Genomic DNA, 141,358 nt, shown 5'->3' on the forward strand with positions numbered 1-141,358 from the left:
GTGCGCCACCACCGCCCATCGATTTTTCTTTTAATGATTCCACTTTTATTTATGTACACTGTGTGTTTTGCTTGCATGTATGTCTGTATAAAGGTGTTGGATACTCTGGAGCTAGAAATACAGTTGTGGGAATTGAACCAGGGTCCTCTGAAAGAGCAGCCAGAGCTCTTAACCTCTGAGCCATCTCTCACATATTTCTATTATATTTCCTCAAGCTTGCCTTTTAATTTGTATTTGTCTCGATCTGATTTTGTATTTTTTTGTTTTACAATGTTTCTCTATGTTTGTCTTAATTTGTTATATACCAAACCAGACAGAATGAGGCCAGACATACACCATGTAATCAAATGACTTTAAAATACTACAGCAACCCAGCACTGCAGTCAGAGTCCTCAGTTAGAATGTTAAACAGGATTATAAAGTCTACATCTCAGATTTAAAAACTGCAGTATCTTCCTGGAATAAAAATAGTAGCATCATAACTTTAGTAGCTTCATAATAAAAGCCAGTTTTATTAAACGCCCCCACAAGACAGGGTTTCTCTGTGTAGTTTTGGTGCCTGTCCTGGATCTCACTTTGTAGACCAGGCTGGCCTCAAACTCAAAGATTCCCCCTGGCTCTGCCTCCCAAGTGCTGGGATTAAAGGTGTGCGCCACCACTACCGGGCTAAATGCTCAATTCTTAAAATTATTTTTAAAAATCCCATCTCTGGGCCGGACAGTGGTGGCACACGCCTTTAATCCCAGCACCAGGGAGGGTGACGCAGGCGGATCTTTCTGAGTTTGAGGCCAGCCTGGGATACAGAGTGAGTTCCAGGAAAGGCACAAAGCTACACAGAAAAACCCTGTCTCAAAAAACGAAAACAAAAAAATCCCATCTCTATCCTGCCCTCCCTCAAAATAAGTAATGTCTAAGCAGCATCATGCTCAAGAAACTCTGCCATGAATCTAAAGTCCAAAAGACAGGGTCTGCCAGAGGACATCTATGCTAGTCATGTGATGACTAATCTTAGCTGTCAACTTGACTGCATCTGGAAATCACTGAAACCCAACCAGCTGGGCACACCTATAAGAGATTCTTCTTGATTATTTGAGGTGGGAAGACCCATCCTAAATCTAGGCTACTTTCTAGTGGCAGTATAAAAGGACAGGGGAGAAGGAAGCTTTTGCTACTTGCCTGCTTGTCCTCACTCTTAGCACCAAGTTCATCTATCCTGTTACTGAGATGTTCCTTCACTGGTATTAGAACCTACTTCTTCAGGATTCCAATACAGACTGAAAAGCAGCAGCTCTCTAGGGATTCCTCAGGACTCTAGCGCCAGATTAGCTCTGCAGAGACATCCATCCAGTCTTGACCTTTCCATCAGGAGACATCTGATGTTGGACTACTCAGAAAACAGGCTGTAAGCCACTCTGATAAATCATGTGCGCGCGCGCGCACCCACACATACTCTATCAGTTCTGTTCCCTTAGAGAACCCTAAAATGGGTCATGATCCATACTTACAAAGCCCTCATTAACTAACTGGCAATAGGGGTGAGGATAGAAACAGCTAACACAAAAACACCAAAAACAAAAACTAGGAAAAGTCAGGGTGGGTGGGGATTTAGCTTAGTGGTGTAAGGCCAGTTCAATTCTCAGCACCACAGAGAGGATTCGGGATGCACAGTCTGACCGAAGGTTTTGTAACTTGCGACAATTTATAAACATTTGGAGTGTCCACAAAGTCCAAGAGAACAGACCAAACTATACAAAGGCAGGCCTTGGCCCCTCCCTGTCAGGCCCTCCTCTCAGGAGTCATTGGGAAGCCCAAAGAGCTTCACAGTCCCCGCTTCCCGACTACTGTCGTATTTGCCGTCTTTGTCATCACAGGCGAATGCCAGGAGAGGCCGCTTGGGGTGCCAAGCCACGGTGAAAGTCGGGGACTCACACTGCACCTCCCACAGCTTGTCTCCTATAGAAAACAACATAAAGAATGTTACTAAGCAGCACGTTCATCAAGCACTCACAGAGATGTCACACACGAGTAGGTGGCTGGCTCTGAACCTCTGCTCTGTGCTCCCTAGAAAAACAGTGAACAGCTACCACTTGCTAAGCACCTTAGAGACAGCCTGTCCTTTCCTGGATGCCAATGACAGCCCCGCGAGGCAGTTTTAAAATGTTTTATGAATGAGAGGGGAGTGGTGTCTTAACAAAGCGACATCTAAAGAAACAGCACAGAGTTCCTCAAAGAAACGCGTCGCACACCACAAACCTTGCAAATAATTTTTCCCAAAAGTTTACTTTCCTAATTTGTTGAAATTATACATGATTTCTTTCAGGTCTGCTCCAATTTTTCACTCTAACTTAAGAGTTAAGAATTACAAGGTCAGGAGCTGGAGTGATGCTCTTAGCAGCTAATGCTGCTTTTCTAAAGGACCCAGGTTCGACTCCCAGCACCTACATGGCAGCTCACAGCCATGTTTAACCAGTCTAAAGAGATCCAACACCCAGGAATCCAACCCCCTCTTCTGGCCACTATGAGCAAAACACACACACACGATGTAGAAATACATGCAGGCAAAATAGCCATACACGTCAAATAAATGGTTTTTTCTAATTTTTACAAATGATTTATAGTGCAGTGCACATCTAACAGGTCAACTGTATGGCCAACGAATTATATTGTATACTATGAAGATGTATGCATGTATATGTTTACATATAAGTACATATTTTTATGTTTATATATGAAGTATTTAAAGTAATTCTATGTCAGGGACAGCTATCTATAGTTTGTCTGAATAATTTCTAAGCTATGTGGACAAACCCAGAGGCACTCGCTACTCCAACTCTCACTTTTCTCTTTGTGAGTGTGTGTGTGAGTGTGTGTGTGTGTGTGTGAGTGTGTGTGTGTATGTGTGTGTGTGTGAGTGTGTGTGTGTGTGTATGTGTGTGTGTATGTGTGTGTATGTGTGTGTGTGTGAGTGTGTGTGTGTGTGTGTGTGTGTGTGTATGTGTGTGTGTGTGTGTGTGTGTGTGTGTGTGTGTGTGTGTGTAGCTGAGGATTGAACCCCAGGCCTTGCGTGTGCTAGGCAAGCACTCTACCTCTGAGCTAAATCCCCACCCCAACTCTCACTTTTCTTTAGGTGTTAATTCTATATCATTTGTTATGGGTTTAGTTAAGACAAAAAATTCACACAACTCAAGAAAACCAATGTAATCATGGAAAAGCCTGAACTGTTTCCCAGGTAACCATGCAGCCTTACAAACTGAAAACTGTGCTGGCTACTTTATGTCAACTTGACACAAGCTAGAGTCACTGGAGAGGAGGGAGCTTCAATTGGGAAAATGCTTGCATAAGTTCTGGTGGCAGGCAGACCTATCGGGCATCTTCTTAATTAGTAATTGATGGGGAAGTGTTGTAGAATATTATTTTAAGGGGTGTTACTTTTACTTATGTTACATTTGCTTAACTCTGTGAGGCTGTGTTACTGTGCCTGTGTAAAACACCTGATGGTCTAATAAAGCGTAAATGGTCAATAGCAAGGCAGGAGAAAGGATAGGCAGAGCTGGCAAGCAGAGAGACTATATAGAGGGAGAAATCTGGGCAGGGAGGAGAACTGGGAGCCAGAGAAGGAGGAGGACTCCAGGAGCCAGCCACCCAGCTAGCCACAGAGTAAGAGTAAGATTTACAGAAGTAAGAGAACGGGAAAAGCCCAGAGGCAAAAGGTAGTCAAGATAAGTTAAGAAAAGCTGGCTAGAAACTAAGCCAAGCTAAGGCCAGGCATTCATTATTAAAAATAAGCCTCCATGTGTGATTTATTTGGGAGCTGGGTGGCTGGCCCCTGGAGTCCTCCTCCTTATTAGACCATCAGGTGTTTTACACAGGCACAGTAACACAGCTTCACAGAGTTAAACAAATGTAACATAAGTAAAAGTAACACTCCTTCAAATAATATTCTAATGCTGGGTGGTGGTGGCGCACACCTGTAATCCCAGCACTCGGGAGGCAGAGGCAGGTGGATCTCTGAGTTCGAGGCCAGCCTGGTCTACAGAGCTAGTCCAGGACAGGCTCCAAAGCTACAGAGAAACCCTGTCTCGAAAAAAAATAAAATAATAATAATAATAATAATAATGTTAATATTATTATTATATATTATATTATATCATTATCATCATCATCATTATTATTATTCTACTACAGGGAATGGTCCCAACCACTTTGGGTAGGGCCATTCCTGGGCTGAAGGTCCTAGTTTCTATAGGAAAGCAGGCTAAGCAAGCCGTAAGAAATAACCCAGTGAGCAGCACTCCTCCATGGCCTCTGCATCAGCTGCTGCCTCCAGCTTCCTGCCCTGTTGGAGTTCCTATCCTGACTTCCTTTGATGAACAGTGATATAGAAGTGTAAGCCAAATGAACCCCAAATTGCTTTGGTCATAGTGTTTAATCACAGCAATAGTAACCCTAACTAGAATAAATACCCCGATAATTTACTGCAAAGCTTAATCAATAAATGACATACAGTGCTGACTACGTGAGACTGTGCTACAATCCCAGGCCACCAGTTCAAACAGACAACTGCAAACTGGTGGTATGTCTGAAATAACTATTAAAATGAAGTTCTACTCTATACATTATCAGGAATAAAATCAAAATCCATTCTTACCTTGTTTCAAACTTAACTAACAAAAATATTCAGAAATTATACCTAATGTTATTTACTCCAATAAAAAAATATATAGAAAAAATAAGACTGAAATGTACAAAAAAATAGCAATAGTTATCTCTAAATTATGGACCCCAAACAAGTGAAGCTGGCAAAGTAGCTCATCAGATAATGGCATTTACCAAGCAAACCTGCTGACCTGAGCTCACCCAGAAACACTTATTATCAGTGACTGGTTTGTATACCTGCTCTATACCTATATTATACCCAAGGTTGCATGAGAGTTTGCCCTAAAGGCCCTGCATTGCTGAATAGCAGCTGGCAATGCTCACCCAAGACTAATAAGCAGCTCTTTAACACACAGGTCCACTATCCTCTCAGAGTATTTATACATGCTGTAGTGTTCTGGCCAGTCTGAATTGTCAACAACCTGTGAAGGACTTCTGTCTCGATGAGGCATGCCTGTGAGGGGCTTTCTTAACTGAGTTCCTTGAGGTGCAAAGACCCACCAGAATGTGAGTTTCGGGGGCTGGTTCCTAGACTGAATGAAAGAAAGGAAGCTGAGCACAGGCATTTATCCATGGCTCTCTGCTCCTGGCCATGAAGCAATGTTCTGTCCCGCCCCCATTATAATGGGCTGTAACCTAACTGTGAGCCAGAGCATCCTTTCTCCAGGAAGCTCCATAGCTACAGGAAAAGACACCAAGCTAAAGACTATCACAACTGGGTGATAATTATGCAAAAATCAACACAAATATTCCATGTTTTCTCTCATTGGGGGGGGGGTCCTAGATTTTACAGATACATAAAATCATGTACTTACAAATTACTTCAAAGTAGAAGCCAGCTGGGGAACACAAAAAACTGTCGTGAGAGGTCAGAAAGGGGGCAGCAGGGTTTGGGGGGGGGCAATTCGCACAAATGCCCAGCTGTTATTTAAAAAGCTTTTTAGCCAGTCATGATGATGTAAATCACTTTAATCCCAGCACTCAGGAAGCAAAGACAGATGGATCTCTCTAAGTTCAAGGCCAGCCTCATCTACATCAGAGGTTCAGGCCAGTTAGAGTTACAAAATGAGACCGTCTCAGAAAAAAAATACACTTTTTATAATGGACGAACTAATGCAATGCAAAGTATTTTCCTACAGCACTTCCCTCCAAACCTGGCACTTTCCTCCTGTTTTTTTATCCCATCACTACATGAAAATGATAAGACACATCAACAAGCTTGTCTCAACAAGACAAATCCATTTCTGATAATGCTGGTGAAGCAGCGGCATGCAGAGTTAAAACATGACAAGAAAAGGCCTGTGGCTGGACATCAAACACAAAGGATCCAAACTAAGTTACCTGTCTCTACTTCAGCTATGTCAATGAAATGGTCCTCTGAGGCCGATGCCAGCATTTTCCCATCATGGCTAAAACTGAGGGTCCTCACAGGCCAATCCAATCTAGGAGAGGACAGACAGAAACATCAGAATTACCCCAAAAAGGGAAGGAACAGCTAATTTATCCAATAGGAAAAGTATGACCAAATTACTTACCTGGAAAAGCACCGCACACACACTAATTCATCAACATCCCAGAGGCTGACCAAAGCATCTGCACTTCCTGTGGCAAAGTATTTCCCCATGGGGTCAAACTTGATACAAATGCAGTTAGAAGGATGGGCATTGATGGACTGCACAGGCTTTAGTTCAGGGTAGCTGAGAAACAAGACACATAGCCATCAATGTGCAGGAAACTAAACACTGAAAGAAAACAACAACAACAAAAACTTCCCTACTTGAGAAAAAAAAAAAAAAAGATCTGCTCAAGCCACTACAAGAGCACAACACAGGCCTAGGTAAATGAACCTATACCATTTAACACCAAGAAAAACTAGTGAGGTTACTGGACTTCACAGAAAATTACATCCTCTCTGGACTTTCTGAGAACCCCACTTTGTAGCAAAACAAAAGTAAGAGTGGCACACCTATGACACACAAGCAAGAAAATGAAGCAGGACTATTATACCTAGCAAAACTATCCAACACAACAAATACAAGAAAGCACAGTAAAGTACCTACAAGTTCATAAATGTGTAACTCCTCCAATGTCCACAGCCAACATGATGAACTTTCTTTTGTTTGGTTTAACCTGGGATTCACAGCAAACTTCTACCTCTCCTCCACAGCATCTGTGCCCCTTGCCCTGCATTGCTCATTTTCATTTACTTATAGAACAAATATCCACTGAGATCCCACTACTAAGACAGGCATTAAGTTATACAATTCAATGGAAAATAAGACAAGCACAGTCCTTTCTGCCATGACATTGCTAGTATAATGAGAGATAGAGATAAATAAAATGCACATTATGATACAGAATTAAGAAATGCTTCCACAGGAAGTACATAAGATATACTAAAACCACAACACAGTAATCTTCAAATCACAGAACACATACTGGAGAGAAGACCTATGAATGTAATCAGTGTAACAAAACCTTTGCATCACACAATCATCTTCAAAGGCATAAACAAACACATACTGGAGAGAAAAACCTATGAATATAATCAGTGTAGTAAAGCCTTTACATGTATCAGTAATCTTCAAAATCATGAGAAAAAAAATCTTACTTCAGAGAAACCCTATAAATATAGTCAGTATGTTAAAGTTTTGCACAGTATACAGGAGTAAAACTTTTTGTGTGCAATCAATCTGTTAAAGCCTTTCCATATTACAATAGTCTATCTGAAAAAGATACTGAGGGCATTTAATTATAAAGTAGTTGGTAAGATCTTTAGCCAAAACACTTATAATCAGTTATAGAAGAGTATGTATCCTATAGAAAATATTTGACATAGTGTCAACAAACTATTCAAGTATTATGATTGATGTCTGTTTTTATATTGTTTGCACCAGCAAACTCATTGAAAAAAATGAATTTATGAATTTTGAAGGCTTATGTTAGGGTAGACGGGCCAGATGCAGAAACATACTCTGACCCTGAAAATAGATTTTTTTTTTTTTGGTTTTTCAAGACAGGGTTTCTCTGTGTAGCTTTGTGCCTTTCCTGGAACTCGCTTTGGAGACCAGGCTGGCCTCAAACTCACAGCAATCCACCTGCCTCTGCCTCCTGAGTGCTGGAATTAAAGGCGTATGCCACCACCGCCCGGTGACCCTGAAAATAGAGCCAGTGAAAGACACACCCTTTGCCCCTAAAATCAGAGGGAAAAACATACCCTGACCCTGAAACTGTGGAGGGACCCCAAAACAGCTTGATCACACAGCATCCATGACAGGCTTAAGGGCCTAGACACAGCTTCTGTGACAGGCTTACTGGCAGGCAACACCCAGATCCAGGAAAAGCCTTAAGCTGATACCACCCAGGGATCTACCCAGGGATGAGGAAGTACATGACATCCCAAACATTCCAACCGTTAAGATAAGGTGGTCAGATGTACTTGAGCCTAGCACATACCTACTTTTGTTTTACTGATGCCCCTAGACAAATGTCAGCCAATCAGGGTCCTGAACCCTGGAAATCCCCTCACCCCACCCTCTGCTATGATAAAAACCCCACCCCACCTAAGCTCAGGGCTCTCTGCTCTCACCACTACATCAGACAGAGACCAAGCTCAGAGCTTGAAGAGAATAAAGGTTCTTTGCTTTTACATGTGGGATTCGGTCTCAGTGGTTGTCTTTTGGGGGTCCCCATGATCTGGGCATAACAAAAGCAGACCCAAAATGTTAAAAGGGGCCAGTGAAAGAAACACACTTTGGACCTGAAACCAGAGCCAAAGAAGCACACTCTACCCTTGACAAACTAAGAACAAAACCATCCAATTCCTGAGCATGAAACCCAGCCAATCTTTGAGCTTTCTCAAGCCCAGTGTCTGTTCAGGTGGCAGCTGCCCTTTTTCCACCCTGGAAGAAGCAGCCACTCTCCTGGATTACTTCCTCTCAAATAAATCCCTTGAATGTGTTGAAAGTGGAGACCTTTCATGGAAGCAGATCAGAAACTCACTGTTTGATTGGATCAGAGAAGCAATAGACACCTTTACTGGCAAACTCTCTTAAAGAAGGGGAGCATAACTTTTCATCAGAGACTGTTACATTTCTGTAGCAATTTCCCCTTTACTTGAGTGAAGCATAGAAGTAACAATTTGGGCTGGAGCAGAGAAGAAATGGACCTCCCTGCTGGAAACTCTTTAGTAGAGCAGAGCAGAGAAATATTTGACAGGTCTGCTGAGGAACTCCCTCAGGGGAGTGGAGCAGAGCAGGAATGGACATCTCTCCTGGGGAACTCTCTTAGCAGAGTGGTACAGAGCCCAGCTGTAACAGCTCCCTTTTGGAGAGGAGTAGGATTATGACATTCTGTGGGGAAACAATTCCCCACTGAAATCGAGCTTCAGGTATAGCCTGACTTCTCAATAGTCAGGATACCTTTTGCCTCTCAGCTGTAGGTATCCAGGCTATCTTTCCTTCACAGCTGAAGGTATTGCCTGACTTCCAACAGTCAGTGTTCTTTCTCTTCAGAGCTGTAAGTATCTAGGATACCTTCCTTTCGCATCTCTAGGTTGCTCTCCAACCACACTAGGTATAGCCTGACTTCTGATAGTCAGGTTACCTTTCCCTCTAGAGCTGTAAAACTTGCACTATGAATTTACATGATAATAAACCCTTTTAGATTTGGTACTTCTCTTATATTGTATGAAATAATTAATTCAGGTGTAAAACTTTATGGATTTTTGTTAATTCCTTTTCTGTTGTTGTGATATAATGTCTAAGTCAACTAATAAATGAGTTTAATTTGAAAAAAAAAGATACACTAAAACCTTCCTCTAATCTTGGAGAGAAAGCAGGATAGAAAGATGGAAGTTTATAAAGTGTGTTCCAGGACAGCCAGGATTGTTACAGAGAAACCGGTCTCAAAAAAAGAAAAACAAACAAAAAAAAAGGATGGAAGGGATTCTGCTAGAGGGAAAATGGTATTTAAGCTGAAATATTAAGGGAGTGAATTAGCCACTCTAAGGCACATTAAGTCCCTGGACCAGTTACCTGATAATTAAGTGAACCTTTACAAACCTCAGTTAACTTGTCAGTCAAATAGGACAACACAATCAATATCAGTAAGAACTTAATAAAATCCAGAATATCTGGCTCAAATGTGCCTAAAAGAAACTAGGACTAACACTCTTCAAGTCTTTTAGGATAGGCTCACCCCTACCTCATCTCTGTACCTGACACAGTACCCAGTGCAGAGGTATGACAGTCCCCCAAGCCAGAACCCCCTCACCTGAGAATGTTGATACAACCATTGCCGTTGGTCAGGAAGAACATGTTATTGTCGTTATTCCAGGAGATTTCATTGACCTCAAACTTGAACTGCTCTTCTGCTTTGGAACGGTGTGTCTTGGCATCAATAAAGGTCACAACATCATCCTTGTTGCCCACAGCAATGGTCTGCCCATCGGGACTCCAGCAGATATTAATGTTCTCCCCTAGGAACCCAGATACAATCCATCAGCAACACCATCCTTTCCATTCTCCTCCAGAAGCTTATTCTGCTATCCTAGAAGGAAGAGCAGAGCCATCTTCAGGGCTCAAATCACCAGGTCAACAGAAGGAACCTACCGCTGACCAAGTGGTAACTGTGAATCTAACATTTGTCAAAAGCATCACATCATTCCACTCCCAGGTACCAGTCTTGTCATCAAAGTCCAGGAGTTGTCCACACTGAACACATTAAGTTAAAATGTTCAACTTCATTGAATCAAAAATGCCATTTTTTTCACACTTTATTATCTATAATGCATTTTAAAATCTATCAGAATGTGTGTCAAGAATTTTGTTGTGGGAGCTGGGTGGTGGTGTCACACACCTTTAATACCAGAACTCGGGAGGCAGAGGCAGGCAGGCAGGTATACAGATCAGTTCTAGGACATCCAAGGCTACACAGACAAACCTTGTCTCAAAAAACAAAAACAAAAGAAAAGAAAACAAAAATGCTTTAAGAAAAAAAAAAAAAGAGGGCTGGCGAGATGGCTCAGAGGTTAAGAGCACCAACTGCTCTTCCAGAGGTCCTGAGTTCAATTCCCAGCAACCACATGGTGGCTCACAACCATCTGTAATGAGATCTGGCACCCTCTTCTGTATACATAATAATAAATAAATAAATCTTTTTTAAAAAAATTTTTTTGTTGTGGGGCTGGAGCATCTGGCTCGGCACTTAAGAACACTGCTATTTTCTAGGGACCCAAGTTAAATTCCTAGCACCCATAGTTCACAACCAGATGTAAATACATTTATAAGGGATGAGATGCCTTCTTCTAGCACCTACACACATGTGGGACACACACATGAAAATAAAAAAATCTAGCCAGGCAGTGGTGGTGCACGCCTATAATCCCAGCACTCGGGAGGCAGAGGCAGGTGGATCTCTGTGAATTCGAGGCCAGCCTGGTCTACAAAGCGAGTTCCAGGACAGCCTCCAAAGCTACAGAGAAACCTTGTCTCAAAAAAAAAAATCTAAAAGCAACAAAAAATGCTTCTTTAAAAAATTTTAAATGACCTCTTAGAGTCAATTATGATAGACTCAAGATTTACAGGATACTAAATGACATGAACACAGCGTTTAGAAGTAATGCACAACTTTCCAATCATTTATTTGAAACCAAGATCATTCTAACCTGCCAGAATCTCCCAAATTCCCCAGGCTTCGCCCATTCTGCTCTTCTTTGTACTGTTTGCATTGCTCTCCCACCCACTCTGGGCGACAGTTACTACAGCTGGTGAAAGAAGTGCTCAGACTCTATTCTTCCTTGTCCAGGCAGACACATATACCCTGATAACCCATGGCGACAAGCACCAGTTAGGCTCCTCCCTCTGAAGTCACCTTTAGTGTTCACGGTGGCAATGCATTTTGTAGTCCTCACATCCCAGATGCGGATGGTTTTATCTCCAGATGCAGTGACAAAGAGGTCAGGGTTGCTTGGGTGCCAACAGAGCTGATCCACACTATCTCCATGTCCCCGGTAGTTGTTTTCTTTGACCTTAAAAGAACAGAATCCAGATGCCACTTCACACAGATGTACATGCCTCCACATGCAACTTAACCTTCATCCAAATGGTGGTACCTTGGAAACAGCAAAGATCTGGATAGTTCAAAAGAATCCAGTCCCTTCCAAAACTTCAACCCCTGTGAAGTGCTGAGCTTCAACACTGGGTCTCTCTCTTGCCCTTCCTGCCCTCCCTTCTTTTCTCTCTTACCACCACCATCATCCCAACCCACCTGTCCATTCCCAAAGGATGTGCTATCATCAAATAAAACCTCCTCGACACCCTAAGGACTCTACCACTCCATCAGTTCCTAGCCACTCCCCGCCAGAGCTTCCTTCCCAGGACTCTTCTAGACCCTCACCACTCCCGGCCAACTGATTCAATCTCCCCTGGCCACAGCCTCTTCGCCACACCTCATACAGCCACTATGTTCACACTCAGCTTTCCTCCCAACTCACCCCACCTCTTCCAGTCCCACCACATCCCTCCTCATCACCACCCACAAGTCACGCTCCTAGCCATTCCTCCGCCCCCTCCTGCATTCTCTTCCTCTACACAACAGTCCTCTTCCCGACCAGGGTTAAGCCCTACAAGCTTACCAGCCGGTCCTTCTCCAACAAGAACACGCTGGCAGTCTTGTCGAAGGACCCCGAGGCCAAGCGACGGCCGTCACAGCTCCAAGCCACGGAGTGCACCTTGGCACTGTGCGCCGGGAACTCGCGCGTCTTGCTGTGGCCTCGGAACAGCTCCTGCATCCCGAGCACGTAGCGAGACGGGCCACTGCTCACAGAGCACCAGGACGCCATCGAGCCGGGGCCGCTTTGGCCGACCGGCGGGGGCCCAAGGATCGACGCGGGTACCGCCATAACCTCCTCAGCAAGGACCGCGAACCGGCAGCCGGAGACAACCGGGCCTGGCGCCGCTGCCGAGCGCATGCGCTGAGAAGAGCGCCGTCACTCTGCGCAGGCGCGTTTCACCTGCCCTGGGACTGCAAATCCCGGCATGCAACGCGAGTCCACCTTTACCTTTTGAAACAGCAATGATTGGTCCCTAGGAAGAGTACAACTATTTAATGGTCTTCTTACCTGTTTTTTTATAGTCTCGCTTATACAAAGAAGAGAAGCAAGATAAAGCCTCCAGTTTAGTTTACCTACCAGTAAAATATCTTTTTTCTTTAGCCCCATCCCCCCCCCCCCCCCCCCCCCCCCCCAAGGCAGGGTTTCTCTGTGTAATTTTGGTGCCTGTCCTGGAACTCACTCTGTAGATCGGGCTGTCCTCTAACTCAAAGATCCTCCTGCCGCCGGTGCTGGGATTGAAGGCACGCTAAAATATTCTTTTTCTATAGTTGTTTTTCACTACAAGGCCCTCATCCCTCAAAGCAAGTTCTCACTTCCGGAGAAAGGTTAGCTGTTTGTGGAAGTAAGGAGTTGATAAGAGGTGTGGGTTTGTTGGTTTGGGTTGGGCAAGGTTGATTGGGAGTTTGGTTCGTTTAGGGTTTTTGTTTTGTCTTTTGATCTTGGTTTTTAGGATATATTGCATATGTATGATAGTAAGTTTTAAAAGAAGTGAAAAGTAAAATGACCATTTGTGTATGCTACACACATCTCAGATCCTCCCACTTCTTACATCTCTCTTAAAACAAAAGATTTCCAGCTGGAAAAGAATCAATGGTGAACATCCAGGATGAGCTGAAGAGCTGTGAGCTTGGAATAGGGGCCACAGGAGGAATATACTCAACATATATGCTTGTGTGAAAATGTCCCTATGAAGCCAGCTGAGCGTCACAGGCTTGTAACTCTGGCACTGGGGAGACAGGCGGGCAGACCCCTAGGACTCACTCTTGAATGGTGCCTGAGGAATGACCTCCAAGATTGTCCTCTGACCTCCACATACACAGATGTGCACACATACCCACAAAGGCACAAACATGTACACACACACATATACATGAATTTTTTTTTTTGCGGGGGAGGGAGGGTTCAAGACAGGGTTTCTCTGTGAAGCTTTGGAGCCTGTCCTGAAACTCACTGTGTAGACCAGGCTGGTCTTGAACTCAGAGATCCACCTGCCTCTTCCTCCCAAGTGCTGGGATTAAAAGTGTGCTCCACCACACTCAGCTAATAATATTTTTAATTAATTTTTTACAAAGAAAACAGAGGAAATGGAGAGATGGTTCTTTGGTTACGAGCACTATTTGCTATCTAATTTTCCCTCCTTACCTTTCTTTTTCAAATATTTCATATGATTACATATTTTTACTTCCACTGGGGACTTATACCTCCTGTGTTAAAAGCCACGTGGACTACCCCGAGTCACAGGACTAACGTATGACAGAGCAAAGTATTCTTTTGTTTGTTTGTTTTTTAGAGAAAGGGTTTCTCTGTGTAGCCCTGGCTGTCCTGGAACTCACTCTGTAGACCAGGCTGACCTCGAACTCACAGAGATCTCCCTTTTGGAGAAATAACAGTCTACTTAAACAACAGAGGGTGTTGTGAGACAAGTTAGCAGGAATATAATTATAGGCATATTGTGCACAAGTGAAAAGCCATCCTTCAGGCAGAGGAATATGGCCATCCCATGTCCCTTGGGGATGTCCTGGGGGTGAATCATTTGGATGTACTATAACACAGGGAGGTTGGAGTTCTGCTGCATCTACTACCTTGTCTTTAGAAGCCTTTCCCTGACTGTAAAAATCTTTATAGCTTAAGGATACTGTTGAAGGGTTAACCTGTTAGGTTAGCAATATCCTAGACAGGTTTACAAACAGGAACAAGACATGCACCCAACATACTTTCAGCATTTAACTCCTCTTTTAGACAAAAGTCAGTAGTATTTACAATATGAGCTAATTTTACCCAGGTGTTAAACACTATCCTATCGTAGGGGATTTATACTTTGGAATAATCCTCTTATACACTGTAAAGATTTGTCACTCAAATTGGTTTAATAAAATGCTGATTGGCCTCTAGCCAGGCAGGAAGGATAGGTGGGGCAACCAAACTAAGAATGCTGGGAAGAGGAAGGACAATGCCGGCCAGATGCAGAGGAACTAAGATGGAGAATGTTGCACTGAGAAAAGGTACCAAACCACGTGGCTAAACACAGACAAGAATTGTGGGTTAATTGAAGCCTACAAGCTAGTTAGTAATAAGCCTGAGCCACCAGCCAAGGGTTTATAAGTAATGTTAAGCCTCCGAGTCAATTATTTGGGAAGCAGCTGCTGGGTATTTGGGAGTTGCTGGCTGGGCACAGAAACTTCCTGCTACAGATTTATTTCTATTTATTTCTGTCCTAGAATTGGGTAGTTGTCTTAGTTAGCATTTCTATTGCGGCAATGAAACACTATGGGACCAAAAAGCAAGTTGTGGGGGGAAAGGATTTATTTGGCTCACACTTCACTATCTCTGTTCATCAAAGGAAGTCAGGCCAGGAACTCAACCAGCAGGGACCTGGAGGGAGGAGCTGATGCAGAGGCCATGGAGGGGTGCTGCTTACTGGCTTGCTCCCAATGGCTTGTTCAGACTGCTTTCTTATAGAACCCAGACCATTAGCCCAGGGATGGAAACACCACAGTAGACCAGGTCCTCCCCGATCAATCACTAATTAAGAAGATAAAATGTCCTACAGAGCTTGCCTACAGCCTGATTTTCTTTCTTTTTTCTTTTTTCTTTTTTCTTTTTTTTTTTTTTTTTTTTTTTTTTTGGTCAAGACAGATTTGCTCTGTATCCCTGGCTGTCCTGGAACTAACTCTGTAGACCAGGCTGGCCTTGAACTCACAGAGCTCCATCTGCCTCTGCCTCTCAAGTGCTGAGATTAAAGGAGTGTGCCACCACTGCCACTATTATAGCTTGATCTTATGGAGGCATTTTCTTAATTGAGGTTCCCTCCTCTCATATGACTTTAGTTTGTGTCAAGTTGACATAAAGCAATGCAGCACAGTAGTCAATGCAGAAAAGACATAGTAGAAAGGGGAACCAGGTTTGATAGCACTTGGAATATAGATAGATAGGTAGGTAGGTAGATAGATAGATAGATAGATAGATAGATAGGAGCTGAGGACCGAACCCAGGGCCTTGTACTTGCTAGGCAAATGCTCTACCACTGAGCTAAATCTCCAACCCCAAATTTATATTATTATAAATATATAATTGTATATTATATTATTATATTTTATCTGGAAATTGTGGACCTGGATCCACCTCTGGAATCCCACCAGGTGAATTTAATCTTTAAAGGATCCTCTGAACAAGTGATGGTCCACAGGTCAGGAGTGTCTGTTGCCTGTTTGAGTTGGGTATGATGAATTCAGGAAGTGATCCCAGGCACCTTAACAGCTGCAGGTGTGGTGAGGACCACAGGTTATGGTCCAGCAAGGTACAAGTGTCTTTGGATAATGTCTCTTAATCCAGACGAAGAAAGCGTCATTGGCCTGGTAAGAATGGGGAGTCTTGGCTGGGTCTCTCTCACAGTTTGGAGGACATGCTGAAGACCAGTTTCAGGGCCTGGATGGACTGCAGAAGGGAATGCTTAGGGAATTCAGCTGAGTATACATATTCTAGTCTAGGTAGGAGAAGAGGATGTCAGCCAAAAAGAATTTCAAATGGAAGAAGCCCTCTATCCCTCTATAAGAAGTACATGGGGCCTGTAGGAGGAAAGGGAAAGGGGCTCACTCCGTCTTCATTGGTCTTGTTAATTTGGTTTGGGTTTCTTTCAGGGTTTGGTTCATCCTTTCTACCTATGCTGATCTTTGAGGTCTGTAGGCATAGTGTGATTTGCATGTTATTCCTAAGACTTTAGCCAGTAATTGAGAGATTCAAGCTATGAAAGCCAGACCATTGTGGGACCCCATTACCAATGGGGTGCCAAATTGGGGAACTAATTCCTGTAACAGCTTCTTTGTTTTGTTTTCTTCTTTGTTTTTCGAGACAGGGTTTCTCTGTGTAGCTTTGCGCCTTTCCTGGAACTCGCTTTGGAAACCAGGCTGGCCTCAAACTCACAGAGATCCGCCTGCCTCTGCCTCCTGAGTGCTGGGATTACATGCATGCGCCACCGCCACCCGGCTGTAACAGCTTCTTTATTATTTCCTATCTGATAGGAAAACCTCTACCCAAACCTAGACAGTATCTGAAAATAGAAGGAGATACTTGTGGAATATTAGTTTAAGATATGTTACGTTTGCTTATGCTATGGAATATTTGTTTAATGATGCAAAGGTGTGTTGCATTCTTTTATGTTACATTTGTTTAACTCTGTGAAGCTGTTACTTTGCCTATATAAAACACCTGATTGGTCTAATAAAGAGCTGTGGGGTGGGGAGCAGGAGGACCAACAAGCTGAGGGCCAGGGAGGGACAAGTGACAGGTCTCTGCTGCCAGCCCTGTGCTCTCACTGGGAGCCGCCCCACCTCACTCCAGGGGAGGGATTTGTTAAGCAGAACCCTGTGTCAGGGGCTGTGTGACACTACCTCACTTCCCTCTGCTCACAGCCCACAGCTTCCTGATCAGAGTGGTTCTGGTCCATCACTACTGGCAGGTTCCGAGTAAGAGGCGTCACTTGGCCCGTGCCAGTGCCAGAGAAAAGGCAAGAGCTCTGCACGTAGGTTTGCCAAGTCTGCAGTGCGCTCCAGTGTGCGGTACCCAGCTCCCTGGTCTTTGAGACGGGCCTACCCTTCTACTCTGTGAGGGGTTTTCCTTGCACAGAAGGTCCACATTCCATGACCAAAAGAATATGCCTCTGGCAATAGAATTTGCCTTTCAGACTGTTAGACAACTCTAGGACAAACCCACAACTTTCTTTCTTTCTTTATTTATTTATTTATTTATTTATTTATTTATTTATTTATTTATTACTTTTTTTTTTCTCCTGAATGCTGGGATTAAAGGTACGAGCCACTACTGCTGGCTTCCCTAGCCACTTTTTAAACTGAGCCTATGCACATATCACATTACACGTCTGTCTCCTGGTAGACTCACATGTGCCCACATTCTGGAGCTGGCCTTTCCTAATCCTCTCTTGTGTTTCCTAATCCACACCTCAGCCTGAGGAGAGCTTAATCTCCACAGGGCATGAATGCAACTACTGAAGTCAGGACTCCCTCCTGCATATTCCTATTCCTCAATACAGTGTCCTCAAGTAGGGCCCATGCACCACAACTCTATCAGCTCAAAGGCTGGAGAGGGAATAGTCAGCACAAGGCATACATCCACCTCAAATGCTTCCCATTTGATGTGATAAATGGCTTCCCCTTCACCCCACTTCACATGCTCCAGAGACACCTGCAAAACAACAACAGGGAACCAGTTTGTAGCAGAGGCCTGTTGTCTTTTGGGTTACACTATAATCTTAACTGTTTTTTAGAATGTTTTGTACTTGATTTGGATATTATTCTCCAATCTATGTGTTGAAAACTTGGCACCCAGACCAAAAAGAAAGAAAGAAAGCAAAAAGAAAAAGAAACACTTGATGCACATATGGCAATGTTAAGAGATGGTGGACCCTAAAGAAGAGTGTTGTTGTATATCAGTTGTGAGTGTTCACGTGGGTCCATAAGACAGAGGCACCTCAAGGATGATTTTGGCCTTTCCCTGCTGCAGGGTGGATTGTCTCTATAGACTTAACCAAGGGCCCTTTTATTGTTATGCAGTTCACAACTTTAGCAAGTCAATTCTGTATACCAAAACCTCTTATCTGAGCCCCTCAAAGGGACAATGCCAAATGCAAATTCTCAGAAAAGGAATACCACAGTGTTCTGAGTTGTCTAAACTAAGTTTGCAATGGGCTTCGAATCCCTAGGGAACTCAGATAAGACATCAAACAGAAGATAGCAGTCACAAAAGGCAGATCAAAGCTAGGTGCTAACACTCTGTAATCAAACCAGCACTCCCATCAGGTGTGGTGACACAAGCCTACAATTCCAGCCTTTAGGAGATAGAGGCAGGAGGGTCAGGGATTCAAGGTCATCCTATGCTACAAAGTATGTTTGAGACCAACCTGGGATGTATGTCTCAATTCTTTTTCCCAATCAAGGTAAATAGTTGGGCCTTTCAAAAGTAGGGCTTAAGCTGAGTAGAGTGACCAACATCACTAATTCCAGGACTCAGGAGGCCAAAAAAGGAAGACTGAGTTGGAGGCTACTCCAGGCTTTATAGTAAGACCCTGACGCAGAAACAAAACAAGTGTGGCATAGTAGAAGGTCACCGAGGACAGCATCCTCAGAGGAAACTGATGTAGAACAGCCCTGGTCAGTTCTTCCAAGATTAAAGAACCCCAATCCCTGAGTTCTTTCATGGTCTCTGGTCTCACCACGTGGTCCTTCTTGCAATCACTGCCATCTTGTCGCCTCTGCGGTGGGACGATGCAGGCTCCTCAGTGGAGCTAGTGGAGCTAGTGCTGTTCCGTGCAGTTTGGCCTCTCTATCCCAGAAGTGTGAACTAAAACCCCTCTTCTTTATAAGTTACTGGGTAAGTCAGTTATTTCATTATGGCAATGGAAAATGTGCTGATACAGATCTCCCTATAATCAACAGTGATACAACTTGGCACAGCCTGGGCTTTGGCCATTCCAACTCAATTACTGATCCATAACTGACCTCTCCATCCTGCCTTGCTTACTACCAGTTAAGAACTGCACGATACCTCTTCACTGACAAATTAATAATTGACCAAACAATGAAGCTGTGAGTCCCAATCACTACATGTCACTTCCCTAGCATAGCTTCAAAGCTCATTTTCCTGGTGGTTTTCCAGCGAGCCCCATCAGTCCTTTCTTCTCAGGTCTTGCTCCCCAGCACTCAGGTTACAGGCATGCCCTGCCATGCTCAGCTTTTATGTGGGTAGTAGAACTCAGGTCCTCCCACCTGTACAGTAAGCCTGCTCACCCACTGAACCAATCCCCAGCCTATGTTTATCTTCTTAAGAATTAGCTGACTTGTCTCTGTCTTCACTTTGCCACCATGTTCAATTTGGTAAGCCAGTGAGTTTCACTGGGGTGACTTACAGAAGTATATGATATGAAGTCACAACATGCCCACACAGTTGGGCTTGCCTGGTGGACTGCCTAGTTATTTCTGGTTCAAAATAGCCATTTCCAGGTCAAAACATCTCGCGTGGTGTGACTAGGACTCCGTGGCTTTACATGGTTTCGTAAAGTGCGCGCAGCCATGTAATCTATGCGCATGTGTGGAGTAGCCTCGTGTTCCTGTACGCATGCACAGCCCACTCTTTCAAAAGCTGGCGCCATTTTTGCACAGCTCTCTTCTCTTTTCCTCTCTTTTGCTCTTAATCACGTGTGTTTCACACAGGCCTGTCACGTCTCTTTTCCTATCCTCTCTCAATAAACAGCTCTTCTGTGGATTTGTCATGTTTGGGACATTTTCTCACAGGGTAAGAGTGCCGCCAAATAACTAACAGTATAGGTGAGGGGTGACTCAAAGGCAGCTGCGTCACCAAGGTCCACCTCAGCAAGGTGACAGCTCACAAAGCTGGGAACGTGGAGCACACCCCTGTTCAAAGCCAAAGTTATGCCTTAAGTCTTGCAAAGGTCCCTCCAGTCTCTCCTCTGTACCAGTTTGTGTGTCTAGTCTAACTCATATCTGTCTTGTCTTGACTTTGTATTTGCAGTGTTTTATCCTTCATTTCACAGATTTCTTCCTTACTACAGGGATGATAGAATTATAGTCTTTAAACTATATTGATGAGATTTTTCCCATGCAAAAAAACAATATCACCTTGGAATTCATTCTCTCTCTCTCTCTCTCTCTCTCTCTCTCTCTCTCTCTGTGTGTGTGTGTGTGTGTGTGTGTGTGTGTGTGTGTGTGTGTGTGGTGTAGAGAGAGAGATGATAGATAGATAATTGTGTATCTTTTGATGGGATATATAAAATTAACATCAGCTCCCTTTCTGGGATGGTACCAGTGTTTGAAAGAATTATTTATTCAGGTTCATCTTGATGGATAAAGTGAACTTCTTAGACTTATGGATGCTGAACAACGACAGCCACCTGCATTTTCCCAAAGTCACCAGCCTTCTGCCTACCAAGCTGTTTTGTGACATTATATTAGTTAGGGTTCTCTAGAAGAACAAAATTTAAAGAAGAGTGTGTGTGTGTGTGTGTGTGTGTGTGTGTGTGTGTGTAAAATTTATTAGAAAGGCTTATAGGCTGTGGTCCACCTAGTCTAATAATGGCTATCTACTAACATGAAGTCTAAGAATGCAGTAGTTTTGTTCAATGCATGAGGCTGAATGTCTCAGTATACTCCAGACTCCCAGAGAAGCAGGCTCTAATGCCAACGAAGGAATGAGTTTTCTAGTAGAGCAAGAGCAAGCAGGCAAAACAGAACAGCTTCCTCTTCTATGTCTTTTACGTAGGCTGCAGAAGGTGTGGTCCAGACTAAAAGTGGCTCTTCCCACCTCAAAAAATCTGGAGTAAAGGTTGCTCTTCCCACCCCAAAGATCAAGATTAGAAGTGGGTCTTCCTCAGAAAAATCTCTCACAGGGGTGTCCAGTCCTTTGGGTTTTAGTTAATTCCAGATGCAGTTAAGTTCACATCTGAGAACAGCCATCATAGTTTTCTCTGAGACATTGAATGGGAAGGTAAACAACTCAAAACAACTTCAGCAACTTCTTGAAACTGACCAGATTTATTAGGCCCCTTCCTGCCTGAGTAAGCAGAAAATGTGAGTGCCTCTCAGGAAGGTAGAGCTGAGCTGCAAAGAAGACTCTGGAAGTAGAAACCACTTAGAAAGGACACTCTCCAACCTGTAGATCTGTCTACAGGCTGTGCAGTGTGCTCCTCGTTTCCCAGCTTTGTGAGCTGTCACCATGCTGGAGTGGGCCTTGGTGATGCAGCTGCCTTCAAGTCACCCCCGCTCCTGTAAGTCACCCCAGTGAAACTCATTGGCTTCCCAAATTGAACTTTGGAGGTATCCATACTCTGGTTTGTCAGGGGATCCCTATCTGAGGTGAGTAAATGTGTGTTGAGTCTCCCCAGGAAAATTTCTGTCACATAGCACAAGCTCCTGTTTACATGGCTCTACATCTACAACAGACTTGACATAAACCTGGTTTTAGAGCACTGCCTAGTGTTATAGCAGCCAGGGTGACAACAGCTCAGATCTCAAAGCACAGGTAAAACTGGCCTTTACCCTTACTGGGTATCATGCTGGTCATAAATACAGACCAAACATGACTTAGAACAAATGAATAGTACATGGGACAAATAAACAGTAGCTTACAGCAAGGTGGAATTACTCTGGTAAGATTTGGAAGTTCTCAGCCGAGCAGTTGTGGCGCACGCCATTAATCCCAGCACTTGGGAGGCAGAGGCAGGTGGGTCTCTGTGAGTTCAAGGCCAGCCTGGGCTACAGAGTGAGTTCCAGGAAAAAGGCACAAAGCTACACAGAGAAACCCTGTCTCAAAAAAAACTAAAAAAAAAAAAAAAAAAAAATTGGAAGTTTTCTCTCTCTCTCTCTCTCTCTCTCTCTCTCTCTCTCTCTCTCTCTCTCGTATGTGTGTGTGTGTGTGTATACATACCACAGTTTTATATATATATCATGATGTAGACCAGACTGGCCTTGAATTCACAGAGATCTACCTGCCTCTGCCTTCCCCCAGTACTGAGACTTTTAAAAGTGTATACAACCACACCTGGCCACACAATTATATACATTTTAACTATTAAAATCTCCACCATCTTGGGGCTGGAGAGATGCCTCAAAAATTAAGAGCATTGGCTGCTCTTACAGAGAACCCAGGTTATAGAGTCCCAGCACCTGAATTACAGTTCACAACTCCAACTCCAGGGGACCTGATGCCCTCTTCTGGCTTCAGGGGATCTGACGCCCTCTTCTGGCTTCTGAGAGCACTTCACTCATGCAGTGCAAAAACATATAGGCAAAACACTCAAACACATTAAAAAAACAAAACTAAAGAAAAAGCTCTGCCATCTCTACCCTTTTTAACTACTCCACTGAATTTTGATAGTGCATCAGCAGGATCAAAAAAGCTTGTCAAAAACCGAGGAGGAAAAGGCCTGTGAGTGACTGACATTATCCACAACATGGTATCTTATGACTGCCAGGGAATCTGTAGTTGTGATATGGACTCTCTGGAAAGCAGATGGGGCCACAAAGCTTTATACAGATCATAAATTCCTGTGGGAAGAGATTAGAGGAACTGACAAAGCAATCTCACACAGCCCTGGGGCAAAACCTCAAAGGCCCTCAGGCAGCCAGAGAATCAACTGCTAAAGCTATAGTAGATTTATTCTGCCATTCCTAAGTGGGGTTGGGGGTGGACATGAATGACCAGGGCTTCATCAGCCTTGGAGGAATGGAAGGTTATGGTTTCCTATTGTTGGAAATCATAGTCAAACAGTCAATTTACAAATCTCAGTGAGGCTCACCACCTCCTAGAAGAGAGACCTCAGCAATCACAGGAAGCTGTCTTTTGCCAGGGCAGCGTCTCCCTACATGAGGTCTGCTTCCCATCATTGTCTTATTTGTCATCTTGGTCAGCAGAAGCAGGCACCAACAGAGGCCTTCAGATGTGACAACTCATGCTAAGGTCAGAGACTCCCCTCTCTCCAGGTTGTCTTCAGGGTGGTGGGACCTTACACAACTGTGGCTGTACCGCACAGCATAGGTAGGAAAAGCAGCAGAAGGTTTTGAAACAAATGGATTCATCTTAGTCCAGGAGCCTTGGCAGTGGCAAGTTAACAAAGCCCTCTTGCTAATGTCCTCCAAGTTTGTGTGATCCAATGAATGGGAACTCTCATTCTTGGATCCCTAACCAGGAAGTAATGCACTGGTTTATGAAGACAATGGGGGAGTCAGGCAGTGGTGGCACACGCCTTTAATTTAATCCCAGCACCACTCAGGAGGTAGAGGCAGGTAGATCTCTGTGAGTTCAAAGACCAGCCTTGTCTACACAGTGAGTTCCAGGACCATGTCTCAGAACAACAAAAAACCATTATGCTAAGTGGAATGAGTATTGACAGGTCAAACATCTAGCTGTCCTGTTACTGCAAGTCTATAAGACTGATGTGCATACGGTGGGGTCGGAACCCCATCGTTTGTGGAGTAGATTTTTGTTTTGGAAGGAAGAAACAAATTAATTGACATTTCACATGATTGAAAACAAACCAGCTGACGGCAAATGTTTGTCTACTTTGTTTTGCCTGTCAGTAATGTGAATAAAGGAAATGACCATTTGGGTAATTATGTTTGCAAGATGGTGTTCATAACTTCAATCTTCAGTTAACTCAAGGCACACCTCCTGCTGCTCAAAACTGCCCCAGTGTTCTTGAAATGTCAAGTTGAATACAATGTCATCCTCAATAAATCATGTTGAACAAAAAGGTGGCTTTGCGGTCATTAGTGCAATTGGCCCTGAATTGGCATCCCAATTCATTACTATTCAGATCAGAAATGCAAAACTATTTCACTCTGTATTTCATAATGTACTCAAATACAAAGAAATGTGAGTAGTCTAGCCTCCTCCAAATCAGTCTTATATTCTTTTAGTTTAATGTATTGTTTTGTGTACAGGTTCTTGAGAGCTCTGCTCGTGACTTGAGTCCAACAGTCCCTAAGTGGCTCAATGCTGGAATTACATGGCCAACAAATACTCCACAATTTGGACCATTATTCCATCATAAAGTAGAAGTAATTCAACTTCAAATTAGTATTTATTTCTACCTCTAAAAATCTAATTTGAAGGATGGCAAGAAAAACCAATATACTTAAATGATTTAGAATGAGTTTATCATAGTTTTAATACCAACATCCTCTTGAAATTGTCTTTTTCTTTTAAACCTATAGTTTACAGACTAGGGTGGGGTGGGTATTGAGCACTTAAATGGAGATGATGATTTTGGACTTTATCATCAGTTAGCCTGCTAGTTCTCCCACTCAGAAATGATTGGCTTTGTGGTTAGGAGCAACTGTTTACTTCATCTTTATTGTAGGCTACACCCCAATTTGGACCATTACCCCATCATGTAATACTATTTTAAACATCTAGTTAAATAATTGAACTTCAAATTAGTATTTATGTCCACCTCTAAAAATCTAATTTGAGATATTTGCCCATGGTGGAAAGAAAGCCCAGTACACTTACAGCTCCACAGTAATCCTGTAAACCAGTGTTTGCTACAGGGTGACTACTGAGTAAATTATCTAGGCAACGTAATACTTTATTTAATACATGCTAGCTAGTCACATAAATGCCGTTGATTGTTACTGAAAAGGGTGATTAGCCTGGGGAGCAAGATCTATGAAAGCTTCAAAGAAAAAACTACAGATGACAGTGCACATTTAAAAGAACTTTGTCTTCACCCATAACGAAGCAGATGTGAGTCAAAACAAATGCCAGACGTTAATACTTGACAGGAACTAAAGAATGAAATAACCAGCGTGCAGGGGCTGGAAAACGAGCACTCTCAAACTTTTTTGTTGGCATACTATTTGGCAATAAGGATGACATACACATATCCTCTAGCCTGGTTTCCAAGGTGTAGGAACTTCCCAGTGGCTGCACTGGCAAGACTTAGTAAGAAAAGCACAGTTTGTGTGGTAGTCCACACCTTTGATCCTAGCACTCAGGGGACAGAGGCAGGCAGATTTCTATGAGTTTGAAAGCATATTTGTTTACAATGTAGATTCTACATAGTGAATTCCAGGCCAGTCTGGCATACATAATGAGTTCATGCCCAGAACTACATAGTGAATATCTGTGCCTGTCAGGTCCAAAGAAACTCCTTTTCCCAAATTCTGGCAATTAGACAAAAGCCAGCATTCCCTCAGGGATTTGGGAAACTAGTACCCACTTGCCAAAAGGAGTCATTCTCCTTATTGCTAAGAAAAGGGACATATGGCTCTCCCATTAGCATGTGCCCTGTGGTGCCTATCAGTATATCTGAGTCCGAGCTGACTTATAGGCTCCCTCAGTTTGGACTCACAAGTTATACACTTCAAATCCCTGACCCCAGTTCACTGGCTCTCTTCCTCCCAGGTACCCATTCCCTTATAACCCTGAAGAACCACCACCCCCTCTTGCCTTGGCTCTTTGGAATAAACTTTTCCCTTTTCATCTACAGACTGGCATTTCAGTTTCTTTACTGCACCCCTCACATTCAGTCTCAAAAAAAAAAAGTTGTTGAAACATTATTGGTAATAGTAAAAAAAAAAAAAGTATACTAATAAACAAACAAAAACCAAAAGTGTAGAAGCAAACAGAATACTTACCACGGTATCTGCTTAAATAAATTGTGAAGCATCCTTTTACAGTGACTTTTGGATATAGTCATTAAAAAGAGAAAAATCAGCCAATATAAACACTACATGATGGATAATAGGTACACTTTGTTTTTACATTGAGAGAGAGAGAGGACAGGTGGAAGTCAGGGAACAACTTCTGGGAGTTGATTCTCACTTTCACCATGTGGGTTCAAAGAACTGAACTCAGGTTGCCAGGCAGCGATTGTCTTTACTCATTGACCTACCTTGCCAGACAAATATTTACAGCTTTTAACTACCAGTCTTTCGTTTTGAACCTTATGAAGCAAGCCTTTTCTGGTCTCATAGACATGTTTCTTTAAAGTTTAAAGACTGCTGCAGGACTTTTCTGGGAGACATGAACACACGTGACTTCACACCAGGGAACAAACAGACAGAAGAAAAATTCCGCCAAGTGCAGCTTTGGGTGAATGATGAGCGTCACTGGGGTTACTTACAGGATATGGGCAACTTAAAAGCAGCTATACCCCTGAAGAGTCTCCCACCAGCAACTGTTAAGGGCTTAAATGTTCTGAGGAGGGGCGAGACATGTTAGCCTAGTTAGCCCACGCCTCCCATCTTCCATGAGGGAATGTTAGTGGACCAGTCTTGTACGGATTCTGGTGTAAAAAATCAGCAGCCATATCAGTCATGTCCAGACAACAGAGTTCTGTAACACTGTTCAATTTCAGATATGGGGGACAGGAGAAGTGCTCATTGGTGTTTTCTGTGTGGCTTATTTCGCTTAGCCCAATGACCTCAAAGTTCATCCATTTGTTGCAAACATCAGAACTTTGTTACTTTTTATGGCTGAATTATCTGTTATATGCACATCTGCAATACCAGCATTCCTGGGATTAAGACAGGTTGATTATAAGCTGGAGGCCATTCTGGGCTACATAACAAGTTCAAGGTCAGCTTTGTTTATGAAGGAATAATATCTCTCAAAAAAAAAAAAAATCTTAGCTGAAAAAAAAAATTTAGCTGGGTAGTGGTGGCACACACCTTTGATCCCAGCACTCAGGAGGCAAAGGCACTCAGATCTCTGAGTTTGAGGCCAGCCTGGTCTATAGAGTGAATTCCAGGACAGCCAGGGCAACACAGAGAAGCACTGTCTCAAAAAAATAAATAAACAAAACAAACAATAATCTTAATGGGTATGAAGTAGTATCTAATTGTGGTTTCAATTTGAATTTTATAGTTTTTCCAAGTTTAATTTTCAACTTAATTAAGATTTATTATTATTTTTTAAAGTACAGGAATGGAACACTTTTTTTTTTGGTGGGGGGGTAGGTTCGAGACAGTGTTTCTCTCTGTGTGGCTCTGACTGTCCAGGAACTAGCTCTCTAGACCAGGCTGGCCTTGAACTCACAGACATCTGCCTGCCTCTGCTAGGATTAAGGCATGTGACACCAACACCCAGCACTGGGGGGAAAGGCTTTCTTTTCTTCATCACAAACCAAGGATACCTCCTCAGCTGCAATGCTTTGGATGAAGGCTATAGCTGCCTTACTGCCTACATGTTTCAGTTTGTTTGTTTATTTGTTTGCTTGTTTGTTGAGACAGGGTGTCACCATGTAGCATTGACTGGCTTGGCACTTGCCTGTAGACCAGGATGGCCTCAAATTTATAGTGAACTTCCTACCCCAGCTACCTGTGTACTAAGATTTCAGATTATATTGCTACACCAAAATTGCTCATTGCTTTGGCCCTTACTTCTTACATGGTACCTGGCACACAACAGGCACTCAATAAAGAATATATAAATAGCCATTTCTCCAGCCCCAGACTATGTATTTATTGGGCAGTTTTAGATTCATGGGGCAATTGAGACAAAGTCCCAAGATACCTGCAGGTCCTCCCAACACACACATTCAGCATGTTATCTTTACCCCCATTGCTAGGGTGGCCCCTGTGTCACACCTGATGAGCCTACAGGGACACTATTAACACTCAGAGGCCCCTGCTGATACTAGGCACCTGGCATTCCTCACTGGGAAACCTGGACCAATGTACAATGACAGACTACCAGTCAGAGTTCTTTTTCAACATTACTAATTTATTTGTATGCTGTGTGTCTCTCTGTGTGTGCAAATATGCCACAACGTGTCCAAGGGACTGGGGTGGGGGTGCTGCTTGCCTGGACCATGGCAGCCTTCTTCTGTTTCCCATCATGCACTGCAAAAATGTCTTATGTCCCCAGGGGCTGCCACCCCCATTCCTCCTCTGTCCTGGCTAGTTCTTCTGTCCACTTGACACAAGTTAGAGTTATCTGGAAAGGGTGAACCTCAGCTGGGTGGTGAGGCAGAAGCAGGTGGATCTCTGTGAGTTTGAGGCCAGCCTGGTCTATAAAGACTGGCCTTTAGGCAAGCCTGTGGGGACATTTCCTTGATCAATGGTTAATGTGGAAGGTCCAGTTGACTGTGGGTGGTGCCCTCTGGGCAAGTGGTCCTGAGTTGTATTAAAAAAAAAAAAAAAAAAGCAGGTTGAGCAAGCCCTGGGGAGCAAGCCAGTAAGCAGTGTTCCTCAAAGGCTTCTGCTTGAGTTCCTGCCTCAAGTTCCTGCCCTGGCTTCCTTCAGTGATGGGAGTATGACCTGAGAGTGGTAAGTCAAGATCAACCCTTCCTCTGCATGCTTTTCTGACCATGGTGTTTATTACAGCAACAGAAACTGACTGAGACATCCTGAAAAAAAAAAAAAAGAAAAGAAAAGAAAAAAGAATATATAAATAATGCTGGGTGGTAGTGGCACAAATCTTAAATCCCAGCACTCAGGAGGCAGAGGCAGGTAGATCTCTAAGACCAATCTGGTCTTCAGAGTGAGTTCAGGGATAGCCAGGGCTACACAGAAAAACAACAACAACAATATGTGGTGGTATTGTGTTCCCCAAAATATTGTGCATGCTAATAAACTTATCTGGGGTCAGAGAACAGAATAGCCACAATATTAAACATGAGGATAGGCAGTGGTAGCACATACCTTTAATCCTAGCATTCCAGAGGCAGAGATCCATCTGTTCAAGGATACAGCCAAGCATGGTGACTCATGCCTTTAATCCCAGGGAGTGATGATAGAAAACAGAAAGGTATATAAGGCGTAAGGACCAGAAACTAGAAGCTTTGGGCTGGTTAAGCTTTTAGGCTTTTGAGCAGCACAGTTCAGCTGAGAGTCATTTGGATGGGGACTCAGAAGCATCCAGTCTGAGGAAACAGAATCAGCTGAGGAATTAGCAAGGTGAAGTAGCTGTGGCTTGTTCTGTTTCTCTGATCTTCCAGCATTCACCCCAATACCTGGCCCCAGGTTTGGTTTTATTAATAAGACCATTTAAGATTTGTGCTACAACAAAAAGAATATATACATATTCTTTTTTTAAGATTTATTTATTTATTATGTATACAGCATGTATGACTGCAGGCCAGAAGAGGGCGCCAGATCTCATTACAGATGGTTGGGAGCCACCATGTGGTTGCTGGGAATTGAACTCAGGACCTTTGGAAGAGCAGCCAGTGCTCTTGACCTCTGAGCCATCTCTCCAGCCCTATATACATATTCTTACTAAGTACAGAAGACTACACTGGCCTCCCAGTTGCTGTGAGATTATTTTACTATCTAAGGGGAGTAAATCTATGTAGAAGCGACACAGAGCATATGCAAGTACACACAGACACACTTCTGGAAAAGACTCATCATTTGTGAAGTCTTAGTTAAACAAGTTGCTTCAAGACAAACCCAGGATGACCGAGAAACCATTAGTTATGTGACTTACAGTTAAGAAAAGAACTCCAGGGCCGATATTCATCCCATCTGGTTGGCAAGGCGTTCTTCAGACACTCTCAAATGATGCAGTCAGGGACTCTGTGTTTACCTAGTTTTAGGCAGGATCGCTGAAGAGAAAGATATATGCAATCAGAACACTGCTGTACCCCTACAGTTATGTGACCAATTTCATGCTTGAAAGTCATTAATAGTAATTTTATCATAAACTCTCTAGCAAAACAGTGGACATTTGAAATTTTCCAATTAGTTGTTCCATACCAGATGACAACAAGCCATTACTTCCTCCCAGTTGAAGGAAATGGGGGCTGTTCTGCCTTTTCCATTCACTTCCCACAGGGCAAGGTTAAACAAGTATTCCTCACTCCTTTCCCCAAGCTAAGAACTTGTCTGAATTTATTGATTCATCGATTGACTTAAATGAGTCTCTGATACTCATGAGAGTAAAGGGCTGGTAATAAAGAGGGGCACTAAGGTGGGAGCTTCCTGCATTCCCTTCCTCCTTGAACTATGTTAAGTTGTGAGTCCCTTGCACAGCTCAGAAGGTGGGGGGCATTTCTTGAGAAGCTCCTCTGGATCCCTCAACAATGAAAGATTGTTAGATGTCCCTGGAAGACATTGGTGGGAGTACACAGGAGAAAGAGGCTGAGCCTGCAGTCTCTTAACTTAGGAGCCCCAGAAGGCAACAGTGTGCACACAGCACAGGTGACTGAGCCAACATTACACAGTGGGAGAGCTGTTACTCAAGAAAGCACAGTGACCACTGCCACTTCAAGGACAGTCTTGCAAAGAACATTCTTTCTCCTTTGTTTTTCTTACTTGAGAAGAGAAGGGGGAGAGAAAGGGAGGAGACATCATCAACCTTTCTAGTGAGAGCAATTGTGAGCACAAATTAACTTGTACTAGAACAGAAAAGGCTGTGCGTTAAATAGGAGATGAAATATTTTAAGGGGTCAGGCTGAAGTTTTTAACACCTGGAACGAGACCACATGAATCACTCCTTTGAAAATGGCTACAGTAGACTGTCCTTGGGAAAGTCGCTACCCAGAAAGCAAAAGGATTCTAGAGACAGTGGTAGTGGCTATTGGGGGAAATTCAAACTGTTTTATATTTATGATTCACAGGTTGACACCTCTCACCCTGATTGTAGTCTTACCAGGATTTCCTAATTTGTTCCCCTTAAAGTATAAGCACTGAGACCAGGACCAAGGCCCTCACCTCTGTTGGCATTGCTTTTGAGAGAGCACATTTACTCTCTGTCTAGCTTTAGAAGTAGCTAAATATTAAAATGAGCTAAAACATGTAGTGAGCTGTTTGTCTTTACATATTTATATATTATGTATATAATATATTTATAAATTATATATATTTAGTTCACAATATGTTTGGGGACCGAATGTTTACATTTTCCCCAAACTCATACATTGAATCCTTAACCTTCAATGTGATGGTCTTTGAAGTTGGAGCACTTGGGAGGTGACCTAGTTTGCTTTCTGCTGCTTTGGTAAATAACATAACCCAAAGCAACTTGAGGGAGGGAAGGGTTTATTTTATCTTATAATTTTCAGGTAACAGTCTGTCACCGAGGGAATTCAGGGCAGGGATTCAAGGAAGCAACCTGGAGGCAGGGACTGAAGCAGAGGTGATGGAGGAGTGCTGCTTACTGACTTGCTCTCCATGGCTTGCTCAAGCTGCTTTCTTATACAGCCCGGAACCGCTTTCTTATACAGCCCAGAACCACCCACCCAGAGGTAGCACTGTCCACAGTAAGGTGGGCCCTCCTGCAGCAATCATTAAACAAGAAAATGCCCCCACTGATGTGTTTCAGGAAGAGACAATTCCTCTGCTGAGGTTCCCTCTTCCTCAGTGACTCTAGTTTGTGTCAAGTTGTCAAAAACTGAGCAGCACAGGAGGCCTGATTTAGTGGGATTGGTGGCTTTGCAAAGGAAAAGGGGGGAGCTCTTTCTCCTCCCAGGAGACCCAAATAGGCCATGTGAGGACATAGTGATAAGTTCACCATGTGCAACACAAGAGAGAAAATCCTCACCAGGAACTGAATGGACCAGCACCCAACCTTCATCTAAGACTTGGAGAAATAAATGCCTGCTTAAACCAGACAGTCTGAGGTATTTTATTATGGCAGACAGAGTTAAGACAAGGTTGAAAGAAAGTGGCTGCAGGAAAAATGACACATTCATACTTTTTGTTTGTTTGTTTGAGAGAGAGTCTTGCTGTGGAGCCCAAACTGGCCTCAAACTGCTGGTTCTCCTGCCTCCATTTCCCTACTATTGGAACTCTAGGCCTGTGCACCAGCTATGGTTACATACTTTCTTATGGACTCCTTTGGCTGAGTGAGCAAAAAAGGAAGACAAGTAGTTTTGGAAAGTCTGGCCAGAGGTGACAGTGACCTGGCTAGAATCACATTAGCAGAAGCCAAAAAAAAGTGAATGAATGCAAAAGATAGTTAGGAATTAAAGTAAGACTTGAAGTAGGAGTCAAGCCAATTGCTCATGTGAACAATTGCTGGCTGATGATTTCACCATCCACTCATGCTAAATACTAATATTTAGAAAATACTAAAATACTAGAAAACACTAAAAGAAAGCAAGTAGGTTTTTTGGGGGTGGGGGGAGAAAAATTGGTTTCTGTGGGGAGAACAGAGGTGAGTTCAGATGCCTAGAAATGTCAATATCCATTTGGAGATTTGCAAATGGAGCTTTAAGGACAGACTGGGCTGGAGATAAACACGTTGGGTGTTACTAACATTAAGATGGTCACTGGGGGGTGGAGAGATGGCTCAGAGGTTAAGAGCACTGGCTGCTCTTCCAGAGGCCCTGAGTTCAATTCCCAGCAACCACATGGTGCTCACAACCATCTGTAATGAGATCTGGCTTCCTCTTCTGACCTGCAGGGATACATGCAAACAGAACACTGTATACATAATAAATAAATAAATTTTTTAAAAAAAAGATGGTCACTGAAGTCACAGGAATAGTTGAGAAAGTGACATTCAGAAGGGGCCCGTGTCAAAACGCTAAGAAGCATTAAGACTAGGACTGGGAGCTGGAGAGATGGCTCAGCAGTTAAGAGAATTTGTTGCAAAGGACCCACATTCAGTTCCCAGCACCCACATGACTCGAAACTACCCACAACCCCAGTTCCATGGGATTCAATGCCTGCTTCTGACCTCTTGAAGCCACCAGGCATCCATGTAGTGCACATACATACATACATACATGCAAGCAAACACTCATATAAAATAAAACTAAAACTCCCAAAAAAGTTTTTAAAAAAAAAGGAACTTAAATTTTTTTTAAGCTGGGCGGTGGTGGCAAAGGCCTTTGATCCCAGCACTCGGGAGGCAGAGGCAGGTGGATCTCTGTGAGTTCGAGGCCAGCCGGATGTATAGAGCAAGTTCTGTAATGACCAAGGTTACACACAGAGAAACCCTGCCTCGAAAAACCAAAAGGAAAAAAAAATTCAAGGTCTGAGTAAAGGGATAGGAGTCAAGGAGAGACTGAAAGAACTAATAAGAGAAATGCAGTCCCAAAGCCTAAAATCACAATGTTCCCAAAACAAGGGGCTTTGGGCCAGAGAGCCAGGGATATAGCTTCACCTGAATAGCATCCTAGATTCAGTCCCCAGTGTGCAGGTGTGTGCGAGATAAAATGAATGTTTGATAGCAATACAGGGAGCTCAACTTACGGAATCCCTTTATAACAATTCACCTATTGGACCAAAACAACTGATATCTGTGGGTCATAAACTACTTGCCCACCTGTGGGAGCCCACAGAGGTTTCCCAGTGAGATCTGAGCTTGCTTCACCCAGCAGGGCTGCTTAGGTACCAGGTGTTTGGGAGGGTCTGTACTTGGCTGTGCTGGGGGAGGTCTTTTGCTCCATCCCGTGGCATTCCTTAAAAAGTCCTTTAGAAGAGACAGAGGGGCCAGTGGATAAGGATCCAGGCCCTCCCAAGTCTATCCTGTGTTTCTATCTGTCTCTCTCCCCTCCATATTTCTATCTAAATCTCTTGTCCCTCACTCCTCAAGAGTACCCTAGGGGAAAAAGTGGGGGCAGGTCTCCCACACCCACCAGGCCAGTGATCTGTCTCCTTCATTTCCCTCTGTCTCATTTTCTTCCTCTTCCTCCATTTTGCTCTTTTTTTTTTCTTAAGATTTATTTATTTATTATGTATACAGTGTTCTGCCTGCATGTATGCCTGCATGCCAGAAGAGGGCACCAGATCTCATTACAGATGGTTGGGAGCACCATGTGGTTACTGGGAATTGAACTCAGGACCTCTGGAAGAGCAGCCAGTGTTCTTAACCACTGAGCTATCTCTCCAGCCCCTCTTTTCTCTTTCTCTCTCACCCTGGCTGACTCAAGTACTCGGATTGAAGGCATGTATCACCATGTCTGGCTCAGACCAGCAAGTCTCAAAGTGTACCAGACCTTAAGCAATGTCAGAATCACCTAGGAGCCTGAAAGAAATACCAATTTGGGGGCCTCACTCACAAAAATTCAGTTGAAAGTGCTGGTGTGTGGTCTTGCAAACTTTTTTTTTTTTTTTTTTTTTTTTTTGGTTTTTTTGAGACAGGGTTTCTCCGTGTAGCTTTGCGCCTTTCCTGGATCTCCCTCTGTAGACCAGGCTGGCCTCGAACTCACAAAGATCCGCCTGGCTCTGCCTCCCGAGTGCTGGGATTAAAGGTGTGCACCACCGCCGGTCTTGCAGTCTTTATTATCACATCCTCTGGCTGATTCAGAAGTTCACCTAAAGATTAAAAAACACTGCACTGGACACTGCTTACAGCACCCAACAGCTATTCCTGTAGGGAAAAAACTTCCTTTTGCTAAAGACATTTTAATTTGAAAGTATTACTCTAGTTTTCAAAGTTATTTTAGCCCAAGCAGCAGGGTTTTGTCAATACCCCACATTTAAAAAATAAACATGGGCCCTGTTTTTATTTTAATGCCCCTGCCATACAACAAACAAACCAGAGAATTCACTACTTACCAACATTTCCCTCTGTTGGAGATACAGTTTTATCCTTAGAACTTCTGTTGGTCACAGCATCGGAGTATACATGTACTCTGGGACCTCGTAGCTCTACCTGTGTGCCTTTTCAGCGTTTCAGTCAACTAGCAACTCAATAACTCTTACACACGACAGTTTAAATTCCTGAGACGCATGTTGTTGGTGAACTGCAAATTGGTACAACTTAGGGTAATTTGGCAGCATTTGCCAAAATCACACACACACACACACACACACGCACACACACACACACACACACACACACACACACACACACGGATTTGATCCAACAGTTCCACTTCTGGAATTTATCCTACGCACCTACCTGCACATCCCAAGACGCGGGGTTTCTCCCCTCCCTCAGCCAGGTCTCCTGCTAATCACCTGGCTCTGCCCAGTCAGGGAGACACCAACTCTGGCTACCCTTCCGAGCCCCTCGCGGCCTCCTCAACCTGGGAGTGGCCCACTGTGTCAGTTGGAGGCCCCGCTACCTGGTCCAGGAGACGCTTTCTCAGCGGCGGGGGCAGCCCACCTCCAGTGCCCGCTCGCACCTCCTCGCACCTGCGGCCCGTCACCGGCACGGCCGGCCCTGGTCAGTTGAGAGCTGCGGAGGACACCCGCTCAGCATCAACGTGTCTCCTCGCCCGCGACCCGCACGGCCCGGCCTCTCTCCCTGCCCCGCCCCGCCCCCTGCTCCTTCCCCTCTCTTCCCCTGAGTTAAAGGCGGACCGGCGCCTCCGGGCTCTACCCCTGCGCCGCTGCCCTCGCGCGGCGGCCCGCGGTGGGCGGGGCGGGGCGGGGCGGGGCAATGGAGGGGGCGGGGCCGGCGGGGTACTAACCCCGGTGTGGGCGGCGCGGTCGGTCGCTGCAGTCGCTTCAGCAGCTGGGAGCGGAGTCGCAGTCGCCAGGGTCGCTGGCCGCCGGCGCGTGGCTCGGCCGGGCCCGTAGCCATGGAGGACTTCATCGTGATCTCCGACGACAGCGGCTCCGAGAGCTCGGCCGGGACCCGCTCGGGCAGGGCGCGGAGGCTGCGCCGGGCCCTGTCCCGGACCCCCGGCGCGCTGCCCCGCCGCACCGTGGTGAGTGAGCCCGCTGCGGCTCGCCACGCCCCACGGGAGCCGGGCGTTGCGACCCTGGCTCCCCGCCGCCGTGTCTTCCCGCCTTTGGCGGCCTCGGGCCTCGAGGAGCGCTGCGGCGCGGCCGGGACGGCAGGCCTCGGGCTGGCCGGCGCACAGCTCTACAGGGCTGCGCCGCGGCCGCCGCCGAGCGGGCCGAGCACATGGGCGACACACTGAGCACCAGTGCGGGCTGCCGTGCAGCGGCCGCCCGTGGCCTCCGGCCCGGGGTGGCAGCGGGCGGAGGTGGGGGTCCCGGCCAGGCCGCAGCCGCCACCGGACCTCGAGGCGGGCGCGCGGGAGCGCGGAATTGTTTGGCTTGTGATGGGCACAGATGTGTGCAGGGAGGTAACAGGAGCCCGGCTGCGAGCGAGGGAAAAGCGCCGCCCTTGGCACGGTGGCGGCTGCGCTCCAGGGCCTACTTTCCCAGCCAAGGGCCCGATTTTTGAGTTGTGGAGCAGGAAGGTTTATTTCGCTTTGCAAATACGAATCACGTACAAAGCCCGGGGGCGGGGCACTTACACCTTTGTTTTTCCTCAAGATCCTTTATCTTTGTCCTTACTCCTGAAGTGGTGAATAAAAATAGCTCTGCCTTTCTAGAACTCTCCACAGAAATCTAGTGAACCCCTACCGTGCTCCAGATGCTGGGGCTTCTGTTAGTCCAGGAGTCATTCTCAGCTCTTCCTTAATATAAGTACTAAATCAAGGTCAGCTACTACAGAAGCCTGTAAAAATCACCTGTGGAGTGCTCATTCATTCTAGGTTGCCTTTGGGAAATTGGAGGTTCTTCCTACACCCAAAGGTAGGTGTCTGAGTTAGGGATACCATTGCTGGGAAGAAACACCGTGACTAAAAGCAACTTGGGGAGGAAATAAGCTTATTTAGCTTACGCTTCTACATCACTGTTTATCATCGAAAGAAGATGGGACAGGACTCCAGTGGGGCAGTAACCTGGAGGCAGGCGCTGATGCAGAGGCCATGAGGAGTGACGCATTCTGGTTTGCTCAGCCTGCTTTCTTTCTTTTTTCAAGATTTATTTATTACGAATACAGGGTTCTGTCTGCATATATTCCTGCAGGCCAGAAGAGGGCACCAGATCTCTCTATAGATGGTTGTGAGCCACTATGTGGTTGCTGGGAATTGAACTCAGGACTTCTGGAAGAGCAAGTGCTCTTAACCTCTGAGCCATCTCTCCAGCCCATCAGTGTTTTACAAAACCCAGAACCACCAACCCAGGTGTGGCCCCACTCACAATGGACTGGGCTTCCCCCATCAATCACCAATTAAGAAAATACCCTACAGTCTTGCCTACAGCCTGATCTTATAGAGATATTTTCTCAATTGAAGTTACTTTCTCTCAGATCACTCTAGATGACAAGTTGACATAAAACTAGCCAGCACAGTAGGTGTTCTCTCTTAGGAGAGGAACTTAATTTGTATTTTTGTATTATCCAGATTATAAATATGTCTTTATTCTAGTGCATCTTTTAAAAATACCTTTATGGTATGATTCCACATAATAAAATCCATCCATATAATACCTTGGATTGTACAGTCATCATAGCTAATAAATCATTTACTTCACCATAAAGGGAAAACTTATTGCTGTTCTTAAGGACCACAATCAACTTTGGGAAAATGAATTTTCACCACTTTAGATTATAAACATAATTTTAAGGAGAGGTAAGAAATTTAGGATTGTAAGACATTTCCACTGTCTGGAGAGCTACAGTTTTTTGTGTGTATTACTTATAGAAAAATTTCCCTATATGGATGCACAGGTGTTTTTAAGTATCTAATTCTTTTCTAATAGGGTTGTACTAACTTTTTTTTTTTCATTTGAGGCGGGGGTCTCCTGTAGCTCAGGCTAGCCTCAAATTTGCTGTGTAGCTGAGGATGACCTTCTGCTTCCCCCTCTATCACTTCCTGAATATTGAGCTTGCAGTCGTGTATGACTGTACTTGGTTTATGGGGTGCTGGGGATCAAACCTAGGGCTTCATGTCTCTTAGGCAGACACGATACAAATTGGGATATATCCCCAGCTCTGAGATTGTAGTAACTTTTTAAAATCTCATAATAATTTTAGGCATTTAAATTGAACTTCTCTACCTCATTCAGATTATAGGCCATGTTGTTGATATTGTTATTCCCTATATATAGTATGGATCCTGGTAGACAGTTCTTTATCAGCTTATGCTATTCTGACATAAAAATGGTTCAACTGGGCCAGGCAGTGGTGTCGAAGACCTTTAATTCTAGCACTCAGGAGGCAGAGGCAGGTGGATCTATGTGAGTTTGAGGCCAGCCTGGTCTACAGAGCGAGATACAGAACAGGTACCAAAACTACACAGAGAATCTCTCTTGCTTTTGCTATTGAAGATTATGATAGTATGTTTGTAGGGTAAGTTCTTTACAGTGGAATATATGCTACCCCATTTTTTTATTGGATTGTTTTCTTGATATCTAGTTTTTTTTTAGTTTTTTATGTATTGTGGATATTAGCCCTCTATTGGATGTGTTGTTGGTAAAAATCTTTTCCCATTCTGTTGGCTGCCACTTTGTCTGAATGATGATGTCTTGCTGTGCAGAACCTTTTCAGTTTCATGAGGTCTCAATTATTAATTATTGATCTTAGTGCCTGTGCTAACGGTGTTCTGTTCAAAGTCTTTTCCTATGCCAATGAGTTCAAGGCTATTTCCTACTTTCTCTTCTATCAGGTTCAGTGTATCTGGTTTTATATTGAGATCTTTAATCCATTTGGAGTTGAGTTTTGTGCCAGGTGATAAGTGTGAATGGATCTATTTGGATTCTTCTACATGCAGTCATCCAGTTTGACCAGCACCATATGTTGAAGAGGCTGTCTTTTTTTCCAGTATGTATTTCTGGTGTCTTTGTCAAAAACCAGGTGTCCATAGTATGTGGATTTATGTCTGGGTCTTCAGTTCAGTTATACTGATCAATGTGTGTCTGTTTCTGTGTCAAAGCCATGTGGCTTTTATTACCATAGCTCTGTAATACAACTTGAAATCGGGAATGGTGACACCACCAGCAGTTCTTTTATCATTCAGGATTGTTTTAGCTATCTTTGATTTTTGTTTTTTCATATGAAGTTGAGAATTGTCCTTTCAAGATCTGTAAAGAATTGTGTTGAAATTGTGAAAGGGATTGCACTGAATCTGTAGATCACTTTTAGTCAGTTGTCCATTTTTACTATGTTAATCCTACTGATCCATGAGCATGGAAAATCTTTTCATCTTCTGATAACTTCTGATAAGTGTTGGAGTTAGGGGCTGCTTCTCTGGCTGGAGATGCCTACAGGTTCCCAGGGGGTACCTGCTGAAGTTGGGGGCTAGGATAAAGCAATGAGTAGGGGAGGGAATTTAGAAGGGAAGATCTGTAGGATCCACTGGAGATGGGGGCATGGTGGGTAGGAAGCTGAAGCAGGTTGTCTGCTACAAAACTGAGGGGCTGGATTTGGAGGAGGGGAGGGAGAGGTAAAGATCTGCTGTAACTGAATGTTTTTTAAATATACTAAATGAGCTCATCAGAAAATGGAAAATAGTGACAGAGCAAACAGGGAAGTTCAAGACAAATATAGAAATTACCAAGTTCAAAAACAGAATGGACAGGGAGAGTAAATAAAACTCAATAACTACATAGTTGTGTAGGGTACCAAAGTGTGTGTAATGGAGTCTTAAAGGAGCAAGGATAGATGAGAGAAATATTTTTAAACAGTTGATGGAATTTATCAGATTTGATTGGGGGAGACCAATGTACAGACCTAAAAAATAAGAAACATGGAAGAATAAACAAAGAAAACTTTTTTAAATCTATACAGAGAAAAATTACATGTTACGCATAAAAAACAGTTATACATCTTGTAATTATGGAGGCCAAAAGACTCAGATTGATATGTTCAAATAATGGAAGGAAGAAACTTTTCAGTTAAAAATTCTGGGTCTACAGAATTATCTCCAAGAATGAGAGCAAAATAAAAACATTTTTAAATATAAACTGAACTTTTCACTAGAACCCCTGCATTATAAGGTATTTAGGATGAAAACAAATTACATCAAGTGGAAATGTGTATTTCCACAAAGAAATGAAGAGCATCAGAAATTCTAAATATAGGCTTAAAAACTAACACTTTAAGAAATAGGAGCTGGAATGATGGCTCTGTGGTTAAGAGCACTGCCTATTTTTCCAGAGGTCCCACCTGGCAGCTCATAACCATCTGTAACCCCAATCCCAGGGGATCCGAGGGGCATCAGGACACATGCATACAGAACACTCACACACATAAATAACTTTTTCTAAGGTACTGGAACATAGTGAATTTCCAGACTCTAGTCCCCAAATCAGCCACTGAAAATATAATTAAAAGATGTATAACTAGAAAAACAAAAGGAATTCAAGAGAGATAGTTAGAAAATCAATAAAGTGACCATAGTCACTGCAGGTAAGAGAAAGAGCAGAAGCAAACAAAAGATTCTTGAGAAATTTAGCACATTTGGGGGTGCACTATGTGTTAAGGAATAGACAGACAGAAGTACTAGGCTTGGGCTGGAGAGATGGCTCAGCCGTTAAAGGCTAGGCTCACAACCAAAAATATAAGTACTAGGCTTATGATGAAGAACCTTTATGAATCTTGCTAAGGCATTTGACTTTAATCCTGAAGTTCATGTCAAACTGATGATGGTTGAAAATGGGAGTGACATGTGATGTGTATGTGTGTGTGTATGTATGTATGTATGTTTGTGTCTGTTGCTAGGGATTGAGTCCAGGGTCTTTTTCAAGGAATTACTCTAACACTGAGCTATACCCCCCAACCTGGTGATGTTGCATTTTAGCAGTTGGCTGAGGGAGGCGAGTTAAATTCAGACCTTTGGAGTAGACTTTCAGCTCTGTATGTTCAACTGGCTGTTGAGTATCATCAAAGGCAACAATGTGATGTGGTCCTTTCCTAGAAAGAAACAGTGTGAAAGCAGAGGGAAAGGAGTGGGGGAGATAAAGAAAGCCATTCATGACCACCAATAAGTCAAACATTTGTAAAGAAGTATCATAGTGAAACACTTTGTATGCTAACTAAAATAACAATAATAACATTTAAAAGTGAGAGAAATTGTATGCTGGCTATGGTGGCAATAGTTAGCATGGCCAGACCATAATATGCCAATGGTGATGGTACCCAGCCAGGTGAGAAGACGCCTGGAGACTAACACAGTGTTATTCCAGGATCATGGCACAAAACAGGTGGTGACAGTATCTCTGGCTGACATCATCAACTCTATAATTTGATCAACCTGCTGAGGAATGGGATTGAAGATTAGTGGTTTTCCATTAGTTAAAACTGAGACCTTTGCTTTTATACCTACCCCTTATTGTTTTAAAAACAATCTTTAAAGCTGATTACAGGGTAGGTGTAATGGTGCATACCTTTAATCCCGGCACTCAGGAGGATGAAGCAAGTGGATGTCTGTCAGTTCAAGACCAGCCTGGTCTGCATAGTGAGTTCCAGGACAACCAGAGCTACAAAGTGAGATCCTGTCTCTCAAAAGGAAAGATGGGGTCTGGAGAGATGTTCTAGAATAGTTCAAAGCACTGACTGTTCTTCCAGAGGACCCAGGTTCAATTCCCAGTACCCACATGGCATCTCACAACTGTCTGGAACTCCAGTTCTAGGGGATATGACATTCTCACACAGACAGATGTGCAGACAAAACACCAATGCACATAAAATAAAAATAAATAAGTCACTTAAAAAGAAGAGACAAAGACAATAAAGCTGATTGCATATTGGAAAAAGTTATGCATCCCTAGGCCTTCAACAGGAAAGGCAGACAATTGGATTTGAATGTCTGCCCCTATTACTTAGCTGTATAATCCTTAGGTAAGTAACCTAGTCCCACAAAACTAATTTTTGCATGTATATAATGGAGATGGCAATACTATCCTGCAGTATCATTGTGAAAATTTAAGAAATCATAGAAAAATGACATGAGTAATCAGGGAGACAAGATAAATTTTATTTTATATGTATGAGTGTTTTGCCTGTGTCTGTTTATCAGCTATGTGTCTTATGTCCGTGGAGACCAGAAGAGGGTATCCAGTCCCCTGGGACTGAAGCTACAGATGCTTGTAAACCATCTTATGGATGCTAGGAGTTTAACCCAGTCCTCTGGAAGAGTAGCCAATGCTCTTAACTACTGAGCCATCTCTCTAGCCCTATTGGATGTAAATTTAACCTGATGGTTATGGCTTTATCCAGATATAGAAGCACAGTATTCTGCTATTATAGTTAGCTGTGTTCTATTGGCGATTCAGAGACCCCCAAAGCCCCGTCATTTCTTTAGCATTTCACTATAACTGTACTTTCACATAGTTGCTGCCTTTGACATTTTGTGTTTAGTCAAACCTCTCTTCTGAGTCTCAACATGTCCTCCCAATTAACAGAAAAAAATTATACTTGCATGTGCATAATATTAATGGAGGATTTTCCTCTAGCCCTAAGCTCAATTATCCAGCTAAGTTGCCTACTTTTCTCTCCCCTTTTAAGAGTGTACTTTTGAAATTTTCTCCCAATAAATCTGTTTCTATTTACATATCCATCCTCGAGAACCTTCTCTGGTAAGACTAGGAATCTTTGGGAATCCTGAATCCAGTGACAAACAATGTGTTCTTAGTACTTAGGTCTTCATATTAACTTACCATCTTGCTTAGCTTCTGTTACAGATTATCCTGGAAATTTGCTTTTCAAGCAAAGGTTGCTTTCTCTTTGTGAAGGATGGAATATTCTCTACTATTCACCTGTCTGTCTTGGATCAGAAAAACAAAACAAAACAAAAAACCCCATCACATTCTCACATATATCTGGCATTTAGATAGTTTATGAATGTATAGAAGTTAACAGCTTTGATGTTAGTGTACTAGGCTTTCTTTTCAGGCCACCAGCTAGCTCCCAAGTCATGACATTTAATCTGTTCCTCTTATCTACATTTGGCCTCAGGGATTTTTATCTTTCTTTCTTTCTGTATATCTTACTTTCCTGCTGTCTCCATGTCTGGCTGTTGACTGCCTGACTTCTGGCCCTGGGTGTGTCCCTTTCTTTCTCCCTCCTTCTCTTCCCCTTCTCTCTGGAGCTTAGATTCTCCTCCTACTTATTCTCTCTGCCCACCAGCCCCTTCTCCTGCTTAGCAATTGGCTGTTCAGCTTTTTATTAGACCTATCAGGTGCCTTAGGCAAACAAGGTAAAACAAATGAAACACACTTTACATAGTTAATCATGCAGGACAAATGTAACACACCTTTACACAATTAAATATTCTGCAGCATAAACAATGTTAACACATCTTTGCCTAGTTAAAATAATATTCTACTACATATTAGCAAAATGTTAACTAAAGAAAATAAAACTAATATTTATGTTATATAAGATATATAGGAAGCTAGAGAAATAGCTCAGAGGTAGAACATTTACCCAGAGTGCACAAGGCCCAGGTTCAATCACTAACACTCAGATATGTATAGAATATCAATGAGATAAAAAAGTAAAGAATATTTATCATTTAAAGCTAAAACCTCAGCCTTCTCAAATAAAGTTAATGTGCCCTTCTCTACTCTTGTCACAATCTTTAATAGGACTTCATTGACCTAACTAGAGAGACGAGAACAAGGGCAAAAGATCGTAATGGACTCTGTGTGATTGATCTGACAAGAAGTGAGGAAGAAAATAGACCTATTGCCACTCTTGATTTGACTTTGGAACCTGTAGCTTCTTCTCAGAAGGATCCACCCAGTCTTCAGACATGTGCCAGTCTTTCAGGCAAAGAGGTGATGGAAGCCCAGGGAGATAGAGGCTCTCAGGCTGCAGCACAGAGAATGGTCAACAATGATCCTGTAGATTTGGATTTGTTGGAGGAAAACATGTTTGAAGGTTCTCGACCCCCTACAGCTATCAGCCAGGACTCTGTTTATCCACCAGAGCCAAACTGTAGCTCAATCACGTACAAAGGTGGCCTCAGCTTCCTGACAAGCCTACATCTCTCTTCAGATGTTAGCTCCTTCTCCTCAACAAGCAATAACAGTAGCAGCAGCAATCAGAGGGCCTCTTTGCCATGCCCACAGCAAGATGTGCCTTGCCAACCACAAGGCTTGCTATGCCCGCTACAAGCCTTATCATGCTCACTAAGAGCTTCACCATGTCCACCACGAGCTTCCTCATGTCCACCACAAGCCTTGTCAGGTACACCACAAGCCTCGTCATGTCCATCACAAACTTTGTCATGTCCATCACAAGCCTTGTCATGCCCATCACAAACTCTGCAGTGCCAACTCCAAGCTTTGCCTCATCCACCTCAAGAAGTGCCATGCCCTCCTCAAGATGTGCCATGCCCTCAGCAGAATATGCCAAGCACACGTCAAAATTTATCATGGCATCCTCATCAACACCCACTATACCCACCCCAAGACACTCTGGGCCTACCTCAAGATGCTCCAGGTCGACCTCAAAACCTATCCTATCCACAAGATGTGACACAACTGCAAGACATGCCATGGTCACTGCAAGACATGCCACTGTCACTACAAGATGTGCTACAGTCACTGCAAGATGTGCCACCACTGCTGGGAGATGTGCCACAGTCATCAGAAGTGATGCAGTTACCCGGAGGTGTGATACGGTCATCAGGTGCGATACAATCATCAGGAGGCGTGATGCGGTCATCAGGAGGTGTAACACAGTCACTAGGAGGTGTGATACGGTCATCAGGAGATGCAATACATTCACTAGGAGGTGTGATGCAGTCATCAGGAAGTGTGATGAAGTTACCAAGTGTGACACAGTCATCAAGAGATATGATACAGTCACCAGGTGTGCCACAGTCATCCGGAGATGTGATGCAGTCACCAGGTGTGCCACAGTTATCAGGAGATGTGATGCAGTCACCAGGTGTGCCACAGTCATCAAGAGATGTGATACAGTCACCAGAAGGTGTGTCAAAGTCATCAGGAGATATGATGCAGTCACCATGTGTGCCACAGTTATCAGGAGATGTGATGCAGTCACCAGGTGTGCCACAGTCATCAAGAGATGTGATACAGTCACCAGAAGGTGTGTCAAAGTCATCAGGAGATATGATGCAGTCACCATGTGTGCCACAGTTATCAGGAGATGTGATGCAGTCACCAGGTGTGCCACAGTTATCAGGAGATGTAATGCAGTCACCAGGAAATGTGTCACAGTCATCAGGAGATGTGATGCAGTCACCAGGTGTGCCACAGTCATCAAGAGATGTGATACAGTCACCAGAAGGTGTGTCAAAGTCATCAGGAGATATAATACAGTCACCAGAAGGTGTGTCAAAGTCATCAGGAGATATAATACAGTCACCAGAAGGTGTATCACAGTCAGTTGGAGATGCACCACACTTACCAGATGTGTTGCACTCACCACAAGGGTTATTGGACTTAGCAAGAGACAAGCCACAATCTGCCCCAGATGATGTGCAGAATCGTGATACTCCTATGGATATCTCCGCTCCATCCTCTCCAAGTTGCTCTGCTAGCCCACTGTCTCCACAGTCTGAATTTTCCTTAGAAAAAGTTCCTTGGCTCTCTGTCACAGACAGCTTAGCCAGAAAAGAGAGATCATTTCCACAGCTTGCCAACCCTGGGTCTGCCCAGATACAAGGACAAATACCACAAGTTGGGGTATACAATAGACCTTGCCTGCATAGACTGAAATACTTCTTACGACCACCAGTACATCATCTCTTCTTCCAGACATTAATACCAGATAAAGACACACGGGAGGTAAGCTAAGTATACTCACCCCTTGGGGATTATGTCTCCTTCCCATAGGTCCTGGATAAAGTTACAATGACTTGTGTGATATTTTGTTTGTGTTCTGACAAACAAATCTTGCCTGAAGATTAGAGGGCAGAGCTAGCCACTAGTTAACCATAGAGGCCAGGCAGTGGTGGCTCACACCTGTAGTCCCAGCACGCAGGAGGCGGAGAGAGGAAGTAATAAGGTAGGGCAGAGACAGGCTCTTGGCTCCATTTGGTCTGAGGATTCGTAGAAGTAAGAAGTCACTGGTGGCTGCTCTTCTGCTTCTCTGATCTTTCAGGTTATTACCCCGATATCTGACTCCTGGTTTTTATTGATAAGATTAGATTTGTGCTACAATGACTAGAGTCCATCCATGCATTAGAGAATGGGCCAAATATAAATGAAATTTTTATCTTTCTCCCACTTGAAGGTGGAATTAGATCTGTGTTCAGATCTCAGCACATACTTTTAAAAACCAGCTCTGTGCATGTCATTTTCCTTTGTGAGCCTCATCATTGGCCTTCATCAGTTCTTGTCTTTCATTCCTTTATTCTTCTCTTCCTGATACCTATACAGTCCCTATATCACAGAAGACTCTTGTCACTTCAGTGCCTCAAATCATCCTTAGAATTTGGGTGTAGAGACTAAATTTTAAAACTTTAATGTGAATACCATTTCCCACTTGTCTTCATTGACCTATGGGAACTAAATTAGATATATATGGACGGAAATGTTGTGACAGTCTCACAGCATGAAACTTTTTTGTTATCCAAAACCACACCCTCAATCTTAAGATAAGTTTAAAGTACTCAGTGGTGGGGCATGCCTTTAATCCCAATACTCAAGAGGTAGAAACAGGCAGATCTCTGAGTTTGAGGACAGCCAGGGCTATACAGAGAAACCTGTCTTGAAAAAACAAACAAAAAACATCAAAAGGTAGACAGGCTGGCAAAATGGCTCAGTAGGTAAAGGCACTTGCTGCCAAGCCTGGCAACTTGTATTCTATATATAGACTGAACCCACATGGTAGAAATAGAGAACAGGCTCCTATAAATTGTCCTCTGACCCCCACAATTGCACTGTGGTATACACTTGTGTTCATAAACACACACACACACACACACACACACACACACACACACACACACACAGAGGGAGAGAGAGAAATGAAATGTGATTTTTAAAAGTCGAAAAGGCAGGGCTGGAAGATAGCTCAGTGCTTAATAGTGTCTACTACTTTTCCAGAGGAACAGGTTCAGTTCCCAGCACCCATATAGGGTAGGTCAGAACCTCCTGAACTTCGAGCTCCAGGATACTCACGTGTACAAATCCACACCTAGACATACATGCATATATAAAATTGAAAATATAAATCTTTTTTTAAAAATGTTTTATTGAAGTATTTTTTTAAAAAACATTTAATGTGTTTAAAGTGACTCATAGTGTTATCAGGCATTTATTATGAATAATTCCATGTATTCCCTTCCCAATTGCCTTTTATACATAATCATTTCAATTTTTTAAGTAATTGGTATTTTTTTAAACATATGTATTTGTGTCAGGTGGTTGTGGCGCACACCTTTAATCCCAGTACTTGGGAGGCAGAGGCAGGCAGATCTCTGTGAGTTCAAGGCCAGCCTGGTCTACCGAGTAAGTTCCAGGACAGGCTCCAAAGCTACACAGAGAAACCCTGTCTCAAAAAACCAAACGAAACAAACAAACAAAAAAAAAATGTATTTGTTATTGTTTTGTTGTTTATAGAATGTAATGGTTAAAAAACCATGCATGGTGATACAGGCCTGTAATGCTAGTACTTGAGAGCTAGAGGCAGGAGAATCAGGAGTTCAAGGCCAGTACTGATGCAAGCCTGGGTTATGTGATACCCTCTCAAAAAGAAAAGAGAAAGATTGGGAGGAGGAAGAGGAATAAAGTGGTATTCATTCTTCTAGCAACACAACGAGGCTCAAGTCTTTTTCATGTATATGAAGCTCTATCTGTATGTACAACTTTATGCCAGAAGAGGGCATCAGATCCCACTATAGAGATGGTTGTGAGCCACCATGTGGGTGCTGGGAATTGATCTCAGGACCTCTGGAAGAACAGCCAGTTCTTAGTTATTTATTTTTATTATTTTATGTGCATTGGTGTTTTGCCTACATATATGTCTGTGTAAGGTGTCAGATCTTAGAGTTACAGACATGTTAGCTGCCATGTGGTGCTGGGAATTGAACCCAGGTCCTCTGGAAGAGCAGTCAGTGCTCTTAACTGCTGAGCCATCTCTTCACCCCCCACTCAAGTCTTCTTAACGCTATTAAAGTATCTCCTATACCTTTGTCACTACCCCATAATCTTAGGACTTAGAAGATGGAGGCAGGAAGATTAGGAACTCAAAGCCAGTCTCTGACTGCTCGTGGCTCTTTGGTATTTACGTTTCTGTTACTTCTGTTGTTCTTTGTTTTTTGAGACAGGGCTTCTCTGTGTAGCCTTGGCTATCCTGGAACTCACTCTGTAGACCAGGCTGGCTTCGAACTCTCAGAGATCCACCTGCCTCTGCCTCCTGAGTGCTGGGATTAAAGGCGTGCGCCACCACACCCACCTTTCTGTTACATTTTAATATAAATGAAGTCATGTTGTATGTAGAATTTAGAATTCTTGTCTTTTAACTTCCCTACATCCATCATTAAGAGTTTTTTTTTTTTTAATAGAGCTTTCTTGTCTCTTTAATAAAATATTTCAAATGCATAGAAAACTTTGCTGTTTTCAGCCTGTTGCAGAACCTCTTGCTTTTAGGTAGAGTCCATCCTGATGTCTGTCTGTCTCTCTTTGTCCCTACAGAGCAAGGGTCGGAAGTTAGAGCCTATCCCTCACCGAAGACTAAGAATGGTGACGAACACTATTGAAGAAAACTTCCCCTTGGGGACCGTGCAGTTCCTAATGGACTTTGTTTCACCCCAGCATTACCCACCCAGAGAAATTGTGGCTCACATCATCCAGAAAATCCTTCTCAGCGGCTCTGAGACTGTGGATGTCCTCAAGGAGGCCTACATGCTTCTCATGAAAATACAACAGTATGAATCATTACCACTGGCTGACTGATCTTCTAGGGACTGTACACTCAGGGCACAGCTTCCCTTATCTAAGCTTTATTCAGCTGACCTGGGGAGGGTTCCTAATAATATTGGTTGCAAGGGACAGGAAACCCAATCAAAACTGGCTTCAGTTGCTGGTAAAGGAATTTAATAACTTATTTTCACTAGAAACCTGAGAATAAGATGTTGTTTGATACTGTTTTCCTAAGTGGCTACTGGGACCCAGCTTTTAACTCTGCCTTGGTTCTAGCTTTGGGTTCTACACTGTAGTCTTCAGCTTCAGATTTTTATGGTACTTTGAGTTAGAAAATCAACTTCCATAGTTACATAACAATTCTGAAACTGAGTCATATTATAATTGGCTTAACATGACACATGAGTCCATTTTTGAGACAATCACAGTGAATGATAGAATATTATCATTAACTCAGCAAATCACATGCATCATGCAGTCCTGGTAGGTAAATCTCAATGGCTGTGAGCTGGCCAGAGACTGACATGATGTGGTACTGGAGGGTAGGCCAGAGTGCTCAGGGTGAGAAGATGCTTTGTCTCCTGTCCTCGTGTAGACCCTATCCCTTCTGCCACTAAATTACCCAGAATTCTGATGGATGTCACTTGAATTTCAGGCTGCATCCAGCCAATGCCAAGACCGTGGAATGGGACTGGAAACTGCTCACCTATGTCATGGAAGAAGAGGTAACATAAATTATGAAGATATATCTTTTACAGAGGGATTTTTAAATTACATTTATGTGTGTGTGTGTGTGTGTGTGTGTGTGTGTGTGTGTGTGTGTGTGTATTTGAGAACACCATGTTGTATGTGGACGTCAGAAAACAGCTTGTAGGAGTTGGTTCTCTCCTTCCATCCTGTGGGTCTTGGGGATTGAACTCGTTGTCAGGCTTGGCAGCAATTGCCTTTAGCCACTGAACCATTATTTCCTGCTGACAGTCCTACCTACCAAAAAATTACTGTTTAAAAAAATGTGGGCTCCCAACTCAGATACTAATATATTCATGACTTCTCTCCTTGAATTCAAACTAAAAATATTAGTGGAAGGGTTAGTGACACAGCACTTGCCTACCATGCATGAGATCCTGAATCCAATCCCTAGTACTGCAGAGAAGTAAACATTAATGCTAGTAAATAAATGAAGAAAGTAAGCTGGGCGGTGGTGGCGCACACCTTTAATCCATGCATCTCTGTGAGTTCGAGGCCAGCCTAGGCTACAGAGCGAGTTCCAGGAAAGGTGCAAAGCTACACAAAGAAACCCTGTCTTGAAAATCCAAAAAAATGAATGAATGAATGAATGAATGGAGAAAGTTATACTCCATAGCTGTGAAAATAGAGGAAAGTGAGTCAAGATTCAAGGGGTCTAAGGAAGAAGACATTAGGGTGATGAGTCATGAGGCTGGTCAGAGACAGCCAGGAGCTAGAATACTTGTGGAAGAGACCGTAGCCAGGGAAGGAAATCTTCACTTTGGAATACCAAAGGAGTTTCCCACTCAGAAATGCAATATATATGCTGAGCAGGATGAATGAATCAAGTATGAATGGTGAGTATCTGCTGAAAATCATTACATGGAGCTGTCAGCTACTACATTCTGGAACATAGTAGGCAAAAAAAAATTAAAAAAAGTCTAAAGAAATGGCATGAACCATCTGTAATAAGCAAAAGCAGATGCTATAAAGTCATTAAAAAAAATTCCACATTCTCTCTTTAGTGACATCCAACTTTAACTGCTGGAGTTATTTTATCCGCTCACCCTAAAGTAATCAAGCAAATGACTTTACTTCAAATTCTATACCCAGAAAAACTATGAATTAGGTATGAGGATGAAATAAAGATGTGGGTTGGAAAGGTGGTTCAGTGGTTAAGAGCACTGGTTGGTCTTGCAGAGGACCCAGATTCAATTCCCAGCACCCACATGATGGCTTATATCCATCTGTAACTCCAGTTGCAAGGGATCTGACTCCTCCTTTTGACCTCTGTGGGCAACAGAAACACATGTGGTATATGCATACATGCAGGCAAAATAGTCATACACATTAATTGAATTTCCAGATATCCAGATATGCAAGAACTTGAAAGTATACTCTCATACTGTTTCTCGGGAGGTTGAATGTCCCAAAAAAGGGAAAAATGGGATCCTAGGAGCACAAGATGAAATCCAAAAGAATATTAAAGAAAAATTCCAAAATGATAATGACTAGAAAACCAAGGGAGCAGTAATTCCAGAATGACCTGGAATAACAAGAAATGATGACAGTAACAGAGACGTCAACAGATGGTTAAGGAAGTCGCTAATAGATGCTGTGTCAGCAACAGGTCTGTTACCGTTCTATTGCTGTGGTCAAACACCAGACCAACGACAACTTAGAAGGAAGAATTTAGAGCATGATGGCACATGCCTTTTGGGAGGCAGGGGCAGGTAATCTCTGAGTTCCAGGACAGCCAGGGCTGTTATACAGAGAAACTATGTCTTGAAAAAACAAAATAAAAAGAAGGGAGGGTTTATTTATGGCATACAATTTCAGAGGATAAGAGCCCATCACCATCATGGCAAGGAACATGGCACTAGAGCAACAGCTGAAAACTCATCTAGATCCACAAACAGGAAGCCATAAGACCACCCCCGTGAGATACCTCCTTCAACAAGGTCACACCTTGTAATCCTTCCCAAGTAGTCCCACCGACTGGGGACCAAGTACTCAAACATATGAACCTATGGGAGCCAATCTCATTCAAACCACCACGTTCCACCCCCTGGCCCTGTACTCTCATGGCCACATCATAATGCAAAATGCAAAACTTCAAAAGCCCTTTCTGGCTTTGCTGCCTGCAGCATACTTCTCTCTTGAGCTGGTCCTCCTCCCTGAATGCAGTTCCCCTTGGTAGATAGATGTCTAATGGCTCTGGCATCTCTAATATTTTGGGGTTTCCAATACAATCCAGGCTTCACTTTCATAGCTTTGTGCAATAACTTCTCAGGGCTTCTGTGTAAGGACTCCCTTGCCACATACCTGGTCTCAGTGGATCTCCTTAACTGTGGAGGAAGACTGCACAACCCTTTTACTCTTGTATCCTTCATGACTCTAAAGCCAGGACCACATGGGCAATAGTGCCAACTTTAGCTGCTTGCTTGGGATGGAGTATGGCCCCCTTGAATCATATTTGAAGCAGTTTTTAGGAACAGAAAATTCCTCTTGTCTTTTCCTTTCAAAAGCCAGAAGCTTAGCTGGGTGGGGTCTTCCATCAAGGTGTCCCTCCATTCACTCTAATGTGGTCAGGCCTTTTTAATCTCCTCATGTCTTTCACACGAGCTAGCTCCAACATTTAAATTTCCTGGGATGCTGCTCTTCTTGTCAACCTGGACATTTTGTATTTCTTCCTGCCCCACTTGCCTTTCATCATTGTAGACTAGAATAGAGTAATAACCATGACACTAGAGTGAGTATTGGACTGTCTTGGAATGTCTTCCAAGGAAACTAATACTTCATAATTTGGCCTCAGGCAAATTCTTAGGACAAGGTCAAAAAGCAGCCATGTTCTTTGCCAGACTATCACAAGAACAGTCTTTAGCCCAGCTGCATATAGTGTTCACCTGAAACCTCTGAATGGGCCTCCAAAGTCCACATGGCCCTGCACTATCCAAGAGGCTCCTACTAGGATGGCCCATTAAACTTACAGCATTTAGTCACTTTTTTAGTTGAAAGTTTCAAAGTTGTCCACATTCATCCAAAAACACCACATAGTCAGAGTGGGGGGGAGAGGTCTCTCTCTCTTTTTTTTTTTTTTTTTTTTGGTTTTTCGAGACAGGGTTTCTCTGTAGCTTTGGAGACTTTCCTGGACTAGCTCTGTAGACCAGGCTAGCCTCAAACTCACAGAGATCCACCTGCCTCTGCCTCCTGAGTGCTGGGATTACAGGTGTGCGCCACCACCGCCCGGCGGGGAGAGGTCTCTGAATACACCAAGGCCCGCAGTATGTGGATCCAGGGGAGGCAAGAAGGAAATTTGGTTCAACATGATTCAATTTCTGGTGTTGTTTCAAACTTTGAGAGTCTGACACCTGGTAGTTTATTTTAGGCATATTTAAGCAGACCACAGCCTTGGAGGAAAGTTTCCTGGTGATAATTAACTCAATCCCATATGCACAATAAAGCTTAAGACATGACCACATCAAAACTCTTGTAAGATATGAGTGACTTACAGTTCCAGAGAGCTAGAGTCCATGATAACTGAGCAAAGTCATGATGGCAGGAATATCTGATAGCTCACATTTTGATCCAGGAGGCAGAAAATGGGAATAGCAGGAGGCTTTTGAAACCTCAGTGACACACCTCCTCCAAGGCCTTCCCAAACAACCAACAACTAGGGCCCAAGTGTTCGAATGCCTGAGACTTAAGGGGAACATCTTATTCAAACCACCAGACAACATATGGACTACAAGACTTGTGAGAACTTCAGAGACCAGAGTAGCTGCAGAGTACAGTCTAACTCATGACCATGATGGTGCTCCATCAATAAAGGTAGCCATTTCGTAGTGTTTACCATGCTCAAGTACTTCCTTTACTCAATGTAACAAGCTACATCCAGAAAGAAACCACTCATTCCCAGATCCTCCTCAGAGACAGATTTACCATACCCTAAGTGTGCTGGTTTGTCTGTGAGCTGCTCAAGAGATTAGTTTTAGTCCTGCCTGCGTCAGAGCATGGAGAAAGCAATAGAGTGGTTTGAAAACAGGCTGTAATGTTAAGTACTAGAACTACCGATAGTGTCCGCAATTCCATAGACAGACACCAGGGGAAGCAAGAGAGCGCTGGGAGAAGCAAGCTACTGGGAGAAATTAGGAGGCTAGCAAGATAGTTCAGCGGGTAACATCGTGACATCCTGAACTTATGTTAAAAATTCACTACAGTTTGCAAATCTGTAATCCCAGCACTCCTGGAGTGAGCATAGTGAGTTGAGAAGAGAAGACAGCATCCCCTGAGAGATGGCAGGTTAGATACGCTGGAATAAACAGTAAAACAGACCAGCAAGAAAGAACCGTTTCAGACTGGGTGTAGTGGTGCACTCCCTAATCCCAGCACTCAGAAGGCAGAGGCAGGCAGATTTCTGTGAGTTGGAGGCCAGCCTGGGCTACAAAGAAAATTCCAGGACAGCCATGGCCGTTACACAGAGAAGTCCTATCTTAAAAAAATCAAAAAAGACAAAGAACCTGTTTCAACAAAGTGGAAAGAAAGGAAGGACTCTTGAGTTATCCTCTGACTTTAACTGCCATATATAGATCATGGCATGCTAAATATGCACTTAAAAGCATGGTATATGGGGACTAGCATGATGGCTCACCAGGGAAAGGGACTTGGTGTCAAGGCTGACAGCCTGAGTTTAATCCCCTGAACCCACACGGCAGAAGAGAACTGACTTCCACACATGTGTACATGTGTGCATGTGTGCATGCATAGACACTCATGTAAATATGATTAATATTTAAACAATAAGGTTTGGCTGTCCTGGAACTCGCTCCATAGACCAGGCTGACCTTGAACTCAAATCTGTCTGCCTCTGCCTTCTGAGTGCTTGGATCAAAGGCAGGCACCACCACTGCCCTGCACAAAGTTTTTTAAATACAGTGCATGAGGCTGGGAAGAAGGTTCCGTAGGTAAGAATACTTACTGTGCAAGCATGAGCCCTGAATTCAAATCCCCTGCATCCATGTAAAGAGATGGGTGTGACTGTATATACACCTGTAACCCTGGCACTGTGGGGCAGAGACCAGAGGATTGCTAGGACTTGCATGTCATAAGCCTGCTTCTGAGTTAAGGGAGAGACCATGGGGACCAGACAATGGGATAGAGCAGGACACCTGATGTCTTCCTCTGCCCTCCTGCAAGTGCATGGGTACGTGTACACACACACCCCACATACACAAAACAGAATAAGGACATATACATGCCTAAAGTGGGTATTACTAGAAAAGGGACAGGTCCAGAATTTCAAAATGATTGCTAAATGTCTTGCCCTGAATAAATCCAATCTGTACTTTCTTCAAATACCTAATTCCAAATAAAGGTCACAACCCAAGAGTTCATTCTCTAAAAACTATAAAAATAAATAAAGCTGTAAGCTAGACTTAAGAAAAAGGAGATAAACAGAGATCATTAGAGGAGCCGGGAATGGTGGCACACGCCTTTGATCCCAACATTCGGAGGCAGAGGCAGAAGCAAGCTGGTCTCTGTGAATTCGAGGGCATCCTAGTCTACCATATTGATTTATTTACCCCAGAAACTCTTGAAAAATGAGGGATAAGAGACTTAGTTAAAGACAGAGGGAGAGAGAAAACACAGGATAGACTTGGGTGGGCCTGGATCCTTATCCAAATGGGGCCCAGAACTTTATTCCAAAGGATTATTTATAACAATGCCAAGGGATGGATCAGAAGACTTCCCCCTTGCTGGTTAGACCTTAGAAACACCTGGTACCCAGGCCCATGGTCCAACAGTCTACAAAGTGAGTTCCAGGACAGCCAGGGCTGTTACACAGAGAAACCCTGTCTGAACAAACCAAAAAAGAAAAAAAAAAAAGATTAGAGATTAAACAACTGTATGCCAAAAAAATGATAATATATAAGAAATGGATAAATTTTTAGACATGTATATCTTGCTATGAGTAAATCATGAAATATATATATATCACCTCACATGTTAAAGGCTTTGTCCCCAGCTTGTAGATAAAAGGTGACTAAATAGAGAGCAGAGGTGGTGTGCACCTTTAATCCCAGCATTTGGGGAGGCAGGCGGATCTCTGAGTTCAAGGCTAGCCTGGTCTACAGAGTGAGTTCCAGGACAGCAATACACAGAGACCCTGTCTCAAAAAACAAAACAAAGGGTGACTGAATGAGGGCTTTTAGTCCATTGGTGGGTTCATAGTGGATGGCATTAGAGGAGGTTGGTACTGGTAGGAGGAAGTTGGATACTAAAGGCATTCTAGGACATTCCATTGAATTTTCATCTCAGTGAAGCTCCGTTGTGCAGGATGACCGACTTTTGGATCCTTGTGCATGACTATGAATAAGCTGATAGTTGTATCAGGATTTTCCTCACAGTGACAAATACTTGAAAGAATTTAAAAGGGCTTATTTATTTGGGCTTTTGGTCTCAGATTTCAGTCCAAACTGTAATGAGTCAAAACACCCCAGTAGAAGGGTGGCAGTGAAAGGAAATCACTCACTTAATAGCATTCAAACAGCAGAAGGGACTGGATCAAGATATGTCCTTTCCAGGGAGATGCCAGGGGCTGGCCAGGCAGACACAGGAAGCAGGAAAGTAGGACATACAGAATGAAAGAAAGGTTAAAAAGTCCCAAAGCAAAACATAGATGAATCGAAACAGGTTAGATTAAGTGATAAGAGGTAGTGGGAGAAGCCTAAGCTGAGGCCAAGCATTCATAATCAATAGTAAGTATCCATGTCTTTATTTGGGAAGCTGGTTGGTGGCCCAAAGAACAATCCAACTACAGAAAGGACCCCTAACTCACTTAAACTCTACTTCAGAAGGGAAACTTTAATTCTTTAAAGGCTTCTTAGAGGGGGCTGGAGAGATGGCTCAATGGTTAAGAGCACTGGTTGCTCTTCCAAAGGACCTGGGTTCAATTCCCAGCACTCAAGGACAGTTCACAACTGTCTGTAACTCCAGTTCCAGGGGATCTGACATCCTCATACAGACATACATGCAGGCAAAACCCCAATGTACATTAAATAAATAAATAAAACTTCAAAACAAAAAAAGTAAGATGTCTCATTTACAGTAGTCCATACTAATTCAGGTTGTATTTGGAATAATGGTATTTACATATAAAAGAAAGTTAGCAAACTACACAAAAGTCTTTGAGGTGTGAGGATAATATACAAATAGATTCCCCCCCCCCCCCCGTTTCCTTTAAATATATATATATATCATATATATATATATATATATATATATATATATATATATATGATATATATATATATCCTTTCAAGGCATGTTCCCAGTGACCTGTTTCAATCCACCTAGGCCTCATCTCCTAAGGTGCCAAAACTCCTAAAAAACACCATGATATCCTCCAAAACATGAGCCTGTTGAGGACACACATTCAAACTCTAACACTATTTTAAAGGGGCTAAGATAGAAATTTGATATAGTATCTTATCATATAAGATTTTTGGCAAGACTGAGGAATGAGTCTGTGTCTTTGCTGGTGAGAATGCAGATGGTACAGCACTCTACAAAGCAGTTGGTAGTTTCTGTTGCCGTGACTCAGTACCTACTGTCTCCCATAAACTCTCTGATAGACAGACTTGCTGACTCATGGCACTTTCTTGCACTTTGGGTTATGACAGCATATGGTTTCCTGTCTTCAAGAGACTCAGAAGCAAGGCTGACTTGCTCATTCTTCCACAGGGACAAACTCTGCCAGGACGAATCCTCTTTCTACGTTATGTAGTACAAACCCTGGAAGATGACTTCCAGCAGATCTTGAGGAGACAGCGGCAGCACCTCCAACAATCCATTGCAAACACTGTTCTTTCGTGTGACAAACAGCCCCACAACGTCAGGTAATGAGCTGTTAGCGCTCTGGTATGACAAGAATAGGGACTGTAGTGTGTAACAAGTGTGTTAGTTCATCACTGACAGTGTGTAAAAAGTCAAGGAGAGGGTTTATTTAAGGTCATCATTTCAGGGGTTTTCGTCTGGCATGGCAGCAGCAGAGCTATTCAGCTCATGGCAGCCAGGAAGCAAAGCAGATTAGTAAAGGAAGGGCCCAAAGCAGCACGCATCCTCAAGACCCTGTCCCCAGTGATCCACTTTTCCAGCGAGGCTCTCCCCTTCCACAGTTTGATCTTCTCCCAACAGTAGATCCCAAATCTACTCAGATTTTGAATTAGTAGATTGGGCCAACATTAGAGAGGAGTTTTCGTGATGGTGAGGCATAATTGTTTTAGGAAGTTCTCTCACAGACACACTAATCTGCTAGTGTTCTCAGTCACTCATGAACCCAGAGATTACAAGGGGATAAGATTTTCCTCATTGCTAAATACCATAAATTGGATCAATAACAAAACTGTGGACAATCAAGAGAACTGAACTGAACATGTGTCTAGTGGGGATTACTCCCTTGTTCTGAAGATTATATGGAAAGTAAAAGTTTTCAGATCTCATATGTCTGAAAATCTCTTTTTCTCTCTTGTGTATTGACTAATAAGTAGGCTAATTACTTTTAGTTTAGTTTTTTATTTTTATTTTTTATTTATTTATTTATTTATTTATTTTTTGGTTTTTCGAGACAGGGTTTCTCTGTAGCTTTGGAGGCTGTCCTGGAACTCGCTTTGTAGACCAGGCTAACCTCGAACTCAACAGAGATTCTCCTGCCTCTGCCTCCCAAGTGCTGGGATTACAGGTGTGTGCCACCACCGCCCGGCTAGTTTAGATATTTAGAAATAAATTTTGTGCAGAACTTTGAAGAAATTGTCTTCTAGCTCTCAGAAATGCTGTTAAGAAATTAGAAGCAGGGCTGCAGAGACAGCTCAGAGGTTAAGAACACTGGCTGCTCTTCCAGAGGTCCTGAGTTCAATTCCCAGCAACCACATGGTGGCTCAAACAACCATCTGTAATGAGATCTGGTACCCTCTTCTGGCCTGCAAGCATACATGCAAATAGAGCACATATGTATGGATATATATATATATTTATATATATATTTAGAAATCAGAAGCAGGGCTGGAGACATGGCTCGGTGGTTAGGAGCACTGGCTACCTTTCTAGAGGGCCTGGGTTCGATTCCTGGTATCCACATGGCAACTCAAAAGCATAAATAACTCCAGTTCTAGAAGATAGGACACCACCTTCTAGCCTCCATGGACACAAGGCACATATATATGTGGTACACAGACATACATATAGATAAAATGAGCAAACACCTAAGATTAAAAAATAAGGCTTTCTAAATATCAGTAATAATTTATAGAGAAAAATAAAAGAAAGGGGCTGGAGCTCACACATCTCTTATCTTTGGTAATTGTTCTCTGATTTTGTGCATAACATCTGTTTTCCCCAAGTTAGTTGCCTTTGGCAGGGGAGTGGGGTTGTTTTGGTTATTTGGGTCTCTGATTCCTTTTTTTGTCATTGGTTTTTTTAAGACATGGTTTCTCTATGTAGCCCTGGCTGGCCTGGAACTCACTGTGTAGACCAGGCTGGATCTGTCTGCCTCTGCCTCCTGAGTGCTGGGGTTAAAGGTATGTGCCACTGCACCCAAATCAGTACCTTACAATTTTATTTTCTCTAGTGTTATTGTGGTTTTAGGGGGGAAACAATTAAGTGTGTATATTCAATACAACTTTTTTAATCTTGGTTACTTAAGCAATTAGTAATCATCAAAATAAATTTTAGGGCTGGGCAGTGGTAGAGCACGCCTTTAAGCGTGCAGGAGGCAGAGGCAGGCAGATCTCTGTGAGTTCGAGGCCAGCCTGGTCTACAAAGCAAGTTCCAGGACAGCCAGGGCTACAAAGAAAAACCCTGTCTGAAAAACAAAAACAAAAACAAAAAACAACAGCAAAATAAATCTTAACAGTGAGCTGTTTCTGCCTTACTGATAGCGCCTGAGCCCCATGTGGAATATGTCCAAGTGCATACCCTCCAGCCCTTGTTCCTGCCTTCATAGATGACCTCTGCCTACCTAGTCCTGCTTCCCACCTCTAGGTAGGACTGCTGATCACAAAGTCATCTTTGCCCCAGAGGTGCTTCTCTGTGATTACAGTTTATGGTAGTCAATTTTGATTGTCCAGTTGAATGGAGTAGTAAAGCACACCTTAGTGGACTGTGATGGTGTTTCCAGAGATAGTTAGATCTTGGGGGCTCTGCCCTAGTGAATGTGTTAATTCCTTTATGAATTCATAGTACACTGATTGGGGGAAGTAGGGCCACAGTGTGGGGCTGTCCTGGGCATTATAGCTCATACTGGCCACTTCCTACATTCCCCTTTTCTGTTTTTTATCTACTAAGAAGTGAACAACAGCCTCTGCCCCATGCTCCCCTTCCAGGATGTTCTGCCTAACTGCATGGGTCCAAGCACCCGTTGGCTGAACCCTCTAAAACTGTGAGCTGAGATAAAGCCTTCCTCCCTTAAGGTATTTCTGTCAGGTATTGGCCACACAATGGTAAAACGCAACTAATATATAACTTCTAGGAAAGTGTTGAAGGCTAGAGGTACAGCCCAGTAGTAGAATGCTAGGCTGGCATGCATACACAAGGTCAGTCTCCAGTACCACAAAAGAAGAAAAAAGAAAAATGTTTGTATTTCAGTTTGCTTTTATAATCAGGCTCCAGTTAAATGTGTGATTTTCACTAGACTTATTTAAATATTGAAAATAGCTGAGCAGCGGTGGTGCACACTTTTAGTCCCAGCACTCAGGAGGCAGAGCAGGAGGATCTCTGTAAATTAGAGGACAGCCTGGTCTACAGAGCGAGTTCCAGGACAGCCAGGGCTACACAGAGAAACCCTGTCTCAAAAAACGAAAAATTTAAAATAAAATAAAACAACCTGAAGGTCCTTGGCTGCCTTTGGAGGGACCCTCTGGTCTGGGAATCCAGTGTAAGTATGCAGGCCTGAACACTATAGGTGCAAGAACAGTGCAAACATTTTCTTTCTCACCTCTTCTGTGTTCCAGGGACGTTATCAAGTGGCTGGTCAAAGCAGTGACTGAAAATGAATTAACACAGACCCCAGATGGGACTCAGACCTCTTCAGGAGCAGGAGTCTTGAAAGCTAGCAGTGACCACTTGTCTGCCCAGCCTAACCTGACCAGGAACACCAATCAGCTGTAAGGAGCAAATGAAGAGCTGTCTTCCAGGGCTGTGAAGAGTTGGTATTTAAAGAGTAGGACCAGTCCCAAAGAGCAGCTTGCCCCAGATTACCAAATTCTCACTAAAGACTTAGTCTGGACTAGGAGTGCAATGATGGTAGGGTCCTTGTGTGGTATGCTTTAGGACCTGGATCCCACCAGAAGAAAGGGAGGGAGGGAGGGCTGCTGCTTACAGGTCCTCACTGCTAAGCCTCCATGCCTACGCCTTCCAGTTCTCATTCGGTGTCACTTATACCTTTCCAGCTCCCTTTTGTGGACGCTAACCAAAGTCCTGAGCCTGCTTCACCCAACACTGGGCACCTGCTCCCTTTGGGGACACCCCTTCCTGCTCCTTGACTTCTAGTCTGATCCGTCTCCTGCCTCCCGGCCGCTCAAGACCTCTAGCTTGCCTGTCCTCTTGTTTTCTCTCAAACTCTAACAAAACTGTCCTCATGTTTAAGAAAAACAAACTTGGTTAGATTTGGACAGAGACAACATAGTAACTTATAAACCTATGATTGTAGGCCAGAATCTGCCCATTATTTGCCACTGTCTGCAGTTTCCTCTGAAAACAGTGCCATTCCATCAAATACCTATTTAAATGACTGGTAAGCCAGACACCCTTCTGAAGTGTTGCCCAAGCTTCCCAACTGCATCTCTGCCTCTCTCCCATATTTGTGTCTGAAGGGAGAAAAGGTGAAGTCCAGCAGTGGACATTCTGAAATTAGTCTTGGTAAGAGCTACTGTGTCATAAGGAAACCAGAATAGGAAAATTACATGGCAGGGGTGCAGAGATGGCTCAGCAGTTAAGAGCACTGGCTGCTCTTCCTGAGGACCCACCCAGTTCAATTCCCAGCACCCACATGGTGGCTCACAACCACTTGTAACTCCAGTTGCATGGGATTTAGAGCTCTCTTGACCTGTAAGGACACCAAGCAGTATGTGGCATATAGTCATACTTGCCTGAAAAATATTCATACATAAAAGTAATTAATTTAAATTTTTTAAAAATTAAATGGCAGGCTGGGTGGTGGTGGCGCATGTCTGTAATCCCAGCACTCGGGAGGCAGAGCCAGGTGGATCTCTGTGAGTTCGAGGCCAGCCTGGTCTACAGAGCTAGTCCAGAACAGGCGCAAAGCTTCATAGAGAAACCCTGTCTTGAAAAATCAAAAAAAAAAAAAATTTAAATGGCAGATGCTTGTCTTCTCCCATAACAAAGAAATTAAAATAAAGTTAGTCACTTTAGACCTGTTTCTTCATTTACAAAGTAGGGGCATTACAGTGTCTTTAAAGTTCTCTAGACCCTTAGGATTGTGTGCTTCTGCTTATGTAGTTCACCCTCAAATTCTGAAAGGTTCACATGATCTGGCAAAGGGATTCAGGTGGATGAATTGCTCAGTGAGAGCCAGCTAGTAACTTGATTACTCTCCTTGATCTGTTGTGTATTTTGCTGACCCTTTAATAGTCTCTGTCCTTGCGTTGTTGCTGTTTGCTTGTTGGTTTTGTTTTGTTTGTGACAGAGTCTAACCATGTAACTCTGCCTGGCCTGAAATTCGTTGTGTAGACCAGGCTTGGTTTGAACTCAGAGGTTTTCTGAGTGCTGGAATTAAAGGCATACTCCTGCACACCCAGCAGTCTGTTCTTGGGATACACTGGTGGGGACCTCCAGCTTCAGGAAGCCTCTCACCAAGTCTCCCCACTCACTTGTATCCTGTGCTCTGGATCCAGGGTTGTGTGTCAGCTTCAGAGGATGTTGTCCATCGCTGTGGAGGTGGACAGGACTCCTACCTGCAGCTCCAATAAAATAGCTGAGATGATGTTTGGGTTTGTGCTGGACATCCCTGAGAGGAGTCAGAGGTGAGTCTAGTAGGATTGGTTTGTTTTAGTTTGGGTTGATTTCTCCATTAAAAGGAGAACTAAAAAGCAATTTTTTTTTGCCGGGAGGTGGTGGTGTACGCCTTTAATCCCAGTACTCGGGAGGCAGAGGCAGGCGGGTCTCTGTAAGTTCAAGGCTAGCCTGGTCTCCAAAGTGAGTTCCAGGCGCAAAGCTACACAGGGACACCCTGTCTTGAAAAAACCCAAAAAAAAAAAAAAAAAAAGCCATTTTTTTAAATTAACTTTTTTTTTAAATCTCTGCCTGCCATAAACATAATTTTAAGAGAAAAAAAACCACAAACTAATTGAAAAAGGAAGAAAGGGGTAGGAGAACTGTTCCTGTCTGAGATGAAAGGAGGAGGTTCCCAAATAATCGATATGCAGTCAAGGCATAATTCCTTGGGAAGAAGCAGGACACCATCAAGGCATCCTGAATCTCCCTACCATAGCAATTTGATTAACAAGTCATCCTTCAAGCTTAGACTTGGAATAGGCAAAAATAAATAAAAGCTAACACTAAGTTTTTCTCAGAAGGGGTAAATTGGCCACCCACCCAAATTATATTAGAAGATACATGAAGTACTCTTTATTTTGATTCATTATTAATTCAGGTATAATTTGCAGTTTTTGTTTTTGTTTTTAACTTTTAAACTACACAGGGTATTTGTGGGTTTTTTGTTTGTTTTTTGGGGTTTTTTTGTTTTTGTTTTTCAAGACAGGGTTTCTCTGTGTAGCTTTGAGCCTTTCCTGGATCTCACTCTGTAGACCAGGCTAGCCTCGAACTCACAGAGATCCGCCTGGCTCTGCCTCCTGAGTGCTGGGATTAAAGGCGTGCGCCACCACCACCCAGCAACTACACAGGTTTATATAGGTAGTTTTCATGCATCCTGACAAATGCCTGACTTGTCATTTTCCAGTGGCTTACTGGCAGTGTATAAAATCTTGCAGCCTTGGTGGGATGGCTCAGTAGGTAAAGGTGCATGCTGCCAAGCCTGCCGGTCTGAGTGCACTCACTGGACCCACACAGTGGAAGGAAAGAACTGAGTCCTAACACGGTGTCCTGTGACTCCCACCCGCATGCCATGGCATGAAGACAGACACAGACAAAATTAATAAGAAATGTTAAAAAAAAAAAAAATTAAGATGGAAGGTGGTTTCCTTAATGTTTAAAAAAAGAAAATCTTGCCTTTTTGTAATTTTCTTAGCCCTTTCTCCTTATATACTCATGTCTGCAAACGGAGGTTGACATCCTCCCTTCCCTTATTCCACCAAGACTTCAAGTAAGTGTTAGCGAAATGGTGAGAGCAGACTTCCTTGCCGCATTCCTCATCTCGGAACCATTTAGTCTTGAGCATGACATGTAAGCTGTAGGTGTCTGTAGGCCCCTGGTGTCAGACCGAGAGGTTCTACTTCTCCTTGACTGGTAAAATATAAATATGGAGGATTTCAGCATTTATTAAGATAATCATAACTTTTCCTCTTCTCTTCATGTGGGGAATTATGCTAATTAATTTCTTAAAGTTTAATTAGGGGCTGGAGGGATGGCTCAGAGGTTAAGAGCAATTCCCAGCACCCACATGGTGGCTCACAACCACCTGTATGAGATCTGGTGCCCTCTTCTGTATACATAATAAATAAATAAATCTTTAAAAATAAATAAATAAAATAAAGTTTAATTAGCTTTACATGCCAAGAATCAAACCCCTACTTGCTTGCATGCTGTCATTTCTTTTGGTTGTTTGGTTGGGTTTGGTTTGGTTTGGTTTGGGTTTTTTTTTTTTTTTTTTGAGGCAGGGTGCTTAGACAGGGTTTCTCTATATAACCCTGGCTGTCCTAGAACCATCACTGTAGACCAGGCTGGCCTCAAACTCAAAGGAATTTGCCTTCCTCTGCCTCCCAAGTGCTGGAATTAAAGGTGTGCATCACAACCCAGTTCATGCTATCTTTTTAATATGTTGATATTGATGGATTCATGTTGCTAATATTTAAGGTTTTTACATCTGTATTTATAAAGGATAATAGTCTGTAATTTTATTATCCTATGATGTTCAATTTCATATTTTTAAAAGTAAAAACTATACCCAGATACCACTTCTTACCTACCCAAATAGTAAAAAAACTTAAAGACCAATAATATTCTCTATTAAAGAGGTTATGAGAAAACAGGTGCTTATTCATTGCTTATGAGAATACAAAAATGATATGAGCCTTAGAGAAAAATACAGGAATATTTGGCAGTGTCTAACAGAACTACACATGCATTCTAGAGTTTACCTTTTCTTGTTTGTTTGTTTGTTTTTCGAGACAGGGTTTCTCTGTGCATCCGTAGAGACCAGCCTGGCCTTGAACTCAGAGATCTGCTGGTCTCTGTCTCCTGAGTGCTGGGATAAATAATGAAACATGTGCATGAGGATATTCACTACATTGATGTTTACAATTGCAAAATATTGGGAACAACCCAAATGCCCATAAACAGCTAAGGAATAAATACCTATTATATGATACCTGAACATGATGGAACATTATGTAGTTATATAAATAAGGAAATCTCTATTAACTGATCTCCAGAATATATTGTGAAATAAAAAATAAATGCTGGGCCTGGTGTTTGAAGCCTGTGATCTCAACTCTCAAGCCTGAGGCAAGAGAATCAACCTAGCTACAATATTGTTTGGAGTGGGGTGAGACAGGATTTCTGTGCATAACAGCTCTGCCTGTCCTATAACTAGCTTTGTAGACCAGGCTGGCCTTAAACTCATAGAGATCCTCCTGCGTCTGACTAGAGTGCTAGGATTAAAGGTATGCGCCACCATGCCTGGCTTGATAGATTGTTTTATTTACCTTGATTTTGTTTTTATTTCACTATTTTTGCTGAATACAGTTCCTAATTTGCTAAGTACTTTATGTATTTTAAAGATGTTCTGCTTACCTCAAGTATATCATCTCTGATGAAAAGCATTAGGAACTTTAGGACAAAGGTCCATCTCAGTGGTAGATGACATACTGAAGCACAGGCCCTGGGTTCAGTCCATGACTGGCCAGCCTCTAGCTCCTCCCTTGCCTCCCTCCCTGGGTGTGCACCAGAATACCTTTTTCTTTTTCAAATGTCAGACTGTTCCCTCATCCTGTAAGTTACTGCTTCATGAACAAATCCATTTCTGTCTACAGCATGTGGTTTTGTAGACCTCCATTGTTGTATTTTAAAAAGGGTAGGAAGGAGTCATACCATACAACAGGGCCCATGTGGAGGTTTATTGAGGGGAAGGGGAGAGAGAGGGGGCAGAGAAGGTGGCAGGGACCAGTCCCTGGGGACAAGGAAGGTAAAGACACACACACACACACACACACACACACACACACACACACACACACACACACACACGGGAGGTGTACAAGGCCCACCTTTTATAAGGAAACATAGCGAATGCACACAGTGGGTGCTCTTAGTGGCTGCAGCTGAGGTTATATTCTGTTAGGACCAAAAGGGCAGGCCAGTACAGATGCCTAAATGCTAACATCCATTATGTGAGAACATTCAGGGCAAACCGAGCCATGTACTCTTTGAATGCACTTCTGTCTAACTCCCTCCTCTCCACACAGGGAGATGTTCTTTACTACTATGGAAAGCCATCTTCTACGCTGCAAAGTGTTAGAGATCATATTCCTCCACAGTTGTGAGACACCCACCCGGCTTCCCTTGTCTCTGGCCCAGGCCCTCTATTTTCTGAACAACTCCACATCACTGCTCAAGTGTCAGGTACTTTCCTTTCTGCTTCAGTTCCTCGCCAGAGCACTTTCCCTAATCTTGCTGTTTGGGCATCATGGAAGAGCTTTGGAAACTGTGCTGTAACTGGGACCTTTAACTGGGCAAGCATTCATTACCTGCTGCTTTTACTATCTCTGCAGTCAGATAAAGCCCAGTGGCAGACATGGGATGAGCTGGTTGAGCATCTGCAGTTCCTGCTGTCCAGTTATCAGCATGTGCTGAGAGGTAAGGGGCACTTGCTCACAAGGAGGTCCTCTGAGAAGTCTCACAGTGACGTTACATAAAGGACAGTTTCTCAGATCATTCTCATTTGTTGGTGACACTGGTGTAATCCCAGCACCTAGGAAGCTGAGGCAGAAGGATGAAGAGTTGAAGGCTACAGAATAATAGTGTGTCTCAAAAATAATAATAGTAATACCAGCTGGAAAGATGGCTTAATGATTAAGAGCACTTGCTGTTCCTATAGAGGACCCAGGTTCGATTCCCAGCTCCCACGTGGTAACTAACAACTGTAACTCCAATTCCAAGACACTCAGTACCCTCTTCTGTCTTCCATGGGCATAGCACATATGTGGTAATAGAGATGCAAGCAAAACATCCAAGCATAAAATAAAAGTAAGTAAATTTTTTTTAACTTTTAAAAATAGAAACGAGCCGAGCATTGGTGGCGCATGCCTTTAACCCCAGCACTCAGGAGGCAGAGCCAAGAGGATCTCTGTGAGTTTGAGGCCAGCCTGGTCTACAGAGCAAGATCCAGAACAGGCACCAAAACTACACAGAGAAACCCTGTCTTGTGGGTGGTGGGGGAGGTAGGAGGTGTTGTAGAAACAAGAAGCCAGGTGGTGTAATCGGACATTCCTTGTCCTGACCTCCTGCTCCCAAATACCCGGCAGCCACTTCCCAAATTACCATACAGAGGCTTATATTAATTATAAATGCTCAGCTGATAGCTCAGGCTTGATACTAACTAGCTCTTACTACTTAAATTAACCTATTTCTATTAATCTTTGTATTGCCACATGGTGTAGCATGAATCTTACAGGTCTTATTAATAAAATCAATCCTGAGGCCAGTTATTGGGGTGAACGCTGGAAGATCAGAGACACAGAACAAGCCACAGCTACCTCACCTTGCCAGTTCCTCAGCTGGTCTTATTTCCTCAGACTGGAAGCTTCTGAGTCCTCATCCCAATGATTCTCAGCTGAACTGTGCTGCTCCAAAGCCTAAAGGCTTAACCAGCCAAATGCTTAACTGACTTAGTTCCTGGTCCTCATGCCTTATATACCTTTCTGCTTTCTGGTATCACTCCCTGGGATAAAAGGCTGAATTTCTGGGATTAAAGGCGTGTGTCACCATGCCTAGCTGTTTCTAAAGTAGCCTTGAACTCAGAGATTCGGCTAGCTCTGCCTCCCAAGTGCTGGGATTAAAGGCATGCACCACGACCACCCAACTTCTGCTATGGCTTGCTCTGACCCATTTTCTAGCCACCATTTTTGGCTTTGTTATAGTGGCTGTCTGTTCTCTGACCCTAGATAAATTTATTAGGGTGCACAATATTGTGGGGAACACAATACCACCACAACTTGGCTCATGGTTTTCCTAACCTCTAGCATGTCTTGCTTCCTGGGCAGCTGGCTGGCATCTTCCCTGACTTTGCCCTCCTTCTTCCCATCCTTCTCAGTTTGACTTTCCTGCCTAACTTCCTGCCCAGCTCCCAGCCTGTCAACTTTTTATTAACCAATGAGAGTAGTGTAGAAAGGGTTGTCCACATCAGGTGATACACACCTTTAATCCCACACTTAGGAGGCAGAGGCAGGTGGATCTCTGAATTAGAGGCTAGCCTGGTCTACAGAGTGAGTTCTAGGACAGTTAGGGCCACACAGTGAAACCCTCTCAAAAAACCAATAATAATAACAAAATCAAAATTTTAAAGCATTGTTCCTTGATTACAAGTACAGGGAGCATAGCTGGAATCGCTATGAGGAGAAACGTTCTTATGGTGATACAGTGGTCCTCCTAGTTATAAGGTTCTGTAGATAAGCAAAAAACATCCTATCATGAGAACCCTGGCTTCTCTAGCACCTTTGTTCACAGACTAGCAATATTACAAACAGCTGTTAGTAAAGTACAAATATAGAGCATATCTGCAACAAGATGGACATACATCTTTAAAATGGATGGGATTGTAGCTCAGGATTAGAGCGTTTGCCTTGAATGTGTGAGTCCCTGGGTTCAATCCCCAGTGCTGCAGACAGGGAAACCTTAAAGTCTATGAAATAGTGCTGTTCAGAGTTGCTGGGAGAGTTAGACTGGGTAGCATGCAGGCTGCACATGCTGGCAAGGATCATGGCTGAATAACTTCATCAACTAAGAATGATTTCATTAGGGATTATTGAGGACCTTGGTAAAGCTGAAGAAATGACAAATTAATAAATCAGAAAGACTAGGACTATAGCTCAGTTGGTTGATTACTTTCCAAGCATTCGTGAAGTCCTGGGTTCAGTCCCAACACAGCATAAACTAGCATTCAGTTGGAGAATTCTAGGAGAATCAGAAATTCAAGGTCACCCTTGGCTACTTAGCAAGTTAAGGCCAGCCTGCAATACAGACCTTGTCACTAAGAAAGTTTGTAAACACAGTACTAAGTACATAGGTTTTTTTTGTTTTGTTTTGTTTTTTCTTTTTTAAGATTGGACTTTGTATTTCAGAATGGTCTGAGACCTACTATGTATCCCAGGTTCTCCTACCTCAAGCTCCCCGGGTGCTAGGTTTACAGGAGTACACCACCACGACTGACAAAAAATAGTAACATCACAGGGAAGAAATGGGCATTTCCCCTGGACATGTTGGATGTTGAACACAGCCTCACATGCTGTTCTTCCCATAGCCTGGCTGTCCTAGTCAGGGTTTCTGTTGCTGAGATAGAACTCCATGACCAATAGCAGCTTGGGGAGGAGAGGGCTGATTTCACTTATGCCTCCTATTGAAGTCCGTCATCCAGGGGAACCGAGAAACAGGAACTGAAGCAGAGGCCATGGAGGAGTGCTGCTGCTGCTGCTGTTGACTGACATGCTTCCCCTACCTTACCCAGCCTCCCACCCCACCAGAGTTTCTCTGTGTAACAGCCCTTGCTGTCCTGGAACTTTGCATTGTAGACCAGACTGGCCTCTAATTTAGAGATCCACCTGCAAGTGCTGGGATTGAAGGTGTGTGACACCATGCCTGGGCTTCACCTTGCTTTCTTACAACACCCAGGAACCTGCCCAGTGCTGGCATCACAAACATCTTTGATCTTGGGAAATACATGCTGAATTATTGATTATGGTATTTCTAGATTATCCTCACATACTAATGAAGAAATTTTACTTGCCCATGCTTATGTTGAGGTTGACTTTAACTCTGTGATGTCACATAGAAGTAAAGAGACCTCATGGCCTGCTCAGCCCTGGAAACAAGAATGCTGTGCAGGACGTTCTTTAAATACTAGCACTAAATTAAAGTCTGTCTCTAGCCCAAGCTGGCCCTGAACTCATGGCCATCCTCCTGCCTTGGCCTCCTAAATCCTGGATTATAGGGTGAGCTACACATAAGCTTCTAGGTTCACTTCTTCTCTACAATGTTGGTGATCTGTAACTTAGAATTGATTTAGTAAATTTCCTTACCAGTATCTAAATTTCAGCCTGCCTGTCTGACTGGCTGGGGGCATACAAGTCTTTTCTGTTTCATAATCTTACATCTAAAACTTCAGGGGTCTGGGGTTTTGGTGCTAGAGAGTGAACCCAAGCCTCCTGCATGCTAGACAAGCACCTTCTACCTAACTGTACCCCAGTCCTTATAACTAGATATCAAAGGGTGCAGTTTCAGGCCACAGTACACAGCTGCATTTTTTAGCACCCTCAGTGAAAGGCACACACTAAGTAGTAAAAACAAGAAAAAATGAAATCACATGAATTTTTCCCTAAGTGGTTATTATAGTTTTATTTAGTACAGTTATTACTGTTTAAGTCAAATGAAAGAATCTAGAATATTTTTAATATGTAAAGTTTCTGGGAGAGGTTGCTCAGCATGTAAGACCATTTACTGTTCTTCCAGAGAACTGCAGTTCAGTTCACAGCACCTCCATCAGGCAGCTAACAATGGTCTGTAACTCCACTGAATCTGATGTCCTTCTGGCCTCTGGGCACCTGCACACACATGGCACACACACAATAATTATCTTTTAGGGTTTTGGTTTTGATTTTTTGGAGACAGGGTCTGTTTAGTCATGACTGCTTTGCCCAGCATCATTTTTCTTGACAATCAGTGTTGAGGCAAGAACACAACTCTTCAGGAAATGGAGTTCCCACAGTAACTCACATGACCTTTTGACTTGCCTCCTAGTAGTCAGGAGCCAGGCCTTACTTATAAAATTGGACTTTAACTTTTAAATCCCCAGGAACAAAAGGCACATGTTTGACCCCTTCCCTCTTGCAGAGCACCTACGGAGTTCAGTGATTGATCGGAAAGATTTGATCATCAAAAGAATCAAGCCCAAGCCCCAGCAAGGAGATGACATCACGGTGGTGGACGTGGAGAAGCAGATTGAGGCCTTCCGCAGCCGCCTGATCCACATACTGGGAGAACCTCTAGTCCCCCAGCTCCAAGACAAAGTGCATTTGTTGAAGCTGCTGCTCTTCTATGCTGCCGACTTGAACCCTGACACAGAGCCTGCCCCACAGCACTGAGGCAGCCAGACTTCTAAGCACTGAGTACCAAGAATACCTCCTGACTGTCGCCAGCTACTTAGAAGCTCTGTACAAACAGTAGTTAGGAATATCATAGGACCAAACCTGTCTTATTTATCTGTAGGCTCTAATCACTTTGAAACTCTTCAGTATATCTTTTTTTATAATCCTTATCCTAGCCTATTCAAATGTGGCTTAAATATACAATGTGTATATATTTTTTATTAAATTATTTATCTATGCTTTGGAAACAGGCAATACGATATGCACTATATGTCCAACATTTCCACTCAAGATGTGAAAGACCCCTTCTGCTGAACAATCTCCATCAGTGTTACAGTCAAGGTACTGACTGCCTGTTTCTGGAAAGACAGTTTTTCCTGAATAGAGCACATTCTATATTAGATTTTCATATTGCCTATGAATATGACTGTGGCCAGTTAATTAAAGCTAAGTAACAAAACAGGCAAAGAAACAGAGCCTGTTAATGAAACACGTGATGTCAGAAAGATACAAAAGGCACTAAGTTTACAATGCTCTGGCTCTACTATGGGGCAGGCAGAATGGACAAGAGACCCAGGTTTGAGAAAGTAGTAAAGATTTTTATTGTCAGTACAAGATAACACAAATAAATTAATTTTTACAACAATCTTAGACTCCAGAGCTTCTCTGTGAGGTTAGCACATTATGTAAAAGGACTAATATCTAAAATGATCTAGCAAGCGAGTGTGACAGTGTGCAAGCCCAACAGACCTGTGAACAATAAGAATCCTTTCCTCAGTAAGATGTGTTACTGAACATAGGCTAATTTGGTGGAAAATGCTCTCAAGGTTATCACAATAAGGTGACAACAAGTTCAGATGATCCTGAAGACTATAATCCAATTGTACCTATCTTTAACAAAAGTTTGAGCTGGGTGTGGTGGTATACGCCTTTAATCCTAGCACTGGGAGACAGGAGCAGGTAGATCTTCTCTTTGAGTCTACTGAGGGAGTTCCAGCCCAGCCAAGGCTGCATAGTAAAAGACCCTATCTCAAAAAACAACACACACAACTAGAAAAAAAAAAAAAGCTTAGGATTCAGGAACTAGGAGTGAAAATCAGTGGTAGAGCACTTGCCTAGCATGAGCAGGACCCAGTAATGGAAGGGGGAAAAAGGAATCATTTATCAGTGTGAAACCAGTAGACTCAAGTAGGAGCTCAATTAATTTCATGTTAAAGTGCAAAAGAGACCATGCAAGACTAGTGTTTATTCTGTGACACAGCAGATAGACAACCCTCCAACTGCAGGGGCCAGGACAAAGTGTACACTCAACTAATCAAGAAAAAGAACCTGTGGTTCAACTTAGAGAGCCAGGGTCCTGCCAAGTGTGGTCATAAGCTGTACCCAGCTCTCAGACAAGTCCAGGCCCACTCACAAGGCTAAAAAGCACGTCAGGAAGCCAAGGCTGTCCAAATGAGTTGGTGGGCACCTCTATCATGATTTGTAACTGCTCATGTTGATAGTTTTGGAAGCATACCTGCACTATTTACCTAAGAAAGCAAGGGTCAAATCTTCCTCTAGGATAAATAATTTTTTTTTTTTTAAAGTGAGGTTCCCCACTCAGCACCACTGACATTTTCCACCAACCTGAAAGCAGTGCAAAATGGTTTCTCTCACACAAGGACAATCTGCACAATGTCACTCCAGCCTCTAGTTACCTACATCACTCCTATGTCAGAGCCCAGGGAAAGTTGCAGACCCTGGACAGAAAGCATTCTAGAAGCCAGTGGGCGTGAGCACATTCAGGTCACGGGGTTTGAGATTATGGGTTCGAGGTGGTGGTTTCTTCCCTTCGACCACTGGGATATCCATCTTAGGCAGCTTGAATGTTGCTGGATCATCACCTACTCGTGTGGCTTGAGCACGCATTAGCTCCATAGGAGAGGGTTTGGGGGCACCTTTGTAAGCCTGGATGGCAAAACCTGCCAAGGAAAAGCAAATGATTATAGCCCCCAGCCCACACAGCAGCCAGGGCCTCGCTGCTCTTTCTGAAGGAGCTGCCTTACCAGAGTCAGACCTCTGCAGGGGCCTCGGTCCAAAGAGGCTCCACTTTTCTGCTGAGTTCTTGTCATTCCCACTCCCAGGATCCATGGTGTGAGGATTGGGGCCAGGTAAGGCTGTAGAGGAGCCAGAGGGGAACCAGCCTCTGGAACAGAGAAGTAAATAGATATTTCTGAATGGCCTCTTCCTGTGTCACAAGAAGTGTCTTCCACCAAAACAACAAGAAACCACAGGCTGTAGGCCAGCACCATCTCAGCACTGGCTTTCCTGAAGGAAAGACTCACCTGGACTTCTGCTTGGGGGAAGAGTGGGGGGTGCTGCTCGGGGTGGACTGGGCTGATGCAGAATGCTTCTCTTCTTTTGTTGTCTCTCCACTCTGCAGCTTTAGTTTCTGTTCAGATGGCAAGAAGAGACTTTTCAGAGGAGAGCAGACACAAAGCAGTGCAGTCTGGGTGGATGCACATCCTAACTTCAGTGACTGTTTCTTCTACACTGGATGGACACCATGTTCCTATGGAGCTGTGCTCTAGAGCACCTCACACTCCTATGCTATAAGCTATGCACTAGAACTTATGTGTCCAAAAAAGCCAAGTCGTTCAGGGGAAGAGGCACCAAGCTGCAAACCCCTTAGGTCTGGCCTTCAATTCTGCTCCTGACTTTCAGTACAACACCTGCCCTGCTCAGGCTTTCAAATTAAGACTTGGGCTTGCTGTCCTCTTTAGTGAATTGTTTCCTCTAAGAAACCTACCTCATTCTCCCTCCTATCCCATAACCAACAGCCTCCACAGCATTGTAAAAATACTGCCAGCAAACTGGCAGCCTAGCAGGGAGAGTCAGAGCTATAGGTCTAAGTTGAAGCTCCAGAGTAGCAGGTCTGTCCTCCATGAGGGCTATGCCTCTGCTGGACCTAAGCTGACTTTCAACACATCAATTTGTGTAAGCTGACAATCCGTTACACGATGAATGGCAAAAACTGAGCACCTCAAGAAGCATCTCTCTTGTCTAAGCTCAAATGGACACCAGTTCAACACTGACTTCTCACTTTTAAACTTAGCTTGCACATTCATCTGGAATACTCATTCCACATGCAGCCCATCCATGGTGCCCTGTATCTTTCCCACCCCCACATACACACACACACAGTACACCATCTCCTGGTGCTTTTTATGTTCTTCCTATGCCCAAAGGAACTTGCCATGGCTACTTGGTTTTTTGTTTGTTCATTTGTTTTGGTTTTTGGTTTTTCGAGACAGGGTTTCACTGTAGCTTTGGTGACTGTCCTGGACTAGCTCTGTAGACCAGGCTGGCCTCAAACTCATGGAGATCCACCTGCCTCTGCCTCTCGAGTGCTGGGATTACAGGCGTGCGCCACCACCGCCTGGCTGGTTTTGGTTTTTGTGAGACAGGATTTATCTGTGTAGCCCTGGCTGTCCTCAAACTCAGAGATCCACCTGCTTCTGACTCCTGAGTTCTGAGTTCTGGAATTAAAGGCATGTGCCACCACTGCCCAGCCTTTTCTTTCTTTAAAAAAAAAAAAAAAAACATATATATGTATATGTATATATACACACACATACATATTTATGTATATGTATATGGATTGTTTTGTTGTTTTAGATAGGGTTTCTCTTTATAACAGCCCAGGTTGTCCTGCAATTCACTCTGTAGACCAAGCTAGCCTCAAACTCACAGAGACTCACCTGCCTCTGCCTTTCGAGTGCTGGGATTAAAGGCATGCACCACCACTGCCCTGCTTTATTTTATTTTTTATGTGCATGAGTGTTTGCCTGCATGTGTGTATATGTACTGTGGGGGAAAGCGTGTGCACACAGGGTAGGAATGCATAAAGAGATCATCTTCCCATCGCTAATCAAAAGTGACTCACCTTGTTGGTTTGGGGTTTTGTTTGTTTGTTTTTTTGAGAAAGGTCTCACTATGTAAGCTCTGGCTGTCCTGGAACTCACTATGTAAACCAGGCTAGCCTTGATCTCACAGAAACCTGCCTGCCTTCCTCTGCCTCTGAGTGCTGGGAGTAAAGGCATGAATCACTATGTCTGTCACCACTGTAGGGTTTGTTTGTTTGTTTGTTTGTTTTTGTTTTTTAGATCATATCTCACTGGACTCTGGAGCTGACTGGATTAGGCTGGCTGGCAGCCAGCTCTATGAATACCTCTTTATTTACCTCCCTAGCACTGAGGCAGCCAGCATGGACTTTAAACATGGTTTCTAGGGACTGATCCTTATGCTTCTGTAACAAGCACCTTACTGACTGATTTCTCTCTCCAGTATCTCCTTTATTTACTGAACAATATAGTATCTACCACCAAGGATCAATGGTAAGATTATGTGAATGTGTAAGTCACAGAATACCATTCCATATGAAGTGGCCTCTCTAAAAGAACCATGTGAAGCCGGGTGATGGTGGTGCACGCCTGTAATCCCAGCACTCGGGAAGCAGAGGCAGGTGGATCTCCGTGAGTTCGAGGCCAGCCTGGTCTACAGAGATAGTCCAGGACAGGCTCCAAAGCTACAGAGAAACCCTGTCTCAAAAAAACAAAACAAAACAAAAAACCAAACAAACAAAAGAACCATGAGAACCACAGTGAGAAGGCTCAGTGAGTAAAGACACTTGCTGCCAAACTGACAATGACGTCTGATCCCTAGACCTACAAGGTGGAGGGAAAGAATCAACTTCTACAAGTTTTTTCTGATCTCCACATGTTCCATGGCATGAACTAACCACACACACACACACACACACACAATAAATAAATAAATGAAAAAAACATTTTTTAGGGTTGGGGATTTAGCTCAGTGGTAAAGCGCTTGCCTAGCAATGCAGGGCCCTGGGTTCGATCCTCAGCTCAAAAACAAAACAAAACATTTTTTAAGGAAGTCATTGAAACACAGCCAGGCATAGCAACATACCAGGAATCCCAGCACTTGAGAGGCTGAGACAGGAAAACCATGACTATGAGGCCCACCTTAACTACACAGAAAGATGCATCTCAAAAAAGGTAGAAGGGGCAGGAGAGATGGCTCAGCAGTTAAGAGCACTAGCTGCTCTTCCCGAGGACCCAAGTTTGGTTCCCAGCACCCACATGGCAGCTCACAACTGTCTGTAACTCCAGTTCCAGCTGATGCCCTTTTAGCCTCTGCAGATACCAGATTCAAAAGTGGTATACAGACACACATGTAGACAAACCAGCCATACACAGAAAAATCCATAAAACAAAAAACAAGGGGGTGAAGGGCTGGAGATGTATCTCAGTGGTACAACACTTGGCAGTGTGCATGAAGCTCTGGGTTCGATATCTGGTAGCAAAAAGAAAAAAATTGTTTGGTTTGGTTTTTGTGGTTTTTCAAGACAGGGTTTCAGTTTCTCTGTGTAACAGCCTTGGCTGTCCCAGAACTTGTGGAGCCCACAAAGGTTTTCTAGCTTTCTAGGTGACATCTGAGCTTGCTTTACAAAGCAGGACTACATCAGGGGATGGCTTGACCACATGCATGGTTACAAGGTATTTGGAAGGGTCTGCACTTGGCTGTGCTGGGGGAGGTCTTTTGCTTCACCCCTTGGCATTCCTTTAAAAGCCCCTTAGTAGAGACAGAAGGGGCCTGTGGGTTTTGACCCAGGCCCTTCCAAGGCTATCTTGTGTTTCTGTCTGTCTCTTTCCTCTATATTTCTATCCACATCTCTTTTTTTTTTAATTTTATTATATATACAGTGTTCTGCCTGCATGTATGCCTGCAGGCCAGAAGAGGGCACCAAATCTCATTACAGATGGTTGTGAGCCACCATGTGGTTGCTGGGAATTGAACTCAGGACCTTTGGAAGAGTAGTCAGTGCTCTTAACCACTGAGCCATCTCTCCAGCCCCCTATCCACATCTCTTATCCCTCACTCCTCAACCATCTCTCCAGCCCCCTATCCACATCTCTTATCCCTCACTCCTCAACAGTCCTTGGGGTAAATAAATGTGGGATCTGGTCCCCCACAGTAGACCATGCTGGCCTCAAAATCAGAGATCCACCTACCTCTGCCTCCTGAGTTCTAGGATTAAAGGTGTGTACCACTATGCCTGGCCACAAAAAAAAAAAAAAAAAAAAAAATTTAACCATCATTAAATAAACCCTCATCAAAATAATATCTGCACCCCCAAGACGGGGTTTTTCAATGTAGTCCTAGCTGGCCTGGAACTCAATACGCAGACCAGGCTGGCCTCAAACCCACACACTGCCTGCCTCTGCCTCTTAAATCCTGGGATTAAAGATGTGTGTCACCACATCTAGCTCCTAAATTTAATTTTTAAAAAGTTATGTATAAGCTGGGCATGATGGCACATACCTATAACCTCAATACTTGGGAGGCAGAGGCAAGAGGATCACAAGTTCAAGGCTAGCCTGAGTTTTTTGTTTGTGTGAAACATCTCACTATGTAGCCCTGGCTAGCCTGGAAACCCCCACACTCACATACACACTGTGATTAAAAGAATATGCTACTGGGCTGGAGAGATGGCTCAGCGGTTAAGAGCACTGGCTGCTCTTCCAATTCCCAGCAACCACATGGTGGCTCACAACCATCTGTAATGAGATCTGGTGCCCCCTTCTGGCCTTCAGGGATACATGCAGACAGGACACTGTATACATAATAAATAAATTTAAAAAAAAAAAAAGAATATGCTACTACACTAGCCTAGGTTTATATGTAAAGACCCTATCTCTAAGTAAACCAAATGATGTTATCCAGCTGAACTATTAACTCTTTGGAACTGTGGGATTCTCCTCTCACTCCGTCATAGCCAACCACTCTGGCATATAAAATAGTCCACAGTTCAGAGTTCCCATACATGTCACATATAAGCAAAACATGCCCTCAATTTACAGACTAGCAAGGAAAATATCTGCAGCTAAGACCTCCAGGCTTTAGGAGGACAGTCCTGGTCGCTTTGCCCATTATCTTCTTGTCACTTGTCTCAGCTGCCCAATAGCTAAGCTGTAAACTTCTAATCTGTAGCCGTATTTCAAGCCATGAACGGTTGTGGTTGCTTACATGAAGTGCTTCTGCCACTCGGAGGTACTTGGTCTCCTCAGTGGTGAGGCCCTTGTGAGGTGTGTAGCCAGCATCTCTCAGTCCTGCTTGTTGCTCAAAACGCTGGATGCTCTCCTGAGTCTGTTCTGAAAAGAAAGAACAGTCATGCTCAACTCCTAACCAGTCACAAACCAGCCGGGACAAAATTATCTGCTGTTCTTCCAAGAAGCAAGAGGCCACACTGACTAATGGAGAGTAAGGGTGCCCCAAACAAGCACTGACATAGTAATTCTGATCCTGACACAAAGGTTCCCTCGGAAGCCAGCCTTCCCTCACAGCACACTAAAAGCAAGCTGCCCTACAGGGATGTTGGATGCCTTACATCCTGTCACTTAGACTCCGTACGTAACACCTTCATATTCAGCAACAGCAAGCAAAGGCACCTGGCATCCAGAATTCCCAAATCACTAAGCTCCCTAAGAGACTTACCACTTGCACAGAAGCTTTGCCAAAAGGTCATGTTCCTGCCAGCTGGCACCAAGGTACCAGTCAGATTCACAGCACAACCACCTGCCTTGAACTAGCCCAGGCCTACAGACGCCATGTTTCTTATGTATGACCTGCATGTTGCTGTTCCTGGCCTAGCCAACGACATTCTTTCAGCTTGGTCTATTATTTCACAAGTCACTTACTGTGAAATGAACAAGAGATGATCTTTTTTCTTAAGCTATAAACCTTGAACACTACACCTGAGCACAGCAGCTATCAACAGTCCCCACACCAGGTGGACTTTGGGATCTAGACATACCATTCCCTTTTTTATGTTACAGGTGTGTTGCCTGCCTGTATATCTGTGCACGACATGCATGCCTGGTGCCCTCGGAAGCCACAACAGCTGTGCTTTCTAGTGCCAGAATAGTCAAGCTACAGAATACAACTAGCAGCTGCTACTTCAGACAGTGCAGTCACAGAGAAACAGAGTGGGTCTGGACTCTCCGAGACAACTTTTCAGAAGTACCCAAAACAAACTGATGCCCTCCTGGAGAAGAAAATAAAGAGATTTGACATAAAAAGAGCCAACCAAGGAGAACCTCTATGCACCTCAGCCCTGGGGCGGGTACTATTGCTGACATGCAGAGCCAAGTACTAAATAATTAACTTTCCACACCAACTAGAATGGCCCTTGAGAAGGAAGCAGCTTAGGTAACTTGTGATAAGAGTTTACAAAGAGAAGCTAGAGAGATGGCTCAGTGGTTAAAAGCACTTCCAGAGGACCCAAATTCAGATTTCAGCACCCACACTGGATGGCTCACAACAGTCTGTAACTCTAGCTCCAGGGAATATGATGCCTTCTGGCCTCCTCACCACCTCCAAACACTCTCAAGCACACATATAAAATTTTTAAGAAAAGTAAGTTTAAAATGGAAAAAAAAAAAAAAGAAAAAGAAAAAGAAAAAACAGCTCTCATCAAGCCTCATTAGGGCCATCAATAACACATTCTAAAAACTAAGGAAATTGAAGCACGGGGCTGGAGACATGGCTCAGAGGTTAAGAGCACCGACTGCTCTTCCAGAGGTCCTGAGTTCAATTCCCAGCACCCACATGGTGGCTCACAACCATCTGTAATGAGATCTGGTGCCCTCTTCTGGCCTGCAGTCATACATGCTGTATACATAATAAATAAACAAATCTTTCAAAAAGAAAGAAACTGAAGCACCAAACCTGGACTTCTTCCTGGCAGACCTACATGTACAAGGTCTTGGTCAGCACTATCAAAAATTTGTGAAAATATGTATAAATTATTTATAAATGCATATGTAAATTTTTTAAGTAGCTGGGTACAGTAGAGTATGACTAATACCAGCCCTCACAAACACTGAGGCAGAAGGACTGCTTTGAGTTTGAAGCCAATGAGTACACAGTAAGATCCTGTCTCAAAACCAAACAAACATGTGTAACAATGCAAGGCCAGAGGGCCGCCCTCCAGTATGCCACCTTCTCTAGCAACACACCTAGGCCAGAAATAACAGTGGATCCAAAGCTCCTGCTAATGAACTCTAACCTTAACATCAACCTGCCAGTTAGATCCCCGATTTCAGAAAGTGAGGTGCTGTATCTAGTATTAAGTGGCCACTGGTCACTAAAGGAAAACCAAACTATATCAAGCAACCACAGGGCTCTATCCAAGCCAATGGGTGCTTAACAGTCAGCACATCTTCCTCCTTGATGAGATTCAGAGCCAGTCGGATGTGGGCCCCACGAAAGCAGGTCTGAGCATCATCTGCAGCTGAGGCTCAAGCTCTCCCTCCCTCAATTTACTATGCTGAGAGTGAAGGGCAGGCGCTTACTTGTGATCAGGGAATTCATGATGACATGGGTAGCTTTAGCCTTCACCACAGGAGCCTTGTCTGAATTGTCAGTGGCTGTTGATGGAATCACAGCAAGGGAAGAGACACTGGCCACTCCTTCCTCTGTCTGTTCAAGAGAGGTATGGAAGCAGGTGAGCAGGGCAGGGGCACAAGAGTTCCGAGAATACGTAACCTCTAAGGGAAGACACAGCTGAAAAAGACAGTGGCAACCTCCACTGGCCCACAGTGACAACAGGAAAGGACCTTATGAGAAGAGCCTGGAATCATACAAGGAAAGGCCTAACTTTCCAGTCTGTCTGCCCCTAAGACTGCAGGGGCATCGAATCCCAGTGCTGGAGGCTGAAGCAGGGGGATTGGTGTGGGTTTAAGTCTAGTCTGGGCTACACAGTGAGTTCAAGGCAAGGATGGAATACCTACTAAAACCCTGTCTCCAAAACTGAGGAAAAATTAATGAGGGGCAGAGGAAAGAAAGGACACACAGGGGAACAGAAATAAAATGGAGACACCTCTTACAGAGCACTAACCATATGCCAAGTACTGAGCCTTAGTCAGCCTGAGCAGAACACTCCCTCAGGCTTGGCCATGTATCAGTGACCTGAGTACTGGCCAAATACATTTCAGGCTGCTTGGCAAGTCTAGGCTGTCAGAGGTGAGACACAAGGACTCCATCTCCAGGACCAAATAAACAGAGTATGGTGACATCCATCTGTAGCCCCAGCACCGTGGAGGCTAAAGACTGTCATGAGTTCAAGGCCAACTTGGACTACATAATGAGATCCTTTTCAAAAGAAAAAAGAATTTGTTTCTAGCCCAGCACGTATGAAACCCTGGGTTCTATCCCCAGCACCACAGAAAATAATATTTTTAAATAAAACGTGTGTTTCTGCCAGGTGGTGGTGGCGGCTCATGGCTGTAATCCCAGCACTGGGGAGGCAGAGCCAGGCGGATCTCTGTGAGTTCGAGGCCAGACTGGACTACCAAGTGAGTTCCAGAAAAGGGGCAAAGCTACAGAGAGAAACCCTGTCTCGGGGGGGGGGGGGGGGGGGACGACTTGTGTTTCTAACTTGTGTGCCACACCTTCTGGCTTCCCAGACTTTAGAACATTTTCTCTTCTACAAGCTACCTGATTCAGACTACAGCTGACAACCGACTAAGGAGCTCTCCACAGAGCAGGAGGAGATGGGTCTTGGAAAGAAGTCCCTGTTCTGCAAGTGTAACAAGGTAAACAGAAAGGACTCATCAGAAAGGAGAGCTCAGACAGCCCTCCGCTCCGCTCAGCCACACACTGACCAAGTCTTTAAGACTATTACTCCCACCGGGCAGTGGTGGCGCATGCCTGTAATCCCAGCACTTGGGAGGCAGAGCCAGGCGGATCTTTGTGAGTTTGAGGCCAGCCTGGACTACCAAGTGAGTTCCAGGAAAGGCGCAAAGCTACACAAAGAAACCCTGTTTCAGGGTTTGGGGATTTAGCTCAGTGGTAGAGCGCTTGCCTAGCAAGCACAAGGCCCTGGGTTCGATCCTCAGCTCTGAGAAAAAAAAAAAGAAAAAAGAAAAACCCTGACTCACAAAAAGAAAAAAAAAAAAGAGGCACTGCACTTGGGGGTTAAACTGTCCAAGTCAAGCCACTTGGGATCCATTCCAAATCTGCTTTAAGCAGACCCTCACTGCATGCTTCCTGCGGCCTCCAGCTAAAGCTGCAGGTAAAATGGCTTTCTCTGAGCTTCTAGGAGGCCTGGTTTACTCAGGCAGTAGGATGATCTTTCTTGTATTCCGGGGATGGAATCAGAGGTGAGGCACAGGCTTCAGCAGCACAGTGCACACAGTGACCTGTGGCTGACCTGCCCTGAGAGCAGACAGAGCTGTGCAGGAGCCTGAGGAGAGGTGCTGTGCTCCCTGCCAGCAAGGGAAAGGCACACAAGCACAAGCAAGAACACAGCAACTGTTCAAGAGACCTGTGCTATGCCAGTCACAAAACCAACTTGGTAAGGCTTTTTTGGACTCTATGCCAACCTTCAGCTTAATACTGCAACAGATTACAGGCTGAGCATCACGATCCAAAAACCTAAACTCTCAAAGTGACCAAAAATCTGAAGCCGTTTGCACACTGCCATGATACCACAAGAGGAAGTAAAACATGTCACAAACTTCATTTTGTACGTAAAAAAATGACTACATAAAAGAAATCAGGCTATGAGTAGGAAGTATGTATGCAATATAAATTAATTTCATATTTAGACTTGGGTCCTATTCCCTCAACTAGCTCATTATGCCTATGCAAATATTCTAATAATTCTATGGCTAGATAAAAGAGACGGCACAAAGAGGAAAGCAAGGTTCATCAGAACTCAGGCATTGACAGGTTTTCTGGAGTTTGGCTTTTTAGTTGGGGAAGTAGAGTCCAAAAGACTCTCATGCAAGTGACACCACTGCTCAAGTTTTAAATTTTTTAAAAACCACAAAAAATATTCAAAGAGAACAACTGCTGCCCGATTTTGTAGGGACAGAGAATCACTGAAGGCTTCTGAAGCAGGAGGAGAACAAAGGGGTAAGTTTACCAGAAGCCGTCAGCAGGGTAAGATACCTTGTCAAGATGCTGATACTTGCGCTCTGGAATCACTGGCTTCCAGGGGATGCTGCCCATGTCCGATGGAGGAGGAGTCATGGGCGCAGGGTCCTCTAGGGCATCATCATAGCTGAATGCCCGGCGGCACATCCCGATGGGCAGGGACATCTTGCCTAGAGGCCCACTGGGCGCAAGAGCTAAGAACAGAGACACCTGTCAATATGGGATATCAACTGCACGTACTAGTGGCTTTAAGTTAATCTACGGACAAGAAAGTTGTGAAACTCAGGGACAGTTTGTCTGCGACAACTAATCCACTCCAAGGAGGGTAACCAGGCTGGCTGCCTTCTTTCTCCACTACACCCAGCAACACTGTCCTCACCCTCCTTTCTCAGGTCTTGCTATGGAGTCCTGACGGGCTGGGACTCCCTGTGTAGTCTGCACATCTGGCCTCCAATTCTGCCAGTCGTCCTACCTCAGCTCTTTCCAAGTGCTGGGACTATAGGCACACACCACCACACCAGGCCCTGATCCACCTTTACAGACTAACGAGACTTTAGGCTCAACTGAAATTTACCTGTGCAAAGTCTCAACTTCAAAGCACAATTTCCAGTCCAAATGCAAACCTGTCTCATTTCAAAGCCTGGATACTAAACTCTCAGTCACACAGGACTAAGGAGACTATAAAGAGACTAAAGGTATCTTCTCTCATTTTTCCCCTCACTCCATAGCCTGTCACTGTCTCACTGGATGAGGCAACTAAACCCTAGTGGTGAACGGATTTGCCTCAGTTCATAAAGAAAATGGCTGGCTGAGGTCTGACCATACCTATGACAAGCCCTACAGCAGCAGTGGTCTGTGGTCTGGCACCACCTCTAGTTTCTAGTGTTCTGATGATTTAAACATTTCCATCAAAGACAATACGGACAGCCACTCTCTTCACTACTACCAGCTTGATCCTGCCATTCCTGTCCACAGGACTGACTGCCAGAACGTCCAGCTGTGACGCAGGCGTCATGCTTCAAGGGCACTCTCAGCTGTGCCAGAGCAGAGAGCAAGGTTCATTTTGTTTGGTTTACTGATCCAGAACCTTCCTCAAAATGACAGTTTCCTGTTACATCAACATATCCTTCAAGATACCAACCTGCCTGGCAGCCACTTAAACAGCAAAGGGACCCAGAGCTACCATGTGACTATTACTAATATTAAGAACTACTAACAAACCCAAGAGGTTACTGGTTGCCAAAGGCCAGGAAGAGAGGGCAATGAGGTGTAACTCCTAATGGGAACAAAGTCTTTCTGAGAGAATGAAAATGCTCTGTAAGTAGATTAATCTGATGAATGCACAACCTTATGAACACACCAACCATTAAATTACCCACTTTAGGTGGGTGAATTTACAGTATGTGCACTGTATCTCAACTAAAACAGACACACAAATAAAAATTACCAGGCACTAACATCCCTCCCTGTGTCTAATCCTCAGTAAACAAGCTTTCTTCCTTGTCTCAGATTGGGAAACTGGTACAGAACATGAGCAGTATCATACAGCTAGCAAATATGCAGTTGACACTGAAGCCAGGCCCCAAGCTTCCATGCTCCAAAGCACTAGCCCAATGAATGCACCGCCACAGCTCTGCATGGTTACAATGAGTTTACAGCAACGTGATATGAATAGATAGGAACGTAACGGGAGAGACAAAGATGTTAGGACACACAGAGGGAGCTTCCATGCCTGCCTAACTGGGGAGCAATTTCAAAACCATGTCTAAGACTTCTCCCAATGGATTCATAAAAACAATGACGTAAAGCCAGCTAACCTCTACTAGGAAAAATGTTCCTACAAAGAGATCAAAAACTTTTTGAGCCAGAAGTGGTGCACATGCATTTTTAATCCCAGCACTCAGAAGGCAGAGGCAGTAGCATCTCTGTGAGTTCCAGAGCAGCCAGGCCTAAATAGAGAGTTCCAAAACAGCAAGAACTACAAACTACAGAGAGAGAGAATGAAAAAATAAAAAATAAATAAAAATAAAAAACTGTTTAATCTTCACAATAGATGGGCAGGCAAGACCATCTACACTCCTGAGAATCAGGGACTCAACGATTCAGACTAATTTAAAAATCACCTTCCTTTCTGGTAACAGTCCAAGGAGAAATCAATGACTTCAGCAACCCAGAGAGCACTGTGCAACACAAACCAAGAACATACTAAATGTTGATGCAAACATTTTTACAACTAAGATAGATGTAACAATGACTGTACCTTTTGCCCAGCCCTCCATCCTAGGATTATTTAATCATGCTGATATACCCTACAAACACACTGTAATTCTTCTCCTTTGGCATAAATAATGTATTTGTCATACACTTAAGGGCAGTGGCTCTAAGTTTAGATCTGGGCATGACTGGGAGGGTAATGAGATAATCCTAAAATGATGACAATCTATTTCCCTAGTGGCAAAAAGGAACCATTAATATGTGATTTGGAGAAAATAAGTTTAGATCAGCAGTGCAAAACAGATTTAACCAAAAAGAACTCAGTTTACCAGGCACTTCTGGTTGTCTTGAAGCCATTGAAAGACTAGGATCCAGGCGCTTTCTTATACAGAATTCGGAGCCAAGCCCCTGCCACCTAATAAAAATAACAAAGGGCATTTTCTTATGCTGAACAGCAGAGGATCACTCCAGTGCTGTTCTGTTGACAGACACACATTGATTTATGGCTTGTTAACAAGGTTGAAACATACATATACTACAACCAATGTGTGACAAACACACCCCAAAAGGGTAAAGTTCAAGGTTCATATCCATTGGCTCATCTTAACACCTGAGAGGGTAAAGACAAGACACAGTGAAGACACCTTACCACAGTGAAATGACGTTGGACTATGCTGACAGACAGATGGTAATGAGGAGCATTGCCCAGCTGCTGCAAATTAGCAAAGCTTCCGAGGAAGAGTCCATCCAGAGGTTCTAACAACAATAAACAACCGGGATTGGTACAGCGCTCCCAAGGATACCAAATGATGCCCTGTACATGCCCCACTATCAGCCTCACAAGCCGTTTTAGCATTTCCGCTAGACAGAAATGGGCTATGAAACAGAGAAGGACAATTCACTACGACTAACGCCGGCTAACAGTAATCGCACCTTACAGAAAACGCGTCTTTAAAACCCTTGCGACGCACTGCACAGCAGGCATTACTGACCCAAATTTTTGTTCAAGTTCACAGGGGCCACTCACCGCAGCCCAGAGGGCATCCGCAAGACGCACACACGCCCTTCCCTCTCCCTCAGCGACCCCAAGCCCACGTCTCTCCTTCTGGGGGTACAAAACAAAGCCTCTGGGATGTATAACCTGCCCAGACCCTTCCACGGCCCCACCCCTAAAGGCCAAGCCCGTGGGTGCGCGGCGCGCGGGCAAGGAGGCTCGCTGGGGATCTCCGAGGGACTCGAGGCCCCCACCCGGCCTGAGGCCGCGGCGCCGGGAGGCTCAGACGGTTCCCCAGCGGCGCCAGGCCCTGATCTGTCACCTGCTCGCCCGCCGCCTGCGGCCCCGACTCCGGCACTAAAGAGGTTCCGAGGCTCCAGACGGCCCAAGAGGCTGCGGAGCTGAGCAGAAAACAGCCATCGTGAAAGCTCCCCGACCGAGGACTGCCGCCGGCCGGCAGCCGAACCACAACGCAGCCCGAGACCGCAGCACGTCACGCGAGACGTGACTCGGAGATTTGCAGGGCATGCTGGGAGTTGTAGTCCACGATCTGGGATTCCCCCACCATCACCACCTTCATCTGCCCTCTAGGTTGGACTCTAAAGGGAAATTCCACAGGGTTCCCGGAGGGAGGGTCACCTGTTACCAGCACTTTCTCTGCTCCTGTAATCCCAGCACTTGGGCTAAGACAGGGCCGTGGTGGGAGGTGGAGTGAGAGGAGAGGGAAAAGAATGAAGGTAGATGGAGATGGTTCAGCAGTTAAGGAGTTAAATCCTTCACTTGTGGAGGGCCTGAGCTCTTTCTAGCACCCACTTTAGGTATCTGGCTACCTCCTGTAACTACAGCTCCACGAGATCTGCCGCCCTCTTCTGGCTTCCGAGGACACTACATGCACACGCACATTCCCTTACTACGTAATACATATTAAAATAAAATCAAGCCGGGTGGTGGTGGTGCACGCCTTTAATCCCAGCACTTGGGAGGCAGAGGCAGGAGGATCTCTGTGTGTTCGAGGCCAGCCTGGTCTACAGAGCTAGATCCAGGAAAGGCGCAAAGCTACACAGAGAAACCCTGTCTCGAAAAACCAATAAATGATAGATAGATAGATAGATAGATAGACAGATAGATAAAATCTTTTTAAAAAGAAGATGGAGACCGCACAGTAAATATACCATGAAATCAAAGCCAAAAAGCTCACAACGGACATCCCTGGGTTTGTGGCCCTGTCACCATTTCCCGTCCCCTCTCTGCCTTGTCGAGGTCTGCCCATAAACCATACACACTCCCCACCCACCCATCCTACACACAGTGAATCTAACAATGTTAATCACTTCAGTTAATAAGCAGTGGAGTGGGCAAACTGTCTTCCAGAAGCCTCTGAAGCAGGGAGGCTACACACTAGTACTGGAGCATACCTCGACCTTGCCTCCCTAAGGCCATACAGATGTCTCAAAAACAAACTCGGACGGTGGTGGCGCACGCCTTTAATCCCAGCACTCGGGAGGCAGAGCCAAGTGGATCTCTGTGAGTTCGAGGCCAGCCTGGTCTACAAATCGAGTTCCAGGTCAGGCTCCAAAGCTACAGAGAAACCCTGTCTCAAAAAAACAAAACAAAAAAACAAAAAACTGCTCCCGGGAAAAAGCTGAAACATCTACCTTCAATTCTGCTCCAGGTCCAAGGTTTGCAGTCACCTCAGGGAGCAGTAATGGTTGGTGAAGGAAGGAAATCTTACATTCAGAGTCCAGCATTAGACTTTGCCCGCCTTCTGTTAGGACCATGAGTGCACCAGGAATTAAGGTATTCAGTAAATTCTATACTTGGTTTGTGAATAGCACAATTGAGTTGCAGTGTGACTTTTGGGAAAATATGCCCAGTTTTTTAATTCTTGCCCTTTTCTACTGCTAGGGAGGAGGACACATCACTATTAAGTTTCAAACCACGAACAAAAGGCTGAGGTACCTATTTAACATATCAAAGGGGACCTGGCCTCTGGTTTCTCCCAGCATCCCTCAGTTCCTGCCCTTTAAAGGTTATGGCCAGCCTCTACCCTGCACTCTGCTGTCCAGGAGCTAGGCTGCCCTTCCCCCAGAGGCTCTTCCCTATATAATCCAGACACGTTGATTACCCACCCCTTTTGTACCTTTGGCCTCCTGTCTGCTACACCCCTCTCTCCACTTGACCTAGTTCAGCCTGGCTATATCCACTCTGGACATCCCAGATGTCTCTGCCTCTGCCTGTGCTCTTATCTACAGTAAACTTTCTCCTCAACCATCCATACCTAGAAACAGTCATGTCCTTTTCTTTCCTTTTTATTTCTTTTTTTCATTCAATCACAAATCACAGAAAGGTTAAAATGGGGACTGGGGAGAAGGCTTGGTGATTAAAAGTCCTTCCAGAGGACCCAGGTTCAATTCCCAGCACCCACATGGCAGTTCACAAGTGTCTGTAACTCCAATTCAAGGGGATCCGACACCCTCTTATGGCCTCAGCATGCAAATGGCATACAAATGGCATACAAACATACATTCAGGCAAAAACACCCACACACATTTTAAAAACAAATATTTTTTTTTATTTTAAAATGTCCTAAAATCTACCTTATCTCTAATAGTCATATCTTATTGGATCCCCTGGAACTGTAATACAAGCACTTGTGAGGTGCCGTGTGGGTGCAGGGAATTGAACCTGGGTCCTCTGGGAGAGCAGCTAATGCTGGCATTCAGCCTCAGCTCTAGGATCAGATCTTGAGACAGGGAAGGAGCGTCAGCACAAGGAAAGAGTCTGACCACAGGTAGATTTGTACTCAAGTAGCCAATTAGCTCAAGCTGTCTTTATACTTTAACAGAGTTTTTCCTACCAGGCTTACATGAACAGTTATATTATTGGCTCCTTTTTTGTTTTGCTTTGTTTGTTTTTTCAAGACAGGATTTCTCTGTGTAGTTTTGGGGCCTGTCCTGGATCTTGCTCTGTAGACCAGACTAGCCTTGAACTCAAGAGATCCGCCTGGCTCTGTCACCCAGTACTGAGATTAAAGGCGTGCATCACCACCGCCTGGCTACTATTTTTGACTTTTAAGAAATATATCATATTTTAAGAAATACAGGGTTGGGGATTTAGCTCAGTGGTAGAGCACTTGCCTAGCAAGTGCAAGGCCCTGGGTTCAATCCTCAGCTCAAAAAAAAAAAAAAAAAAAAAACAAAGAAAGAAAGAAATACAGCCAGGAGGTGGTGGCACACACCGCCGTTAATCCCAGCACTCAGGAGGCAGAGGCAGACAGATCTCTGTGTGTTCAAGGCAAGGCTGGTCTACAGAGTGAGTTCCAGGAAAGGCACTAAAGCTACATAGAGAAACCCTGTCTAAAAAAAAAGAAAAAAGAGAGAGAGAAGAAAAAGAAAAAATACATTGCAATTATTATAAAAGCCCCATTGTTCCTCTTTATGGGTCTCCAAACACACTTTCCCACTCCCTACATAACCTTGTTCTAAACACAGAGTTCAGCATTTTTGCACGCTTAACTAAATACCAAGTCAGACACATCCTGCTCCACAGCACTTATGTCAGCTGGCAGCTACCTGTGGTTACAAAGTTAAAAAGTAACAAACACGGGTACAATGTTTAAAGGACAACAATATTCAAACCCTGACAATTCCTTCATGTCTGCAAGATAAGCTTTTTATCCAGTTCCTTTTTCTACAAGAGGGTCCCCTGTCTCAATCTCTCTGTAAAAGGCAGACTTTGATAAGGCCTTCTTTTCCCATCCCACTATACCATACTTCTTCTACCAATATAAGCTACCACATATGGTAAAGATGGATCTCTCCATCCCATACTTTACATTGCATTTTTCCCATTGGATCACACTAGATCCTATCATTGATTCTATGTGCTTGGTGTCCAGGGAACTTACTCTCAACAGTTGGCACTATGTGTATTCCTGAGGCTTTTTCCCTATTCTGTGTATGCATGCCTTACTCTCCTTTCCAGAACTGTGAGACATGGTTAATGTTCCAAGTGTTGTTTTCTCATATGTACTTAATCGTCTCCATTGAGTCAGAAAAGCTCCCAGACTTAGACATTGTAGTTAGTAATTCCAGATAAGAGATTTGAGAAACATTAGCTCACTGCTGAACCTTAGGGGAAAATATTCAAGAAAGAACAGAATTTCCAGGGCAAATTACAGCTGTTCCATGTGTGACAGACAAAATAAAACTAAAAACTGTAACATGAATCTTGCAGTGTCTTATTAATAAAAATATGGGAGCCAGGTATTGGGGTGAACACTGAAAGATCAGAGAAACAGAATCGGCCACAGCTAACCTCACCTTACCAACTTCTCAGCTGATCCTATTTCCTCAGACTGGAAGCCTCTGAGTCCTCGTCCAGAATGAATCTCAGCTGAACTGTTGCTCAAAAGCCTGAAAGCTTAACCAGGCTCTAGTTCCTGGTTCTCATGCCTTATATACCTTTCTGCTTCCTGCCATCATTTCCTGGGATTAAAGGCATGTGTCACCATGCCTGGCTGTTTCCGGTGTGGCTTTGGAATCAGGATCTCTGCCTTCAGAATGCTAGAATTAAAGGTGTGTGTGCCACTATTTTCTGGCATCTATATCTCTATATCTAGTGGTTGTTTTGTTCTCTGACCCCAGATAAGTTTATTAGGGTGCATAATATATTGGAAAACACAATATCAACACACACACAAAATAAACAAACAAACAAACAAAAACCAAAGGAATCAACAATACAATGAGAAAGAAAAGAGCCTGCAAACAGCATGAATTTTGCAAATTTGTACATTGTCCCCTGGACTACTGGTCCTTGCCAATTGAGAATCCGTTTCCACAGGTGCCTTGTCCCAAGGAAACCCACTGGACAGGTACTCAGTCATATGCTGATCCAAAACAAGGCTGCATGGCTTCCAACAAACCAGTCCTCTTAATCACAGAATCATCTCTCCAACCCTAATAAACATTTACAATTTTTGTTTTATTTTATATGTATTGGTGCTTGGCCCACATACATACATATGTGCATATGTGTGCCTGGTAACCATGGAGGCCAGAGAAGGCTATTGGAATCTCTGAAACTGGAGTTACAGACAGCTGAAAGCCTTTGAGGTACAGGGAACCAAACTGGGTCAACTGGAAGAGCATCCAGTGTTTTCAATGGTGAGCTATCTCTCCGTCCCTGCAAAACAAACCTATTTTAAAATAATTTATTTATTTTTATTTTATGTGCATTGATGTTTTGCTGCATGTATTACTGTGCTGCATGTATGACTGTGTGAGGATGTCAGATCTTGGAGTAACTAGGACCTTATCTTCCAGTCAGTGACAAACAGCTAGTGGGTACCAAGATAGATGCCTAGCATAAAATGGAGTTTCTTAAGCCATAACAAGGTGAGGTCAAAGAGAGGGGGTGTCACCAGTGGATGGAAGCCAAGATAGCTCCTGAAAGTCTTCAGTCTCAGGTCCAGTTTTGTTTATTTGTTTTTGTTTTTGTTTTTGTTTTTTTGGTTTGGTTTAGTTTTGGTTTTGATTTCTTGAGAAGTTTCTCTGTGTAGCCCTGGCTGAACAGGCTGGTCTTAAACTCAGGGATCCACCTGCCTCTGCCTCCTGAGTGCTAGGATTAAAGGCATACACCACTCAGCTTCAGGTCCAGTTTGCATTCTCATTTTCTACTATAAAACCATAAGGTGGGGGCAAGCAGGCAAGCAAACAGAAGCATAAAGTGGTGTTGTGGAATATTCCTTTACACTGTGTGAAGATGTGTGTGTCACTGTGATTGGTTTAATAAAGAGCTGAATGGCCATTAGCCATTCAGGAAGAGGTTAGGTAGGACTTCTGGCAACAAACTGGAAAGAAGAAAGGTGGAGTCACCAGCTGGAATCAGAGAGCACAACAGGGAAGAGGAGAGGGAAAAGCCACAGGTCATGTGGCAACACATAGATGAATAGAAATTGGTTAATTTAAGTTTTAAGAGCTAGTGGGACAAGCCTAAGCTATAGGCCGAGCTTTCATAATTAATAAGTCTCTGTGTCATTCATTGCTGGGAAGCCAATGGTCCTGATGAAAAAGTCCAACACAGGGTGACAGTTAGCTTTAGGCTTCTGTTTAGGCAGTTAGTTAGGTTTCAAGGTATATGTTACATGGACAGACATGATATTTTGTTTGTGCTCTAACTAATAAAGCTTGCCTGAAGATCAGTGTGGAGCTAAGCCACTAGTTAGCCATAGAAGCCAGGCAGTGGTGGCACACACCTTTAATCCCAGCACTTGGGATCTTATACCTTTAATCCCAGCACTGGGAAGATGGAGATAGGAAGTGATATGGCTGGGCAGAGAGAGGAATGTAAGGCAGGAGGAGACAGAAACTCAGTCCCCTTTCAGGCAGAGAATTTCGTAGAGTAAGAACTAGTGGCTGGCTGCTCTGCTTCTCTGATCTTTCAGCTTTTTATTAAAACCAATTAGGATTTGTGCTACAGACAGGTCTAAGCATTTGTTGTTAGGTAAATATGGGCTACAACTTATTGTGTTTTAGATATTGCTTCAGGTCATTCTGTTTCTGGTAGCCAAGTGAAGTCATGCTTGGCAACAAACAGTACAAGCAGTGCTTTAAGAAAATCTAATAATTGATCTTTTCTCCCTTATTCTGCTTCATAATGACCCCCAGGAATACATCTTCAGGGGCCTGGAAAGATGTTCATTAAAATAACAGGCAAGCTGTCAGGCGTGATGGTGCATGCCTTTAATCCCAGCACCAAGAAGGTGTGTGCATGTGTTCCAAGAAGACAGATACGGGTGTTGGATCCCCTAGAACTGGAGTTACAGACAGTTGTGACCAGCTATGTGGGTGATAAGAACCGAACTCACCGGACGGTGGTGGCACACACCTGTAATCCCAGCACTTGGGAGGCAGAGCCAGGCGGATCTCTGTGAGTTCAAGGCCAGCCTGGTCTACAAAGCAAGTTCCAGGACAGCCTCCAAAGCTACAGAGAAACCTTGTCTTGAACCCCCCCCCCCAAAAAAAAAAGAACCCAACTCCGGTGGGGCAGTGGTGGCACACACCTTTAATTCCAGCACTGAGGAGGCAGAGCCAGGTGGATCTCTGTGAGTTCAAGGCCAGCCTGGTCTACAAAGTGAGTTCCAGGAAAGGCACAAAGCCACACAGAGAAACTCTGTCTCCAAAAACAAAAACAAAAACAAACAAACAAACAAAAAATAACCACCCTCGGGTCCTCTGGAAGAGCAGTCTTAACCAGTAAGCCATCTCTCTACCTCCTATAGAAAAAAAAAAAATTAAATACGAGATAAGAACTTAAGATAGATGGGGAGTGGGGCTGGAGAGATGGCTCAGTGATTAAGAGCTCTGGCCGATCTTCCAGAGGACCCGGGTTCAATGTCTAGCACCCACATGTCAGCTCACAACTGCCTGTAGCTCTCGTTCCTGGGGATCTGATATCCTCACGTCAATGCACATAAAAAAAAAAAAAAAACCCTTAAAAAGGGGAGCAGCACAGATAAGTAGCCAAAAGGAAAGGGGATCCAACAAGGACAGAGCCTGGGACACAGAGAAATTGGCACTACAAGGAGTGTGTAGTGTGGGTAACTTTTAAAGAGAAAGGCGGGCCCAGCTGGACGCTAGGCTCTTTCCCATTATCCTGCAGCCACAGTGAGGAGCTAAGGGACTGCTGGAGCTTGAATCATTTTTTCCAGTTTCTCCTTCTGATTCGGAACCTGGAAATCTTGCTGTCTCTGGAAGTGGCTTACAAGATGATTGCTCTAAACTTTGATTCCACATACCTCACCGTGCACAGCACCGCAAGGAACCTTGGCCTCTAGGAGGCAACCAAAGGAGGGTTAGAAGCTGCTTCGAATTGAAAACTCCGGTTCTAGTTTCTTCTCCCACCCTACTGGCGTATGATCCCCTATGAAGAGCTTCGATTTTTCTCTGTGGTTCTGAGAGATATCCAAGTGATACCAGCTTGGGTTTGAACGTAAAACTAGATCACTGTACTAAGGTGCATCCTTAACACCTATGTCTCAGTGTTTCTTTCTCTGAAGTACTAAGGGGTGGGGATCAACAGACCCGCACAGCCTCGCGCCTCCCATACATGGCAAAGGGAGCAGAAAATCCACCCCGGGCTGAACCGAAAGATCTGACCATGCCCCCTACCCGGAAGGTCCGCCCCACCCGATCCACCCGATCCACCCCCCCCCCCCCCATCCCCATCCCCGCTGCTAGAAGCGCGCTGCCGTCGCAGGAAGCAGTGCATTGTGGGGCTTGTAGTGTGGCGCGGTCGGGCGGGTGGGCGCGGCCACAGCACCATCTTCTGCGGCTGGCTGGTCGGCTTTGCGCCGGCCCCAGCGACGCTCCCTGGCCAGATGGCGCCGCGGCCGTTGGGCCACTTGGTGCTGACTCTGGGTGGCGCCGCGGCGGTGCTGGGCTCGGTGCTCTTTATTCTTTGGAAAGCTTACTTCGGCCGCGGTCGGGAGCGGCGCTGGGACCAGGGCGAGGCCTGGTGGGGCGCGGAAACCGCCCGCCTCCCTCAGTGGGACGAATGGGAGGTGAGTGTGGCGAGCCGCCGAGGGCTGGGCGGCCTGCGCTTGCTGGGAGCGCGGGGTGCTAGTGCCAGGGCCTGGACCATGCCAGCCAGGCGTCGGGTTTCGGCAGCTCTGAGGGCGCGGCAGCAGCCTGCCTGGCACCTGCGCAGTGGCGCCGCCCCGGGGGATGCCGGGTAGAGCCCTCAGGCCCTGTGCGTCTGACCCTGAGGCCTCGGGAATGGCGTGGCGCTTACAGACGGAGGAAGCCCAGGATCGGCGATGGGGAAGAATGTGCCCGAGGTCACTAGGAGTCAAACAGGAAAGTGAGGTGTTTTCAGTCCAGACCTCGAAGGGCGGCTCCTGCCCTGCTATTCCAGGCCATACCTGCCTGCCCTGGGGTGCGTGGGGGCGGGCATGGGCACCGGCGGGCCTTGGGTGTCCCTAGGGAAGGAAGAGTGAGGAGGGGTGTTGGAGACTGCAGCCTTGATCTCTGTCCCGCAGCCCGAGGACGAGGAAGATGAGCCAGCGTTGGAGCAGCTGGAGCAGCGGGAAGTGCTGGTGCTAGGCTTAGATGGCGCTGGGAAGAGCACGTTCCTGCGCATGCTGTCTGGGAAGCCTCCACTGGAAGGCCACGTCCCCACCTGGGGCTTCAACTCTGTGAGGCTGCCCACCAAGAATTTCGAGGTGGACCTGTTAGAGAGTGAGCAAGGGACCCCTTCTCCTCCTCATCGCTGTTGGCCGGGCCTAGATTCTTTGGGGGAGTCTGTAAAATGCCTAAGCAGGACATTTCCCCTTTATGAAATCCTTCCTGCTCCTTTCCAGGGCACAAGATACAGAACATTCTGGCATTTTGGATTCTTCCTTTTCCGGTGTCTCTAATGGCCCTCTTACCCTTAACCACACGTGCCTTACATTCACAGACTCACAGCTAAGGGTTCATATGCCAAGCACTTGACAGGCATTGCTGATAAAGTACCCCAAACATCCTCATCAGTCTCTACTCAGTTAGTCTGCTTAGAGGGTGCTTGTAGAAGTGGGTAAATCATGAAAAGTCCCCAGCTTTCCTGTGTTCTAATGCAGAAGGGCCTCCTCCAGGCCCTTAGGAAGGGACTTGTTTCTTACCTCCTCTGCTTGGCATGCGCTGTTCCCTCTGCTTGGAATGCTTGATAAATTCCTGTTACTCATTCTTTAAACTGTGGTTTCTTTTCTTCCATTATTTAAGGGTTTTTGTTTATTTGTTTTAATTTTGTTGTTGTTGTAATGCTTAATAACTACAGTTACTCCTTTTTTTTTTTTTTTTTCCTGGTTTTTGGTTTTTTCGAGACAGGGTTTCTCTGTGTAGCTTTGCGCCTTTCCCAAAACTCACTTGGTAGCCCAGGCTGGCCTCGAACTCACAAAGATCTGCCTGGCTCTGCCTTCCGAATGCTGGGATTAAAGGTGTGCACCACCACCTGGCCAGTTACTCATTCTTTAAACTGTAGTTTCTTCCATTATTTAGGGGTTTTGTAGTTTTGTTTGTTTTGAGGTGGTCTCAGAGTGTTAGGCTGTTCTTGAACTCTTGGACCCCCTTCTGCACCTTCTGAGTGTTGGGGTTTCAGGTCCATACCACCATGACCAATTCTCAATTGCAGTTTGTGAAGACATCCTTTGGAGCTTCCCCTGGCTCTGTCCTGACTCCGGGTCCCCTTCTGCACAGTGTTTGTCCCTGGTGAGGCTGCGAGCACCCTGGTCACAGGCTGATGCCATCTACTCTGGCCCGAAGACCTTCAGTAGGTGTCTGAGGGCTTACTGAGTGAGTGATCAGAGAGAGGATTGAGGAGCCTACCGTCAGTCCTAGACTTCTTGGGATTTTGAAAGGGGGTGAGTATGGAGAAGGCGGCAGTTCTTGGCAACCTAGGTCTAGCCTTGGTCTTTGAGGAAGCAGTGAGGGCACTTCCAGCCACAGGACTAAAACCATGAGGAGCAGATGTGTTCATGAAGTACTGGGTAACAGAATTGAGCTTTTGGAGCCCTACGCTTGGCCTGAGTGGGCTTCTTTCTCTGGTCTTTGGCACTGTGGTCTGGCCAGCCCTGGCCACACCTTTCTCCTTGGTTGTAGCAAAGCTGATATTTACTTAAGGCTTTGAATCTCCCTGATAACGAATTTCCTGTCTCTTCTTGTGCCACGGATATGAGTTCAGTGAGGATACTACCTGACAGAAACAGTGTTCTTTTCCCCACCCATATGAGAAGGTGTTTTCGTGTGCCTGTGTTCTGACAGCTAACCGTCCAGGCTCAGTGGAATTCCTCATCTGGGATTTGAACCTAGATTGCTGTCAGGCATGGTGGCTCACTCCTCTCATTCCAGCACGTAGGAGGCCATGGCAGGGAAGTTGCCACAAGTTTCAGTCCAGCCTGTCTGTATAGTGAGATCCAGTCTCAACTCAACAACAGAAAAAAATCCCACATTTCTAATTACGTCCCAGAGCTTTTCTCCCCGACAGCAGTCCCTTCATGGTCTCAGCATTCTGGCCTGGGGTCCGCCTGAGAACACACGCTTTGGGCATAATTGGTAAGGGGACAAATTCAATACCAGTGACACTTTGCTTAACTCACCTACGAAGTCTGGTGTGTTGGTTCTGCCACTGTGCCTGTGTGGCCTGCCTCTCCTTCTCCCTCTGTTGCTGCCTGCTTCAAGCGCTTCCACCTCCCCCATCAGGCCTGCAGTTGCTTCCTCATAGCTCTTCCTACTTCTGCCCTCAGTGTCGGCTGCTGGACCGGGAAGGGCAGCTTCTGTCCTTTCTCCTCTTGCTTCTGGAGGTACCTTACCACATTGCTTTCTCTTTCTCACATACATGGAACTTGTTCTTTGCTCTGCCTAAGATGCTTTCTTTTGCTTATTCCATGGCCAGCTCTTCCTCAGCCTCTGCTCAGCTCACATCCAGCCTCCTTGAGACATTTCCAGACAACCACAGCCTGTAGCCACTTTCCCATGTTCTGATTGCTTGCTTTCTAGAGTGTCGTATCTGATGGCCTGGTCCACTCTGGTAAGGGAGGAGTTCCTTGAGAGCAGGACCCAGCCTTCTCATTTCTGTATCCCCAGCACCCAGATCAGTGCTTGGCACCTGGTAAGCACTCAGTAAATACTTGATGAGTGCCTGCTATGTGCCAAGGCATTGTGCTGAGGCTTTGGGGGGATTTAGAGTGGACAGGTAATAGAGGCAGAACCAGAGTGGGATGCAGGGCAACCACGGGAAACTGAGCAGAGGGGCACAAAGGAGCAGAAAGGCAGCCCAGGTACAGACACTATGTGGGTAACCTTGTTCAGTGTGACTTCGAACAGTGTTTCCAAGAGAAAGGAGGACAAGCATGAATGGGGACTGAGTTGAGAATGGCAGTACACTGGCAAGGCTTCTAGACATCGGGATCCCGACTTCTTATCATAGTTACCACTGACAGCGAAGAAGCTAGGAACTGGTAAGAGGCAAGGCAGCCCAAGACAAGACAGCCAGTGGCTAACACTTGTAGAGCACTATGCCAGTCCTGTGAAGGGGCTATCACAGACAGCCTTTGGGGTCTGCTGAGACCTCTTGGCTCAGTAAAAAGTGACCAACACACAAAGGTAGTAGCCTCTCTTAAGAGAGCTGGCTGGCTCTGGATTATAGTGCTTTCTTTGTCCCTGGCTAGTGGAACTTAGGAGCTCGGGGGGGGGGGGTGGGGGCTGTGGATAGAGACAGGCCACAGGGAGCTCTGGGCTCTGAGCTGGCCCTTGGCCTCTCTTCAGTTGGTGGCAGCCAGAACCTGCGCTTCTACTGGAAGGAGTTTGTGAATGAGGTGGACGTGCTGGTGTTCATGGTGGACTCGTCTGATCGGCTACGGTTGCCCTGGGCTCGGCAGGAACTACAGAAACTGCTGGACAGGGACCCTGATCTGCCTGTTGTCATAGTGGCCAACAAACAGGTGAGAATTTCGGGAGATGGGCTGAAGCCAGTTGGACTTCTCACAAATACCTGGGCATGGTATGGGGGTACATAGAAGGACTAGAGCCTAAGCTCCATGTCCAGAGAGTACCTGAAATACTGTTCCCACCCCTTCCACTTCTCATCTTTCCCAGCCTAACTTGTGTCGTTTCTCCTTGTCTCCCTCTTCTGCAACTCAGGAGAGATGCAAGAAATAGTTATTAAGAACTTACTATATACCAGGTGTAGTTCCGATTACTTGTTTTTCTGAATTTTTGAGACAGGGTTTCCAGCACTTAGATAGGTGGATTATGCAGCCCAGGCTGACCTGGAATTCATAAATCTATCCCTACCCACGTGCTGAAATTGTAGTTGTACACCACCACACCTGGCTCAAATGGCATTTATTGGCCTTATCCAAGACAGAATACTGTTTCCACTTCACAAGTGGGGACTCTACAGCTGGGGTTGGGGGTAATCTCCACAGGGACACACAGGGTGGTGGAGCTGGAATGCTTGTTTCTAGAACCATCCTGCTCCTGCACTAAGCTGAAAGGTGACAAGAAATGGGGTACATTAAGTAATATGAGTGCATAGTTTTGGGACACAGTGTGAACACCTGACAGCCATCACCCCACTTCAGTCTGGATACACCCCATGACAGGCTCTGCTGTCTCTAAATGCCTGAAGTTACTAGAGATTTTCCTCAGAGTTTGTGTTATTGAGCTGGAGTGGAACTCAGTGGTAAGATGCTTGTTTAGTATGCATGAGTCCCTGGGTTCTGAACTCCCAACCTGCACAGCTCCTCTGTAAGAAAAGATTTGTCCTTGACACTATATCTTTCTTGGGTCTAGAGGGCTGTCTTGGGTCCAGCAGCCCTCAGGATTACAGACAGACTTTATGTGCCATCCTCAACTCCAGGGCAACTGCCACAGGCAGTGTTCCTTGGGGTTTGTGCCAGTGTTTCTGACTTGTCTCTTTGATCTCAGATTTACCCTGCCTGTCGTGGGACACTTGATAATTATATATAAATATGGCTACCACTTGTCCTAGTATACCTGGGACAGTTCCCATTTATGCCTGTTCTGGTCTAACTTTTTTGTTTGTTTTTGTATTTTTGAGACAGCGTCTTGATATGTAGTCCTGGCTGTCATGGAGCTTGATATATAGACCAGGCTGGTCTCAAACCTAGGGAGATCCACCAGCCTCTCTTTCCCAAGTGCCTGGCCCTAGTGCCACGATTAATGGTGTCTTAGGGCCTTAGAAATACTTTGTTGTCTTTTAAAAAATATTTTATAGCATTTTGAACCAACTGCAGGTACTTTAGTTACTTTTCTGTTTCTGTGAAGAGACACTGTGATCAAGGTGACTTAAGAGTAGTATATTGCTTACAGTTTCACTTTTGAAATCTTGAAAACTACCACCACCACACTTTCTCCTACCAAGCCATACCACCTAATCTGTCCCAAACAGTTTTACTAACCTTGGACCGAGCCTTCAAATATATGAGTCTATGGGAACCGTTTTCATTCAAATCACCACAGAAGGCAAAAAGTAAGGACCTTGTGTACAGATTGCTCCAAGAATCTTGAGCCAGTGATGAAACTCAAAGGTACCATCACCAACTACAGTATTTTAGTAACCTTTTCCCTCACCCCCACCCAAGCTAGATTGTCTGGAAGTTACCCCACCATATGATCTTACATAATAGGTATAACACGAAATTGTTAAATGGTCTTTTACCAAAAACCTGGTACCAGATACTAGTGTAAATGCTGAAAGATTGGAGAGACAAAGGAACAAGCCACAGCCACCACCTCTTACCTCACCAACAACTTAGCCTGAAAAACCTCTAGTTCCTGTCTCCTCACACCTTTCTCCGCCCAGCCATCACTTCCCAGGATTAAGGGTATGTTTCCCATGCAAAGGCAAGAGATCTCAAGTGCTGGCATTAAAGGCGTGTGATTCCCAAGTACTGGGATTATAGGTGCCAGCCAATACTCTGTTTCCTAAACTGAGTCAATCTCATGTGGTCCAGGATTGCTTTTAACTCTGAGATGAGTGCTAGGATTAAAGGTGTATGCCACCGCTGCCTGACCTCTTATGTTTAATATAGTGGCTGTTCTGTCCTCTGATCTTCTGGCAAATTATATTAGGATACACAATATATCATCAACACATTTCCCCTTTTTTGTCTAAAATAATAAATAATAAAAGAACATTATAACTAATATAAGAAAAATCATATATGCTGAGCTGCAGTGGCACATGCCTTTAATCCCAGCACTGAGGAGGCAGAGCCAGGCAGGTCTCTGTGAGTTCAAGGCCAGCCTGGTCTTCAGAGTGAGATCCAGGACAGGCACCAAAACTACATGGAGAAACCCTGTCTCAAAAAAACAAAAAGTTCATAATCGATCTCCTAATTTGCACCTTTTGGGGTCTAATTTTTTTGTAGATCTATTTTATATCCTAAGTAATAGAATCTCCTCTGTGTCTCTTTTCAGGAACAATTTGTAAGCCCCAACAAGGCAAATTTTTCTTTACTTCTTCAAACATTCTTTCTGAAGTATCTACATTTGAATCAGCTAGTAAAATGTCATCCATGGAGCTGGGTAGTAGTGGTGCATGCCTCTAATCCCAGCATTCAGGAGGCAGATGCAGGTGGATCTCTGAGTTTGAGGGCAGCCAGTCTACAGAGCGAGTTCCAGGTCAGCCTCCAAAGCTACACAGAGAAACCCTGTCTCAAAACCCCCACCCCCCAAAAAAAATGTCCATATAATGGTAAACTATAGATTGAGGAAATTGTTTATGTATTCCAACAGCATCATACAAAATATTGGCACAGGATTGGGCTATTTAATAGTCCCTGTGGGAGAACCTTCCATTGATATCTCTTAACAGGCTGAGAATTATTATAAGAAGGCACCATGAAGGCAATCTTTTCTCTGTCTTTTTCTTCTAAGACTATAGAAAAGAAACAGTCTTTTAAATCAATAACTGTAAGAGGCCATAACTTAGGTAACAGAGAAAGCAAAGGAATTCCAGATTGTAGAGAGCCCATTGGCTGAATTACCTTGTTAACAGCTCTGTTACCATTCTCCACTTACCAGATTTCTTTTTAATAGCAAATACAGGAGAATTCCAAGGGCTGGTTGATTCTTCAATATGCTGAGCATTTAACTACTCTTGTACCAGCTGTTCTAAGGCCTGTAAATTTTCTGTTGTTAAAGGCCATTGCTGAACCCATCCAGGCTTTTCTGTTAACCTAAAGGTAGGGCTGTTGGTGTCTTTGAAATATCAAAGCTGTTGTGCCCTGTTCTTGTACTGTCTGGATGGTTGGTGACTGTTCTTTATAATACCTTCTAATACTTCTCTCAGAAACATATGTTAGTTTATGGCTTGTTTCTGAGATTGGAGGAATGTTAACCTGGCTATTCCATTGTTGTAATAGATCACATCCCCATAAATTCATAGCTATATTAGCCACATATGACTAATTTTTCTCTCTGTCCTTCTGGCCCTATACATTTGACCCATCTTGCACTTAAGATAATAAAAGCTCCACATTTACCTCCTTAAGTGGCCAATTTTGATGCCAAAATTCTGGTGGAATTATTATATCCGCACCTGTGTCTATAAGACCTTCAATGAGAACGTCATTTATTTGAATTTTTAATTTTGGTCTTTGTTCATTTATAGAAGTTTGCCCAAAAATTAACTTTATGGTTCTCCTGGATTTTTTGTTCTGTCTTCTATAGCTGTTCTATCACCCCGAGCAATATGGTTTTTTATAATAGGTATTAGGTTCCTTAATTGCTCTGCGAAGAAGTTTCTTCCTTGGCCATGGTGACAGAAAAGGACTGAACTGAATTTGACATGGGGTCTTCAAGAGGCCCCTCAGGGAGTTTCCCGACGACAAAGGATCACCTTGGCTGTTCCTTGTTGATCTACATTTGTTAGTACAATGTCTGCCTTTACCACACATTATGCATACTCCAGAAGGGAGGGTCATTTTATTAGGATTATTTCTAGCAAAAACATTGTTTCTAGGAATGGCCTGTTTACAGTCCCTTTTTAGGTGATCTTGTTTGCTGCAGTTGAAATATCTGACATTACTATTTTTCTTCAAATTCTGGAAATCACCTCTCCTATCCAAGCATCATCATGATCATGAGATTGAATATTTATTGTAGCTCGGATCCATTCCTCCAAGGGTGTTGATCTTGCCTTTAATGGCCTATTTATCCTTTTGTATTGTATATTGGCATTTTAAAGAGCCAGAGATTTCACCTGCGCATCGGCAGTACATGCCTTTAATGTCAGTACTCGGGAGGCAGAGCCAGGCGGATCTTGGTGAGTTTGAGGCTAGCCTGGTCTACAGAGTGAGATCCAGGACAGGCACCAAAACTACACAGAGAAACCCTGTCTTCAAAAAAACAAACAAGGGGTTGAGGGTTTAGCTCAGTGGTAGAGCACTTGCCTAGCAAGCACAAGGCCCTGGGTTCGGTCCTCAGTTGGGGGGGGGGGCAGGGAACAAACAAACAAAAAGGCAGAGATTCAATTATCTGTCTAGCTTCTGAATTTGGTATCATATTTACTGCTGAAGTCAGTCTATGTAAGAAATCAGTGCCGGTTTCTTTTGGACCCTGTATAACTTTGTAAATAACTCAATTTTCTTTAATTCTGTCCCAAGCAGTCAAGGCTGCCATGCAGCATAAAGCTAGCGTGTGGTCATCATATAAAAATTGTCTTTGTGTATCAGCATATTGCCTTCTCTAAGAAGTCAGTATAAGAAATGAACAGTGGTGTTACATGCTTTTAGTCCCAGCAGATCACTTGAGTTCAAGGCTAGCCTCCTCTACAGAGTTGGTTCCAGGACAGTCAGGGCTACACAGAGAAATAGTCTTTAAAGAAAAAAAAGAAGCAGCAGCAGCAGCTGGGCAGTGGTGGTGCACACCTTTAATCCCAGCACTCACCTTTAATCCCAGCTCTCGGGAGGCAGAGCCAGGTGGATCTCTGTGAGTTCGAGGCCAGCCTGGTCTCCAAAGTGAGTTCCAGGAAAGGCACAAAGCTACACAGAGAAACCATGTCTCAAACCCCTCCCCCCAAAAAAAAGAAAGAAAGAAAAGAAAAAATGGAGGGATTCCAAAAGGATCAAAAATTTGGTCATCAACATGAATTTGGAACCTAACTCTGCCATTTATCACTTTTCCTGGAACTAAATGGCTGAACCAACTTCCTTATCACTTAAGTGGGCTGTGAGAATCAGAGACTTGGTAGGCAGATGCCCATCTAACAAGTAGGAAGGGCTCTACTTCTTACCACACTGGTGGATGATTCCCTGAAAAGGGGGTGCCACAAAGAGTCAGGATGAAGGAGGGCACTGGGTTTCTTCCATGGGATCTAGAAGTTCCTCCTGGGATTGTAGTGTCTTGCTTCCCCCCTCCTCCCCCCAGTAATAGCTGAACATTTATGTCTTTCATGGATGACAAGGGTGGTATCCCACCACAAGCATTGTCTGACAGCCATGTTGCACTTGTGTTCATTGCAGGACCTGAGCGGGGCCATGAGTATGGTGGAGCTACAGCAGGAGCTGGGCCTACTTTCCAGTGACAACCAGAGGGAGGTTTTCCTCTTGGGAGCCAGCATTGCCCCTGCAGGATCTGGCTTTGGGGAACCCGGCACTGTGCACATCTGGAAACTGCTCTTGCAGCTTCTCTCCTAAGCTGGAGCCACCTCTTACTGCCCAGCTATGGAGACCACAGTTCTGCTTCCTCGTGCATCTTCATTGCCAGCCCTGGCCTTGGGCAGGAGCATTGTAGCAACACCTCCTTTGTCCCCTCAAGAGCAAGGCCAGAACCATGCAGAAGCCTTCCTGATGAGGTGCACATGGGGCAGGAGATGTAAGGCAGAGGAGAGATGGTGACTGCCTCACCTAAGGCCATAGTGTAGCTCCAGCTCCCCTTGCCTTCCTACACAGTGTGATGCTCAGTGGGCTTAGTGCTCCCTCACTGCCACTCCCACTAGTTGAAGAACCTGTGTGGGCTTCACAGGTCTCCCATTTCACTGTTCACTCCTGGTGACATCATACTTTTTCTACATGGTAAGGTTCTGGGTGGAGCACAGTAAATCCTTGCTCCCAGGCCCTCATCCTCTAGCCCGTGCTTTGTCTGTGGCCTTGTGTTTCTGCCTTCCTGGCCCCAGGGCCATCATTTTTAAGTGGAGGTAATTGCCTAGCTTTTTTCTAAATGCCAGCCCTGGCAATGCCAAATGAGGATCACCCTGAACACTTTATTAAAGAATACTCTGACCACCTCCCTACTGTTAAGGCCTGGCCTGCCAGCCTTTATTGACCACAAAGTACAGTTCACCACACAGGTGAAGGACGGTTTTCCCCAGGTCTGGAGACAACCTGCTGCTTTTGTACTAACTGTGCCAATGCCCATGTTTATATAAGTCTAGAGAAGGAAGCAGCCTGAGTACTGGAACAAGACTGGAGTTGGGAGAGGGGCTATTTATTCATTTATTTATCTATTTATTTATTTATTTATTTATCAAAGGAATAGGCCAAAGTTCAAGGTTCTGTTTCTGGGTGCTGAAATCAAAACCCTAGATTGTCATAGAAATCTTGAGAACCATCTGGAATCATGATGGACAGTGAGGAAACCTATGGGTATCAATGGAGACAGAACTGTAGCTTCCCCCTCTCCCAACCTGGCCGGAGACCATAATTGGAGACAAGTACTTAAAGGGAACCTAGTACTTAGATTCTAGCATATGGCCCAGGACACAGAACAGGTCTAGTAGAAGAGCTGTCAGCGTGGACTTGGGCACATCATCAAGCCTTCTGGGACCTTTATTTGCCAGCAAAGCAGAGAATGAGGTTCTGTGTTCTCTGCAATGAACATTCCATGACTGGTGATAACCAGTGCAGACGGTCTGTGTTGACACTGGTGCAAGCAAAGGGGCCTTTGGTCTGCCAGGGCTGTTGAGAGAACACCAACAGACTGCTTGCCTTCCAGGCTGTATCCCTGCTTTTCTCCTTTTTGAGACAGTGTTGCTCTAGCCCATGCTGCCTTGAATTCATGGCAGTCAGCCTTCCATTTGTTGGGATTGCAGGAAGCATTGGGCCATCATGCCTAGCTTTTCAGTTTGCATTTTGAAAATAGGTTTGCCAATTGCCCAACATAAAACCTGGGAAGTGGAAAGCTTCCAAGATGAAGTGAGCAAAGTCATCAGAAGAGAGGCCCACTGTGCCCTTGGACTCCTGCCCATGAGGATGGAAATACCACAAGACAAATCAGTCTCTCTGTGCCATTGACTCCCACCCATGAGAATGGAATTGCCACAAGACAAATCAGTCTTGCTAGAACTGTTTTCTGCTTTTGTATTAAATATTTAAGGAATGACTTGGATTTTAGAGTATTTGAAATTTTGTTGGCTACTTTTCACCTTGTCATTAGAAAGGTGAGAAACTTGTATCATTGTTCTAAGGATTCCACCTTATTTTCCAGTGCTTAAATCTTACCTTGGAATCACACTTGTTGAGAGGGATCCTTTTTCCTGATTTAAAGTCCTTTGTCTAATGAGTATCATGTATAGTTGTCATATTCCCCAGGTGAAGGGGATGAATTTCAGAATAAAGAGTTTCACTGTGTCTATTTACCCGAGGCCAGGCCTAGTGGTCCGTGGTCCCAGTTACTTGGGAGAAGGCACAGTTGAGGTCTGCCTTGTTTACAGAGTGATTTCAGAGACAGCCTGGACATTAGGTGAGATCTTGACTCAAAAAGACAGGCCTGTGAGGTGGCTCAGTAGACAACTTGCCATGAAAGCCTGATGGTGACCTGAGTTTGGTAGAGTGCTTGCCTAGCAGGTACTAGGTTCAGATCCCCAGTACTAGAAAAAACCAACAAACCACATAACTACTTTCTAGACCTTCTGTACTTAGTAGTTTGGGAGGAATTGCCAACATTACAAGCCACCTGCAGGCTATCTATAGTATCCACCTACCATGGGTCCAGATCTCAGACCAGAATCAAGACTGAGCAGACACTTTGACCTCCCAGCCTCAGAGGGCAAGGACCTTTTTAGGTGTTATGATGAGGAAATCTTTCCCCCACTGCTGTCCCTGGAAGATGACACAAGGACCAGGGGTGGAGTTCCTCAATGTGTGAAAAGGGTCTTTCTGTCCACTCCCATGAACCCAAATGTACAGGGCCACAAAGGACAACTGCATAAACTGGAGTGTCACCGACTTTCTGAAGTACACAATGCCAAAATGGGTATGTTTAGGGAATCCTCATCCTGAGGGAGGAGTGGGCTGAGTGCTTATAGCTCCCATCAGGCAGTTCTGGAAAGTGAATTATCAGACAACAAGTTCCTGTCCTTTACCCCTTTGACCTTTGGGACAGTGACCCAAAGCCTTCTTTTGTTATTTTTTTTCCTTCCTTTCTTGACCGAAAGCATTCAAACCCTTGGAAGGGGATCTACCTGCTGGGGCCAGATCAAGGGGGATAGAAACCAGCTCAGAAGCATTCTGCCAGCTGGGCATAGTGGAGTACTATGGAGGAGAGGCATGGATCCCTGTGAGTTGGAGGCTAGCAGGGTCTACATAGTTTGATAAGCCAGAGCTTAAAAAGTCTTCTCCCTCCATGCTCAGGGCTAGGAGGGAGAACATTATGGAAGCATGTCCCAAGCACATGCCTTAGGCTAGACACTAGAGTCTCAGAGTCCTTGTCCAGAAGCTCAGTTTGTCAAGGGATGGATACCAGGCAAAATTAAAGGCATCACGAGTGAGCGTGCACCTCAGACAAGAATGCATGCACAGTTGTTTTACCTTCAGCAACTGCAAACAGGCAACACTAGCCATGACACAGGAAGCTTACATGCCCTGGGAGCGAGCTTCAGAAGTGGCTTCCAAACTACAGAGTTAAGGAGACCTAGGCAACAGCAAATTTAAATTCTGTGGAGGGTAAAAGATGCAAAAGCCAAATGACAGGAGCTCTGTACACTCTAGGTCCTAAGGACTGTTCTAGGCACCAAATAAGATTCTAGGGCTTGATAGTGTGGGAAGGATGGGCGCTGCCTTCAGAACATTCTTGATGTCATATCCCATTCCCACTTTGGATACTTCTGACCTGTTTCCTTCCCTATAACAAAGATAAAAGTGCATCTTAGCCGGGTGGTGGCACACGCCTTTAATCCCAGCTGTTGTCAGGAGGCAGACAGGCTGATCTCTGAGTTTGAGGATAGCCTTGTCTACAGAGCAGGTTCCAGGACAGCCAGGAACTACACAAAGAAACCCTGTATGTGGGAGGATATGATAAAACCCTGGCAGGGAGAGGATATGATAAAAAGTGCATCTTACCAAATGCCATAGGCAATGTATAAAGCCATGCTTTTCAAGAATGCTGAAGACAAGACAAACTCTAGGTGCTCCCAAGAGAAATTCTTGGGAATTGAAGAGGTTTTTACATGATTCATAGTTGGGGGCAGTTAGGTCTTCAAATGCCCACCTTACCCCTTGCCCATGGTCCTGTTGTAAAATAGGCATCACCTTCTCAGGCTAATGCACGTAGCAGGCCTCCTGGCCACACTGTGGGGAGCCCAGTAGGTGCAAAACAATGGAGTGGAACCTAGTGGTCTGCCAGTTCCAGAAGGCAGCTTTAGGTCCCTGATGTTTTCTTTAAGGCATGGCCATCAAAAGTGAGCAAACAGGATCTGGCTCCTTACCCTTCCACAGCAGCCCAGGCTTCCTGGCAAGTTTCTGGAGGAGACCAAGGCTAAGAGCACTCAAGAGGAAGAAGATGGTGCCTATAAATGCCAACGACTACAGTATTTGTCAAGCCTGATGATCCATCTGCCCTAATAAAGTTTTCCCTGGGACAGAGCTTAGCTGGGTACAGTAAACACAAAACTATTATACCAGTAGTAGCACATGCCTTTAATCCTAGCCAGGGCTACAGAGAGAAACCCAGACTCAAAACAACAACCAAAACCCCATTACACAGATAAAATGCTTTTATCATGTACAGATCACATTCAAATAAAGCATAGGGTTGGGGATTTAGCTCAGTGGCAGAGCGCTTACTAGGCAAGCGCAAGGCCCTGGGTTCGATCCTCAGCTCCAGGAAAAAAAAAAAAAAAAAAAAAAGTAAACAAATAAAGCATCACCTCTGGACACTGAACAGCAAGCTCTGGCTTTTTCGTGAGCCCCAAGAAAGCATAAACCATGGCTTCTAAAGAGTTCCTTCTCCAGCCGGGTGTGGGGGCACACACCTTCCCCTTTAATCTCAGCATTTGGGGCAGAAGCAAGTGGCTGTCTGTGGGTTGGTGGCCAGCCTGGTCTACAAAGCCGAGTTCCAGGACATCTAGGGCTATTAGAAAGACTGACATTCTCTCTCTCTCTCTCTCTCTCTCAAAAAAAAAAAAAAAAGATCCTTCTCATGAGGGGGGAGAGAGAGGAGAGAGAGAGAGAGAGAGACCTGATTCTATAGGACTTTGCCAGCATCATGTGAAACTATACACTCCTTGCCTTAAAACCAAAAGGTTTCTTTGGTCCAGTAGACCCAAGTCTGGGGGTATATACAACACTTAGTCAACCTCCATCTTCTTTTTCTGCAAAGAATCAATGAAGGCTTGCCACTCTGTTGGGTAAAAGCGCTTATAGACATTGACCTTATTCCGAATCTGTTTTGGGGTATCTTGATAATAATTCTTCTCATCCCGGGCCATAGCCTAGAAAGAAAGACAACATGAGGAAGGCCACATCTAAATCCTGGATTGCCTAAATTGAGCATGTCGCCTTCTATCCTTGAGGTCCAGATTTCTCACCTCAAAAGCCATTAGAGCTCTGGAGAGTTGGTTCAGTGGTTAAGAGCACTGGCTGTTCTTAGAGGAACCAGCACGGTTCATAGCCGTCTATAACTCCAGTCCTAAGGGATCTGATGCCCTCTTCTGACCTCTATAGGCACCAGACACACATGCGGTACACATACATACATGCAGGCAAAACACTCACACACATAAAATAATAAAGGGGAAGAAAAATGAGTTCCAGGTCAGCCAGGGCTACATAGAGAGAACCTGTCTTTTTATTTTGAGACAGGGTTTCACTGTGTATCCCTGGCTGGCCTCGAACTCACAGATATCCACCTGCCTGTGCCTTCCAAGTGCTGGGATTAAAGGCGTGCACCACCGCCCTGCTGAGAGACTTTGGTCTTAAAACAAAACAAACAGCCAGAGACATGGAGTCCTCCTGTACTGCAGGGCTGGGAAAAGGGTCCCTCCTTAGGGAAAGGACCAGGCAAGCCTGAGAGAGCAGTCGGCCTTTACAGAGCTGAGGCCATAATCAATTACTTTCACTTAAGTGCAGAGGTCCAGCATAACCAGATCTAGGGTCTCTCTAATAGTCCTGTCTATCTTAGTGAATGCCTTTAATACCAACACTCAAGAGGCAGAGGCAGATAGATCTCTGTGAGTTTGAGGCCAGCCTGAACTACAGAGCTAGTTCCAGGACAACCAAGGCTGTTGTTACACAGTGAAACCCTGTGTCCAAAAACAAACAAATGTGTGCAAGCAGGCCAGGTTAAAAATAAATAAATAAAAACAAGGAAATGGCTTAGCAAGTAAAAGCACTTGCTACATGTCTTGGTCATGTTTTCTATGGCTGTAACAAAACATCATGAGCAAAAACAACTTGAGGAGGAAAGAGTTTACTTGGCTTATATATTCTGAGTCATGTTCCTTGGAGGCAGGAGATGATGCAGAGGCCACAGGAGTACTGCTTACTGGCTTGCGCAGCCTGCTTTCTTTTAGAACCCAGGGCCACTAAGAAAATTGGAGCCTGGTGTGGTGGCACATGCCTTTAATCCCAGCGCTTGGGAGGCAGAGGGAAACAGATCTCTGAGTTCGAGGCCAGCCTGCCTGGTCTACTGAGCAAGTTCTAAGACAGCCAGGGGTACACAGAAAAACCCTGTCTAAAACAAACAAAACAAAAAAAAGAAGAAAAGGAAATGCCCTATAGGCTTGCCTACAGCCTAATTATATGCAAGCATTTTCTCAATTGAGACTCCCTCCTCTCCAGTGACTCTAGCTTGTGTCAAGTTGTCATAAAGTAGCCAGCACATTACGTAAGCCTTATTTTCTGAGTTCATTCCCCAGAACCTATATAAAAAGACAAATTCAGTGGTGTGCATCTATAATCCCAGTACTTCCATAGTGTGATGGGAGGCCAGCATATCAGAAGGAGAATGGAATACAAAGCCAGCTACCCTGGATTACGCAGCACAGCAGCAAAAATGGGAAACCCTGCCTCAGTAAGATGGATGTCAAGAATTTGCCTCTGAAAATTGTCTTCTGACACCTACACACACACACACACACACACACACACAATCCAAAGGGCTGGAGAGAGAGCTCACAGGTTAAGAGTTCTCATTCACATGGCATCTTGTTACAAAGGATACAATACCTTCTGACCCCACAGGTACCAAGCATGCATGATGCACATACACATACATATAGCAAAACACTCATACACATGAAAACCTCTAAATAATGGATGCTTTCTTAGACCTCCTCTTTCATTCTATTTAATTGCAGATCTGGCTGAAACAGTCCAGTGTATTTTCCCAATAAGCCCAAGAGGTTCTTCCCAGTCGGCCTCACCTTATAGTCTTCCCCATGATTTTCCACCATGTAATGAACATATTCAATGAGGTCCCGAGACAAGGTATTTCCTTTCTTCTCTGGGAGGCTGGCTTCTGCTTCCAGCTCTGGGGTAAAAGCCAGAAATGGAATAAGGCATTACCTTCTGCTTTATTTGAGCTGCCCAAACACCCCTCCTCTATTTAATCCCAAGACACAAGACCTGTACTAACAGCACATTCCCATATTCAAGGCTGGAACTCTCTTTTTCAAGCCCCCAAATCCCCAAATCAGCCCCCCACCACTACTCATCCACCAGTGTGGCAACTTCCTGAGAAGCAATTCTCAAGTTATGATTTAAAATGAAATGCACTAAGCTTCCCAGTCTTAATCAGTACCAGGCCCAAGGGCACAAACAAGGAAAGTTGGGCTCCTTTCCAGCCCTACTACCACCAGAAGAGCTCTTCCTGGTGTATTATACCAGTATTTGAAATGAGAAGGTCTGAATTGCTGAACACTAGGGGGGCAGGGCTAGCCCCAGATAACTCACTGCTCCATAAGAAGGGAAAATCAGGGCCATGGAGCAAAAGCAAAGAGACCTCCAGTTCATAGAGAGCCTCAGCTGTATAACTAGACTCTGTCCAAGCAAACAAAATCCACAAATAAAAGCAGAGTGTGCTTTCTCAGCACGAACAAGACCATGAATTCAATCTCAGCACAGCTAGAAGAAAAAAAAGCTAGGCAAATGGGCAAAATATAGAAATGATGTAGTCAAATCTGATCTAAGTGTAAGGCACTAAAATTTCTTACAGTCAAAATCATCTTTGACCTGGTTGTCAAAGGCAGCCTCAGCTTTGCAAAATCAAAGTTCAGGAGAGCTGATATATAGCAGAATGAATATATTCAACATGATTGAACTATACATTTTATTTGTTTTTTGCTTTCAAGACGGTTTCCTGTGTAGTCCTGGCCATCCTTAAACTCTGTAAACCAGGCTGGCTTCAAACTCAAAGAGATTCAACTACCTCTGCCTCCTAAATGCTGGGACTAAAAGCATGTGCCACCACCACCCAGCCAAACTATACATTTTTAAAAGGCCAAGAAGGTAAACTTTATGTAATTTTTTAGCTACAATTTAAAACTTAAAAAAAAAATTAATTCTTACATGGGTAGCATATGCCTTTAATTCCAGAACTTATGAAACAGAGGCAGGTGGATCTCTGTGAGTTCAAGGCCAAACAGGGCAACACAGACTAGAGAAACAAAAACAAATACAAATAATACTACATTAAGTATATGTAGCTTTGTATATACAGTCATGTATAGTAATTCTTTTTCCCCCATATTGAACTGTGTAAAATTCTTATGTGACTCACAAAGATAAGCTAATGACAGGACTCAAGTAATTCATATCAAACATCTGTCTATTCAAATCAGGAGATGTGGTAAGAAAAACAAAAAACAAAAACAAACAAAAACCCCCCACTTGAATGGAGGTGTATATATAGATAAAAGGTTGAGTATATACTTAGCATTCATGAGGCCCTGAGTTCAATTCCCAACTCACAAATACAAAAATAAAAATAAGCCCACAATAGTCAAGGGAAGGGTAGGTAAGAATTGCAGAATATTCTTTCTTTCCTGCAGGGTCAAACACACAGGGAATTTAGATTTGTCACTGGAAAGATTAAATGACAGCAGAATCTCTACAAATAGCTCATCTTTAAGTTCCTGAGAAACTGGGAACAAACCTGACACTACTTTCTTCTTCAGCCTTTCAGATGCCTGATTTTATCTTCTGTGAATGTCTCTGTCTTACCTTAGTTCATACGTTTAAATCTCATCAATATTAGAGAATGTCTCAGCTACGTGTACTTCTGAGCCCTGGATCAGATTGCTTCTCCTCTCTAAATCCTGGTCTCTCCCACTGTAGTGAAGAGACTGAGTACCTTTCCAGCTTTGATAGGGCAGCATGGTGGTCTAGAACACAGCTCACACTCACCATTTACCACATAGGGCTTCCGTACAAGATCCTTGGGTCTCTCCTCTGTGTCTACCTCCATGGCCTTTACCTGTAAAGAACAAAGCCTATGAGACCAATAGACAAGAACTTTTGAACATAGAAAGTTTGACCAAGATTAAGGAAGGACACTGCCAACCACAACACAACTATACCTGATATAAGAAAATCAAAAAAAAAAAAAAAAAAAAAAAAAAAGAAAAGAAAAGAAAAAGAAAGAAAAAAAAAGTAAAGAAAAAAAATCATGTACTTAAAACGGGCTGGAGAGATGGCTCAGAGGTCCTGAGTTCAATTCCCAGCAACCACATGGTGGCTCACAACCACTTGTAATTAGATTTGGCGCCCTCTTCTGGCCTGCAGGGACACGTGCAGACAGAACACTGTATACATAATAAATAAATAAACCTTAAAAAAAAAAGTAAAGAGGAAAATCCCTCCCAGAGGTCAGCAGAACTAGATAACAAGAACTGCTGTGTGGAAACACAGTGAAACAATGCACATGAGAAGTGTTTTGTAAGTTACAAGAGAGTGATGTCAGACATCTTCTCCATGTCAGTTACCTGGCAGTACTTAGATACAGCTTTACATTTAAGAAAACTGGTGTGCCACTTTCCACTTCCATGAAGGAACCGAGAAAAGCTTGCCCAAAGTAAATGGACCAAAATCAGTCAGCAAGCCCATGTATTAGTTTAACTAACCTGCCACATCTTAAGATTTCTGGGAATTTAGTAAAGAACAAAACACAAGATTATGTTAAGGGATTAAGAGGCACATACAATATACAGCTATGCAAATAAATAATATACCATCATGTACTTAAAATTACTATGAATTGAAAAAGAGCAGGAAAGAGGCTAGTGGATGAAGTGAAAGGTGCAAAGGGTGGTCCAGATAGATTTACTGGGAAGTAACGAGATGTCTCAGTGAAGAATAATAACCGAAGGCAGTATAGGAAACAAGATCTCAAGCTCTAGATAGTCAAGGACAGAAAAAAAGATACATTCTAGAAGATTCCACTGAGCGCCCGAGAAGAAATGGTGAGTGGGGAGGGATGGCATTACAAACAAAGCCCATACGTATGCTGAGGAGGGAGTGGGAGTCGTCAAGGGGCTTTGACCAGAATTAGTGCAAGTAAATATGGGAAGGGTGCGTGTAAGAGATCAAATTCTGAAACTCAGCTCACTGAAGGAAGGTGGTGGAGACGAGGAAAATGCCTGAACCTTGCTTTATCAGTACCTTCCTCTTACGGAGGGGAATCGCCTTGTTGGGATCCATGGCCAACCCCATCTCCGCCAGGTTCTGCCGCACGGATTTGGTGTGGTCCCAGGCATGTCGGATGTGGGAGCTAACAGCAAAGAAAGAGAGATCGAGATTCTGTCACCTCGCCGTCGATACTGCCAGCCGAGGCCCCTGCCTCCAAACTGGCCCCTCACCACTCGATCCGTGGCGCTGCCTTCCGACGAGCATTCCGGTTCAGACGCTTTCGGTTGACATTGTAACCGAACTTCTGCCTCCTAGTCTTTCCCTTGGCCTTGGGCATCGCACAGACGGCCGCACCAGAAGCTCAAACTCGAATGCAGCAGCTCAAACTCCGGAGCACACTCTCAGAGCCGCGTGTTAACAAGCTCCGTCCCCAAACGCGCGCAGGGATTCCCGGAAAATGTAGTCTTTTAGTGGCGCCGCCACATGGATTTACTACAACTCCTAGAATGCACCTGACAATGGCGCCTGCGTACTACCCTCAGCAGGCTATTCCCCCGCCCTCGTGGTGACCTCATCAGAAGGCGGGGTTCGGCGTCCGGAATTTTGTCCTACCTGCTCCTTTGCCTGTGGGTATGGCGGCTCCCGGTCCTGTGAATCCAGAGACGTCATTCGATCCGTCCAAGACCCCAGTCATCGAGGGCTTCAGCCCCACGGTCTACAGCAATTCAGAGAGCTTCAAGGAGAAATTTATTCGCAAGACCCGTGAGAACCCAATGGTCCCCATAGGTAAGTGTGTGCTCTAGGAACCGAAGACCGAGGCGACAGTGGTTTCCTAGGGGAATGAAATAGGGGAGGACCAGGTATGCTTTGGGTATGGGAAGGGGAGCGGACCGAAGATATGACGAAAGGACGGGGCGGGGAGGACTGAAACGGATCGTGTCGCGGGGCTTGATGAAGCCAACTCTCCAACAACCCACTCCTGCCTTCCTGTTGTCGTCCACAAATCGTGGCTCTGGGAAAGCGGGGGTGGGCTACATCCTCAAGGAACCTGCAGGACCCAACCTGTTGCCCCCCTTGTGTGTCGTCCTCCCCCCAGGCTGTCTGGGTACCGCGGCTGCCCTCTCCTACGGCCTTTACTGCTTCCACCGCGGCCAGAGCCATCGCTCCCAGATAATGATGCGCACCAGGATCGCTGCTCAGGGTTTCACGGTTGTAGCCATCCTGTTGGGATTAGCGGCATCTGCTATGAAGTCTCGACCCTGAGTTTATGGTCGGGCCTTGAAAGCGCCATGGAAATCATTATAAAACCCAGGAGCAACAAACAGCCCTGTCAGATTTATTCCCTCCTTTTCTGACAGTGCCCTATTGTCATTTGGGTGAGGGAGTGGCCGGTTTTTGTAACTGATTTCTGCCTCCTCCCCATTCCCTCCCGAAATCCCAGGTTCACTTCAATTGGGTTGCATACTAAAAATTTGTGATGCGTCCCCTTAACTACTTAATAAAACCTTAATACACTTGTAATGTGATGAATTCTTTCTTAATCTTATTCGCGTGGTTAAAACCATGATTTTTGGTCTGTTGTTGTTGTTGTTGTTGTTGTTTGTTTTCTAGACAGGGATTCTCCGTGTAGTTTTGGTGCCTGTCCTGGATCTCGCGCTGTAGCCCAGGCTGACTTCGAACTCACAGAGATCCGCCTGGCTTTGCCTCCCAAGTGCTGGGATTAAAGGCATGCGCCACCGCCGCCCGGCCTGGTCTATGTTTTTAGGAAGGAACAGGATGTTGGTAGGATTGGCCTTTAGGAATCAGCGCGACCTGATAGTACCTATAGCATCAAATATCCTGAAGGTTGAGGGAGAAGAATCTTGCCTATGAGTAAGTTCAAGAGTTCAGTGTCAGCTAGTAGAATAACTTAGTGACACCCCATATCAAAATTTAAAGTGGCCTGGGGCTACAGCTCTGGTATAGAATGTGGTCCTTGTGAGGCCCTAGGTTCAGTCTCTAGTCGTGAGAGAGGAACACTGAGCCTAATGCCACCCAGACTTTCCTGGGAACAGTCAAGTCACATAGCCACAAGTTAAAAGTAGAGATTCCCAAATGTTCATCCTTAGGATTCTAGTTCAGTGGGCCAAAGTTGGTTTGGTGGAATAGGGGAACTTGGCCGGCAACTTTCAAGTTTCTGTAGCCTTTAGATAAGGGCTGTCAGAGTCCTGTTGGATGGAGTCAGTGTTCAACACTCAGAACTCTGTCTACTTCTTACTCCAGTTCTGCCTCCTTCGAGACCCTTAGGCTCTGCCCATTTATACCATCCAGCTTTTAACACTGAGTCTCAACAGGAATTTGTGGCCTGTGATCATCAATGTGTTGACTTGAACTGAGCTCCTCCTGTGTGTGACTCTGACCCTCTCAACACCTGCTTCAAGCTAGGAAAAGGGAAGAAAGTGAAGATCCATTTCTTGTGCCTGACATGTCTTAGACCTCTGATTGGAAAGTCCATGTCTAGAGGCACGTGTTTGCACCTCCATTGTGATCTTCGCTGTGAAGCAGATTGCCAGTGCCAAACACTGCATCCTGAAGCCCACCAGGTGTAAGGACAGGGAGGGCGTAAAGAGCTGAAGATGTTGCCACTTTTAAAGGTCATGTCCACTGTCTTAGTGTTTTGATGCCCACCTCTAAAATACATTTGAGAGTTGAATTCCAACTCTCAATTCTTTAGTTATTATTTTGGCAATAGGGACTTTATATTCATTAATAGTTAAAAATATAGTCTTTAAGATGGGCTAGTATCCATATTTTTTAAAAAATTAGACATACAAGACATATGGAAGACAGCCATGTAGAGATGTAGGCAGAACTAGAGGGCTGATTCTTCAAGCCCAGGAAGGCCTGACTGCTGGAAGCTAGAAAAGAGGCACGGGTCTTAGCATCTATAGAAGGAACGGCTTAGTGGTTCCCTGATTTGGGAATTTAGCCCCCAGAACTGTGAGACAATAAATTTCTGATACTCTAAGACACCTGGTTTTTGGTACTTTGTTATGGCAGTCTTAGGGAACTTCTACTGTTGGCAGTTACTCAAACCTTTTTAAACACATGTAGATCATAATGGCTTAAATGTTCTGTTTTACAGCCTCTGCTGAAGGGGAAGGAGATGTGGTCATTGTTGTTTATCCCAAGTCCACAGGAAGGAAGGGCTGAGGAGGGGAGGTACATCTGCAATGCAGCAGGCCCTGCCACATCTTAGAGGGCCCTGGTCACTCCCAAGAAAGAAGGTCTGGCAGGTGGTGTACTCAGTCTTAGACACTACTGCAGAGGCCACTAGCCTCAGCTGCTTTCTACACTGCAAGCTGATTCTGTTCTGGGAGCCTGTTTTCTTAGCAGAAACCCTACCTTCAGGCTTGTTAAAGAATCACAAAGAGCAAGGCTGCAAAAGTGTTCTGTGAGAGCTTGTCTTTCCTCTTGTTGGAGAGACAGCAGATATAGTTTGGGGTTCCTGCTTTCAGCTGGGAGCTCCTGAGTTTCCAAGAACACATCGTTACCTCTTAAGGGCATGAAGCTGGAAAAGTTCTTAGTACAAACTGAGCCCTGACACCAGTTGCAGCTTCCAGAGAAATGAGGATAATAATAAATAAGTGTAAAAAGAGTTAACATACCCTTTAAGCCAAGAAAAAAATACATCAGGAGGGACGGTCACAATTGAGTGGACTGAGAGGAGTCATGAGGGCTGGAACATGGGGCCGGGGGAGTGGGGTTGACAGGGGTAAGGGTCCCACTTCCCAGCTCCCAGAGATGCAGAGGAACAGAACAGGCTGTGTGTGTGGCAGCTGCCAGAGGAAGTTCCACCCTGGCTGAAGCAGCTGCTCCTCTGCCCCAGCAAGGCCCGCGCTTTGTGGCCATCCTTACGGCAGGCACCTAGCGGGACAGCGGTGTCTGCTTTAGGGACATGAGCACCGAGCGCAGGCGGGACACGTCTTTGCACTGCTTGCTGCTCTTGGGGTTGAAGTCACAGAGCTGAACCACCTTCTCCCACTCTGTGCCCGCGGTCTCCTCCTTGGATTCCTTCACAAAAGCCTCTTCTGACGCCCTGAAGGTGGAGAGAGGACAGAGGTTTTCATGGTTGTCGTCTGGGTTTCTGGCATTCTGCTCCCATCAGTCTGGTGTGCAGCCTACTCTGGGACATGGGCAGCAGTCTCCCCAGCCCTGTTCCCTTTGACTTCAGCCACCAGGAACAGTCTCGACATAAGAAACCTAGGCCTAAGTGTGAAGGCCTAAGCCATCAAGACTCAGGGCTTTTGAGTGTCACCCCCTCCTCAGAGGGTTTCTCAACGCCTCATGACCTATTGCTTTTTGTTTGAGCCTGTGGTTCACTATGTAGCCCAAACTGCTCTTGAACTCTTAACCCAAGAGATCCTCCTGCCTCAGCCTCCCCGAGGCTGAGATTACAGCTGTGCACCACTGCACCTGGCTAGCTTGTTCTTGTCACTTCTTTCCCAGAGTGGGCCTTATCTGCTCAGCAAGGCCTTCCCAGCCTGGGCACTCTGTTCAGTCTCTCCCTTCCTACCTTCCCTTTTGTTTTGTTGGTTTGTCTGTGTTTATTTAAATGGCGTTACATATAGGCCAGGCTAGGTGCATAGCCAAGGCTGACCTTGAACTCCTTATCTTGCTGAGATTACAGGTGTGTGCCATCACACCTGGCTCGCTCAGTATCTTTCCATCATGAGTTCCCACGGTAGGGTTCCTGGTACAAAAAAGCTACCAGCTTTTTTTTTTTTCTTTCTTTCTTTCCCTCTTATTTTTCAGTACTAGGGATTGAACCTGGGCCTCAGACATTCTGGGTAAGTCTACCACTGAGCTGTGTCTATACCTCTACTTCAGCTATTTTCAGTACTTCAAGACCTTGACCAAGAGGACCTGCCTAGTCACCTAGTCAACTGTGTACTGGATGTAGGATTCTCTACAAGCATGTCTGGCTACAGAAACCTGAGCTCAAAACAGTCCTGTCTGGATGGAGCCACAGCCTGGGGAAGGTGCTGTTGGAAGCTTTGCTTTAGTTGGAATCATGTTAGGATAAAAGCTGGGGTGCTCTCTGCTTCAGGAGTCTGCTTATTTTGATGATACCAGGTGTTGATCTCTGTCTGTATGACAGGCAAGAGCTCTACTACACTTAAGAGTTTCTGGTTGACAGTTTTGAGACTCACTGATTTAGAGTGCCCAGCCATAAATGGGGGACATCTATGACACACACCAGGGTCAGTGGCCGTAGTGGAAATAGGGCAGAAAGATCTTATAGAGCCAGAGCTCAGGAGGAGTGGAGAGAGACAGTGTCTTCTGGACATGACAGGACCCTTGCAGTCATGAACTCACAGCAACTGTGGTGACCTGTACAAGATCAAACCAGTCAACATTCTAGCATGGAGTGGGAGAGGTTCACCAGCTATATAGGTTCCCTCCCTTCTGGGGGAGGGAAAGTCAGTTTTGTTTAAGGGTGTGGCTTCCGGTGAGTCCACACTGAGGAGTTTATGAACAGCACAGATTGGACTCAGTTATTTGGGAGGGGGAAAAGAGGATACAAAGTTGGGGGGAAGTTAGGAGGTGGATCTGGATGCTAGCAGAGAGCTCTCCAGGTGATATCACTGTGCTATGCTGCTAGATGAACTGGCCCAGGCTCAATGATGTGACCGTTTATCGTGATCTTGCCTTTCTGCAGTGTCCTCAGCTAGCCTGTGAGGAGAGGCACGGCTTCCACTCTTCTGATCTGTTCTCTGACCTGAGCAGCCAGTGTGCTGACAGGTCTATGCTGTGTGGGGCTGGACAGGGAGTGTGGATGAAAGCTTTATCCTTAGAGCTGCCTGTCAGGGTCAAGAGGCTCCCATCTGTCTTTACTGCTAATCCGTGGGCTATGCCTCGCAGCATGGGCATTACCCTAGAGCTTGTTAGGAGCAGGCTGAGCCTCACCTCGGTCCTGCAGAACCAGAATCTGCTGTGCTCAAGACCCCTTGGAAATGCGTGGGCAGGTGGAAGGCTGAGAAATCTCGATTCCAATTCTGTCTCCTTCGGAGCCTTCTTGGGTTCTCTGGACCAGTTCCATGGGTCCAATAGGAGCACTGAGCCCAATAGTGTTCTACAGCACCCACACCTGCCAGGTATTCCTTTCCCATTAGAAGCCTTCATGGCTCCCCACTGCCTTGAGGGTCAAATCTAAGTTTCTGAGCCTAGCAAAGGAGAGTGAAGCTGGAGCCCCACTTCAGGTTCCACCCGTCCTACGAACCCTAGCCCCTCAGTCCTCTCTCGACTCTGCTCCAGCTGCCTCTCCACCTAGAGTCCTCCTCAACCCTCACTACCCAGCAACTCATTCTTAAATCTTAAGGTGCAGCTGGGGGTCATGAGTCTGAATCATGCACTGGGTCCCCAGTGAAGAGCGTGGCTTCCAGAGCTCCTAATATAATGTATTCCAATCCATGAGCAACTTGCAGAGGGAGGGCTATGTGTCTCTTCTCTCTGTTTGACCAGTGACTGGCATAGCATTAGTACCAGCAGGTAAGGGCCAGATGGGAGAAGGAGGGGGTGGGTGGAAGGAAAGGAAGGCTGCCACCTGCTGTGCCCTGTGCTGTGTACAGAGGGCCAGTGCAGTTGGCAGTAGAGGCTGCAGTGGCATGTGGTTCAGTAAGGCCCAGCTCCAGGGGGGAGCAGTAAGGGAATGTGAGAAATCAGTAAACAGTCCTCAGAAATCACTGTCTTCACTGTAGCTTCCCCAATACTGCTGTCCAGAACACACCACCTATCACCTGGGGCTGGCATAAGAGGAAACCTGCTTGCCATGCCAAATCTAGCGCGGCACAGTTCCAGCCAGTTCACACCCAGATGCATAGGAGAGGAGCTGCTGTGGAGTGGGCAAGGGTTCATGGTCAAGTCAGTGTGCCTAGGGGTCGGGGCAAGGGGTTGACACATGAAGACATCTCTTACTTTGTGTTTATGCCTTCAGCACCCTGTGCTTGGTATTTGACCAATAAACGTCCCCTTCTCACCTACCCATCTCCAAGAAGCATCTCAGAGAGGAGCTAGGCTGCTGTGTCCTCTGTCTCTCCCGTGTGAGGCTGGGTAGTGCATCCCCTTCTCCGCCCTACTTGGGAACTCTAATGGGCAAAGCTGCCTCCAGTTTGCTGGAGGGACAGACAGAAGGATGGAAGGCAAGGACCACAGGAGTCCTGGAGTTTGCCTCCTGCTCTGACCATTGCTCTGAGCCCAGCCACATTCATTGATACCACACAGACAAGAGACTGCAAGACCGCTGGGCTGCCCTCCACAGCTGCCTCTGCAGAGAGCAAAGGAGACACGTACACATAGCCAATGATATGCGCGTCTGGCTGCTGGTAGAACGCTTTGTCAGCGACCCTTGAGGAGAAAGTTAGGAGGAAGAGTTAGGGGGGGAAGACAGACAGCAAGACAGGCAGGCACAGGGTGAAAAAGAGAGAGAAAGAGTGTGTTAGTACCTCCATAGGAGACGTGTTAGGAAGTACAATTCAAAAGCTAACAATCGCCACGAGAGTGGGGAGGCCTGTCCTTTGATGGCTTCCTACTGCTCGGTGAGGTCTCTTCCCAGGGTCCTTCCAATGTCACTCCCATACGCCACCTACTTCCTAAAACCATTCCCTCTACATTTTGCCTCTCTGTAGACCAACACATCACACGCTCCCAGGTCTAGAATGTTCTCCCGTATACCAATCCTTCTTTCCTAATGAACCATAGTTGTCCTTCAAAGACAAGTCTCTAGGCCAGTGGTTCTCAATCTTCCTAATGCTGGGACCCTTTAATACAGTTCCTCATATGGTGACCCCCAACCGTAAATTATTCCATTGCTACTTCAAAACTCATTTTGTGGGGGCTGGAGAGATGGCTCAGCAGTTAAGAGGCCTGGCTGCTCTTCCAGAGGTCCTGAGTTCAATTCCCAGCAACCACATGGTGGCTAACAACCATCCATAGTGAAATCTGGTGCCCTCTTCTGGTGTGCAGGCAAACATGCAGACAGAACACTATATGCATAATAAATAAATAAATCTTTAAAAAAAAACTCATGTTGCTACTGTTATGAATCGTAATGTAAATATCTGATATGCAGGATATCCAATATCCTGGGGGGGGGTGCGATCCACAGCTTGAGAAACACTGGTCTAGACATGTTCTCTAGCATGCTAATCGCTTCCTTGCTTCTATGGTCTTCATGCACGAGGCCCCAGTGGATCCAAGTTTGGCTGTACAGGTGTGACTCTCTCCTCTGAACTCCTAAAGTACACAGAGGGTCCTCATGTGACAACCAGTGTCCAGCTTGGCATGCTGCGTTTTGATTGCCTCTCCCTCCAGGGAAGATCTTGTATCTTGAAGGCCACAGCATCCAAAGCAGGAGAACATCCGTTTCCACAAATGTGTTCTCTGGTTTGCACCCGTGCCCCCTCCAGGCTTGTTGTGCTCTGCAGGATCAGCTGCCCACACTGTGGTCCCTGTGGTCAGATGCGACTTCCACCCTTGCTGGGTCCCAACATTGCAGAGCAGCAGCCTGAAGCTGCTGTTCTCGTACAGGGGTGTGTGTCCAATAGTAAAGCAGAACAGAGGGAAGCAGAGCTGAGTGGCAGGGAGATGAGATGGAGCTGATTGTTCTTGCTCCAAGCCAGTGCCCTGGGCTTTTCATTTGTACAGGCCACTAATGTCCTTTCATCCCTTAGTCACACTGCTTTGAAGTACTGTCTCTGTCATTTCTCCAAGAAATGACATCTCATTCTCAGGCTGGCTTTCCACTCCCTTCCAGGCCTGGGCCCCCTCTAAGTTACCTACAGAAGGCTCAGGGTCCTGGAGAGTCTAGTCACACTCCAGTTCTTGGTACCCATTCTGCTTCCTCTTGGTCACGGAGAGGGATAAGGGCTTAGGAGTGGGTGTGCTATGAGGAACCCTAGGCTTCAGCAGCTCTTTTCTCCTTGTTCTTACTATATCACCCATCTCAAGACAGTCCCCAACACCACTCCCTCCAGTGCCTCCGTGGCTCCCTCATCTTCTCACGGCTCCCTCATCTTCTCACGGCTCCCTCATCTTCTCATGGCTCCCTCATCTTCTCACGGCTCCCCTCAGGTCCCCAGGCTCACTCACCTGTTGTTGATCTTGTTTTTCTCAACTTGTTCACTTTGGCGCTGCTTCCACTCCTCTAGGTCCTTTTTGGCTTTCTCTCGCCACTCCTGTTCAGTCACTTTAGAGGCAGCGTCTGTGAGCCCAGCAGGAGAATGAGTACAACAACTTTTCTGTGGAGAGCAGCCACCCCAGATGCTCCACCCCTGGCCCCCAGACAGTAGCCGCAGGACCCACCCTCAGCCAAGTGGGCCTGCCTGCACAGACCCCAAGCATGCCACTGCCCATGTCCCAGAAGCCATCCCTGCTGGAGTCAGCTCTTCCCCAGCTATGCCCTCACCCAACTCCTGCAGCCTTTTCTTCTGTTCCTCTCTCCACTTCCGGATGCTCTCGGGTTCCTGAGTCAGCCTGTCTGCCTGGGCAATCGCAGCATAGCCATCGGCAGGCCCATTAGCCTCCTACAACATAAGCACAGTGTTCCCAGCCCCTCACGGCTGCCCTGCTGTTGGCGCTGCTCTTACTGCAACCAAGACAGCCCTCAGATGAGGCCCCCCACCCCACTGCCACCCAGTGACTGTACCTTTACACTCTCTGTTCCCTCTGCCAGCACCACTGCTCCCATGTGGCCTCAGGCAGGTCACTCAACCTCTCCCTTTTGTTCTTCATAAAACAGGGTAAATTATAACACCCACTCCAATAGAGTTGATCCAAAACTGAAATGAGTTCTAAAACTACATTTGGGGCTGAAGAGATGGCTCCATGGTTAAGAGCACTTGCTGCTCTTTCAGAGGACCCAAGTCCAGTTCCCAGCACCAATATGGGGGCTTAAAACTCCAGTTCCAATGGATCACATTGCATGCTGGTGGTGCACATACATACATACAAGCAAAACACTCATACACATAAAATAAAACTTTTTTTAAAAAGCTGTAGATGTCATCTGTCTTGCACACAATGAGCCCCATGTGCTACTACCATCATTAAAATCTGTTACATTGTGCTATATGATACAACTTATTTTACACAGTCTAACATGGCCTCATTACTAATGTGCTCCTTTGTCCATCAGGGTGTCTGTCACCTTTGTGACAGCAGGGACCTTGTCTGTTATGTTGTGTACAGAGCCCACCATAGTGCCGGGCACACAGGAGACAACAGACACTGCTGAGTGAACATGCAGCCCAGAGACAGGCAGAAGCATGACTAAAGCTTCGCCATGGCAGTGGGGGAGGGGACGGCTCAAGAGATGACTCAGCAGTTAGGTGTTTTAGGATATTTGTACTTGGTGTCCAGATGTACTTTTTGTGATTGGTGTGATAAAAAGCTGGATGGCCAATGTCTCGGCAGGATTTCCAGGAAGAGAAAGTAAGAGTAGGAGGAAGTGAGGCGTGCAGGAGAAGCCAGGAGACATGGGGAGGAAACAGGAGGTGCAAGATGGAAGAGAGGTGACACCACGAGGTAGAACATAGATTAATATAAATGAGTTGGTTTAAGTTATAAGAGCTAGTTAGGAACAAGCCTAAGTGTGGTGGTATTGTGTTCCCCAAAATATTGTGTGTTCCCTGAAATAAACATATCTGGGGTCAGAGAACAGACAGCCACTAGAACAAAGCCAAAAATGGTGGCTAGAAAATGGGAAGAGTAAGCCATAACAGAAGTTGGGCGGTGGTGGTGCACACCTTTAATCCCAGCACTTGGGAGACAGAGCCCGGCGGATCTCTGAGTTCAAGGCCACTTAGAAACAGCTAAGCATGGTGACCCCAAGCCTTTAATCCCAGGAACCCAACCTTTAATCCCAGGGAGTGGGGGCAGAAAGAGAAAGGTATATAAGGCGTGAGGACCAGGAACTAAAGAAAAAAAGCATGTAGTGAGAAAAGCATGTAGTTAGTTAAGCGTTTGGTTGGTTAAGCGTTCAGGCTTTGGAGCAACACAGTTCAGCTGAGATTCATGTGGAGGAGGACTCAGAAGCTTCCAGCCTGAGGAAACAGGATCACCTGAGGAACTAGCAAGGTGAGATAGCTGTGGCTTGTTCTGCTTCTCTGATTTTCCAGCATTCACCCCAATAACTGGCCTCAGGTTTGATTTCATTAATAAGACCTTTTAAGATTCCTGCCACACCTAAGCTATAGGCCAAGTTTCATAATTAATAAGAAGTCTCTGTGTCATTCATTATTTGGGAGCTGGTTGGTGGGAAAGAAAAAGACTCATTACAGTTAAGTGCATGACTGCTTCTTCAGGGGACCCAGGTTTGATTCCCAGCACCGACATGGCAGCTCACAACCTTCCATCACTCCAGCTCCAGAGGACCTGACACCCTCTTTTGGCCCCTGTAGGCTCTGGGCACAGACTTGCATACAGGCTGTTGTGGTTTGAATGAGAACAACCCCTATATTATAATATATTTAAATGCTTGGTCCCCAGTGGGTAGAACTGTTTAGGAAGAGTTAGAAGGTGTGGCCTTGTTGGAGGAGGTGTGTCACTGGGGGCTGGCTTGGAGATTTCAGAGCCCACCTCATTGCTAGTTAGCTCTCTTTGTCTCATGCTAGTGACTCAAGATGTGAGTTCTCAGCTACTACTCCAGCACCATGCCTGCCTGCCTGCTGCCATACTCATTACCATGATGGTCACGGACTCTGACCCTCTGAAGCTGTAAACCCCAAATAAATTCTTTCTTCTCTAAGTTGCCTTGGCCACGGTATCTTATTACAGCAATAGAAAAATAACAAGACACAGGCAAAATACCCATACACATAAAATAATAAAACCTTGTTGTGGTAAACTTGGACTCTAAAGCCATACAGTCCCATTGCTGAAAGCTGGAAGATGTGTGTTTGGCTGGGGGAATTCCTAACATATCAGTCCTGACAAAAAATGGGACTCATAGTAAGATAACCTCTCAGACTTGATGCTGGGATTTGATGCAACAGTATTTGTAAAGTATTTTTTTCCTTTGTGTAGAAACAAGGCCTCATGTAGCCTCAAGTTCAGTTAGAACTTGTTCTAACTGAAGATAACCTTGAACTTCTAATTATCCTGCCTCTACCTCAAGAGTGCAGGATTCGCGGTTGGGGATTTAGCTCAGTGGTAGAGTGCTTGCCTAGCGAGCACAAGGCCCTGGGTTCGATCCTCAGCTCCACAAAAAAAAAAAAAAAAAAAGTGTAGGATTCAGGTGTGTGCCACTCTACCAGGTCTATTCAGTGTTATGGATGAAACTCAAAGCTTGGTGCAGACTAAGCAAGCACTCTACCACAGAATGATGGCTTGGTGGGTGGCATTAGAATAAATTTTTCTTTTCCAATTTATTTATTTATTTGTTTGTTTGTTTATTTATTTTGCAGAGCTGAGGACCGAACCCAGGGTCTTGTGCTTGCTAGGCAAGCACTCTACCACTGAGCTAAATCCCCAACCCCTGTTTTTGGTTTTCGAGACAGGGTTTCTCTGTGTAGTTGGTGCCTGTCCTGGATCTCGCTCTGTAGCCCAGGCTGGCCTCGAACTCAGAGATCTGCCAGGCTCTGCCTCCTGAGTGCTGGGATTAAAGGCGTGCGCCAGCACTGCCGCCCCACACATTCTATTTATTCATTTGTACGTGCCAGAGAGAACCTGAGTGTGGGGTTAGAGAGCAGCTCGAGGAAGCTGATCTTCTTCTTCCACAGTGTAAGTTCTGGGATTGAACTTGGGTCCTCAGGTTTGGAAACAAGTGCCTTTGCTGCTCTGCCATCTCACCAGCCCATCACTGTCATTTTCATTCCCATTGTACAGAAGAGACACCAAGGCCAAGAGAGCTGGGTAGATGTAGTGGGGTTCAGATCTGGTGACAGTTGCTACAGCTTGGGACAGAAGTGTTGGGGGTTGTACCCTTTGGGTCAGTATGGATGGAGACCCTTTTTTCCTGAAGGATGGGAGTGTAGATCCTGCCACCATGCCTGGCTGGTGCTCTGCCCTCCACTTTTCCTGTGGGCACTGACCCCACAGGGCTCCTGCAGTGTGCCCTGCCTCCTTACTCCACCATAGGCATTTCCACCTTGGGATCTCCTCCTCCCAGCATGTTCCAGGCTCCTCTACCCCAGTGCCTCCATCACAGTCTTCTCTACCTCTATATCCACCCAAAGCTCCCACTGTGCGGGGCAGGACCTACTTACGTTGCAGCCCCTCTACCCCCATGGTGGTCCCTGTCCTTCAGGCATTTACTTGGCTGTCAGCATCGCTGTTGTTTAGTCTTCCCCACAGGACAGCTTCTGGGAGCCCTCTGTCCCACCACTCTCCTGCTCACACAGTAGGTGCTCGATGAGCTGTGGCTGAATGCGCCAAGACCCCAGAGCTAGCAGTATGTGGCTGTAGGAGGGAACTTGGTAAGCATTTCTGTGAAGCAGCAGGGCTCCATGGCAGGTGTGGAAGCAGTGAGGGCAGGGCCAGCCCTGGGCCAAGTGCCCAGGTCAAACATGCCCATCCCTTGGACTGGCTGATGCTTCTTTCCTACACAGAACCACACCTCATCAGACCGTGTTGTTGAAGCCAGAACCTTGTGTGTGTCCTTGAATTTTTCCCTTATCTGTCCCATGTTCAGTCAAACAGGAAACGCTGTTGGCACTCTCTAAAATGTGTCCCCAGGCACATTACCTCCCTTTCTTCCCTTTCAGCCTCTGGTGATTGTGTCCTGGATTCAATCCCCAGATGCAAATGACCCATGCAAAGCCTAACTAAAATAATGTCCTGTCCAGTTTTAAAAGTTCCAAAAGCTGGGGGCTGGAGAGATGGCTCAGAGGTTAAGAGCACCGACTGCTCTTCCAGAGGTCCTGAGTTCAATTCCCAGCAACCACATGGTGGCTCACAACCATCTGTAATGAGATCTGGCGCCCTCTTCTGGCCTGCAGTCATACATGCTGTATATATAATAAATAAATAAATCTTAAAAAAAAAAAAAAAAGTTCCAAAAGCCAGGCATGGTGGTGTACGCCTTTAATCCCAGCACTAAAGGAGGCAGAGGCAGGTGGAACTCTGAGTTTGAGGCCAGCCTGGTCTACAGAGTGAGTTCCAGGACAGCCAGGGCTACACAGAGACAGCCTGTCTCAAAAAAACAAAACATTGGAGCTGGAGAGATGGCTCAGAGGTTAAGAGCACTGACTGCTCTTCCAGAGGTCCTGAGTTCGATTCCCAGCAACCACATGGTGGCTCACAACCATCTGTAATGAGATCTAGTGCCCTCTTCTGTATACATAATAAATAAATCTTTAAAACACACACACACACACACACACACACACACCACCACCACCACCAATAACAACAAAACCCAAAGGCTTTCCACTGTAATTTGAACAAAAATCCAGTGTCTGCTCTCTCCTGCTCCCTGGTTTCTGTTTTGGTCAGTGCTCTCTTGACACACTGTCCTTGAACAACTCATCTGGTACCTCCCCACCCCACATGTCCTAGTCTGGAGCTCTCTTCCCCTTAGATCTAGGGCTCCATCTTCACTGACCTTCTCTGTCTAATTCAGCCCAAAGCTAGGAGGAAAGTTTCCCACTCACCGTGGCGGCCATTGTTTGTTTTGTTTCTTAGTAAACTGAGAATAAATTCAGGTCCACTGAGCTACATCCCAGGCCTGCCCCTCCCACTTGCTTTTTAAATTACATTTATTTATTTTATGTGTGTATGCACACACCATGGTGTAAGTATGGAAGTCAGGATAATTTGCAGGAATTAATCCTCTCCTCCCACCACGTAGGTCCCAGGGATCAAACTCAGGTCATCAGGATTGAGGACAAGTTCTTTATGGTGAGCCATACTGCTGCTTTTCCCTCCCTCCCTCCCTTCCCTCCTATTTTGAGACAGGATCTGCTAAGTTTTATCCAGGTTGGCCTTGATCCTCCTGCCCCAGCCTCCAAGTCGCTGAGATTACAGGCATTGGCCACCCCCTGGGCTCTGGCACTTTCCTAAGCAACTTCTCTACAGTTAGCCTTCCTTCGCATCTCCTCATCAGCCACTGACCCTGAACTATGAAGTTATTTCCACAACGGTGGCCTCTGTATTGAACATATGCAGAGTTTTGTTTCTTGTCATTATTTCCTAAATAGTATCATGTAACAACTACTTACAAAGCAGTTATGTTGTATTAGGGATTATTCATAATCTAGAGATAACTTAAAGTACACAGGAGGATGAGTGTAAGATACATGCAAACACTATACCATTTCCCTCACACATACTGCTGGAGATCGGACCTGGGGTCTTGGAAGTGTCCTACTAAGCCACACCACAACCCCAATACTTCACCATTTTATTACAGTAACGTGAATCATTGGATTTTTTTTTTAATATCTCCAGAGTTCTGGTGGAATTCCATTTGGATCCCAGGGGACAACTGTATCTTATTGTCCTTGGAGCCCTTTCCCCAGCCCTCTAGCCTCCTAAAAAAGTCTGCTCCCCAGGACTACAGAGATGGGACCCAGGTTCAATTCCCAGCACCTACATGGCAGCTCACAATGTCTGTAACTACAGCTCTGGGGTTTTTTGACACCCTCACACCGACATACATACAGGCAAAATACCAATACACATAAAATAATAAATAATATTCTAAAAAGTACGCTCTGCAAACGCAAGGCCCTGAGTTCGGTCCTCAGCTCTGGCAAAAAAAAAAAAAAAAAAAAAAGCTAAAGGACCAAGGAGGGCCGGTGCCTTCAGGAAACTCTTAAGCCTGTGTAGGTGCTAACAGGTGTGGGAGGAAGCGTGAGGAGGCACTGGAGAAGCGTCCTGGGCAGCATCTCCTGTCTGTGTTGTTACACTCCCACCATCTCCAGAAACCTCACCTAAAGTTAGGATTCCAGAGCACTGGTGACTAAACGGATGTCTCTCATCTTTACAATTCCCCTTAGAAAGTTTTATTGCCTTTGTTTTATAGGTAAGGGGACTCTAGTTCCAAAGTGCCACGGTCACCCTTGGCAAGCCAGGTTCAAATTGAGTAACTGGGTGTGAACATGCCACAGGACAGCTGACAGCAACACTTCCGTCTCCTGGCTCCTACGTTGCCCTTTGTCCCCTTGGTCCCCTCTGCCCACCATCACCCCTGTGCTGGGGATTGAGTCCAGGCCCTATGCATGCTAGACAAATACTCCACCACCCAGCCACACACGCCAGCCCCAGCCTAGCTGCTGGGAAGTGATCTTCTCAAGATTAGAGACTTTGTCTCACACACACACACACACACACACACACACACACACACACACTTTGCTGCCTCCAGGCCACTCCTTAGTTCACTTAGTGAACAAGTCAGTAACTTATAAGAAGCTGCCATGGTTACAGAGTACTTTTCCCAACAACCCTGTAGGGACAACAGGCCAGGGCCTTGAATTCCCATTTTACGAATGAGAAACCAGGCTCAGAAAGGTTAAGTCACTAACCCAAGGTCATCCAGCTGGGAAAGCCAGAATATGAATTGTAGGTTTCCACTGCTGTCTGTGGTGTGGGCATGAAGCCTGGGCAGCTCCTGGAGCAGTGCTACTGCACACCCAGGGCAGTGTTCTACAGCACCTCCCGTACCTGGAGGTAAATGTGGCCTGTTCCAGGGCCAGGATATGAAGTCTGCCCAGGCTGGGACCACTTCCTACACCACATAAGAGGCCACTGATGTGCTATGGGTGGGGAGTTAGGTATGACTCCCATTCAAGCAATCATATCAGGCCTGTATCTGTTGCCTCTTGGGGCTTTGCTGACACATCCCTCTATACAGCAGACTCCACAGGCACTCTGGATGAATCCTGAGCCAAATGTCATATCTTCTGTTCCTGCATATATGCTGTTCCCTCAGCCAGGACCAGCAGTGAGTGCCTCCCTAGGCAGCCTCAAAACCCACTTCCTGTGTCACTTCCCTGTTGGGCTCCCAGACTTCAGCTCCTGCAGTTACTGAAGCCATGTAACTAGAACTGCTAATAAACCTCCTTGAGAAGAACGGGGATAATAAAAGACACTGCGTAATGGGGTATTGGGAGGATTAAGTAGGTTAATCCCTGTAAAGCTCTCAGTTGGTTTTGGACACAAAAACACTCAAGCTGTTAGATTTTTTTTAAGGGCTTCAAAATGTGCCCCATGCTAGCCTTGAACTTATGACCCTCCTGTCTCAGCATTACCCTCAAATCCAAGCCCCTGGGCTATCATGACTTCTCTCCAGGTTTCTGTACTCCATTAGAAATGAACTCTGGGGACAAAGACTCCATGGCTTTGCCTTCACATCCACCACCGCAGCCCATGCCTGGCCCACAAAGAATGTGAACCGAGAAGTGAATGAACAAATGGCTGATTATGAAGCCGGGGGAGGGCCCAGGAAAGGCGCTGGACACTGTATCAGAGAGGCCTGGCTTAAAGAGCCTGCTCTGCCATGCACTGGGTGACGACTGTTGAGAATAATCCCTTCCCTGGGCAACTCTGATTTCAAAACTGTGAGATGCAAGTGACAGTATCCACTCAAGGAAACTAGTGAAGCTCACATAAAGCAACAGCCATGGAATCCATCAGCCTATGGCCCATTCACATAAAACAAAGTATGACTACTGAGCCACACTGTCATGTGGCTAGGGCCCTCACTACCTGACAGTGTGAAAACAGCAGGGTTGCTGGCAGGCAGGTCCTGAGAAATACTTCACTGGCTTATCTCCTGGTTGCTTTGGATTTATTTTCCTGTCTGTGCCAGTAAGCATCAGAGGCCACAATGAGGCTCATCCATATCCATTTGAGCCTCCTGGGTAGGAGATGGGGTCACTTCCAGAAGGCGTAGCAACCCAGAGCTATTGTGGCCATACTAGTGTCAGAAGAAGTAAGAAGTACTCTGAACTCCTCCAGAGCTCCATTGAGGAAAAGGCTGGGGATGGCCAGGAGCCGAAAGCAGGAGGCCACAGACAGGCCAGCTGATCTCCACCCAGCCTCCTGCCACACACCCGCCCCTTCTGAGGGACTTCTTGCTGGCCAAGTGCATGCTAAAACTCCAGGGATGGCCAGGATGATGAGGTATATCCGCCTTTAGGCTTGAGCAGCTCAGGCTAAGCTGGGCTGAGCTGTTGATTCCTCTAAGTAGCTCACAGGAGAGGAGCAGAGATGCCAGGGTTGGGGGAAGAGGACTGAGGCTGGAGGGTGGAAAAGAGACGAGTTCTACAGGGGCCCTCCAACCCTGTCCCTGGCCCCCATGGGGCCAGAAGGGCTGGAATGGGGGCTGGTAGCATCCCTTCAGACTGTTGGGCCTGAGGTTTGTAGCATAGTCCACCAGGAAAGACTGAGACACAAAGGCTCTTGGATGTGCCGGGATTGCACAGGCCAAGGCTTCCACCCTGCAATTGCATGCCAAATACTGCTGTGCTCGTCCTAAAGATAGTGTTCTGGGTCCAGCAGCAGAGTGAAGCCCAGTTCAGAGTGTACGCCCATGCAGGTAGGAAGGAGCTTTGCTACTAAACGAAGTGAAGTCTCTTCCATGACCCTCCCTTGCCCAGGGAGATTCTAGGGCAGCATGAATGTGAAGGGATTCACAAATCAATGTGCCTTATAACCGCAGAGAATAAGAATTACTGCTGAGACTGTGCTCTTCAGATCCCCAAATGGAAAGTGATGTTGGGTGGGGGTTGGAGGGTTCAGGGTCAGGAGAGCCAGATCATCCAAGTGAGGAAAACTCCAGCAATGGCTGATGTCACTCTGTGACACCTGTGAATCTCAAGCTGCTGTCGGTAGAAAAGTGAAAGTATGCTGCTCAGAATGTTCTAGATACTCTTGCAGTTCCAAGTACTGCTCCAGCATGTCTACTTTAGAACAAAGACCTTTTGAGTCATTAAAATCCTTATACGTGTTCTTAGAGCCCAGAAATGGCCTGTCAAAAGTCCTAACAGTACAAGAATAACACTTATTCCTTAGCTCTGCTATACTCAACTGAACATGAAGCTGAGGGGTCCTAGGGAGAGACTTTTCTAACTCCCTGATGTTGAGTCATTTTCCAGAAATGGGGCTAGGCCAGTTTTCCTGTCTAAGGACAAGCCCATCCCACTTACATAAGAAAGTATTGTTTATTCTCCCAGGACTCAAGAGGCCAACTCCTCCACAGGGTGGGGCTCAGGAGATCAGGAAACTGCAGGCCCCAACATGGGTGTCTCACCAAAGTCACACAGTGGAGGCTAGGCCCCACCTAGACGTCTAGGGTTCTGGGGATGCCATTGGCATCTGCACCTTCTCAGTCTGTGTGGTTTTGTTTTGTTCTGTTCTGTTTTTGTGGAGATTTAACTAGGAGCTTCTCCACTGAGCTCCATCCCCAGACTATCTTTAACTATAACACCCTCTACCCTCATCCACATTTCCCTGTGGTGGAAATAGGAAGCCAGGGCCTCTCAGTCTCAAGACTACCATCGTTTACAACTGGAATGCCTTTCCCAAATACTGTGTAAAAGTTAAAGAAACGAAAGTGATGTGCCACGATGTTATATTATTCATTCTGCACATTGGTTTAATCAGGGCATGTATGCCTGCGAGGACAGGAAGCTCTGGTAGTCCTTTGTCACAGGAGCTTTGATTACCAGTCTGCTGAGGCCCCTGATTCAGGACATCTGGGCAGTTTCTAGTTTGTCTTTGTTAGAAATCACCTTGCAGAGGATCTGGGGATCCTTTCCCAGTTATCCACTTAGGAAAGATTCCGAATTAATCTCCAAGTCAGAGTCCACTCAGTTAAAGTACTCATTTCAAGTCAGGTCAGCCTCCACCAGAAGCACCTGCTTGGGCAGAGCTCTAACTCCTTCGTCCCACGCCACTCCTTCCTGAAGCTAGATACCCCTGAGGACAACCCGAGCGACTCATTAGTCCCTGTCTCCAGTGGTTGTTCCCTCCCCAACAGGACAAGAACGCAGTAACACAGCAAGCAGCAAGCCCTAAATGACCACCAATGGAGACAAAAGCTACGGAGCCTGGGGCAGCCTGTCTCTCCTCTGCTTACCTGAAACACATCTCCATTGACTGTAGTCCCCATGTCCTCGGAACCAGCTGGAAAGAGCAAGGAGAAAGGATCATTCATGGTCCAGCTGACAAGCGCAGGGTGCCCTATGGTGGCCTCAGGCCAGCCTGTGCATACACCCGTGGGTATACTGACACCCTCCCCCACAAACATAATGGATATGTAAACAACGGAGTCCCAGACCTTGACTGTTCCCTATGCACCCACTGTCGTACTTAATGTTTACTACCCCCCTATATTAAAACTTAGTGACCCATTTTACAGATTCTCAAGTGGAGGCTCAGAAAGCCTATTGTGATTGCTCAAGATTACCTAGCCAGGGCACTGTTCCTTACCTACCTAAAGTCAACTGTGGAGCTGGGACCTGATAAGTAGACAGGGGTGCTGCAGGCTTAGGGAGAGGCCACCAGGGATGAGGAAGAGAGGGGTCTGCCTCTGCACGTCCTGGTGGAACCTTGAGCAACCGCTCTGCCTGGGAGAGCAGGACTCACAGCTCCCCCTGGGCAACACTTGGCCTAGTTTCCTCTCTCTGCCCCTCCCAGGGCTTCATTTTGCCTTCGCAGTGACTCCTCCCAACCACTCCGTCCAACATCTAGTTAGTCACAGATTACCTGTAGCTTCTGCTGCTACAGCGACCCTCAAAGTTGCCTGGCCCTCTCCCTCCCACACCGGCCCAGCCTGTGCCCTCGCCAGCTCATACCTGCACACCTGCTTTGGTTGGTCTGTTCTGCTAATGGCAAACACCTAGAGGAGCACCATGACTGTCTTCTTCAGAGCCATGCCCATGCAGGAGACCTGGGCCTTTGTACAAGTTGTCACTAGATGCTGAATAAACAAATGAATTCCTTTTTTCTTTTTTAAATGGTGAGCAACTCACCTCCTACAGGGAGCCTTAGACTACATCCTCTACTTCCCCGAGGCACTAAAAAAGGTCTCATCTCTGGGGCACTCCAGAATACTACACAGGATGCCCCACTCCTTACCAGGCTCTGAACACATATTTTTCCCAGCTAAGGGCTCCTGCATAGAGTGGGCGAACAGAGACAGTTGGCCAACTGAGAGCTGAATTGCTCTTCGGGGCTGTTGTACTTGGTAAGGCCTCTCTGAAAACTGCCATGCCTCCAGCTGTGAGCCGAAGCAGGCCTTATGTAGTCACCACAGGATAGGGCTGTGAACTTCCGGCCTGAGCCTGGAAGGACTGAGGGGGGTACTCAACCCCCTTCAGTCCTCTGCCACAGGTATAAATTAGAACTTATTTCCAGAGTCCAGCCACGATTAATCCAGATCTACTGGAACAGCTCCCACCATGCCCACTCAGGGTTTCTACTGTGCAGGAGGCCTGCTCTCTAAATGAGGGTGAGCCCAAAGCGGGATGAGTGGTAGCAGCCTCCTCCACGGGGCTTCTGGGCAGCTTCTCTACCTAGCCTTACCTTCCAGGGTCCATTCCTGATGCTGTGTGCCTGTAGGAACAGCCTTTGGAGAAGTTGCACTACCTCTCTTGGCAAGGCCACATGAGTTTCCTGGTGCCCACCTTGGCCTCCAGAAAGATGGAGCATGGTCAGCCTCTTTGGGACCACATACACCCCCACTCACAGAATCACCAGAGTCTAATCCACAGCGTTCTCTGGCTCTTACACATTTATGGTCCGAGTCTACAACAGAGCCTACAGAACAAATACAGCAAGTCCCAAGGATAAGCTGTTCCCTGTGGGGCCTCCTCAGATGCCTGGCCCGTTTGGGAATCCAGAACATCCCCGTGACCTTCTGAGGCCCAGCAGGGGCAACAGGATTACACAGAGCTGGCCCATAAGTCAGTCAGGCTAAGAGCCCAGAGAACTGGGTGTGAAAGTGTAGACTATTTGGGCCCTACCCAAGGCTAATGAATGGAAACAAAGTGTCCATGGCTAAAACCCGCTGCAGATCTGCTCAGAGGGAAGGCTCTGTGGGGCTCCTGGCTCAGGCCTACACCAGACAAGGCTTTCCCCAGGGCCTACTGAGAGCCAGCATTACTGAACTCGGCATGGGAGCTGCTCATCAGGAAACCCTATTGTCAAGGGGAGGTCACTCGGAGGTATGCCTTGCTGTTGGAGCCAGCTTCTTCCCAGCTCCTAGAAGGCCCAGGCCATTTCCCTCAGACCATCAAGGCTCCTGCCACTCCCTGCAGCTCAGAGGAGGATGGCTGCCTAGCACCGGCTAGGTTAAGAGCATCAGGTCCATTCTGTTTGTGCCTGAACACGCGCTGAGCTCCACTCCTGAAGTACCTCCTTGTTCCCCCAAACTGCCACTCAGGAGGGCAGCTGGGCACCTGCAACATCAAATGTAGGAGTTTGGAAGACTCTCAGAGGGCCATGTCCCTGGCAGCTTCCCCAAGAATGATCACCCACTGTTCCTCTCCACATCATCTCATATCTAGGGTCAGGCAGTGCCCTACTGTCCAGATTGTAAGTCCCTGGAAAGATCACAGCTTGCTAAATCCCAGGCCCATATGGCCATCCTCAGCCTGAACTCCATCTGCCTTTCTCATGAGTTTCTAACGACCTGGGACCTCCTGATAAGGGCAGCATGTTCTCAAGGGGTAACTGGACAAGTGAGTTCCACGGAGGAACCTGAGCAGGTTCCCTGGGAAAACAGGGGCCCATGCTGAGGAACTGAGAGCTGCTACTTCAGACCTGTACAGTTGGCTTGGTTAGACCTGCTTCTCCTTGTCACATCCAATCATCTCCTAGGCAGACCTGCACAGTTAGTCTTTGGAATAACATAGTGTGGAGCTAAGAGACCTGAAATCAAGCCCCAGACCTCACTCATGGCTGTGTGGCCCTAGGCAAGATACTCAAACTCCAGTTTCTTCTTTTTGATTATTATTATTTACACTTTATTTACTCATTGTGTGTGTGTGTGTGTGTGGAGGGGGAGGTTTGGTGCACACATGCACGTGAGGTCTCTCTTATCTGTGAGTTCCAGGAACCAAACTCAGGTGTCACCAGGCGGATTCACCTTTACCCACTAAGCCATCCTGATAACCCCTCAACTGGGGATGGCAACACAGCAAAATGTTGATTGGAAGAAATTTGACTGTTAACGAACCTTGTGAGCATATACATATAATATTTACTTGCAACAAGCCCATTGAACCTCCCTAAAATTACAACAAAAAAAAAAAAAAAGAGAAACAAGGTCTATTAGGAATGTACCCAGCAAAGTCCATGTTTTTTTACTAAACATTTATAAGAAATTGTTTCTTGAGGAAGATGTATAAATGATAAACATAACATTGCAGGAAACAGGTCCTGAAGCCACCCACAAAGGCCCTGGACCACCTTTGTGAATCCACTAAACAGACAGTTAACCAACAGGAAGGGTAGGACTCATCCCTTTGTGCTCCTGTCCAGACTTAGGGCCTGACACATGGAAGACTTGTGTGGCCAGGGGACGAAGGACTCAGAATCGGACAGAGGGGTTTAATTCTTGGTTGCTACTTCCTAGTTGTTTTAATAGTGTATCTTTTGAGGCTTCCTGTGGCCAGTTCTGAAATGGGTTCAGTAACGTGTGTGAAATTATTAAATGTAATTAACATGTCTCCTCCACTGCTGCAGGGACAGCAGGTGGTCCCCAAGGAAGAGCTGCGAGTTCCTGGAGTGCCCCCTGCTTCCCAGCAGAATGAAGGCTAAGCCCTGGGTCAGGAGGACTGCGTTCGTCCCACACCTGTACCTTAGCTAGGACACTGGGACAGAGAATGACTCTCAGAACTGAGCAGGGGGAGGATTCCAGAGCCAGACAGTGGAGGAGCTGGCCTGGGGATAAAATGTCACGACTAAATTCCTGTCCCCAGAGTCAGCGGATCCAGTCTCAGCTCAGACTCCAACTCATTTCTCGGGCTCCTCCCTGCCTTCCCAGGCCCCGGCGACAGACACAGCCCCCGGGGTGCCCCTGGTCAGCCCAGATAGCCTGGCCCCAGACGACTGCAGGGATCCAGGCCGGGTCTGCCCGAGACTGGGCCTCCTGCCCCCGATGCTGGCCTCAGCCCCCGGTTCCAGGCCGCTGCGCTGACTCACCCCCGCTCGCGAGCCCCGGCTGCGCAGAGGCCACCTGGTTGCCGGCAGGTGCCCCGAAACCCGGGTCATTCTCGATGCCGGCAATCTCGCTCTCCTGCTGGGCCAGAAAGGCGGCCGCCGGGTCCTCCTCGGCGGCCTCGGGGGCCCCGCTCTCCGACGACGAGAAGAAGCCGAAGTCCTCAGCCATCTTCCCCGCGTGGCTGCTGTCACCTCCCGCCCGCGCCCGCGGCCCGCACTTCCCGTCACCCGCCCGGCTCGCCTGTCACTGCGGCTGCAGCGGCGGCGGGAGGAGCCGCGGCGGGAATGTGGTGACGTCAGCGGCTGGGGGCGGGGCCCGCGAGGCTCGGTGGTCGCCCCGCCCGCGGCGCAGGCCCCCGCCGCCCGAGGCTCAGCTCGCCAGCTCCGGAGCGCAGGGCTTGCGCGGGGCCGGCTCCGGGTCCATTCACCGAAAGTTTCTTCGGGAGCCGATTTTATGAGCTGCGTGACACGACCGTCCTCTTCCTGCGTGAGAGGAGGGAACCGAGGCTGGGAAAGGCTTGCGTACCCGGTGGGTGCAGCAGAGCCTCGTTCACTTGGCCCAAGACTGCGTGTAGCATCCCGCCGCCCTCTGTGTGATGATCCCCTAAAGTCAGGATGGTTCCTCTTTCTCTGTGTCTTGGTGTTCATAAAGGCAATTGGCCCATTGTTTTGTCCCTAGACTTGAGCTCTTACATTTCTTTATAGTTATTCAGATTCAAAGTGACCCTGAGTTCTTAGCACAGAATGTCAATTTGTTCCTTTATTGGTTAGGTTCACATTGGTGGTAATTAAGAGCACATGCTTAAGGTGGAGCCTGCTTTCTCCACAGTAAAATTGCTATTTTCCTAATTAATTAATATATGCATTGAGACTGTGCAGATTCTGTCATGCCTCAAACTCCCACTTCTTTCTTTTTTTCTCCCTCCCTCCCTTTCTTTCTTTTTTGAGAAGTAGCCATAGGCTGACCTTGAACTCTTATATAGCCAAAGCTGGTATCAAACTAGTGACCTTCCTGCCCAGTCCTCCCAGATGCTGTCCTCACAGGCATGCGTGCATCATGCCTGACCTTTTTTTTTTTTTTTTTTTTAATAGCGTGTCCTTTTTTATTCTTTGACTATTTCATTCATGCAATTATGCAACTTGGTCATTTACACCTCCTCTCATATATATCTCACTCCTCCCAGGTACCCCCAACGCATCTCCCTCCCCTTGGTACCCTCTCCTTTTCCGTGTCAATAACCCACTGATTTCAATTAGTGCTGCCCGATGGGATGCTAACCAACCTTATTGACCTTGGGCAGGTAATCATCGCTGCAGTGAGTTCATGGTCTGTGTCAGCCCCAGAACAGTTCATGGTCTGTGTCACGGCATGCATCCTCATCCTCTGGTTTCTTCCTCCTCTTCTGCAATGTTTCCTGGCCCCTGGTGGGTGGTGTTGATAGAGATGTCCCATATAGGCTGGGCATTCAGCAGTCACTTATTCTCAGCACTTTGACTAGTTATAAGTCTGCATCAACTGCTGACCGCTGCAGAGAGATTATCTGGCCAAAGTTGAGAGCAGCACTAACTTATGGGTTTAAACAGAAGTACTTAGAAGGCAGCTGGACAACAGTAGTAGAATCCCTTTAGAGCCGGTGACCTCTTGAACCATGGGGCTTTTGACTAGTTTACACTACCAGGTATAAATTCTGTCGTATGGGCCGCAGGCCTCAAATCCAAACCAAGGCATTTGGTTCTTGGTTCTCCCCACAGCCTTCCTGCCAGTATTGCACCAGTGAGGTCATGCCTGGCTCCTCTCTCTCTCTCTCTCTCTCTCTCTCATCAAGGTCTCACTATGCTGCCCTGGCTGGCCTTGAGCCTGCTCTGTAGACCAGGCTGCCTCAGACTCACAGAGATCTACCTGCTTCTGCCTCCTGAATGGTTTTATTAAATTATTTTTTTAAAGTTTTGTGTATGCCTGTGAAGGTGCCTGCAGAGACCAGAGGTGTAAGATCCAGATGCGTCAGATGTAGGTGTTGAGAACTGAACTCAGGTCCTGAAAGAGTAGTGTGTGCTCTTTATTACCATCTCTCCAGCCCTGTGGGGAAATGACTGTAGGAATCAACTGTTACTGTTGATGTCTCTTCCTCCCCAGAAGCCTGAATAGCACCTACTGGCACATGAAAGCTCTGTACCGTGAATGTGACTGTTAGCTCAATGAGTAAATGAAGCATGCCTTCACCCAAAAGGTTTCTTATGTCCTTTCTCAGTCAGCTTCAGTCTACTTCAGCCCATTCCCAGGACATTAGTGATCTGCTTTCTGTTACTAGAGATGCTTTCTTTATCAGCTCCGTGAAATATTCCTTTACACTGTGTGAGTGTATGCCACTGGGATTAATAAAGTAGCTAACTGGCCTACAGCTAGGCAGGATAAGGTTAGGTAGGAGAGCCAGACTAATGGAATGCTGGGAAGAAGAAGGAAGAGGAGTCCCAGAGTTGCTAGGCAGATACATAGGGAAACAAAATGGACATGGCATGTTGAAAGACGGTACTGCCATGTGGCAGAGGATAGAAAAGAAATATGGGTTAATTTAAAATGCAAGAGTTAGCTAG

General features: G+C 45.4%; 7 protein-coding genes across 14 annotated transcripts; 3 read left to right on the plus strand and 4 right to left on the minus strand.

Moving 5' to 3' along the window:
* Positions 1–1,595: 1,595 nt before the first annotated feature.
* Thoc3 (THO complex 3) lies at positions 1,596–28,972 on the minus strand. The gene is made up of 7 exons (XM_036186731.1): positions 28,945–28,972; positions 12,293–12,743; positions 11,530–11,686; positions 9,931–10,135; positions 6,192–6,353; positions 5,998–6,098; positions 1,596–1,953 (listed from the first exon to the last, which is right to left on the minus strand). The coding sequence occupies exons 2-7, from the start codon at positions 12,626–12,628 to the stop codon at positions 1,790–1,792; spliced, it is 1,125 nt and encodes a 374-aa protein (XP_036042624.1). The 5' UTR covers positions 12,629–12,743; positions 28,945–28,972; the 3' UTR covers positions 1,596–1,789.
* A 6,646-nt stretch (positions 28,973–35,618) lies between these two features.
* On the plus strand, positions 35,619–71,689 carry Simc1 (SUMO interacting motifs containing 1). Of its 3 annotated transcripts, XM_036186728.1 has the most exons (11): positions 35,619–35,852; positions 43,528–45,241; positions 45,284–45,699; positions 48,553–48,785; positions 49,436–49,505; positions 57,250–57,404; positions 60,513–60,665; positions 62,415–62,543; positions 66,162–66,318; positions 66,468–66,552; positions 70,801–71,689. In XM_036186728.1, exons 1-11 carry the CDS (start codon positions 35,724–35,726, stop codon positions 71,049–71,051), a joined length of 3,492 nt encoding a protein of 1,163 aa, XP_036042621.1. In that variant the 5' UTR covers positions 35,619–35,723; the 3' UTR covers positions 71,052–71,689. The 3 variants fall into 3 exon arrangements, with proteins under 3 accessions (XP_036042621.1, XP_036042620.1, XP_036042622.1); XM_036186727.1 differs by having other exon boundaries at positions 43,528–45,699; XM_036186729.1 differs by lacking the exons at positions 43,528–45,241; positions 45,284–45,699.
* Positions 71,633–86,759, minus strand: Kiaa1191 (KIAA1191 ortholog). Of its 5 annotated transcripts, XM_036186732.1 has the most exons (10): positions 86,588–86,651; positions 85,921–86,027; positions 85,601–85,686; positions 85,181–85,237; positions 83,073–83,251; positions 80,471–80,597; positions 78,144–78,268; positions 73,379–73,485; positions 73,100–73,239; positions 71,633–73,015 (listed from the first exon to the last, which is right to left on the minus strand). In XM_036186732.1, the coding sequence occupies exons 3-10, from the start codon at positions 85,626–85,628 to the stop codon at positions 72,810–72,812; spliced, it is 969 nt and encodes a 322-aa protein (XP_036042625.1). In that variant the 5' UTR covers positions 85,629–85,686; positions 85,921–86,027; positions 86,588–86,651; the 3' UTR covers positions 71,633–72,809. The 5 variants fall into 5 exon arrangements, with proteins under 5 accessions (XP_036042625.1, XP_036042627.1, XP_036042626.1 ...); XM_036186734.1 differs by lacking the exon at positions 85,181–85,237; XM_036186733.1 differs by lacking the exon at positions 85,921–86,027 and having other exon boundaries at positions 86,588–86,606.
* A 7,807-nt stretch (positions 86,760–94,566) lies between these two features.
* Positions 94,567–106,410, plus strand: Arl10 (ADP ribosylation factor like GTPase 10). Its single transcript, XM_036188356.1, has 4 exons — positions 94,567–94,831; positions 95,309–95,507; positions 98,571–98,746; positions 104,297–106,410. Exons 1-4 carry the CDS (start codon positions 94,649–94,651, stop codon positions 104,468–104,470), a joined length of 732 nt encoding a protein of 243 aa, XP_036044249.1. The 5' UTR covers positions 94,567–94,648; the 3' UTR covers positions 104,471–106,410.
* A 2,770-nt stretch (positions 106,411–109,180) lies between these two features.
* On the minus strand, positions 109,181–115,068 carry Nop16 (NOP16 nucleolar protein). Its single transcript, XM_036187962.1, has 5 exons — positions 114,847–115,068; positions 114,650–114,758; positions 113,396–113,465; positions 111,415–111,521; positions 109,181–109,482 (listed from the first exon to the last, which is right to left on the minus strand). Exons 1-5 carry the CDS (start codon positions 114,951–114,953, stop codon positions 109,339–109,341), a joined length of 537 nt encoding a protein of 178 aa, XP_036043855.1. The 5' UTR covers positions 114,954–115,068; the 3' UTR covers positions 109,181–109,338.
* Positions 115,069–115,179: 111 nt separating this feature from the next.
* On the plus strand, positions 115,180–116,142 carry Higd2a (HIG1 hypoxia inducible domain family member 2A). The gene is made up of 2 exons (XM_036187963.1): positions 115,180–115,402; positions 115,713–116,142. Exons 1-2 carry the CDS (start codon positions 115,249–115,251, stop codon positions 115,877–115,879), a joined length of 321 nt encoding a protein of 106 aa, XP_036043856.1. The 5' UTR covers positions 115,180–115,248; the 3' UTR covers positions 115,880–116,142.
* Positions 116,143–118,205: 2,063 nt separating this feature from the next.
* On the minus strand, positions 118,206–139,066 carry Cltb (clathrin light chain B). 2 transcript variants are annotated; one of them, XM_036187931.1, is made up of 6 exons: positions 138,749–139,065; positions 134,679–134,725; positions 124,062–124,179; positions 123,746–123,857; positions 121,949–122,002; positions 118,206–118,694 (listed from the first exon to the last, which is right to left on the minus strand). In XM_036187931.1, exons 1-6 carry the CDS (start codon positions 138,933–138,935, stop codon positions 118,523–118,525), a joined length of 690 nt encoding a protein of 229 aa, XP_036043824.1. In that variant the 5' UTR covers positions 138,936–139,065; the 3' UTR covers positions 118,206–118,522. The 2 variants fall into 2 exon arrangements, with proteins under 2 accessions (XP_036043824.1, XP_036043825.1); XM_036187932.1 differs by lacking the exon at positions 121,949–122,002 and having other exon boundaries at positions 138,749–139,066.
* Between the last annotated feature and the right edge of the window lie 2,292 nt (positions 139,067–141,358).

The sequence above is a fragment of the Onychomys torridus genome, chromosome 5 (genome assembly GCF_903995425.1).
Source record: "Onychomys torridus chromosome 5, mOncTor1.1, whole genome shotgun sequence".
Classification (NCBI taxonomy): domain Eukaryota; kingdom Metazoa; phylum Chordata; class Mammalia; order Rodentia; family Cricetidae; genus Onychomys; species Onychomys torridus.

Coding starts and splice junctions, on each gene's coding strand:
- Thoc3 (XM_036186731.1), bottom strand. CDS start 12,628: ATGCGCTCGGCAGCGGCGCCAGGCCCGGTTGTCTCCGGCTGCCGGTTC. Junction 11,687..12,292: donor TGTTGGAGAAGGACCGGCTG/GTAAGCTTGTAG, acceptor TGTTCTTTTAAG/GTCAAAGAAAACAACTACCG. Junction 6,099..6,191: donor TGTGTGCGGTGCTTTTCCAG/GTAAGTAATTTG, acceptor GTCCTCTCCTAG/ATTGGATTGGCCTGTGAGGA.
- Simc1 (XM_036186727.1), top strand. CDS start 35,724: ATGGAGGACTTCATCGTGATCTCCGACGACAGCGGCTCCGAGAGCTCG. Junction 62,544..66,161: donor ATCCCTGAGAGGAGTCAGAG/GTGAGTCTAGTA, acceptor CTCTCCACACAG/GGAGATGTTCTTTACTACTA. Junction 66,553..70,800: donor TTATCAGCATGTGCTGAGAG/GTAAGGGGCACT, acceptor TCCCTCTTGCAG/AGCACCTACGGAGTTCAGTG.
- Kiaa1191 (XM_036186732.1), bottom strand. CDS start 85,628: ATGGCTTCAAGACAACCAGAAGTGCCTG. Junction 85,238..85,600: donor AAGACAACCAGAAGTGCCTG/GTAAACTGAGTT, acceptor TGTGTTGCACAG/TGCTCTCTGGGTTGCTGAAG. Junction 73,016..73,099: donor CCTGCAGAGGTCTGACTCTG/GTAAGGCAGCTC, acceptor TTTCCTTGGCAG/GTTTTGCCATCCAGGCTTAC.
- Arl10 (XM_036188356.1), top strand. CDS start 94,649: ATGGCGCCGCGGCCGTTGGGCCACTTGGTGCTGACTCTGGGTGGCGCC. Junction 95,508..98,570: donor CGAGGTGGACCTGTTAGAGA/GTGAGCAAGGGA, acceptor GCCTCTCTTCAG/TTGGTGGCAGCCAGAACCTG. Junction 98,747..104,296: donor TCATAGTGGCCAACAAACAG/GTGAGAATTTCG, acceptor TGTTCATTGCAG/GACCTGAGCGGGGCCATGAG.
- Nop16 (XM_036187962.1), bottom strand. CDS start 114,953: ATGCCCAAGGCCAAGGGAAAGACTAGGAGGCAGAAGTTCGGTTACAAT. Junction 113,466..114,649: donor TTCCCCTCCGTAAGAGGAAG/GTACTGATAAAG, acceptor TGTTCTTTACAG/GTAAAGGCCATGGAGGTAGA. Junction 111,522..113,395: donor GAAGCCCTATGTGGTAAATG/GTGAGTGTGAGC, acceptor CTTTTACCCCAG/AGCTGGAAGCAGAAGCCAGC.
- Higd2a (XM_036187963.1), top strand. CDS start 115,249: ATGGCGGCTCCCGGTCCTGTGAATCCAGAGACGTCATTCGATCCGTCC. Junction 115,403..115,712: donor GAACCCAATGGTCCCCATAG/GTAAGTGTGTGC, acceptor TCCTCCCCCCAG/GCTGTCTGGGTACCGCGGCT.
- Cltb (XM_036187931.1), bottom strand. CDS start 138,935: ATGGCTGAGGACTTCGGCTTCTTCTCGTCGTCGGAGAGCGGGGCCCCC. Junction 134,726..138,748: donor GCCGGGGCTCGCGAGCGGGG/GTGAGTCAGCGC, acceptor TGCTCTTTCCAG/CTGGTTCCGAGGACATGGGG. Junction 118,695..121,948: donor GCGCATATCATTGGCTATGT/GTACGTGTCTCC, acceptor CTCCACCTTCAG/GGCGTCAGAAGAGGCTTTTG.